This window comes from Amphiura filiformis, chromosome 15, assembly GCF_039555335.1.
Source record: "Amphiura filiformis chromosome 15, Afil_fr2py, whole genome shotgun sequence".
NCBI lineage: Eukaryota > Metazoa > Echinodermata > Ophiuroidea > Amphilepidida > Amphiuridae > Amphiura > Amphiura filiformis.
Window position 1 is genome coordinate 21,388,929 of NC_092642.1, and position 140,325 is coordinate 21,529,253.

The following is a 140,325-nucleotide window of genomic DNA, read 5'->3' on the forward strand; positions in this document are numbered from 1 at the left end:
TTTCATACAGCGTTTTACACACTAAAATATGTGAGGCCTTAATAATGCGCTGTGCTAATCACTGAGTCTATGTGAGATTGTGTGATACTTTCTGTCCACGTTGAATTTATATTTAGGCCCCTTATCACTGTGTGAAAACGGAAATTGCATATTAAAAGCTGATAAACTTCACACTTTTTTAAACAAGGTGTAAATAAAATAAAACTGCATTAAAATCACCACCACAAATTTGGTTAAATCGCCCCAACCATTAAAAACCCTTGGCTAATGTTTCAAACTTTTTAATGTCAACCTTATGTCAATTTCAATAGACAGCACATATCAGTAGACAGCACACTGTACAGTATTTCATTCAACAATGCTATCTTCAGTAGACAGCACACTGTGCAGTATTTCATTCAACAATGTTATCTTCAGTAGACAGCACACTGTGCAGTATTTCATTCAACAATGTTATCTTCAGTAGACAGCACACTGTCCAGTATTTCATTCAACAATGTTATCTTCAGTAGACAGCACACTGTACAGTATTTCATTCAACAATGTTATCTTCAGTAGACAGCACACTGTACAGTATTTCATTCAACAATGTTATCTTCAGTAGACAGCACACTGTACAGTATTTCATTCAACAATGTTATCTTCAGTAGACAGCACACTGTGCAGTATTTCATTCAACAATGTTATCTTCAGTAGACAGCACACTGTGCAGTATTTCATTCAACAATGTTATCTTCAGTAGACAGCACACTGTACAGTATTTCATTCAACAATGTTATCTTCAGTAGACAGCACACTGTACAGTATTTCATTCAACAATGTTATCTTCAGTAGACAGCACACTGTACAGTATTTCATTCAACAATGTTATCTTCAGTAGACAGCACAATATCTATAAATTGAAACAATTGAAAATAAATTGAAACATTTGGTACGAAAATTGAAACATCGTGTTCCAAATTGTTCCAAATGTTTCAATTTTGTCAGAAATGATTCAAAAAAATATGGAACGCTTCACGATTTTGCGTGTCATCCTTGCGCAGGGGCCATGCTAATCTTCTCTGTATCGTTCCAATTTTAGTATATGTGCTGCCGAAGCAAGCACGATAAAAGATAGCACGGACTTGATATTTATATCATCAAAAAGTATCGAACATATATTCCTTGGTGTCAAAACGTTGTTACAACGTGCTATTTTACCAATAATAACCAACAGAGGGCGCCCGACACTGACTAACAGCCATTGCAGGTCACGATCCATTATATTACGTTTAAATTACCCGCCGCGGATTATGCGTGCCGAATCGGTAACTAGCGAAAGTCGTTTGCTCAAACGAGATCTGCATGCACATCGACCAACTAACCTAGAGCTTTTGTGATTCATGAAGCACGAAATCAGTCGGTGACTATAATGCTAGGACACGGTAACCTTTTCGTTTGTCGTTTATGAACACTATATAAGCCAAGTTTTAGGCCATTGGATACAGTTAAGTAGTTATGTTAACCAAGTTTGGTGACAACGCACGTTAATTGAAGTAGGCCCTATCAGCATATCATTTAAAGGATGTTCGCCAAATTATCACCGATAGCCCCTACATGAACGAATACATGAACTAATAGTTTCATTCCAGTGAACATAATGAACAAGTCAAAATTACACTTTTTAATTTTGTTTAATGTTTATAATTATGTCAAACTGATTAAAGTGCGGTGTCACGTTTTTCGCCAGTGAAGTAGCAGTTGTGAATGTTGACTTATTAGTTCATGAGTTTCATTCTAGTAAACCTTGTGTTTTTTGAGTACCATACCTATAATTATATAAATCTGCAGTTAATTCGACACACATATCAGAAACATGACTTGCTATCATCCATCTCTCAAAATATAGTGGAAGACAATGACTTTCAGGATTTAGATTTCATACAGCGTTTTACACACTAAAATATGTAGGCCTTAATCATGCGCTGTGCTAATCACTGAGTCACTGTGAGATTGTGTGATACTTTCTGTCCACGTTGTCGTTGAATTTATATTTAGGCCCCATATCACTGTGTGAAAACGGGAAATTGCATATTAAAAGCTGACAAACTGTACACTTTTTTTAAACAAGGTGTAAATAAAATAACACTGCAGTAAAATTACCACCACAAATTTTGGTTAAATCGGCCCATGACTTTCAGGATTTAGATTTCATACAGCGTTTTACACACTAAAATATGTAGGCCTTAATAATGCGCTGTGCTAATCACTGAGTCTATGTGAGATTGTGTGATACTTTCTGTCCACGTTGAATTTATATTTAGGCCCTTATCACTGTGTGAAAAGCGGAAATTGCATATTAAAAGCTGATAAACTTCACACTTTTTTAAACAAGGTGTAAATAAAATAAAACTGCATTAAAATCACCACCACAAATTTGGTTAAATCAAACCATTAAAAACCCTTGTAATGTTTCAAACTTTTTAATGCCAACCTTATGTCAATTTCAATAGTCAGCACATATCAGTAGACAGCACAGACAGCACACTGTAGACAGTATTTCATTCAACAATGTTATCTTCAGTAGACAGCACACTGTACAGTATTTCATTCAACAATGTTATCTTCAGTAGACAGCACACTGTACAGTATTTCATTCAACAATGTTATCTTCAGTAGACAGCACATTCACAATGTTATCTTCAGTAGACAGCACACTGTACAGTATTTCATTCAACAATGTTATCTTCAGTAGACAGCACAATTTCCCGTATTTCATTCAACAATGTTATCTTCATGACTTTCAGGTTTCATTTAGTATTTCATTCAAAAATGTTATCTTCAGTAGACAGCACACTGTACAGTATTTCATTCAACAATGTTATCTTCAGTAGACAGCACAATATCTATAAATTGAAACTGAGATTGTGAGATTGTGTGATAACAATTTTCTGTCCACGTTGAATTTATATTTAGGCCCCTTTCACTGTGTGAAAATGTTAAATTGCATATTAAAAGCTAGATAAACTTCACACTTTAATTTCATTCAACAATGCTTTAAATTACCCGTGTAAATAACAGCACATCTGTAAACGAGCATTTCATTCAACAATATTATGATGTTCAGTGAAGCACAAATACAGTATTATAATGCTGGGACATTTAATTTAACACTATTAAAAACCCTTGGCAGTTAATGTTTCACAACTTTTTAAATGCCCTATCAGTATCAACCTTATGTCAATGAACTAATCAATAGACAGCACAATATCAGTAGAATAGCCACTGTACAGTATTTCATTCAACAATGCCATATCAGACAGCACATCTGTGCAGTTAGGATTTAGATTTGACAAACGTTTTGGTACACTAAAAATTGTTTAAACATCACTGGTGTTACTCTTCATGTCCACACGTTAAGTCGCTGAATTTATATTTAAATATCAATGCAGTATTAAAAGCTGACAACAATGTTAAATCTTTTCAGTAGACAGCACACTGTGGCCTTAGTATTTCAATCAACAATTGTTATACTTTCTGTCCATTGAAGCCCTTATCACTGTGTGAAAACAGTATTTAAAAGCTGATAAACTTCAACAAACAAGGTGTTAAATAAAACTGCATTAAAATCACCACCACAAATTTGGTTAAATCGTTCTAACCATTAAAAAACCCTTGGCTAATGTTTCAAACTTTTTAATGTCAACCTTATGTCAATTTCAATAGACAGCACATATCAGTAGACAGCACACTGTACAGTATTTCATTCAACAATGCTATCTTCAGTAGACAGCACACTGTGCAGTATTTCATTCAACAATGTTATCTTCAGTAGACAGCACACTGTGCAGTATTTCAACAATATTATCATTCAGTACAATGTTATCTTCATCTTCAGTAGACAGCACACTGTACAGTATTTCATTCAACAATGTTATCTTCAGTAGACAGCACACTGTGCAGTATTTCATTCAACAATGTTATCTTCAGTAGACAGCACACTGTACAGTATTTCATTCAACAATGTTATCTTCAGTAGACAGCACACTGTGCAGTATTTCATTCAACAATGTTATCTTCAGTAGACAGCACACTGTGCAGTATTTCATTCAACAATGTTATCTTCAGTAGACAGCACACTGTACAGTATTTCATTCAACAATGTTATCTTCAGTATACAGCACACTGTACAGTATGTCAGTTCAACAATGCTATCTTCAGTAGACAGCACACTGTGCAGTATTTCATTCAACAATGTTATCTTCACAACAATATCTATAAATTGAAACAATTGAAAATAAATTGAAACATTTGGTACGAAAATTGAAACATCGTGTTCCAAATTGTTCCAAATGTTTCAATTTTGTCAGAAATGATTCAAAAAAAATATGGAACGCTTCACGATTTTGCGTGTCATCCTTGCGCAGGGCCATGCTAATCTTCTCTGTATCGTTCCAATTTTAGTATATGTGCTGCCGAAGCAAGCACGATAAAAGATAGCACGGACTTGATATTTATATCATCAAAAAGTATCGAACATATATTCCTTGGTGTCAAAACGTTGTTACAACGTGCTATTTTACCAATAATAACCAACAGAGGGCGCCCGACACTGACTAACAGCCATTGCAGGTCACGATCCATTATATTACGTTTAAATTACCCGCCGCGGATTATGCGTGCCGAATCGGTAACTAGCGAAAGTCGTTTGCTCAAACGAGATCTGCATGCACATCGACCAACTAACCTAGAGCTTTTGTGATTCATGAAGCACGAAATCAGTCGGCGACTATAATGCGAGGACACGGTAACCTTTTCGTTTGTCGTTTATGAACACTATATAAGCCAAGTTTTAGGCCATTGGATACAGTTAAGTAGTTATGTTAACCAAGTTTGGTGACAACGCACGTTAATTGAAGTAGGCCCTATCAGCATATCATTTAAAGGATGTTCGCCAAATTATCACCGATAGCCCCTACATGAACGAATACATGAACTAATAGTTTCATTCCAGTGAACATAATGAACAAGTCAAAATTACACTTTTTAATTTTGTTTAATGTTTATAATTATGTCAAACTGATTAAAGTGCGGTGTCACGTTTTTCGCCAGTGAAGTAGCAGTTGTGAATGTTGACTTATTAGTTCATGAGTTTCATTCTAGTAAACCTTGTGTTTTTGAGTACCATACCTATAATTATATAAATCTGCAGTTAATTCGACACACATATCAGAAACATGACTTGCTATCATCCATCTCTCAAAATATAGTGGAAGACAATGACTTTCAGGATTTAGATTTCATACAGCGTTTTACACACTAAAATATGTAGGCCTTAATCATGCGCTGTGCTAATCACTGAGTCACTGTGAGATTGTGTGATACTTTCTGTCCACGTTGTCGTTGAATTTATATTTAGGCCCCATATCACTGTGTGAAAACGGGAAATTGCATATTAAAAGCTGACAAACTGTACACTTTTTTAAACAAGGTGTAAATAAAATAAAACTGCAGTAAAATTACCACCACAAATTTTGGTTAAATCGCCCCATGACTTTCAGGATTTAGATTTCATACAGCGTTTTACACACTAAAATATGTAGGCCTTAATAATGCGCTGTGCTAATCACTGAGTCTATGTGAGATTGTGTGATACTTTCTGTCCACGTTGAATTTATATTTAGGCCCTTATCACTGTGTGAAAACGGAAATTGCATATTAAAAGCTGATAAACTTCACACTTTTTTAAACAAGGTGTAAATAAAATAAAACTGCATTAAAATCACCACCTCAAATTTGGTTAAATCGCCCCAACCATTAAAAACCCTTGGCTAATGTTTCAAACTTTTTAATGTCAACCTTATGTCAATTTCAATAGACAGCACATATCAGTAGACAGCACACTGTACAGTATTTCATTCAACAATGCTATCTTCAGTAGACAGCACACTGTGCAGTATTTCATTCAACAATGTTATCTTCAGTAGACAGCACACTGTGCAGTATTTCATTCAACAATGTTATCTTCAGTAGACAGCACACTGTCCAGTATTTCATTCAACAATGTTATCTTCAGTAGACAGCACACTGTACAGTATTTCATTCAACAATGTTATCTTCAGTAGACAGCACACTGTACAGTATTTCATTCAACAATGTTATCTTCAGTAGACAGCACACTGTACAGTATTTCATTCAACAATGTTATCTTCAGTAGACAGCACACTGTGCAGTATTTCATTCAACAATGTTATCTTCAGTAGACAGCACACTGTGCAGTATTTCATTCAACAATGTTATCTTCAGTAGACAGCACACTGTACAGTATTTCATTCAACAATGTTATCTTCAGTAGACAGCACACTGTACAGTATTTCATTCAACAATGTTATCTTCAGTAGACAGCACACTGTACAGTATTTCATTCAACAATGTTATCTTCAGTAGACAGCACAATATCTATAAATTGAAACAATTGAAAATAAATTGAAACATTTGGTACGAAAATTGAAACATCGTGTTCCAAATTGTTCCAAATGTTTCAATTTTGTCAGAAATGATTCAAAAAATATGGAACGCTTCACGATTTTGCGTGTCATCCTTGCGCAGGGCCATGCTAATCTTCTCTGTATCGTTCCAATTTTAGTATATGTGCTGCCGAAGCAAGCACGATAAAAGATAGCACGGACTTGATATTTATATCATCAAAAGTATCGAACATATATTCCTTGGTGTCAAAACGTTGTTACAACGTGCTATTTTACCAATAATAACCAACAGAGGGCGCCCGACACTGACTAACAGCCATTGCAGGTCACGATCCATTATATTACGTTTAAATTACCCGCCGCGGATTATGCGTGCCGAATCGGTAACTAGCGAAAGTCGTTTGCTCAAACGAGATCTGCATGCACATCGACCAACTAACCTAGAGCTTTTGTGATTCATGAAGCACGAAATCAGTCGGTGACTATAATGCTAGGACACGGTAACCTTTTCGTTTGTCGTTTATGAACACTATATAAGCCAAGTTTTAGGCCATTGGATACAGTTAAGTAGTTATGTTAACCAAGTTTGGTGACAACGCACGTTAATTGAAGTAGGCCCTATCAGCATATCATTTAAAGGATGTTCGCCAAATTATCACCGATAGCCCCTACATGAACGAATACATGAACTAATAGTTTCATTCCAGTGAACATAATGAACAAGTCAAAATTACACTTTTTAATTTTGTTTAATGTTTATAATTATGTCAAACTGATTAAAGTGCGGTGTCACGTTTTCGCCAGTGAAGTAGCAGTTGTGAATGTTGACTTATTAGTTCATGAGTTTCATTCTAGTAAACCTTGTGTTTTTGAGTACCATACCTATAATTATATAAATCTGCAGTTAATTCGACACACATATCAGAAACATGACTTGCTATCATCCATCTCTCAAAATATAGTGGAAGACAATGACTTTCAGGATTTAGATTTCATACAGCGTTTTACACACTAAAATATGTAGGCCTTAATCATGCGCTGTGCTAATCACTGAGTCACTGTGAGATTGTGTGATACTTTCTGTCCACGTTGTCGTTGAATTTATATTTAGGCCCCATATCACTGTGTGAAAACGGGAAATTGCATATTAAAAGCTGACAAACTGTACACTTTTTTTAAACAAGGTGTAAATAAAATAAAACTGCAGTAAAATTACCACCACAAATTTTGGTTAAATCGCCCCATGACTTTCAGGATTTAGATTTCATACAGCGTTTTACACACTAAAATATGTAGGCCTTAATAATGCGCTGTGCTAATCACTGAGTCTATGTGAGATTGTGTGATACTTTCTGTCCACGTTGAATTTATATTTAGGCCCTTATCACTGTGTGAAAACGGGAAATTGCATATTAAAAGCTGATAAACTTCACACTTTTTTTTAAACAAGGTGTAAATAAAATAAAACTGCATTAAAATCACCACCACAAATTTGGTTAAATCGCCCCAACCATTAAAAACCCTTGGCTAATGTTTCAAACTTTTAATGTCAACCTTATGTCAATTTCAATAGACAGCACATATCAGTAGACAGCACACTGTACAGTATTTCATTCAACAATGCTATCTTCAGTAGACAGCACACTGTGCAGTATTTCATTCAACAATGTTATCTTCAGTAGACAGCACACTGTGCAGTATTTCATTCAACAATGTTATCTTCAGTAGACAGCACACTGTCCAGTATTTCATTCAACAATGTTATCTTCAGTAGACAGCACACTGTACAGTATTTCATTCAACAATGTTATCTTCAGTAGACAGCACACTGTACAGTATTTCATTCAACAATGTTATCTTCAGTAGACAGCACACTGTACAGTATTTCATTCAACAATGTTATCTTCAGTAGACAGCACACTGTGCAGTATTTCATTCAACAATGTTATCTTCAGTAGACAGCACACTGTGCAGTATTTCATTCAACAATGTTATCTTCAGTAGACAGCACACTGTACAGTATTTCATTCAACAATGTTATCTTCAGTAGACAGCACACTGTACAGTATTTCATTCAACAATGTTATCTTCAGTAGACAGCACACTGTACAGTATTTCATTCAACAATGTTATCTTCAGTAGACAGCACAATATCTATAAATTGAAACAATTGAAAATAAATTGAAACATTTGGTACGAAAATTGAAACATCGTGTTCCAAATTGTTCCAAATGTTTCAATTTTGTCAGAAATGATTCAAAAAAAATATGGAACGCTTCACGATTTTGCGTGTCATCCTTGCGCAGGGGCCATGCTAATCTTCTCTGTATCGTTCCAATTTTAGTATATGTGCTGCCGAAGCAAGCACGATAAAAGATAGCACGGACTTGATATTTATATCATCAAAAAGTATCGAACATATATTCCTTGGTGTCAAAACGTTGTTACAACGTGCTATTTTACCAATAATAACCAACAGAGGGCGCCCGACACTGACTAACAGCCATTGCAGGTCACGATCCATTATATTACGTTTAAATTACCCGCCGCGGATTATGCGTGCCGAATCGGTAACTAGCGAAAGTCGTTTGCTCAAACGAGATCTGCATGCACATCGACCAACTAACCTAGAGCTTTTGTGATTCATGAAGCACGAAATCAGTCGGTGACTATAATGCTAGGACACGGTAACCTTTTCGTTTGTCGTTTATGAACACTATATAAGCCAAGTTTTAGGCCATTGGATACAGTTAAGTAGTTATGTTAACCAAGTTTGGTGACAACGCACGTTAATTGAAGTAGGCCCTATCAGCATATCATTTAAAGGATGTTCGCCAAATTATCACCGATAGCCCCTACATGAACGAATACATGAACTAATAGTTTCATTCCAGTGAACATAATGAACAAGTCAAAATTACACTTTTTAATTTTGTTTAATGTTTATAATTATGTCAAACTGATTAAAGTGCGGTGTCACGTTTTTCGCAAGTGAAGTAGCAGTTGTGAATGTTGACTTATTAGTTCATGAGTTTCATTCTAGTAAACCTTGTGTTTTTGAGTACCATACCTATAATTATATAAATCTGCAGTTAATTCGACACACATATCAGAAACATGACTTGCTATCATCCATCTCTCAAAATATAGTGGAAGACAATGACTTTCAGGATTTAGATTTCATACAGCGTTTTACACACTAAAATATGTAGGCCTTAATCATGCGCTGTGCTAATCACTGAGTCACTGTGAGATTGTGTGATACTTTCTGTCCACGTTGTCGTTGAATTTATATTTAGGCCCCATATCACTGTGTGAAAACGGGAAATTGCATATTAAAAGCTGACAAACTGTACACTTTTTTTTAAACAAGGTGTAAATAAAATAAAACTGCAGTAAAATTACCACCACAAATTTTGGTTAAATCGCCCCATGACTTTCAGGATTTAGATTTCATACAGCGTTTTACACACTAAAATATGTAGGCCTTAATAATGCGCTGTGCTAATCACTGAGTCTATGTGAGATTGTGTGATACTTTCTGTCCACGTTGAATTTATATTTAGGCCCCTTATCACTGTGTGAAAACGGGAAATTGCATATTAAAGCTGATAAACTTCACACTTTTTTAAACAAGGTGTAAATAAAATAAAACTGCATTAAAATCACCACCACAAATTTGGTTAAATCGCCCCAACCATAAAAAAACCCTTGGCTAATGTTTCAAACTTTTTAATGTCAACCTTATGTCAATTTCAATAGACAGCACATATCAGTAGACAGCACACTGTACAGTATTTCATTCAACAATGCTATCTTCAGTAGACAGCACACTGTGCAGTATTTCATTCAACAATGTTATCTTCAGTAGACAGCACACTGTGCAGTATTTCATTCAACAATGTTATCTTCAGTAGACAGCACACTGTCCAGTATTTCATTCAACAATGTTATCTTCAGTAGACAGCACACTGTACAGTATTTCATTCAACAATGTTATCTTCAGTAGACAGCACACTGTACAGTATTTCATTCAACAATGTTATCTTCAGTAGACAGCACACTGTACAGTATTTCATTCAACAATGTTATCTTCAGTAGACAGCACACTGTGCAGTATTTCATTCAACAATGTTATCTTCAGTAGACAGCACACTGTGCAGTATTTCATTCAACAATGTTATCTTCAGTAGACAGCACACTGTACAGTATTTCATTCAACAATGTTATCTTCAGTAGACAGCACACTGTACAGTATTTCATTCAACAATGTTATCTTCAGTAGACAGCACACTGTACAGTATTTCATTCAACAATGTTATCTTCAGTAGACAGCACAATATCTATAAATTGAAACAATTGAAAATAAATTGAAACATTTGGTACGAAAATTGAAACATCGTGTTCCAAATTGTTCCAAATGTTTCAATTTTGTCAGAAATGATTCAAAAAAATATGGAACGCTTCACGATTTTGCGTGTCATCCTTGCGCAGGGGCCATGCTAATCTTCTCTGTATCGTTCCAATTTTAGTATATGTGCTGCCGAAGCAAGCACGATAAAAGATAGCACGGACTTGATATTTATATCATCAAAAAGTATCGAACATATATTCCTTGGTGTCAAAACGTTGTTACAACGTGCTATTTTACCAATAATAACCAACAGAGGGCGCCCGACACTGACTAACAGCCATTGCAGGTCACGATCCATTATATTACGTTTAAATTACCCGCCGCGGATTATGCGTGCCGAATCGGTAACTAGCGAAAGTCGTTTGCTCAAACGAGATCTGCATGCACATCGACCAACTAACCTAGAGCTTTTGTGATTCATGAAGCACGAAATCAGTCGGTGACTATAATGCTAGGACACGGTAACCTTTTCGTTTGTCGTTTATGAACACTATATAAGCCAAGTTTTAGGCCATTGGATACAGTTAAGTAGTTATGTTAACCAAGTTTGGTGACAACGCACGTTAATTGAAGTAGGCCCTATCAGCATATCATTTAAAGGATGTTCGCCAAATTATCACCGATAGCCCCTACATGAACGAATACATGAACTAATAGTTTCATTCCAGTGAACATAATGAACAAGTCAAAATTACACTTTTTAATTTTGTTTAATGTTTATAATTATGTCAAACTGATTAAAGTGCGGTGTCACGTTTTCGCCAGTGAAGTAGCAGTTGTGAATGTTGACTTATTAGTTCATGAGTTTCATTCTAGTAAACCTTGTGTTTTTTGAGTACCATACCTATAATTATATAAATCTGCAGTTAATTCGACACACATATCAGAAACATGACTTGCTATCATCCATCTCTCAAAATATAGTGGAAGACAATGACTTTCAGGATTTAGATTTCATACAGCGTTTTACACACTAAAATATGTAGGCCTTAATCATGCGCTGTGCTAATCACTGAGTCACTGTGAGATTGTGTGATACTTTCTGTCCACGTTGTCGTTGAATTTATATTTAGGCCCCATATCACTGTGTGAAAACGGGAAATTGCATATTAAAAGCTGACAAACTGTACACTTTTTTAAACAAGGTGTAAATAAAATAAAACTGCAGTAAAATTACCACCACAAATTTTGGTTAAATCGCCCCATGACTTTCAGGATTTAGATTTCATACAGCGTTTTACACACTAAAATATGTAGGCCTTAATAATGCGCTGTGCTAATCACTGAGTCTATGTGAGATTGTGTGATACTTTCTGTCCACGTTGAATTTATATTTAGGCCCCTTATCACTGTGTGAAAACGGGAAATTGCATATTAAAAGCTGATAAACTTCACACTTTTTTAAACAAGGTGTAAATAAAATAAAACTGCATTAAAATCACCACCACAAATTTGGTTAAATCGCCCCAACCATTAAAAACCCTTGGCTAATGTTTCAAACTTTTTAATGTCAACCTTATGTCAATTTCAATAGACAGCACATATCAGTAGACAGCACACTGTACAGTATTTCATTCAACAATGCTATCTTCAGTAGACAGCACACTGTGCAGTATTTCATTCAACAATGTTATCTTCAGTAGACAGCACACTGTGCAGTATTTCATTCAACAATGTTATCTTCAGTAGACAGCACACTGTCCAGTATTTCATTCAACAATGTTATCTTCAGTAGACAGCACACTGTACAGTATTTCATTCAACAATGTTATCTTCAGTAGACAGCACACTGTACAGTATTTCATTCAACAATGTTATCTTCAGTAGACAGCACACTGTACAGTATTTCATTCAACAATGTTATCTTCAGTAGACAGCACACTGTGCAGTATTTCATTCAACAATGTTATCTTCAGTAGACAGCACACTGTGCAGTATTTCATTCAACAATGTTATCTTCAGTAGACAGCACACTGTACAGTATTTCATTCAACAATGTTATCTTCAGTAGACAGCACACTGTACAGTATTTCATTCAACAATGTTATCTTCAGTAGACAGCACACTGTACAGTATTTCATTCAACAATGTTATCTTCAGTAGACAGCACAATATCTATAAATTGAAACAATTGAAAATAAATTGAAACATTTGGTACGAAAATTGAAACATCGTGTTCCAAATTGTTCCAAATGTTTCAATTTTGTCAGAAATGATTCAAAAAAATATGGAACGCTTCACGATTTTGCGTGTCATCCTTGCGTAGGGGCCATGCTAATCTTCTCTGTATCGTTCCAATTTTAGTATATGTGCTGCCGAAGCAAGCACGATAAAAGATAGCACGGACTTGATATTTATATCATCAAAAGTATCGAACATATATTCCTTGGTGTCAAAACGTTGTTACAACGTGCTATTTTACCAATAATAACCAACAGAGGGCGCCCGACACTGACTAACAGCCATTGCAGGTCACGATCCATTATATTACGTTTAAATTACCCGCCGCGGATTATGCGTGCCGAATCGGTAACTAGCGAAAGTCGTTTGCTCAAACGAGATCTGCATGCACATCGACCAACTAACCTAGAGCTTTTGTGATTCATGAAGCACGAAATCAGTCGGTGACTATAATGCTAGGACACGGTAACCTTTTCGTTTGTCGTTTATGAACACTATATAAGCCAAGTTTTAGGCCATTGGATACAGTTAAGTAGTTATGTTAACCAAGTTTGGTGACAACGCACGTTAATTGAAGTAGGCCCTATCAGCATATCATTTAAAGGATGTTCGCCAAATTATCACCGATAGCCCCTACATGAACGAATACATGAACTAATAGTTTCATTCCAGTGAACATAATGAACAAGTCAAAATTACACTTTTAATTTTGTTTAATGTTTATAATTATGTCAAACTGATTAAAGTGCGGTGTCACGTTTTTCGCCAGTGAAGTAGCAGTTGTGAATGTTGACTTATTAGTTCATGAGTTTCATTCTAGTAAACCTTGTGTTTTTTGAGTACCATACCTATAATTATATAAATCTGCAGTTAATTCGACACACATATCAGAAACATGACTTGCTATCATCCATCTCTCAAAATATAGTGGAAGACAATGACTTTCAGGATTTAGATTTCATACAGCGTTTTACACACTAAAATATGTAGGCCTTAATCATGCGCTGTGCTAATCACTGAGTCACTGTGAGATTGTGTGATACTTTCTGTCCACGTTGTCGTTGAATTTATATTTAGGCCCCATATCACTGTGTGAAAACGGAAATTGCATATTAAAAGCTGACAAACTGTACACTTTTTTAAACAAGGTGTAAATAAAATAAAACTGCAGTAAAATTACCACCACAAATTTTGGTTAAATCGCCCCATGACTTTCAGGATTTAGATTTCATACAGCGTTTTACACACTAAAATATGTAGGCCTTAATAATGCGCTGTGCTAATCACTGAGTCTATGTGAGATTGTGTGATACTTTCTGTCCACGTTGAATTTATATTTAGGCCCCTTATCACTGTGTGAAAACGGGAAATTGCATATTAAAAGCTGATAAACTTCACACTTTTTTAAACAAGGTGTAAATAAAATAAAACTGCATTAAAATCACCACCACAAATTTGGTTAAATCGCCCCAACCATTAAAAAACCCTTGGCTAATGTTTCAAACTTTTTAATGTCAACCTTATGTCAATTTCAATAGACAGCACATATCAGTAGACAGCACACTGTACAGTATTTCATTCAACAATGCTATCTTCAGTAGACAGCACACTGTGCAGTATTTCATTCAACAATGTTATCTTCAGTAGACAGCACACTGTGCAGTATTTCATTCAACAATGTTATCTTCAGTAGACAGCACACTGTCCAGTATTTCATTCAACAATGTTATCTTCAGTAGACAGCACACTGTACAGTATTTCATTCAACAATGTTATCTTCAGTAGACAGCACACTGTACAGTATTTCATTCAACAATGTTATCTTCAGTAGACAGCACACTGTACAGTATTTCATTCAACAATGTTATCTTCAGTAGACAGCACACTGTGCAGTATTTCATTCAACAATGTTATCTTCAGTAGACAGCACACTGTGCAGTATTTCATTCAACAATGTTATCTTCAGTAGACAGCACACTGTACAGTATTTCATTCAACAATGTTATCTTCAGTAGACAGCACACTGTACAGTATTTCATTCAACAATGTTATCTTCAGTAGACAGCACACTGTACAGTATTTCATTCAACAATGTTATCTTCAGTAGACAGCACAATATCTATAAATTGAAACAATTGAAAATAAATTGAAACATTTGGTACGAAAATTGAAACATCGTGTTCCAAATTGTTCCAAATGTTTCAATTTTGTCAGAAATGATTCAAAAAAATATGGAACGCTTCACGATTTTGCGTGTCATCCTTGCGCAGGGGCCATGCTAATCTTCTCTGTATCGTTCCAATTTTAGTATATGTGCTGCCGAAGCAAGCACGATAAAAGATAGCACGGACTTGATATTTATATCATCAAAAGTATCGAACATATATTCCTTGGTGTCAAAACGTTGTTACAACGTGCTATTTTACCAATAATAACCAACAGAGGGCGCCCGACACTGACTAACAGCCATTGCAGGTCACGATCCATTATATTACGTTTAAATTACCCGCCGCGGATTATGCGTGCCGAATCGGTAACTAGCGAAAGTCGTTTGCTCAAACGAGATCTGCATGCACATCGACCAACTAACCTAGAGCTTTTGTGATTCATGAAGCACGAAATCAGTCGGTGACTATAATGCTAGGACACGGTAACCTTTTCGTTTGTCGTTTATGAACACTATATAAGCCAAGTTTTAGGCCATTGGATACAGTTAAGTAGTTATGTTAACCAAGTTTGGTGACAACGCACGTTAATTGAAGTAGGCCCTATCAGCATATCATTTAAAGGATGTTCGCCAAATTATCACCGATAGCCCCTACATGAACGAATACATGAACTAATAGTTTCATTCCAGTGAACATAATGAACAAGTCAAAATTACACTTTTTAATTTTGTTTAATGTTTATAATTATGTCAAACTGATTAAAGTGCGGTGTCACGTTTTTCGCCAGTGAAGTAGCAGTTGTGAATGTTGACTTATTAGTTCATGAGTTTCATTCTAGTAAACCTTGTGTTTTTTGAGTACCATACCTATAATTATATAAATCTGCAGTTAATTCGACACACATATCAGAAACATGACTTGCTATCATCCATCTCTCAAAATATAGTGGAAGACAATGACTTTCAGGATTTAGATTTCATACAGCGTTTTACACACTAAAATATGTAGGCCTTAATCATGCGCTGTGCTAATCACTGAGTCACTGTGAGATTGTGTGATACTTTCTGTCCACGTTGTCGTTGAATTTATATTTAGGCCCCATATCACTGTGTGAAAACGGGAAATTGCATATTAAAAGCTGACAAACTGTACACTTTTTTAAACAAGGTGTAAATAAAATAAAACTGCAGTAAAATTACCACCACAAATTTTGGTTAAATCGCCCCATGACTTTCAGGATTTAGATTTCATACAGCGTTTTACACACTAAAATATGTAGGCCTTAATAATGCGCTGTGCTAATCACTGAGTCTATGTGAGATTGTGTGATACTTTCTGTCCACGTTGAATTTATATTTAGGCCCCTTATCACTGTGTGAACACGGGAAATTGCATATTAAAAGCTGATAAACTTCACACTTTTTTAAACAAGGTGTAAATAAAATAAAACTGCATTAAAATCACCACCACAAATTTGGTTAAATCGCCCCAACCATTAAAAAACCCTTGGCTAATGTTTCAAACTTTTTAATGTCAACCTTATGTCAATTTCAATAGACAGCACATATCAGTAGACAGCACACTGTACAGTATTTCATTCAACAATGCTATCTTCAGTAGACAGCACACTGTGCAGTATTTCATTCAACAATGTTATCTTCAGTAGACAGCACACTGTGCAGTATTTCATTCAACAATGTTATCTTCAGTAGACAGCACACTGTCCAGTATTTCATTCAACAATGTTATCTTCAGTAGACAGCACACTGTACAGTATTTCATTCAACAATGTTATCTTCAGTAGACAGCACACTGTACAGTATTTCATTCAACAATGTTATCTTCAGTAGACAGCACACTGTACAGTATTTCATTCAACAATGTTATCTTCAGTAGACAGCACACTGTGCAGTATTTCATTCAACAATGTTATCTTCAGTAGACAGCACACTGTGCAGTATTTCATTCAACAATGTTATCTTCAGTAGACAGCACACTGTACAGTATTTCATTCAACAATGTTATCTTCAGTAGACAGCACACTGTACAGTATTTCATTCAACAATGTTATCTTCAGTAGACAGCACACTGTACAGTATTTCATTCAACAATGTTATCTTCAGTAGACAGCACAATATCTATAAATTGAAACAATTGAAAATAAATTGAAACATTTGGTACGAAAATTGAAACATCGTGTTCCAAATTGTTCCAAATGTTTCAATTTTGTCAGAAATGATTCAAAAAAATATGGAACGCTTCACGATTTTGCGTGTCATCCTTGCGCAGGGGCCATGCTAATCTTCTCTGTATCGTTCCAATTTTAGTATATGTGCTGCCGAAGCAAGCACGATAAAAGATAGCACGGACTTGATATTTATATCATCAAAAGTATCGAACATATATTCCTTGGTGTCAAAACGTTGTTACAACGTGCTATTTTACCAATAATAACCAACAGAGGGCGCCCGACACTGACTAACAGCCATTGCAGGTCACGATCCATTATATTACGTTTAAATTACCCGCCGCGGATTATGCGTGCCGAATCGGTAACTAGCGAAAGTCGTTTGCTCAAACGAGATCTGCATGCACATCGACCAACTAACCTAGAGCTTTTGTGATTCATGAAGCACGAAATCAGTCGGTGACTATAATGCTAGGACACGGTAACCTTTTCGTTTGTCGTTTATGAACACTATATAAGCCAAGTTTTAGGCCATTGGATACAGTTAAGTAGTTATGTTAACCAAGTTTGGTGACAACGCACGTTAATTGAAGTAGGCCCTATCAGCATATCATTTAAAGGATGTTCGCCAAATTATCACCGATAGCCCCTACATGAACGAATACATGAACTAATAGTTTCATTCCAGTGAACATAATGAACAAGTCAAAATTACACTTTTTAATTTTGTTTAATGTTTATAATTATGTCAAACTGATTAAAGTGCGGTGTCACGTTTTTCGCCAGTGAAGTAGCAGTTGTGAATGTTGACTTATTAGTTCATGAGTTTCATTCTAGTAAACCTTGTGTTTTTGAGTACCATACCTATAATTATATAAATCTGCAGTTAATTCGACACACATATCAGAAACATGACTTGCTATCATCCATCTCTCAAAATATAGTGGAAGACAATGACTTTCAGGATTTAGATTTCATACAGCGTTTTACACACTAAAATATGTAGGCCTTAATCATGCGCTGTGCTAATCACTGAGTCACTGTGAGATTGTGTGATACTTTCTGTCCACGTTGTCGTTGAATTTATATTTAGGCCCCATATCACTGTGTGAAAACGGGAAATTGCATATTAAAAGCTGACAAACTGTACACTTTTTTTTTAAACAAGGTGTAAATAAAATAAAACTGCAGTAAAATTACCACCACAAATTTTGGTTAAATCGCCCCATGACTTTCAGGATTTAGATTTCATACAGCGTTTTACACACTAAAATATGTAGGCCTTAATAATGCGCTGTGCTAATCACTGAGTCTATGTGAGATTGTGTGATACTTTCTGTCCACGTTGAATTTATATTTAGGCCCCTTATCACTGTGTGAAAACGGGAAATTGCATATTAAAAGCTGATAAACTTCACACTTTTTTAAACAAGGTGTAAATAAAATAAAACTGCATTAAAATCACCACCACAAATTTGGTTAAATCGCCCCAACCATTAAAAACCCTTGGCTAATGTTTCAAACTTTTTAATGTCAACCTTATGTCAATTTCAATAGACAGCACATATCAGTAGACAGCACACTGTACAGTATTTCATTCAACAATGCTATCTTCAGTAGACAGCACACTGTGCAGTATTTCATTCAACAATGTTATCTTCAGTAGACAGCACACTGTGCAGTATTTCATTCAACAATGTTATCTTCAGTAGACAGCACACTGTCCAGTATTTCATTCAACAATGTTATCTTCAGTAGACAGCACACTGTACAGTATTTCATTCAACAATGTTATCTTCAGTAGACAGCACACTGTACAGTATTTCATTCAACAATGTTATCTTCAGTAGACAGCACACTGTACAGTATTTCATTCAACAATGTTATCTTCAGTAGACAGCACACTGTGCAGTATTTCATTCAACAATGTTATCTTCAGTAGACAGCACACTGTGCAGTATTTCATTCAACAATGTTATCTTCAGTAGACAGCACACTGTACAGTATTTCATTCAACAATGTTATCTTCAGTAGACAGCACACTGTACAGTATTTCATTCAACAATGTTATCTTCAGTAGACAGCACACTGTACAGTATTTCATTCAACAATGTTATCTTCAGTAGACAGCACAATATCTATAAATTGAAACAATTGAAAATAAATTGAAACATTTGGTACGAAAATTGAAACATCGTGTTCCAAATTGTTCCAAATGTTTCAATTTTGTCAGAAATGATTCAAAAAAATATGGAACGCTTCACGATTTTGCGTGTCATCCTTGCGCAGGGGCCATGCTAATCTTCTCTGTATCGTTCCAATTTTAGTATATGTGCTGCCGAAGCAAGCACGATAAAAGATAGCACGGACTTGATATTTATATCATCAAGAGGTATCGAACATATATTCCTTGGTGTCAAAACGTTGTTACAACGTGCTATTTTACCAATAATAACCAACAGAGGGCGCCCGACACTGACTAACAGCCATTGCAGGTCACGATCCATTATATTACGTTTAAATTACCCGCCGCGGATTATGCGTGCCGAATCGGTAACTAGCGAAAGTCGTTTGCTCAAACGAGATCTGCATGCACATCGACCAACTAACCTAGAGCTTTTGTGATTCATGAAGCACGAAATCAGTCGGTGACTATAATGCTAGGACACGGTAACCTTTTCGTTTGTCGTTTATGAACACTATATAAGCCAAGTTTTAGGCCATTGGATACAGTTAAGTAGTTATGTTAACCAAGTTTGGTGACAACGCACGTTAATTGAAGTAGGCCCTATCAGCATATCATTTAAAGGATGTTCGCCAAATTATCACCGATAGCCCCTACATGAACGAATACATGAACTAATAGTTTCATTCCAGTGAACATAATGAACAAGTCAAAATTACACTTTTTAATTTTGTTTAATGTTTATAATTATGTCAAACTGATTAAAGTGCGGTGTCACGTTTTTCGCCAGTGAAGTAGCAGTTGTGAATGTTGACTTATTAGTTCATGAGTTTCATTCTAGTAAACCTTGTGTTTTTTGAGTACCATACCTATAATTATATAAATCTGCAGTTAATTCGACACACATATCAGAAACATGACTTGCTATCATCCATCTCTCAAAATATAGTGGAAGACAATGACTTTCAGGATTTAGATTTCATACAGCGTTTTACACACTAAAATATGTAGGCCTTAATCATGCGCTGTGCTAATCACTGAGTCACTGTGAGATTGTGTGATACTTTCTGTCCACGTTGTCGTTGAATTTATATTTAGGCCCCATATCACTGTGTGAAAACGGGAAATTGCATATTAAAAGCTGACAAACTGTACACTTTTTTAAACAAGGTGTAAATAAAATAAAACTGCAGTAAAATTACCACCACAAATTTTGGTTAAATCGCCCCATGACTTTCAGGATTTAGATTTCATACAGCGTTTTACACACTAAAATATGTAGGCCTTAATAATGCGCTGTGCTAATCACTGAGTCTATGTGAGATTGTGTGATACTTTCTGTCCACGTTGAATTTATATTTAGGCCCCTTATCACTGTGTGAAAACGGGAAATTGCATATTAAAAGCTGATAAACTTCACACTTTTTTAAACAAGGTGTAAATAAAATAAAACTGCATTAAAATCACCACCACAAATTTGGTTAAATCGCCCCAACCATTAAAAACCCTTGGCTAATGTTTCAAACTTTTTAATGTCAACCTTATGTCAATTTCAATAGACAGCACATATCAGTAGACAGCACACTGTACAGTATTTCATTCAACAATGCTATCTTCAGTAGACAGCACACTGTGCAGTATTTCATTCAACAATGTTATCTTCAGTAGACAGCACACTGTGCAGTATTTCATTCAACAATGTTATCTTCAGTAGACAGCACACTGTCCAGTATTTCATTCAACAATGTTATCTTCAGTAGACAGCACACTGTACAGTATTTCATTCAACAATGTTATCTTCAGTAGACAGCACACTGTACAGTATTTCATTCAACAATGTTATCTTCAGTAGACAGCACACTGTACAGTATTTCATTCAACAATGTTATCTTCAGTAGACAGCACACTGTGCAGTATTTCATTCAACAATGTTATCTTCAGTAGACAGCACACTGTGCAGTATTTCATTCAACAATGTTATCTTCAGTAGACAGCACACTGTACAGTATTTCATTCAACAATGTTATCTTCAGTAGACAGCACACTGTACAGTATTTCATTCAACAATGTTATCTTCAGTAGACAGCACACTGTACAGTATTTCATTCAACAATGTTATCTTCAGTAGACAGCACAATATCTATAAATTGAAACAATTGAAAATAAATTGAAACATTTGGTACGAAAATTGAAACATCGTGTTCCAAATTGTTCCAAATGTTTCAATTTTGTCAGAAATGATTCAAAAAAAATATGGAACGCTTCACGATTTTGCGTGTCATCCTTGCGCAGGGGCCATGCTAATCTTCTCTGTATCGTTCCAATTTTAGTATATGTGCTGCCGAAGCAAACACGATAAAAGATAGCACGGACTTGATATTTATATCATCAAAAGTATCGAACATATATTCCTTGGTGTCAAAACGTTGTTACAACGTGCTATTTTACCAATAATAACCAACAGAGGGCGCCCGACACTGACTAACAGCCATTGCAGGTCACGATCCATTATATTACGTTTAAATTACCCGCCGCGGATTATGCGTGCCGAATCGGTAACTAGCGAAAGTCGTTTGCTCAAACGAGATCTGCATGCACATCGACCAACTAACCTAGAGCTTTTGTGATTCATGAAGCACGAAATCAGTCGGTGACTATAATGCTAGGACACGGTAACCTTTTCGTTTGTCGTTTATGAACACTATATAAGCCAAGTTTTAGGCCATTGGATACAGTTAAGTAGTTATGTTAACCAAGTTTGGTGACAACGCACGTTAATTGAAGTAGGCCCTATCAGCATATCATTTAAAGGATGTTCGCCAAATTATCACCGATAGCCCCTACATGAACGAATACATGAACTAATAGTTTCATTCCAGTGAACATAATGAACAAGTCAAAATTACACTTTTTAATTTTGTTTAATGTTTATAATTATGTCAAACTGATTAAAGTGCGGTGTCACGTTTTCGCCAGTGAAGTAGCAGTTGTGAATGTTGACTTATTAGTTCATGAGATTCATTCTAGTAAACCTTGTGTTTTTGAGTACCATACCTATAATTATATAAATCTGCAGTTAATTCGACACACATATCAGAAACATGACTTGCTATCATCCATCTCTCAAAATATAGTGGAAGACAATGACTTTCAGGATTTAGATTTCATACAGCGTTTTACACACTAAAATATGTAGGCCTTAATCATGCGCTGTGCTAATCACTGAGTCACTGTGAGATTGTGTGATACTTTCTGTCCACGTTGTCGTTGAATTTATATTTAGGCCCCATATCACTGTGTGAAAACGGGAAATTGCATATTAAAAGCTGACAAACTGTACACTTTTTTAAACAAGGTGTAAATAAAATAAAACTGCAGTAAAATTACCACCACAAATTTTGGTTAAATCGCCCCATGACTTTCAGGATTTAGATTTCATACAGCGTTTTACACTAAAATATGTAGGCCTTAATAATGCGCTGTGCTAATCACTGAGTCTATGTGAGATTGTGTGATACTTTCTGTCCACGTTGAATTTATATTTAGGCCCTTATCACTGTGTGAAAACGGAAATTGCATATTAAAAGCTGATAAACTTCACACTTTTTTTTTAAACAAGGTGTAAATAAAATAAAACTGCATTAAAATCACCACCACAAATTTGGTTAAATCGCCCCAACCATTAAAAAACCCTTGGCTAATGTTTCAAACTTTTTAATGTCAACCTTATGTCAATTTCAATAGACAGCACATATCAGTAGACAGCACACTGTACAGTATTTCATTCAACAATGCTATCTTCAGTAGACAGCACACTGTGCAGTATTTCATTCAACAATGTTATCTTCAGTAGACAGCACACTGTGCAGTATTTCATTCAACAATGTTATCTTCAGTAGACAGCACACTGTCCAGTATTTCATTCAACAATGTTATCTTCAGTAGACAGCACACTGTACAGTATTTCATTCAACAATGTTATCTTCAGTAGACAGCACACTGTACAGTATTTCATTCAACAATGTTATCTTCAGTAGACAGCACACTGTACAGTATTTCATTCAACAATGTTATCTTCAGTAGACAGCACACTGTGCAGTATTTCATTCAACAATGTTATCTTCAGTAGACAGCACACTGTGCAGTATTTCATTCAACAATGTTATCTTCAGTAGACAGCACACTGTACAGTATTTCATTCAACAATGTTATCTTCAGTAGACAGCACACTGTACAGTATTTCATTCAACAATGTTATCTTCAGTAGACAGCACACTGTACAGTATTTCATTCAACAATGTTATCTTCAGTAGACAGCACAATATCTATAAATTGAAACAATTGAAAATAAATTGAAACATTTGGTACGAAAATTGAAACATCGTGTTCCAAATTGTTCCAAATGTTTCAATTTTGTCAGAAATGATTCAAAAAAATATGGAACGCTTCACGATTTTGCGTGTCATCCTTGCGCAGGGGCCATGCTAATCTTCTCTGTATCGTTCCAATTTTAGTATATGTGCTGCCGAAGCAAGCACGATAAAAGATAGCACGGACTTGATATTTATATCATCAAAAGTATCGAACATATATTCCTTGGTGTCAAAACGTTGTTACAACGTGCTATTTTACCAATAATAACCAACAGAGGGCGCCCGACACTGACTAACAGCCATTGCAGGTCACGATCCATTATATTACGTTTAAATTACCCGCCGCGGATTATGCGTGCCGAATCGGTAACTAGCGAAAGTCGTTTGCTCAAACGAGATCTGCATGCACATCGACCAACTAACCTAGAGCTTTTGTGATTCATGAAGCACGAAATCAGTCGGTGACTATAATGCTAGGACACGGTAACCTTTTCGTTTGTCGTTTATGAACACTATATAAGCCAAGTTTTAGGCCATTGGATACAGTTAAGTAGTTATGTTAACCAAGTTTGGTGACAACGCACGTTAATTGAAGTAGGCCCTATCAGCATATCATTTAAAGGATGTTCGCCAAATTATCACCGATAGCCCCTACATGAACGAATACATGAACTAATAGTTTCATTCCAGTGAACATAATGAACAAGTCAAAATTACACTTTTAATTTTGTTTAATGTTTATAATTATGTCAAACTGATTAAAGTGCGGTGTCACGTTTTTCGCCAGTGAAGTAGCAGTTGTGAATGTTGACTTATTAGTTCATGAGTTTCATTCTAGTAAACCTTGTGTTTTTTGAGTACCATACCTATAATTATATAAATCTGCAGTTAATTCGACACACATATCAGAAACATGACTTGCTATCATCCATCTCTCAAAATATAGTGGAAGACAATGACTTTCAGGATTTAGATTTCATACAGCGTTTTACACACTAAAATATGTAGGCCTTAATCATGCGCTGTGCTAATCACTGAGTCACTGTGAGATTGTGTGATACTTTCTGTCCACGTTGTCGTTGAATTTATATTTAGGCCCCATATCACTGTGTGAAAACGGGAAATTGCATATTAAAAGCTGACAAACTGTACACTTTTTTAAACAAGGTGTAAATAAAATAAAACTGCAGTAAAATTACCACCACAAATTTTGGTTAAATCGCCCCATGACTTTCAGGATTTAGATTTCATACAGCGTTTTACACACTAAAATATGTAGGCCTTAATAATGCGCTGTGCTAATCACTGAGTCTATGTGAGATTGTGTGATACTTTCTGTCCACGTTGAATTTATATTTAGGCCCTTATCACTGTGTGAAAACGGGAAATTGCATATTAAAAGCTGATAAACTTCACACTTTTTTAAACAAGGTGTAAATAAAATAAAACTGCATTAAAATCACCACCACAAATTTGGTTAAATCGCCCCAACCATTAAAAAACCCTTGGCTAATGTTTCAAACTTTTTAATGTCAACCTTATGTCAATTTCAATAGACAGCACATATCAGTAGACAGCACACTGTACAGTATTTCATTCAACAATGCTATCTTCAGTAGACAGCACACTGTGCAGTATTTCATTCAACAATGTTATCTTCAGTAGACAGCACACTGTGCAGTATTTCATTCAACAATGTTATCTTCAGTAGACAGCACACTGTCCAGTATTTCATTCAACAATGTTATCTTCAGTAGACAGCACACTGTACAGTATTTCATTCAACAATGTTATCTTCAGTAGACAGCACACTGTACAGTATTTCATTCAACAATGTTATCTTCAGTAGACAGCACACTGTACAGTATTTCATTCAACAATGTTATCTTCAGTAGACAGCACACTGTGCAGTATTTCATTCAACAATGTTATCTTCAGTAGACAGCACACTGTGCAGTATTTCATTCAACAATGTTATCTTCAGTAGACAGCACACTGTACAGTATTTCATTCAACAATGTTATCTTCAGTAGACAGCACACTGTACAGTATTTCATTCAACAATGTTATCTTCAGTAGACAGCACACTGTACAGTATTTCATTCAACAATGTTATCTTCAGTAGACAGCACAATATCTATAAATTGAAACAATTGAAAATAAATTGAAACATTTGGTACGAAAATTGAAACATCGTGTTCCAAATTGTTCCAAATGTTTCAATTTTGTCAGAAATGATTCAAAAAAATATGGAACGCTTCACGATTTTGCGTGTCATCCTTGCGCAGGGGCCATGCTAATCTTCTCTGTATCGTTCCAATTTTAGTATATGTGCTGCCGAAGCAAGCACGATAAAAGATAGCACGGACTTGATATTTATATCATCAAAAGTATCGAACATATATTCCTTGGTGTCAAAACGTTGTTACAACGTGCTATTTTACCAATAATAACCAACAGAGGGCGCCCGACACTGACTAACAGCCATTGCAGGTCACGATCCATTATATTACGTTTAAATTACCCGCCGCGGATTATGCGTGCCGAATCGGTAACTAGCGAAAGTCGTTTGCTCAAACGAGATCTGCATGCACATCGACCAACTAACCTAGAGCTTTTGTGATTCATGAAGCACGAAATCAGTCGGTGACTATAATGCTAGGACACGGTAACCTTTTCGTTTGTCGTTTATGAACACTATATAAGCCAAGTTTTAGGCCATTGGATACAGTTAAGTAGTTATGTTAACCAAGTTTGGTGACAACGCACGTTAATTGAAGTAGGCCCTATCAGCATATCATTTAAAGGATGTTCGCCAAATTATCACCGATAGCCCCTACATGAACGAATACATGAACTAATAGTTTCATTCCAGTGAACATAATGAACAAGTCAAAATTACACTTTTTAATTTTGTTTAATGTTTATAATTATGTCAAACTGATTAAAGTGCGGTGTCACGTTTTTCGCCAGTGAAGTAGCAGTTGTGAATGTTGACTTATTAGTTCATGAGTTTCATTCTAGTAAACCTTGTGTTTTTTGAGTACCATACCTATAATTATATAAATCTGCAGTTAATTCGACACACATATCAGAAACATGACTTGCTATCATCCATCTCTCAAAATATAGTGGAAGACAATGACTTTCAGGATTTAGATTTCATACAGCGTTTTACACACTAAAATATGTAGGCCTTAATCATGCGCTGTGCTAATCACTGAGTCACTGTGAGATTGTGTGATACTTTCTGTCCACGTTGTCGTTGAATTTATATTTAGGCCCCATATCACTGTGTGAAAACGGGAAATTGCATATTAAAAGCTGACAAACTGTACACTTTTTTAAACAAGGTGTAAATAAAATAAAACTGCAGTAAAATTACCACCACAAATTTTGGTTAAATCGCCCCATGACTTTCAGGATTTAGATTTCATACAGCGTTTTACACACTAAAATATGTAGGCCTTAATAATGCGCTGTGCTAATCACTGAGTCTATGTGAGATTGTGTGATACTTTCTGTCCACGTTGAATTTATATTTAGGCCCCTTATCACTGTGTGAAAACGGGAAATTGCATATTAAAAGCTGATAAACTTCACACTTTTTTAAACAAGGTGTAAATAAAATAAAACTGCATTAAAATCACCACCACAAATTTGGTTAAATCGCCCCAACCATTAAAAACCCTTGGCTAATGTTTCAAACTTTTTAATGTCAACCTTATGTCAATTTCAATAGACAGCACATATCAGTAGACAGCACACTGTACAGTATTTCATTCAACAATGCTATCTTCAGTAGACAGCACACTGTGCAGTATTTCATTCAACAATGTTATCTTCAGTAGACAGCACACTGTGCAGTATTTCATTCAACAATGTTATCTTCAGTAGACAGCACACTGTCCAGTATTTCATTCAACAATGTTATCTTCAGTAGACAGCACACTGTACAGTATTTCATTCAACAATGTTATCTTCAGTAGACAGCACACTGTACAGTATTTCATTCAACAATGTTATCTTCAGTAGACAGCACACTGTACAGTATTTCATTCAACAATGTTATCTTCAGTAGACAGCACACTGTGCAGTATTTCATTCAACAATGTTATCTTCAGTAGACAGCACACTGTGCAGTATTTCATTCAACAATGTTATCTTCAGTAGACAGCACACTGTACAGTATTTCATTCAACAATGTTATCTTCAGTAGACAGCACACTGTACAGTATTTCATTCAACAATGTTATCTTCAGTAGACAGCACACTGTACAGTATTTCATTCAACAATGTTATCTTCAGTAGACAGCACAATATCTATAAATTGAAACAATTGAAAATAAATTGAAACATTTGGTACGAAAATTGAAACATCGTGTTCCAAATTGTTCCAAATGTTTCAATTTTGTCAGAAATGATTCAAAAAAATATGGAACGCTTCACGATTTTGCGTGTCATCCTTGCGCAGGGGCCATGCTAATCTTCTCTGTATCGTTCCAATTTTAGTATATGTGCTGCCGAAGCAAGCACGATAAAAGATAGCACGGACTTGATATTTATATCATCAAAAAGTATCGAACATATATTCCTTGGTGTCAAAACGTTGTTACAACGTGCTATTTTACCAATAATAACCAACAGAGGGCGCCCGACACTGACTAACAGCCATTGCAGGTCACGATCCATTATATTACGTTTAAATTACCCGCCGCGGATTATGCGTGCCGAATCGGTAACTAGCGAAAGTCGTTTGCTCAAACGAGATCTGCATGCACATCGACCAACTAACCTAGAGCTTTTGTGATTCATGAAGCACGAAATCAGTCGGTGACTATAATGCTAGGACACGGTAACCTTTTCGTTTGTCGTTTATGAACACTATATAAGCCAAGTTTTAGGCCATTGGATACAGTTAAGTAGTTATGTTAACCAAGTTTGGTGACAACGCACGTTAATTGAAGTAGGCCCTATCAGCATATCATTTAAAGGATGTTCGCCAAATTATCACCGATAGCCCCTACATGAACGAATACATGAACTAATAGTTTCATTCCAGTGAACATAATGAACAAGTCAAAATTACACTTTTTAATTTTGTTTAATGTTTATAATTATGTCAAACTGATTAAAGTGCGGTGTCACGTTTTTCGCCAGTGAAGTAGCAGTTGTGAATGTTGACTTATTAGTTCATGAGTTTCATTCTAGTAAACCTTGTGTTTTTTGAGTACCATACCTATAATTATATAAATCTGCAGTTAATTCGACACACATATCAGAAACATGACTTGCTATCATCCATCTCTCAAAATATAGTGGAAGACAATGACTTTCAGGATTTAGATTTCATACAGCGTTTTACACACTAAAATATGTAGGCCTTAATCATGCGCTGTGCTAATCACTGAGTCACTGTGAGATTGTGTGATACTTTCTGTCCACGTTGTCGTTGAATTTATATTTAGGCCCCATATCACTGTGTGAAAACGGGAAATTGCATATTAAAAGCTGACAAACTGTACACTTTTTTTAAACAAGGTGTAAATAAAATAAAACTGCAGTAAAATTACCACCACAAATTTTGGTTAAATCGCCCCATGACTTTCAGGATTTAGATTTCATACAGCGTTTTACACACTAAAATATGTAGGCCTTAATAATGCGCTGTGCTAATCACTGAGTCTATGTGAGATTGTGTGATACTTTCTGTCCACGTTGAATTTATATTTAGGCCCCTTATCACTGTGTGAAAACGGGAAATTGCATATTAAAAGCTGATAAACTTCACACTTTTTTAAACAAGGTGTAAATAAAATAAAACTGCATTAAAATCACCACCACAAATTTGGTTAAATCGCCCCAACCATTAAAAAAACCCTTGGCTAATGTTTCAAACTTTTTAATGTCAACCTTATGTCAATTTCAATAGACAGCACATATCAGTAGACAGCACACTGTACAGTATTTCATTCAACAATGCTATCTTCAGTAGACAGCACACTGTGCAGTATTTCATTCAACAATGTTATCTTCAGTAGACAGCACACTGTGCAGTATTTCATTCAACAATGTTATCTTCAGTAGACAGCACACTGTCCAGTATTTCATTCAACAATGTTATCTTCAGTAGACAGCACACTGTACAGTATTTCATTCAACAATGTTATCTTCAGTAGACAGCACACTGTACAGTATTTCATTCAACAATGTTATCTTCAGTAGACAGCACACTGTACAGTATTTCATTCAACAATGTTATCTTCAGTAGACAGCACACTGTGCAGTATTTCATTCAACAATGTTATCTTCAGTAGACAGCACACTGTGCAGTATTTCATTCAACAATGTTATCTTCAGTAGACAGCACACTGTACAGTATTTCATTCAACAATGTTATCTTCAGTAGACAGCACACTGTACAGTATTTCATTCAACAATGTTATCTTCAGTAGACAGCACACTGTACAGTATTTCATTCAACAATGTTATCTTCAGTAGACAGCACAATATCTATAAATTGAAACAATTGAAAATAAATTGAAACATTTGGTACGAAAATTGAAACATCGTGTTCCAAATTGTTCCAAATGTTTCAATTTTGTCAGAAATGATTCAAAAAAAATATGGAACGCTTCACGATTTTGCGTGTCATCCTTGCGCAGGGGCCATGCTAATCTTCTCTGTATCGTTCCAATTTTAGTATATGTGCTGCCGAAGCAAGCACGATAAAAGATAGCACGGACTTGATATTTATATCATCAAAAAGTATCGAACATATATTCCTTGGTGTCAAAACGTTGTTACAACGTGCTATTTTACCAATAATAACCAACAGAGGGCGCCCGACACTGACTAACAGCCATTGCAGGTCACGATCCATTATATTACGTTTAAATTACCCGCCGCGGATTATGCGTGCCGAATCGGTAACTAGCGAAAGTCGTTTGCTCAAACGAGATCTGCATGCACATCGACCAACTAACCTAGAGCTTTTGTGATTCATGAAGCACGAAATCAGTCGGTGACTATAATGCTAGGACACGGTAACCTTTTCGTTTGTCGTTTATGAACACTATATAAGCCAAGTTTTAGGCCATTGGATACAGTTAAGTAGTTATGTTAACCAAGTTTGGTGACAACGCACGTTAATTGAAGTAGGCCCTATCAGCATATCATTTAAAGGATGTTCGCCAAATTATCACCGATAGCCCCTACATGAACGAATACATGAACTAATAGTTTCATTCCAGTGAACATAATGAACAAGTCAAAATTACACTTTTTAATTTTGTTTAATGTTTATAATTATGTCAAACTGATTAAAGTGCGGTGTCACGTTTTTCGCCAGTGAAGTAGCAGTTGTGAATGTTGACTTATTAGTTCATGAGTTTCATTCTAGTAAACCTTGTGTTTTTTGAGTACCATACCTATAATTATATAAATCTGCAGTTAATTCGACACACATATCAGAAACATGACTTGCTATCATCCATCTCTCAAAATATAGTGGAAGACAATGACTTTCAGGATTTAGATTTCATACAGCGTTTTACACACTAAAATATGTAGGCCTTAATCATGCGCTGTGCTAATCACTGAGTCACTGTGAGATTGTGTGATACTTTCTGTCCACGTTGTCGTTGAATTTATATTTAGGCCCCATATCACAGTGTGAAAACGGGAAAGGGCATATTAAAAGCTGACAAACTGTACACTTTTTTAAACAAGGTGTAAATAAAATAAAACTGCAGTAAAATTACCACCACAAATTTTGGTTAAATCGCCCCATGACTTTCAGGATTTAGATTTCATACAGCGTTTTACACACTAAAATATGTAGGCCTTAATAATGCGCTGTGCTAATCACTGAGTCTATGTGAGATTGTGTGATACTTTCTGTCCACGTTGAATTTATATTTAGGCCCCTTATCACTGTGTGAAAACGGAAATTGCATATTAAAAGCTGATAAACTTCACACTTTTTTAAACAAGGTGTAAATAAAATAAAACTGCATTAAAATCACCACCACAAATTTGGTTAAATCGCCCCAACCATTAAAAAACCCTTGGCTAATGTTTCAAACTTTTTAATGTCAACCTTATGTCAATTTCAATAGACAGCACATATCAGTAGACAGCACACTGTACAGTATTTCATTCAACAATGCTATCTTCAGTAGACAGCACACTGTGCAGTATTTCATTCAACAATGTTATCTTCAGTAGACAGCACACTGTGCAGTATTTCATTCAACAATGTTATCTTCAGTAGACAGCACACTGTCCAGTATTTCATTCAACAATGTTATCTTCAGTAGACAGCACACTGTACAGTATTTCATTCAACAATGTTATCTTCAGTAGACAGCACACTGTACAGTATTTCATTCAACAATGTTATCTTCAGTAGACAGCACACTGTACAGTATTTCATTCAACAATGTTATCTTCAGTAGACAGCACACTGTGCAGTATTTCATTCAACAATGTTATCTTCAGTAGACAGCACACTGTGCAGTATTTCATTCAACAATGTTATCTTCAGTAGACAGCACACTGTACAGTATTTCATTCAACAATGTTATCTTCAGTAGACAGCACACTGTACAGTATTTCATTCAACAATGTTATCTTCAGTAGACAGCACACTGTACAGTATTTCATTCAACAATGTTATCTTCAGTAGACAGCACAATATCTATAAATTGAAACAATTGAAAATAAATTGAAACATTTGGTACGAAAATTGAAACATCGTGTTCCAAATTGTTCCAAATGTTTCAATTTTGTCAGAAATGATTCAAAAAAAATATGGAACGCTTCACGATTTTGCGTGTCATCCTTGCGCTATTATTGCCCCATGGTTCTCTATAAATTGGAACAATTGAAACATTTGAAACAATTGGAACATTTGGAACGTAAATTGAAACATCGTGTTCCAATTTGTTCCAAATGTTTCAATTTTGTTTCAATTTTTGTTCCAATTTTCGTTCCAATTTATTTTTCAATAATGCGTTTGTGACTGGTTCAGAAATTGTGTGTGTAAATTGATAGCGAATACGTTATAGCGTACACTAGCTAGTAATGAGATTAATTTTGATGCATGTTTGTGACGTCATCGTCAGTGAGTCTGAAAAGTTTACATCGATCGGCCATTTTCTAGCGACAGATTTTGCCAGGATGATTTCGTCAATTCTGGGCTGAAAATGCAGTTTAATGCAGTTTTTAAACTGATTTATGTATGATTTCAACTAAGAGGTGATGTAGGAATACGACAATCTCGGAGTTTTGTGAAATTCGGCCGTTTAAGTTGTTTTTCGTGCGTCCGATTGTTGCGGTAATCGAGACCACCTGCACACGGGGGAACTTCGGCGACGGCTAGTACGGACTGCCTGCATTATACCCTGTTCACTCGGCGTGTCTATCTTTCTCTCTTGATGTAAATCGGAGAAGTTTGAGTGCGCAGGAGTTATCTGTTTTAAAAGCACGGATTTTGAAAGGTAAGGCTTTCTAAATATTTTGGATTTCGTTTTATAAATAAGGCAATTCTTTGTTAAATGCATACCATGATACGTAACTGAAGCAAATTTGTTTTAATTTCAATAAAAAAGTAACGCCGATGTGCGGTTGTCCTGCATGTTGCCCTACTGTGCTGCTAAGAAGATGTAACAAGCTGTAAAAAACGTGCTTTTTACTGCTGAAAATACCATTTCTGAAAAAACAAAATCGTGAAGAAATCGTGTAAACATCTATAATTCATGATTTAAAAAAAAATTCTCTGAGAAGTACCGGTATACCATTGAACTGAAAACTCATGAACTGAGCGATCCCATTTTTATTGCTGAATAGTTTCGTTTCGACTTTCATCCATAATGAACTCTCATAATTTATTCAAACATGCTCTTTTATCTTTTTTTATATTTTGTTAGTAATTTAACATGTTGTCATGCTCCTCCTATACCGTCTATTCCAAGAAACTACACGAACAGTGAACCGTCCCAAGAGTCATGTAGGCGGGTCAGCATGTAGGTTACTATATCACTGGCATTGAACTTGAGTTGAGTGCATCTCATGATGAATGACCCCATTAAATTTTATTGCTGAACAATGCTGAATGCCGATGCTCTTTCATCATGATAAATCTTATTTCAGCTTTTTGTTAAATTCACCTTTTGCTTTATCCCATTTTGTAACCTCTTAAAATTTACATTACTTCTGCTTTTTATCTTTTCATCCTTTTTTATTCATCTTCTTCTTTAGTTAATCCCTATTTATATGGCATCTCATTTCCTGCCTCCATACCCGGCCTCCATAGTCCATTGTTTTCTCCTGGAACAGATACACTTCAAATAAGACCACTTGAAAGAAAAGTTTCTCCTCACCCTCACTTTCTGGGATCAGTTCATTTTTTTATTTTAGTTTTTCAATAAAAATTTTTAAAGATTTTTCTAATTTTTAATTACTACATCATTGAAATTTTTAATCTGATAGATAAATTAAGTTTTTGTAATCAACATGAAAGAAACTTAAACACGTAAGTGGATAAGGCCAAATAAAAAAATAACATGTTTAGCCCCCCCTTTATCCACTCTCCCTGAGCTTTGGTCTTGCGTTAAAATATAGCGTATCATAGGCCTACTATCAATTTCCTTGCAACTTAACATGAATGTAACCACCACCACCCCTAGTTTATAAACATTAATTATTTTGTCTGTGAAATATTGAACATGCATTTAACTGCTCAAGGTAGTAATATTAGGAGTACATCTATTATGGTGACGTTATTGTGTGATTGTAGCAGATATTGACTTTGATCTGAAACTTGGTGGTTTAGTATTATCAAGTATTTCCAATTAGAGTTGACTTACTAAGTGCACTTGAATCTATTGAGCTTGCATGCATGTCCAATTTAAGGAATTAAGTTTCAAAGTAGGCTTATGTCATGAATACTGAAGATAATTTAAGTTTTATTGTTAGGTCTTCAACAACGGTAATTTCCTTTATATTAATGATAAGGCCTGAAAAAAAATGTTTGATTGGTGTACATAAAAAAACTAGGGAAGGTCAGTCTGCAATTTTATAATTATTATTAATTTTTTTTTTTTTTGCAAGAGAAAAAGTCCGGGCCTATTTTTAGGGTCGGTCAGGTTACGCCAATCAAACAATTTTTTTTAGGCCTAAATATATGGTTTCAGGATTTTTTAAACCATCTGTGAAGTAGCAAAGTTTGGGCTATGATACCTTTCAGGTTTTACTTCCTTTCCATCCGAGCCTCCCGCCGAGCCTCCCAACTGCTCAACAACAAGTCAATCTGAGGTTTTCATTATTATATCACACTAGATTTCGCGGTTCTCGGGTTGGGTGGTTCTCATAATAGGCCTATCTCTAATTACCAAACACCCGTTACCCGTATACCTGCCCTGGCCTTTTAAACTACTATGATATTATGCCTGCGTCTCTCAGTGATCAATATAACTGTAATGCTTTCCGATACCCGCATTACGCCCGTCGGTACTCCGCGCACCCGCCCGTTGATACTCACAGCGTGCGCGCTCTGCGAGCACGCCGATAGCTCAGCAGCGCCGATAGCTGCCCATGCGGACAGACGGACAAACTCTCTATAATTAGTATTAAGATATCTTCATTGAGAGTCATTGTTATTCATATCTTCAATCTTTACAGTTGTCAGTGTCCCCATGCCAAAGACAGGCAGGAGCGATAAGGAATGGCGAGAAAGATTGACAGGCTATGCACATGGCACCTTTAAATTTGGGAAGGGTCAGAAGCCACCAAAAAGTTCAAAATGGAGTAAGGAGCTGGACAAGATTGACAAATGCCCAAGGCATCGAAGTCCTTCATCAAGGGATCCTTTTGGCAGAATCCTTACCTGCAATTGTCGGTACCATGATGTACAGGTGAGTTAATGGTTTAATTGGTTTTAAGAGAATATAATTCCAAGGTCTTTGCAGTTGCATTTATTTCATTAAATTTTTGACATTTTGTGGCATATGTTAACGTGACATTTTATGATTTGCAATGAACCAGGAAATGTCTTTAAATTTGAATTTAAAAAATAATCAAATCATAATAATAACATAATTTTGTTTGTTTCCTATTATAGCAGTCCCCAAAAACAAATTTTTGTGCATTTTACTATACTATAATAATATTATAAATTGGCAAAATACTACTTTCAGACCCAAAGAGCTATACCAGCTGCATCATCACTGCAGGGAGCCTCTCCATCATCTCTTCACATGCCTGCAGAATCTCTGCACAGACCATCGGTTGCCTCATCTTCGCAGGGAGCCCCTCCATCATCTCTTCACAGACCATCGGTTGCCTCATCATCGCAGGGAGCCTCTCCGTCATCTCTTCACATGCCAGCAGAATCTCTGCACAGACCATCAGTTGCCTCATCTTCGCAGGGAGCCCCTCCATCATCTCTTCACAGACCATCGGTTGCCTCATCATCGCAGGGAGCCTCAGCAGCATCTGGGCCAGCATCTACCATGTCCCAGGTAAGAACATGTTCTGAGATATTAGCTACTTGTACATACATGTACAAGCTTGAGTTTGATTACACTGGTCTGATAACAACTAATTTTGAAATATAGTTGATGATAGTTAGCATTTGTTGTGTAAGAGTGTTTTGATTGTGTACACCCTTGTGATCCAAGAATGGCTGTGCAACTTAATAAAAAGAGGCCTATGCAATGACGTCATTTCTAAAAATCAAGACGAGAAGAAGTTAGGGGAAACACATTAAAGTGTTGACTAAATTCCATGCTCAATTTAGCATTACTATCATGTCTAATTTCTTATACATGTAAGCAAATGTTTGTGTTATTGTAATTTTCAGGTACCTCTGCAAGGTATGAAACAATATGTTGCTACTGGCTCCAGAGGTGTTTTTCGGGCAGAAGCAGAATTGTGCAGGGGGGCCAGCAAACGGTTTGTGCCTTACATACCGGGTACAGCTGCTTCACCGGTAAGCAGGGTTACATGTTTATGTCCCTTTTGTTTATGTCCCTTTTTAGGCTCACTCAACACATCAAACTTGAGATATGAGCTTGTATGATAAGTAACCATTTTACTGAAACAGATTTCTTAACAATGTACTAGTTTAATTATTGTATTTTAAAATAAAGTGGTGTTACTCACAGTTAAATTGTTTCAGTCAGGTGAGTACAAATGGAAATTAATATAAAGTAAACTTTATTGAAAGAACAGGGGCGTAGCGACTCATAATGGTACAAAAATATGATAAATGGGGACCAAATTAACTTTGGTTTGCCTCCTCACACTATATCCGGGCTATGATACTGTGCAAGAACTTACAGACAAATTTTTTTTTATACAATTTAGTCACTTGCAAATCTTGGATGCAGTGAGGAAGCCCCATGCGGAATAAAGTTTGCGGTTAAATATAGGTGCAGATTTTGCTTTTATGATGTCATGAAATTTGTTTTCTAATCTAGTCACAAAGGCAAAGCCCTGCTGCCTCACCAGGGCCACCAATCCTGTCACCAAGACCATCACCAAGACCATCAATCCTATCACCCGGGCCACCAAGACCATCACCAAGACCTTCACCAAGACCAATCCTATCACCAGGGCCACCAATCCTGTCGCCAGCAGGAGATCCTTCAAGATCAGAGAGAACAGCCTCATCCCCTGAGACTATTACCCTGACCTACCAGGTAAGGCATTCAGTTATGCTTTTGATTATTTATTTGTTAATTGTTTGTTATTTATTTGTTAACAGAAAAATCTTTTCTAGAAATCCAAGAGCTTAGGTATTTTACTGTTGGTAGTGTTGGAGAGAGCTGTCCACCAGCTACCAGGTGACTCAGGATTTGCTGAGCATTCATTACACAGTTACACTGGCTTAAACAGGAATATTTTAAGATGTTGAGAAAACTGTGTTGCAACTTTTTATTATGTTTTGTGTTCATAAACATAAAGAATGTAATATGGTTATGGTTTAGCCTTCAAAATATGGATTACAATGATATTATGTATGTGAACAATGTTAACTCGCTTTGTCAATGTTTGTATTTTTAAACAGACACCACAGTCCATATTACAGCCATCATCACCTACATTACATCCGTCATCACCAGCAGCAGAACCTCAAACCCCATATAGTACAGCTCCTACCCGTCAGACCAGTTCTTCCAGCTACCAGGTGAGGTTTTAATGTTTTAACAATAATTTTTTTTCTAGTTCAGTCAAATATAAGATGCACACACCAAAAGCTACAGTGCCTTGGTCACACTTGCTGTTTGGGATTGGGTTGAGCAATGTTTACAACCTTCCTTAAAAGGTGCTATAAATGTTTTGCTTGAAGCCCGGCTTGAAGTAGCATTGACGTTACTACCAAACTTGGAAATGAACCAAATTATATGCACATGCTTGAGGTCTCGTGCATATACGCTAGGGGTAATGCTTAAAAAGGACCTTCCAGAAGATAATATGAAACAGAGGTCAACTGAGATATTCAATTATTGCAAATTCACTCTGCTGTGACTATTTTTAATTGATTTACCTCTTACATGTGTAGAATTAAAAGCATTAAGAAATTGCAGCTTCTCAAATAAGAGCAAGTTTCATGCCTTGGATTAAACTTAGAATCACAGGGAATCTTTTTTTAATTTCATTTTCAGACCTCATTATTACAGCCATCAGTATCATCTGCAGCAGCATCAATAGCACCATCAAAAGTATCTGCAGCAGCATCAAAAGCACCGTCAAAGGTATCGTCATCAACAGTACCATCAAAGGTATCATCAGCAACATCAAAAGCACCGTCAAAGGTATCTGCAGCAGCATCAACAGCACCGTCAGAGGTGTCTTCAGCAGCATCAACAGTACTGTCAGTGATATCTACATCATCATTGCCAGCAGACACTGAACCCCCACAAAAAACAGACCCTTCAGCTGAGAGCAGTGTTCCTAACCAGAAGGTATGGGTTTTCAATGCATAAAAATCTTATGTTTATTATTACTCTAGATTCAGCAAAGTGTTTAATTGTTAAACTTTTAATTTCTAGAATGTAGCTTCCATTCCATTAGGTGGGTATATTTTTGTTTTAAAAAAGCATTTAACATAATAACCATGCAATGCATTTAGAATGATATTTTCTGGAACCAAAAAAGTCTCACCTGAGGTACTTATCATCAACCTAAAATAAGCAGCATGATTTTATATTTTAATACCTCATATTTAATCACTTTTTGTCAGCAAGATTGTAATTATAAGTTTTAATATTCCTATGTCGAGCAGCTGACAGTATTTATAGAGCCAAGTTATCATAAGACTGAGTGAACTGCCTTGCACCACTTACATTATTCATATAACTGTATTACAATGATCACATATAATCAAGTGAAAGGATCATTGTCTGCTTCTCTGGATGCGTTGAAGTACAAGCCCTTATGAAATTACTGGCTTTTTGTTATAACAGCGCTAGCTACCGTAAAATGTGTATACATATGATGCATACTTCAGCCAGATTGGCACTTTTGACAATTTTAACCAAAATGATGTTGTCCATACGGTGCCACAGAATTAAGAAGGAGAACCGGGACTTGACAGCAATTTTGATACAGGCATTAAGCGGTTTCCCTTGCAATGCTCTCAAGACATTCGTTGTCATGCAAGCACAACATTGCATACTAAGTTTAATTTGACATGCTTCATTGTGAAACGCGTCAATATTGCAAGACGCATAAGATTAGATGCAGAATTGTTTTCGTTCATCTCCGCATACCCTCGGCAAAGACCTGAATACCCCTCATTTTCCCATAGCTGACGGTGTGATTGTACATGGCGGTATGGGAAAGTCCTTCTCTAATTCTGTGGTCCATGCTCAAGTATGATAACAAAACTATAACAATTATGTTTGTTCTTGCCTTATTATATTACAGAGTAAAAGCTTGTTTCCCAGACAGAAGATCGACTATGGTCAACGGCTTGCAGTTGGATGGGAAGGAAATATGGAGCCTGGGGACCGTGCTTGGGTTGGACAGAGTTTATATGCGGCGAAGGGGAAGCTGGTGAGCACTCTGAAGAACTGGTGGTACCCGCCGAGTGTGAAGCCCCATACGTCTCAGCCAAGCCCTCAGCAGTATTTCTTGAGGCGCTTATTTCTGTGGATGCCGAGGAAAATGAATCTGTTTGATTTTAGATGCCCTAAATGTCCAGCAGCATCACTACGGTCAAAGGGTGTCTACAACAGGGTGCGGCTGGTGCTTGACCTCCGTGATTTCTATTATTTGGCTGGGGAGTATATGGACTGTAAGTCTTGTGGTGGCACGTACATCAGCTGGGATAAGCGGATTCTGGATCAACTTCCAGAGGGGATTCGTGCCAGGTTCCCTGTCATTCTGACCCACAAGTATGCCTGCGACGAATCACTTGTGGCGCTTCTTCGGGCACGCACCCTGGGAAACAGTCCCACTGCATTACAACATAATCTACAAGAGGTGCACAGTGACACGTGGCTGAAGAAGTTGGCCGTCTACCTCAGCGACTGCCAACAGCATCAGAAAGGTTTGCAGGCACTGAAGTTGGCCCCAGCAATATACGAGGAGGCAGCTCCAATGCGAGACCTACCACGGGCTAGATGGTTCCTTGCTGCATATGTGAGAGATGTATGGACACGTCTCCCGCAGCTTCAAGCATCAATCACTTCTGTTTATGGTTCGGTCATCAAAATTGATTCAACCAAGAAGGTGACCAAGAAGTTGACTGACACTGCCGCTGCTTGGGCCACAACCGTTGGCAATGAGAAGGGTGAAGTTCTTCAGGTAATTCTCACCACATCTGAGGGAACAACATCACTTCAGAAGATGGCTGATGGCCTCATGAATAGGTTTGATGGCGCTGGGGTAGAACCACCACATCTCCTGTACACAGACCGAGACTGCTGCAGTGAATCTGGGATGTCAAGGTTCCAGGTTCTCTTCAGCAGATGGCCAGAGCTGCAAGTGCGCCTCGACATATGGCACTACATGAGACGAATGGCACTGAGCTGCTCATCAGAGTCCCATCCACTCTATGGAATCTTCATGAAGCGTCTTTCAGGATGTATTTTCGAGTGGGATCGTGGTGATTTCCAGGAGCTGATGGCAGCTAAGAGGGGTGAGATGCTGAAGGCTGGCATTCCTGCGCCATTAAATAAGGCAGTTCAGAAGGCCATCACAAAAGATGAGCTGGCCCGCCATTGTCGCCGCAGGACAAGAGGTGCTGACAAGACAACAGAGTTGATAGAGTCATTGCTCTTGTCCTTGTCAGGAGCAACAGATGTCTTGGGCGTGCCACTCTTCAGGAAGGAAATGAAAAGCATATGGGAAGAACAGAAGCAACATATCTCTTGTATACAGGATCCACCGAATGTGCCGCTCTACACCATCACTGGTCAGATCATCAAAGGTGGCATCAGCCTGCCGGTGTTTAGATGTGCCCGTGGTACAACCTCCTTGGAGTGCTTCCATCTTCATCTGGCAAGATTTATACCGGGAACATCGGCAAACTCTGTTCATTTCCAGGCATACTTACTGGATGGTATCAGCAGATGGAATGCTATGAGGGCTGTCAGCTCACTTTCTGCTGGTCCTGAAGAAATCCGGTCATTTGATATGCGGCTCAAGGAAAAGGTTAACAAGTTGTCGATGGCAGTTCACAATAAGAAGATACTTCCTCGTAGCCATGCTCCCGCTAAATACACAGGAGAGGACATCGGTGTCCAGTACCTTTGGCAGCAGTCCGAGTTTGTTGTGGCCTCAGATTCAGAGCAACTGGAACAGAAGATTGATGAAGGATTTGAGGATTATGATGAATCCGGGGAGACCTCGGAGATGGAAGGAGGTGATGATGAGCTGGAGCATATTCCCACTCCTGGTACACCCAGTGGCAGTGATGACAGTGCAAGTGATGATAACAATGATGAGGAGGAGGAGGTAAATAATATGTATATTTCTTATGTGACCAGATCTAATCCAATCAGTTATATATATATATATATTACATGTCAAAACAAAACCCAGAAATTGATTAGTCAAAATCTGTCGATATATTCTTGATGATTTACTTGCAGGACGTGATTTGTCTGAGTGGATTAGAGTGGGTCACACTAATGCGAATGCTATTCAATTTGCTTTAATTTCCTTTTCATTTCACTTCTCTTGAAAAGAAACCCCAACTTGTAACTTGAACCCAGATCATTGAAATATTTATGCTTATAATTAATTGGAAAGGAAAATAAATGATGCCTTTACCATGTTTAAATTTATGCTTATCTGGCAATCTAATGACAGACTGAGATACTTTAATATAAGTGTGTGTCCTCTTATCTTATAGAGTTATGCTCTCTGCTTACTAACAGTTAAAAACTGGGTTATTCCTGAACTGTTAAATTGCTTATCCAAGACATCATTTTGATAACTAAGTTGTCAATAATATAATGTTGTTTTGTTTTGTTCTGTTCTTATTTTATTAGATCGACAGTAGCACAGATGGGGCACGTGATGCACGCGGCATCCCTGGTTGGGACAAAGTGGATGCCCTGGCCCAGGCTCTGGTCTCGCTGCGAGGTTTGTGTGTGACCAACAAACAGGCCCAGAAAATCAAGACCCTTTGGAAGGATCTCCTCGACTTTGACAAGAAGCCTATCACTTTCAAGCCGGTTGTCAAGAAGCCTCCTCAAGGCCGCTTCAAACAAACAAAGAAATATCAATCTGGTTATCATGGAGTGGAAGCTATGAGGAGGTATGTTACAGCAGATATTCAGTACATAATGAAACAATAGGAGAACATGCCAATTTAAAGTTTTGTTTTCTAAATTGTTGAAATGAAATATAAAAAAAATCCCTGTCAAAGAATCATTTTGACATTTCCTTACTTCACATTGAAGTGTGTTGGTATCTGGTCTTTTCACCCCGCTTTTCACTTTCAAGTATGAATTAATATTAATGTGTGAAGACTCAGATGCAGTACTCGCTGCAAAATAAGGGGTTCATGTTTGTTAAATCTGTGATTTCAATGCTTACTTTAGGCAAAAATAACTTGATCCTAAATTTCTTTTTGCCTTATATTTTCCTATAGATGCTTTCTCTCTGGTGGTTCCCCTGCCTTGAGCCCTGCCCGTAGTCGTCTCGTAGAAGCCATTTGTGTGCACTTGTGTGCCAAGATCACGCAACCTAGGACTGAGAAATCTGACACTGGCCGGCAAACCTACACCTCAAGATGGAAGCTAATACTGGCAGCATATAATGAGGTATGTGGAATTAGTCATGTTTATGGTATTCAATATTGATATTTAGAAAAACGGTGTGGATGTGTGTGGTTACAGATGATGACACAATCTCCAGTTTCTTCAGTCTTCTGTAAACTTGACGCATTGTGAAAATTTAGTCAGGAAAGTTAGGATCCGGTTAGTTGGTCCTGGAAATTAATGCAGCCACACCTTTTTCCAAACATCAATAATTATACACATCCCCCAGAATTATTTTTCCTTGCTATTCGCTTCCTGAAATTTTCTAGGGACTTGGAAATAATACAATTCATGTAAGACAAATGGAATAACAAAAAATAAAATAATTAAATCACTTTTGCATGTGTAAGAATGATTTGTAGTATGCATGCAATATCTGTGCCTGAAGGCGCTTTTTTCCGCTTCATACCCTTGTGAAAACCGTCAACATATTTTTTACCACACAATCAACTGAAAATGTTGCAGTGCTCCTTGGGTGCAATTATTGTGACACACTTTGAGAGTTTTATTACATTATGATACTAAACTGATATTAATCACAATGTTATTGTCTCTCTTAATTCCAAAGATTGAATATTCAATTTTTACTAGTATGCACTCACCACAGACATTGAACGGTTGAAAAGTTTAATCATTTAGATTGAATTGTAGGTATTTTTTAAGATTGATTTTTAGACGGTAAATTCAATGGAAAAGATTAACTTTAACCATTCAACATCCTTGGTGAGTGCACACTCTTCAAAATTGAATATTGGAATTAAGAGAGATATACCTCATAATCATATATTTCAGGTTCGTCTAAGACTGCTCAACAGTGAAGCTCTTTTGGAAGGCACCAACATCATGTTATACCACATCAATGAAACCACACTAGTAAAATGGTTTAAGAATGAGCAAAGGCGCCAAGAGGTTACCACTTTGTTGCAGGGACGAGATCCACCTGGACAGTTGGCCGTAGCTGCAGAGTCGCTACCTCCTGCACAAATCCAGCCACAGACTCCTCAGGAGCCAATGCATCAACATGAATTTGATGAGCCTGAAGACAGGACCGGACTGGTTGTCACCCGACATAAGGCAGCAGAAACACCACAAGACTTACCGTCTGATATAGCTGATGTTATTACAGACAGTGACACCCAGCCTATTACTCCAACTGATGGCACATCTGTATCTTCTTCACACTCCAGAACAACTGAGTGGCGTCATCGCAAGAAGACAGCAATTCAGAAACAACAACAAGGTAAAGTCCCTGCCGGTAAAGTAGAGAGGAAGCAGTACACCTGCCGGGCTTGTGATAACCCAATGACATCAGGGGACCACACCCAATTTCGTGGAAAACGTTATTGCCCTAATGTATTTGGGGCTCCTTCCAAGCAAGAGTGGCTAGCTGAACGTAGAGAGGAAGCAAGGCAGAAGAAAGCAAAGGCAGCTGCCGAAAAGAGTGCCCAGTCAGCCCCTGAAAAGAGTACCCAGTCAGCTGCTGCACAGAGTGCCCAGTCAGCTGCCGAGAAGAGTGCCCAGTCAGCCGCTGAAAAGAGTACCCAGTCAGCTGCTGCACAGAGTGCCCAGTCAGCTGCTGAAAAGAGTGCCCAGTCAACTACTGAAGGAAGTACCCAGAGACCTGATGGAGGAGGTCCCAGCTTGCAATAAACAAGTCTCATCTATTTTCTTCCCTGTATCAATTCATGTTAAATGGTAACTCTCTTTTTGAAATATTTAAGAATGTGAACATTCACCCAGTTGTAAATTTAAAAGCAGCTTCTTATTGGTGGTGTAAGAATTTAATTATTGCACACTCACTTCATTATGTTGCATTTATTTGAGGCAGTGTCTTTTGTAAAGCTGGAATAAAGTGTCCTTAGATGTTTCAAAAAGTGAGTTGCCACACAGCATAACCATCAGTCTTGAGGCTAATTTGTAACATGTTTAACAGGGCTTATATTGCCATGAAAAGGCTGGGCATATACTGATTTTTGTGATCCTGTGTTGCATATGGTGGGCATTATAGGGTTAACCAATGTTAAAGAATATTCAACCTATCGTTGCATGTTTAAAACAAATCCAGGCTAACAGGTGATAATGCATATCACACTATGCATGACTGGTAGATGCTTGACCAGCAGCCTGGATTTGTCGGAAAAACGTCCAATGTTGGGTTGAACGTTGGACATTTTTGATTTAAGTGCTCAAAATTAAAGTTACTCTGTGATAGTTAATGTGTTCCTGAAACACTTCATGTACCGTTAAAAGTAACACTCAGGAATCTTGTAGATATTTGAAGAAAACATGAAAAGCATGACCTTAAATGCTCTTAAGATATGTGTCTATAAAGTAAGTCATTGTGTGCTCATATTATTGTGCAATTTATCTCATATTGACAGTGTGCGCCTAACCAAAGAAAAAGTATTTTGACAAAGTGTGCTCATATTGTGGACCAAATTGTCCAATTTTATCTTTTAATGGGTCATAATGTGAAAAACATTTGTATATTCCTCAGGTAATGAATGAGTTAGTCAAGTTCAACAGGATTAGTTAATGAAGACACAGAAAATGACAAGCCAAACAACCAAAACATGCAATTCTTGCAAAACATTTAATTATACATCTGTGTGCTATAGTATGCAATTGTTCAAGAATCACATTCTGTAACTATTTCAGTGACCCTTATTTGAAAGAAAACAAAATTTATAATCATACAAGGATTTGAAAGCATTTAAAGTAATAATTTTGGCAATTCCAGGCAGATTTTACAGCACTTTGGCATTTATTAAATTATATAAAATAGCTTTTTTGAAATAGTATCTTCACTTTCCTTGTTATTATAAAACAAGAATATAGAGTGATAAGAGTGGTAGTGAAACATCCCAAACACACATATTGTACCTTGTTTTACAGGACCTATCATGGATTTTCCTGTGCAAGATGCTACACCAATAGTCAATAATCATAAATAGGCCAATTTGATCATAATATCTCATGCAGTTCTTTGCAGTGTTTTGTAAAATCCAAAGCTTTTGTGATCAAATTTACTTATTAAATGCTTGTTGGTACAGCATTTTTGCAAAATATTGTGTATAAACTTGGTCTTGTTACCTTACATCAAGAAGAATTGTAATTTTATATTTTTCAGACACGATCAAGCGTAAAAGATTGATTTTGGACTTATAACAATAATTATATTAAGGGGAGCGTGGGTAGGTTTAGCCCTTGAGTTAATTTTCTATACATTGTATGTGCCTGATACTGTTTTTATACCTCATTTTTAAAAAGAATTTTATACTTAGAATTAGGAATAGAATTGTAGATTCATGCATATTGGTAACAAAATGAGAACAATTTAAAATTCTACACTATTTGTTTATTTCGCTTACCGGGAGCGCTTTCAAGGAACTCCCTCCCGTCATCAGATGTTGTTAACATCAGCTGATGACGAGGAAGTTCATCGAAAGCGCTCCTGGAAAGCAAAATAAACAAGTAGTGTAGAAGTTTAATTTTAAATTATTCTCAATTTTTTACTTCACACTGCTTTTATACCTCATTTTTAAAAGAATTTTGTACTTAAAATTAGAAATAGACTTGTAGATTTTGGTATCTCTGTATACTCTGTTTTGATACCTCATTTTTAAAAGAATTTTATACTTAGAGTTAGAAATAGAATAGTAAATTTATACATATTGGTAACAAAATGAGAATAATTTAAGACTCTACACTATTTGTTTATTTCGCTTACCAGGAGCGCTTTCGAGGAAATCCCTCCCCATCTGATGTTGTTAACAACATCAGTTGATGATGAGGAAGTTCCTCGAAAGTGCTCTTGTAAGCAAAATAAACAATCAGTGTAGAAGTTTAATTCTAAACTATTCTCAATTTTGTACTTCACACTGCTTTTATACCTCATTTTTAAAAGAATTTTGTACTTAAAATTAGAAATAGACTTGTAGATTTTGGTAACAAAATGAGAATGGCTTAACATTCTGCACTATTTGTTTATTTCACTACCAGGAGCACTTTCGAGCAACTTTCTCGCCATCAGCAGATATTGTTAACAACATCGGCTGATGACGAGGAAGTTCCTCGAAAGCGCTTCTGGTAAACGAAATAAACAAGTCGAGGGTTGACAAACAGAAGGCCTTAACTCAAAAAGTGCCTTTTTGAGAAAAATGAGTAAAAATAATATTTTGCATTGAGATGTGACCAAGTATTATTGTGCTATAGATGCAACAGGAAGTTGAATTGAGTTAAGGCTTTATGATTTTAAGAATCTGTGGATATTACAGATTATTTTGGCACCAAAATTTCAAAATGGACAAAAGTGAGTTAAGGCCTTCTGTTTGTCAACCCTCGAAGTAGTATATGTGTAGAAGTTTAATTTTAAATTATTATATATTTTAATTTGTTCACATTTTGATGTATATTATTATGTTGATGATAACAAGTTTTCCTCTTTTTTCTTTCGTTTTTTCTTTTTTTTTTCTTTTTTTTGAATAAAAACATATATTTGTAGTACTTCAATACATGTGTCATTTGTAGCTTTCTTATTGTTGTGATATTCTGATCTGTGAGTGGTATGCTAATGCAATTAAACAAAATAAAAATGTTTTGTCCTCCAAAATAGTCATCGATGGATTCAGTGGGAAATGGGAATAACAGGATCGTTTGCAAACATGTCAACAATGAAGCGTTACAACATACTTGTTAAAGGGATATTCATAACTCTATTAGATTGAAATAAGTTTGAATTATTCATCCAAATAGATTGGATTTCAATCTAATTTGATTAAATTTTCATAGGATTTTCCCCTGATCAGCATCTTATAGATTAATTTTCTATCTATTTTTTAAAGTGTTTTGAAGAAATTTTAGGGTCTTTTGGTGATAGTGAAGAAATTAGGGTAAATAAAGGGGGGAAAGGCATGTTATGATTACAAATATTAAACACTGCATTTATAGCACCTTACATAACCACTTCAAGGTGCTTTATAGAATAAAACTTAAAATACTAAACAAAGTCAGTTTAAATTGTAAAAATTTCAAGTAATGCCCATATAATCATGCTATTTTTCCATGTTTAAAAAAAATGGATTTAAGCCAAAAGAAACAGATTAAATTTACAAATAACTAGGCATAGGAAATTGCAGCAGTAAAAGTTCAACAATTTCAGTGAAAAATAATGTAAAAATGGGATATTTTCAATGCTGAAAGATTTAGAAATGTGATAAAGAATATAGTTTTATCTGATTATTTGTTCAAAGTATTAAAAATAACGTTTTTGTGAAAATTATGTCAAAAATGGGCTATTTTCAATTTGATAAAAATATAGTTCTATTTGATTTATTGAAAATAACAGGTTTTTTTACAAAATTCTAACAAAAAAACAACAAAAACAGCTAATTATTAATAAAGGGGAAAAGAAATCATGCAATTGGTTGAAAATTATGATGTCATATGGTCACATGTGCAGCTTCTTCTCTCCCCTTCTCTTTCCCCTCTTCCCCCTTTCTCTTCCCCTCTTGCCCCCTCGTAGAGAACTTTATGCCCCTTTTTTTGCGCAGGGGCCATGCTAATCTTCTCTGTATCGTTCCAATTTTAGTATATGTGCTGCCGAAGCAAGCACGATAAAAGATAGCACGGACTTGATATTTATATCATCAAAAGTATCGAACATATATTCCTTGGTGTCAAAACGTTGTTACAACGTGCTATTTTACCAATAATAACCAACAGAGGGCGCCCGACACTGACTAACAGCCATTGCAGGTCACGATCCATTATATTACGTTTAAATTACCCGCCGCGGATTATGCGTGCCGAATCGGTAACTAGCGAAAGTCGTTTGCTCAAACGAGATCTGCATGCACATCGACCAACTAACCTAGAGCTTTTGTGATTCATGAAGCACGAAATCAGTCGGTGACTATAATGCTAGGACACGGTAACCTTTTCGTTTGTCGTTTATGAACACTATATAAGCCAAGTTTTAGGCCATTGGATACAGTTAAGTAGTTATGTTAACCAAGTTTGGTGACAACGCACGTTAATTGAAGTAGGCCCTATCAGCATATCATTTAAAGGATGTTCGCCAAATTATCACCGATAGCCCCTACATGAACGAATACATGAACTAATAGTTTCATTCCAGTGAACATAATGAACAAGTCAAAATTACACTTTTTAATTTTGTTTAATGTTTATAATTATGTCAAACTGATTAAAGTGCGGTGTCACGTTTTTCGCCAGTGAAGTAGCAGTTGTGAATGTTGACTTATTAGTTCATGAGTTTCATTCTAGTAAACCTTGTGTTTTTGAGTACCATACCTATAATTATATAAATCTGCAGTTAATTCGACACACATATCAGAAACATGACTTGCTATCATCCATCTCTCAAAATATAGTGGAAGACAATGACTTTCAGGATTTAGATTTCATACAGCGTTTTACACACTAAAATATGTAGGCCTTAATCATGCGCTGTGCTAATCACTGAGTCACTGTGAGATTGTGTGATACTTTCTGTCCACGTTGTCGTTGAATTTATATTTAGGCCCCATATCACTGTGTGAAAACGGGAAATTGCATATTAAAAGCTGACAAACTGTACACTTTTTTAAACAAGGTGTAAATAAAATAAAACTGCAGTAAAATTACCACCACAAATTTTGGTTAAATCGCCCCATGACTTTCAGGATTTAGATTTCATACAGCGTTTTACACACTAAAATATGTAGGCCTTAATAATGCGCTGTGCTAATCACTGAGTCTATGTGAGATTGTGTGATACTTTCTGTCCAAGTTGAATTTATATTTAGGCCCTATATCACTGTGTGAAAACGGGAAATTGCATATTAAAAGCTGATAAACTTCACACTTTTTTAAACAAGGTGTAAATAAAATAAAACTGCATTAAAATCACCACCACAAATTTGGTTAAATCGCCCCAACCATTAAACACCCTTGGCTAATGTTTCAAACTTTTTAATGTCAACCTTATGTCAATTTCAATAGACAGCACATATCAGTAGACAGCACACTGTACAGTATTTCATTCAACAATGCTATCTTCAGTAGACAGCACACTGTGCAGTATTTCATTCAACAATGTTATCTTCAGTAGACAGCACACTGTGCAGTATTTCATTCAACAATGTTATCTTCAGTAGACAGCACACTGTCCAGTATTTCATTCAACAATGTTATCTTCAGTAGACAGCACACTGTACAGTATTTCATTCAACAATGTTATCTTCAGTAGACAGCACACTGTACAGTATTTCATTCAACAATGTTATCTTCAGTAGACAGCACACTGTACAGTATTTCATTCAACAATGTTATCTTCAGTAGACAGCACACTGTGCAGTATTTCATTCAACAATGTTATCTTCAGTAGACAGCACACTGTGCAGTATTTCATTCAACAATGTTATCTTCAGTAGACAGCACACTGTACAGTATTTCATTCAACAATGTTATCTTCAGTAGACAGCACACTGTACAGTATTTCATTCAACAATGTTATCTTCAGTAGACAGCACACTGTACAGTATTTCATTCAACAATGTTATCTTCAGTAGACAGCACAATATCTATAAATTGAAACAATTGAAAATAAATTGAAACATTTGGTACGAAAATTGAAACATCGTGTTCCAAATTGTTCCAAATGTTTCAATTTTGTCAGAAATGATTCAAAAAAATATGGAACGCTTCACGATTTTGCGTGTCATCCTTGCGCAGGGGCCATGCTAATCTTCTCTGTATCGTTCCAATTTTAGTATATGTGCTGCCGAAGCAAGCACGATAAAAGATAGCACGGACTTGATATTTATATCATCAAAAGTATCGAACATATATTCCTTGGTGTCAAAACGTTGTTACAACGTGCTATTTTACCAATAATAACCAACAGAGGGCGCCCGACACTGACTAACAGCCATTGCAGGTCACGATCCATTATATTACGTTTAAATTACCCGCCGCGGATTATGCGTGCCGAATCGGTAACTAGCGAAAGTCGTTTGCTCAAACGAGATCTGCATGCACATCGACCAACTAACCTAGAGCTTTTGTGATTCATGAAGCACGAAATCAGTCGGTGACTATAATGCTAGGACACGGTAACCTTTTCGTTTGTCGTTTATGAACACTATATAAGCCAAGTTTTAGGCCATTGGATACAGTTAAGTAGTTATGTTAACCAAGTTTGGTGACAACGCACGTTAATTGAAGTAGGCCCTATCAGCATATCATTTAAAGGATGTTCGCCAAATTATCACCGATAGCCCCTACATGAACGAATACATGAACTAATAGTTTCATTCCAGTGAACATAATGAACAAGTCAAAATTACACTTTTTAATTTTGTTTAATGTTTATAATTATGTCAAACTGATTAAAGTGCGGTGTCACGTTTTTCGCCAGTGAAGTAGCAGTTGTGAATGTTGACTTATTAGTTCATGAGTTTCATTCTAGTAAACCTTGTGTTTTTTGAGTACCATACCTATAATTATATAAATCTGCAGTTAATTCGACACACATATCAGAAACATGACTTGCTATCATCCATCTCTCAAAATATAGTGGAAGACAATGACTTTCAGGATTTAGATTTCATACAGCGTTTTACACACTAAAATATGTAGGCCTTAATCATGCGCTGTGCTAATCACTGAGTCACTGTGAGATTGTGTGATACTTTCTGTCCACGTTGTCGTTGAATTTATATTTAGGCCCCATATCACTGTGTGAAAACGGGAAATTGCATATTAAAAGCTGACAAACTGTACACTTTTTTAAACAAGGTGTAAATAAAATAAAACTGCAGTAAAATTACCACCACAAATTTTGGTTAAATCGCCCCATGACTTTCAGGATTTAGATTTCATACAGCGTTTTACACACTAAAATATGTAGGCCTTAATAATGCGCTGTGCTAATCACTGAGTCTATGTGAGATTGTGTGATACTTTCTGTCCACGTTGAATTTATATTTAGGCCCCTTATCACTGTGTGAAAACGGAAATTGCATATTAAAAGCTGATAAACTTCACCCTTTTTTAAACACGGTGTCGCTAAACCAAAACTGCATTAAAATCACCACCACAAATTTGGTTAAATCGCCCCAACCATTAAAAACCCTTGGCTAATGTTTCAAACTTTTTAATGTCAACCTTATGTCAATTTCAATAGACAGCACATATCAGTAGACAGCACACTGTACAGTATTTCATTCAACAATGCTATCTTCAGTAGACAGCACACTGTGCAGTATTTCATTCAACAATGTTATCTTCAGTAGACAGCACACTGTGCAGTATTTCATTCAACAATGTTATCTTCAGTAGACAGCACACTGTCCAGTATTTCATTCAACAATGTTATCTTCAGTAGACAGCACACTGTACAGTATTTCATTCAACAATGTTATCTTCAGTAGACAGCACACTGTACAGTATTTCATTCAACAATGTTATCTTCAGTAGACAGCACACTGTACAGTATTTCATTCAACAATGTTATCTTCAGTAGACAGCACACTGTGCAGTATTTCATTCAACAATGTTATCTTCAGTAGACAGCACACTGTGCAGTATTTCATTCAACAATGTTATCTTCAGTAGACAGCACACTGTACAGTATTTCATTCAACAATGTTATCTTCAGTAGACAGCACACTGTACAGTATTTCATTCAACAATGTTATCTTCAGTAGACAGCACACTGTACAGTATTTCATTCAACAATGTTATCTTCAGTAGACAGCACAATATCTATAAATTGAAACAATTGAAAATAAATTGAAACATTTGGTACGAAAATTGAAACATCGTGTTCCAAATTGTTCCAAATGTTTCAATTTTGTCAGAAATGATTCAAAAAAATATGGAACGCTTCACGATTTTGCGTGTCATCCTTGCGCAGGGGCCATGCTAATCTTCTCTGTATCGTTCCAATTTTAGTATATGTGCTGCCGAAGCAAGCACGATAAAAGATAGCACGGACTTGATATTTATATCATCACAAAGCATCGAACATATATTCCTTGGTGTCAAAACGTTGTTACAACGTGCTATTTTACCAATAATAACCAACAGAGGGCGCCCGACACTGACTAACAGCCATTGCAGGTCACGATCCATTATATTACGTTTAAATTACCCGCCGCGGATTATGCGTGCCGAATCGGTAACTAGCGAAAGTCGTTTGCTCAAACGAGATCTGCATGCACATCGACCAACTAACCTAGAGCTTTTGTGATTCATGAAGCACGAAATCAGTCGGTGACTATAATGCTAGGACACGGTAACCTTTTCGTTTGTCGTTTATGAACACTATATAAGCCAAGTTTTAGGCCATTGGATACAGTTAAGTAGTTATGTTAACCAAGTTTGGTGACAACGCACGTTAATTGAAGTAGGCCCTATCAGCATATCATTTAAAGGATGTTCGCCAAATTATCACCGATAGCCCCTACATGAACGAATACATGAACTAATAGTTTCATTCCAGTGAACATAATGAACAAGTCAAAATTACACTTTTTAATTTTGTTTAATGTTTATAATTATGTCAAACTGATTAAAGTGCGGTGTCACGTTTTTCGCCAGTGAAGTAGCAGTTGTGAATGTTGACTTATTAGTTCATGAGTTTCATTCTAGTAAACCTTGTGTTTTTGAGTACCATACCTATAATTATATAAATCTGCAGTTAATTCGACACACATATCAGAAACATGACTTGCTATCATCCATCTCTCAAAATATAGTGGAAGACAATGACTTTCAGGATTTAGATTTCATACAGCGTTTTACACACTAAAATATGTAGGCCTTAATCATGCGCTGTGCTAATCACTGAGTCACTGTGAGATTGTGTGATACTTTCTGTCCACGTTGTCGTTGAATTTATATTTAGGCCCCATATCACTGTGTGAAAACGGGAAATTGCATATTAAAAGCTGACAAACTGTACACTTTTTTAAACAAGGTGTAAATAAAATAAAACTGCAGTAAAATTACCACCACAAATTTTGGTTAAATCGCCCCATGACTTTCAGGATTTAGATTTCATACAGCGTTTTACACACTAAAATATGTAGGCCTTAATAATGCGCTGTGCTAATCACTGAGTCTATGTGAGATTGTGTGATACTTTCTGTCCACGTTGAATTTATATTTAGGCCCCTTATCACTGTGTGAAAACGGGAAATTGCATATTAAAAGCTGATAAACTTCACACTTTTTTAAACAAGGTGTAAATAAAATAAAACTGCATTAAAATCACCACCACAAATTTGGTTAAATCGCCCCAACCATTAAAAACCCTTGGCTAATGTTTCAAACTTTTAATGTCAACCTTATGTCAATTTCAATAGACAGCACATATCAGTAGACAGCACACTGTACAGTATTTCATTCAACAATGCTATCTTCAGTAGACAGCACACTGTGCAGTATTTCATTCAACAATGTTATCTTCAGTAGACAGCACACTGTGCAGTATTTCATTCAACAATGTTATCTTCAGTAGACAGCACACTGTCCAGTATTTCATTCAACAATGTTATCTTCAGTAGACAGCACACTGTACAGTATTTCATTCAACAATGTTATCTTCAGTAGACAGCACACTGTACAGTATTTCATTCAACAATGTTATCTTCAGTAGACAGCACACTGTACAGTATTTCATTCAACAATGTTATCTTCAGTAGACAGCACACTGTGCAGTATTTCATTCAACAATGTTATCTTCAGTAGACAGCACACTGTGCAGTATTTCATTCAACAATGTTATCTTCAGTAGACAGCACACTGTACAGTATTTCATTCAACAATGTTATCTTCAGTAGACAGCACACTGTACAGTATTTCATTCAACAATGTTATCTTCAGTAGACAGCACACTGTACAGTATTTCATTCAACAATGTTATCTTCAGTAGACAGCACAATATCTATAAATTGAAACAATTGAAAATAAATTGAAACATTTGGTACGAAAATTGAAACATCGTGTTCCAAATTGTTCCAAATGTTTCAATTTTGTCAGAAATGATTCAAAAAAAATATGGAACGCTTCACGATTTTGCGTGTCATCCTTGCGCTATTTTTTACCAAATCTTCTCTATTATGAAACAATTGAAACATTTGAAACAATTGGAACGTAAATTGAAACAATTGGAACGTAAATTGGAACATTTGGAACGAAAATTGAAACATCGTGTTCCAAATTATATTACAATCCTTTTGTTGCGTGACATTATCCCGTCTCTTTGTTGTTCACATTATGCTGCGTGGCTTTAGCTTAGCATCGGTTGGGAATTTCAGTCCAATCCTGACAAGGGTGCTTTTCAAAAGTTGATTATCGCGGATGGTGTACAGGCCACAATGGGAGTGACCCCCCCCGGGTCTAAACCACAGGGAGATTTTCGAGCTTCAAACAAAGGCCTTATTGGGACAATGTGCGCGTGTAGCGTATACAAATTTGGTATTTTACACTATTTTTGCCCATTATCAGGATGAAAAGGGGCTGTCATTACTATGTGCATGGGTAGCATGCAAAATGTTTGTATTTTGCACTCTTTTGGCCCATGATTAGGCTTAATTTTGGTAGAAAAGGGGCTTAGTCCTTGCCCCTTTTCTTTTCCTTTGCCCTCCTGATTTTCTGTTTCATTTTTTGTCAGGGGGGGTACTCGACTACGTCTCGTCCAATATTTAAAAACTCATAGCTCGACAAATAAATATGGGCTCAATCTATCCAATTTTATATCAGAATTGAAAATATGGAAATATCTGTTCACATGGTGTTCCACAATGTTGGATCAACATTGCTGTAAAAGATGATGAAATATGAAAATTTTCAAATAAACCATTTACCAATTATCTTTTTATTATGGGGTATCGTGAAAAAGTGTTAAAAAACCAAACAAATGATAAAAAAAACACCGAAACATGTATAAGTTATTACTGCTCAATTCAGATACAAATACACATAAAATAGAACACAAGAATACAATAAGGAACAAAATGATATTATTTTATTTATTTGAGCATTTATTGTTGTATCATAGACTATAGAATACATAATAGAATCATGATATAAAATATATAAATGATGGTCATACAACAGAAAATAAACAACTTAAAGGAGCACTGTAACCCTGTTTAGCACACTCATTTCAATACTTATCTTTACAATATCAATATTGCAAGTGCCAAGTAAACTTAAAGGAACACTATAACCCTGTTTTATACCCTCATTTCAATACTTTCAATATCAATATAGGATGTGCCAAGTAGACTTAAAGTAACATAACCATGTTTTGTACCCTCATTTCAATACTTTCAATATATCAATATTGCATGGGCCAAGTAGAATTAAAGGAGCACTGTAACCCTGTTTTGTACACTCATTTCAATACATTAAACAGATTTGTTATTATAAATTTATCATGTGTGCTCAATCCTGGTGCTTGTGTGGTCAACTGTATCAAATATATTGACAGAATATATAAAACAAGACCATGCTTCGCATCTGTTACACAAACTTCATTACCTGTACCAGAATTTTCTTAATTTCTGCTATATGTCTACAAGTTTCTTGCCAGGATTGGTCCAATATATATTTAACATCTTGCCTGGAGTTGTACAGTCTTGCTTGTGACGGATTAAGATCTGCCTCAGACACTACACGCTTCATTGTGCCTAGAATTCATAGCCAGACACTTAAAGCCATATTGTAACATTTGCTGAGGATGCCCTCAATGTTTCTTTAAATTCTTTTATGACGTACTTTACTTTAATTTTAATTTAAAACTTCTGCACACTAAGTTTTGATAAAAGCAACGGCAGAACACATTCCTTCAAAAATCATGATACACTTATGATAGCATTCATAAAGTACATCGTTTCTTTGGTATAAAATATCTGTGCATAGTTTTTAACTCAGCTGTCAAGTAGAAAAAAAATCATTTCTTAACTTTCATAACTACATATACACTGTATATTGATTGATTTGTTTTGTTTTTAAAATGGAAAACAGGCTATAAAATGAATTAATCTAATGATTTGACAGAATTTATACATATTCAGAATTATGTACATGAACTTGTTAACATTTCAATAGATTGATTATATACATTTATACACTAATGTATGAACATCAATTTGGGGGGGGGGGGACTTCTAAATACTGGGTACACCCTAACCCAGAGTGGGAGCAAGGCACTGATTGACATGAGGTGTCTCACAAATGTTCTGAAAATTCACCCCTAAACAAGTATGACAGGTGCACTCTCCTACCCTAAACAGGTATTAGTATTATTTTACCCCCTGAGCAAGTAAATAATTCATATTCCCCACCCTATATCCCTTCAATTACAACTGGGAACACTTTATTACACTTTCACATATTTCATGTACCATTTTTCTCAAAGGACCTTAAACACCAAGTCTTTTAATAGGGTATCTAAATCAAGGAAAGAGTTAAAACTTTCCTTGTTTTAGATACCCTATTCACAAATTGTATGTTAAGTGCCTGATCATGAAAAAAAGAATCTTTGGACAGTATGATATCTACTGAAATTAATCCAGAGGTGGATCCAGGATTAGAAAGTGTCAAATTACCCAGGGGACTGGTTCCTCTTCTTTTCCCCCTGGATCCATCATGGTAACCCTACCCCTAACCTTAACAGTAACATAGGGTGCCCTAAGAATTCTGCCAGTACTATAAATTGCACTTTTAAGATTAAAACAAATTATAGTGTGAAATAAAAAAACTAGTTAACACAGCAATGAGCTGGGATCACACCACCTGTGTGGATTTCCCAAAATATTTTACAAAAATAGTGCAATGCGTGGATTGGGCTATTCCATTTAAAATCCATACTCCTCCTGTGGAAGATTTTGGAAATATCTTCCACAGGGGGAGTATGAATTTCAAATGGAATGAACACATTTGAATTTCATACACCCTCTAAGAAAGATTCAACCTGAATCTTCAACAGAGGGTGGATGAGTTTCAAATGGAGTTGCCTGAAGTGTTCATTTCATGTAAAATTCAAACTCCCCCATTGGAAGATATTTCCAAAATCTTCCACAGGAGGAGAATGGATTTTAAATAGAATAGCCCATATTTGCATAGTTTCAATGTTGATTGACAGAGGATCCATTCTCACAGAACATTCATGTACATCTGAGATAAACCATCATGAGTTACTTGAGCTTACATGGATTGTATACCAACTTATTTATGAAACTACCCTGTGCTTCTCTGAAATTATTGCAAAGGACACTCACTACATATACATTTCTTAGCAGAGGCGCAGACTAGTTCTTGTAAAATCTCTTTCCGAACCGTTTTGATAACATTTTTTCCTTAGAAAACCACTGAGCACCATTTTGATGTAATATCATATGTTATACACAACGAGTTCAAAGTTCCCCCCTAAGACTTTTTTAAATTGTTGAAAAGTTGTTGACGAAATAAAAATTTGAACAAATTTCAATCAAGGTGACTAAAATGACAACAAGGATGTAACATTGTCTTTAATTTGAGATATCAGTGATGGCAAAGGGTGCAGAAGTGACCAAGTAATGAAAATGTAACTGATAGAAGGTACAAATCAAAAGCAACACTATTGGTTTAATGTATGAGTTCATGAGTTTTCACTTTAAAATGTCACACACTGTTGCATACTGTAACAATGGCTCATTATGATAAGAAAAGATACCGTTTGGAAGTTGCACTTGGGTCCATGGTACTCTCACAAAGTATGCAGAATGTAATCTAAAGTTTGGAATATGCACTCTTTGTGAGAGTTGAATGGACAAAAATGGATCTTTCCTTGCATAATGAGCTATTATGAACAAACGCAACAATATGAGACATTGTAAATGGCACCAGGTTAGTAAAACCTATAGGCTACCAATAACTTTTATTGTAAATTTTCACTTTCATCAACAACTTTTCGATTTATATCAAAAGTCTTAGGTGGAACTTAGAACTTGTGAACACTGTGTGACATTGTAAATTGGAGGTGTGTAAAAGAAAAGAGGCTACCAATAACTTTTGAATGTTCACTTTCGTCAACAACTTTTTGATTTATATCAAAAAGTCTTAGGTGGAATCTTGAACTTGTGAACAATGTGTGACATTGTAAATTGGAGGTGTTTTATCGATTTTTACTTTCGTCAACAACTTTCTGATTGATACCAAAAATTCTTAGGTGGAACTTGTGAACCCTTTCTATCTTCATATAATGTCTTTCCATACACCTACAGGGGAATAAATAATAACAGTAAAGGTACTTAATATGTGACATGATCTGCTCCATGGGGGCCAAAGGCAGCAAATTTGAAACTTGAGATAAAGGTAGATATATGGAGTAAAAAACAATAAAATACATAAGAAAATAGGCATCAAAAAACTTCATAACTTTAGATCCAAGTATGCTAGACCTTTGGTGTCTTCAGTAAATGATAGCCTATTGTATGCATAATGTAATAATTACAGTAAGTCAATTTTCAAAACTGCCTCCTTTGGCCCCCATGGACCAGATCGTGTCACATCACTTCCGTGGTCCAGGTACGTTCTGGTGATCAGCGATCACATAGAAGCGGAGAGGTATCATCCCCTTCTACATGCTGATGACCAATGGGTGAACTAACTGTCTTGTTGTCAAGACCATTGATCAGCCAATAGGTGTGATTGTTTTTCACTTGTGTGTTTATGCTTGTGTATGCTCGGTGCACAGCACAGACCACGGAAGTAATAAAAATTTAGTTGCTGAAATACATTTAAATTAAATAAAATGCATGTTATGAATCAACACTGCTGACTATGCTCTGTTGACTAGGAACCTCATCAATACTATTTACATTCACTGCTGCCTGATCACCAGCAAAATTCTCATCGGATGAGAAACGTACAACTGTTACATCCTTTTGTTCATTCTCCATCTTTCCTTTCTCCTTTTCTCCTTCCTTCATATCTTTCTCTCCTTTTTCACCTTCCCCATCTACCTCCTCTTCCTTTGTTTCTTCGGTACTCTTCTCCAGTGCTTCCTTCTCTCTTTGAGCAGCCAATTTCTCTTCCAGTAGTTTCTTCTTCTTCTCTGCTTCTTCAAGTATTCTGAGGTAGTCAAAACCAGGACCAAAGTTGAGAGGGATGGGGTCATCACTCCACTTGACGGTTTGGATTCTGTTGGAGAGTTTGACCATTAAGGACCTAATAAAATAACAAATTGATGTAAAAAAACAAATAATTATGACCAAGCAAATTAAGAAAACAATGAGAAATGGTTCAGATAACCAGGTGCTAGATTGTTTTAGGATCATTCAGTTCGAGTACCACATTCAACCAACTTAGCACCCATCCCTTATTAGCACCTGGATATTTCTACCTCAAAGTTAAAGTGCCTTTCAGTACACTGAAGCAAGAACTTGGGTCAAAAATCAAAATGAAAATCCACTTTAAACTGCAATGACTCTGGTTTTTATGCTATGGGTTAATTTTTGTAATTAATGGTAACCTCCCCATGTGACTTTCACATAGCTATAATAAGCACCATCAAATGGCATACCTAGAAGCACTCTAAGTGTTATGTAACTAGAAAAAAGTTAATGATGAGACTGGAGAAAAAAAAAGTTTAATTCCGTATGTGGCCTGAAAACCTAAATGTGAGATTTTATTCTTTTACTTTTAGAGTCAGAATGTATGGTAAACATGCTGTAAGTTACTTATTATTTATTGTCAAATCAGTGCAGAGTATGTTACATGCTAAAATTGATAGTATACGAAAATTATAGATTAAAGTAATTTCATATTGCTTGTAAACAAAATGTATGAGAAAAAATATTTAAAATAATGTGTCATAATTTGTTTGCTTCAAAAATAGGAACAGTTCCTATTAAATAGGAGTAGTTGGCAGGTATGCATGATGATATCACCTTGGTTGAATAAACTTAGTCCCCATTCCCCATTTTATACCCATTATTTTAATCACTTTTGATAATCAACCCAAAAATGACCATGAATTGAAGATTCCATATATTTATAATACTGTGTGAATAATAAGTGGATTAACCCACTGCAGATACAGTTTGGCTTATAACATCCAAACAAAGCATCTTTTAGCCCAAATATTGCACAGGATCAATAAAGAAAATATGGTCTTTTCATTTCCAATTTGATGGGGAAAAAGTCCTCCTTTCAGTTTTTTTATGATTTTCTACCGTTCTGAACAGGTTTGCTATATTGTCACATGACCAAGGGGAATGAGTCGGATTTAATATCATTTTTGAGATATTGGCATAAACAGTGTTCAAATTCTTTAGTTTCACATTGTTTTCAGCCATTGATACATTGCTCATAACTCGGTAACCAGATGTCCGATTTTGAATGGGTTGCATCAAAATGTAGCATTTTGTAAACTGCCAAGAAATTATGTAAAAAAACTTCTAATTGAAAATTGCTGACATGCGACTCATTCCCCTTGATCATGTCACATTATATGTATCATTATGGTCTCAAACAGCTGTACATTAAACCTTTGGGTCAAAATATCTTTGCAGTCTTTTAAATTGGTGATTTTGAAGGCAACTGCAAGAGCGCAAAAGTAAAGACCAGAAAATAACTGAAAAACTAACCAAATGTTATCTCACTTACTTGGAAACATTTCTGCAGTACAGCATGATGAGAGTTCTTAGTCGCTTACATCCTTTGCGTACAAACTTCATGGATTTATCTGTGACTTTGAGTAATCCTGAGATGTCGAGACTCAACAAGTAGTGACAAACCCCACACAGGTACTGTACACTCAGATCTGTCAACTGAAAGGGTCAATATAATATACAGAAAGTGATATTATAGAGGTTGTGCATATGACGTATCATATCGTAAATGTGGCGGACTACTAAAATGCATTCAACAAAAGCATGATTGCAATCTAGCGTGACAGTTTGTCTCACACACATAACAAATGTACTATGATCAAATAGGCTCCTGACAACATTTGATTGAATGGACTGCACTGCGCCATGATTACGGTGGAGGACACCAGTTCAAATCCTTTGTTTGGAGCCAATCAATAATTTCATGCATAACCTCTATAAGCAATTGTGCTATTCAGTTGACATCCATACACCCCTATGGAAGACATTACCTTATTGGGTGACTCCCATTTCAAATCTACACCCCCTGTCTAGGAGGACTGGATCATGTCTTCCATATGGAGTGTATGGATTTCAACTGGAATAGACTGAGCTTACATGAATACTTGGCCTATTTTAACACATTAAAGTACCAGATACATACATATATTATCAAGGCATTTGCATTTTCCTTAATAATTGCAACCCATGTGTATTAAGAAAATCTGCTCAAAAGAATAAAAAAATAAGAATGTAAATAGACCAAATGTGAACCATACAGGCTGTATCAAAATGATTGGTGCCAATCAGTTTTTTTGGTTTATTAGTTTGATAAGACCCAACTTTGAAATCTGGAGGTATCAGGTGTGATTCCTCTACGGTTAGTGACTTTCATTAACTGGTATCATTACTGTATGTTAACTAGGAATCGGGTTCCGTTTAAACCCGATACGCACTTACCACTATCATTTGTGAAATGGGAAGAGTTCAATACTGTTGCCCAGTATTGGCAGATCGTATGAGCAGCCAAATAGAATAGCGTAAATATGCGTTGGACACTTACAGTATGAACATTTTGTAAAAGGTATCATGCCTTGTTTCTAGTTTAGTGAATGTACTTATAATTTCTTGATGCAAGTGCTGAATGTAGCAAACAGTGTTCAAGGAGCATTCAGTGATCCATAATCTCATCCACCACTTTTCTCAAAAGAAGTTGAGATTTTTATACCACCAGAAACTTCTGGCTGCATAATGTTTGTGTGCAAAATATTTCTTGCAGATTCATTCACTTGGTAAAAATTGCCAAATTTGTATTTACGTTCTGTTAAGGGGTACTACACCCCTGGCCAATTTTGTGCCTATTTTTGCATTTTTCTCACAAATTATAGCGCATTGATGACAAGTAAGATATGTATATAGAGGGGCAAAGACTACAACTACTGCACTGGAAATTCAGCAACTCAAGGCAAGTAGTTATTGATTTATTGTTCAAATATTGGTTTTCCCTCATTTTTGACTGTAATTCCACAACTGTTGTCTGTGCTGAAATAAAATTTCCAGTGCAGTAGTTGTAGTCCTTGCCCCTATAATATACATATCTTACTTGTCATCAATGCTCTATAATTTTTGAGAAAAATGCAAAAATAAACACAAAATGAAGGGTGTAGTACCCTTAACAGAACAAAATTACACACAGTGGCATATGGAACAGTGACATAATCATGCATAACTAGGGAATTTTGCGGATATCAACTCAAACATACCGTAAAAACAGGATGTTGGAATCACAAAATACTCCTTTAATCTACACACCTGCATTTGAAATAGCGTTAGGATTAGATTCCATTATAAGTCCATCAACTGTTTCCTTAATTCAGAAGCTGCTTATTATTTGGCTTTTCCAGATGAAATCCATCCACCCCCTGTAGATTTCAAATGGAGTCACCCATTCAGGTAACCCCATTTGAAATTCACACTCCCTGTATGAAAGATTAGGGTCATGTCTTCTACAGGGGGTGTATGAATTTCAATTAGAATAGTCCATTCTATCAAGTGATCTTACCAGTTTACATCCAGCTAAGTTGACAATAGTAAGTCTCCTACAACAGAATGCCAGACTCTTGATGGCCCCATCTGTCAGGTTGGTACAATGAGAGATATCCAATCTCTCTAAATCCTTACACTGTGATACAAACTTCTGTACTCCTAAGTCTGTGATTTGGAAACACTCCGAGATGGTCACATCACGTGGGAACTGTTTCCTAATGCACCAAGGCCCTATGGATTGTAATATTTCATTATATTCAATCAAGATGGTGTACATATACTTTTTTACATAATTTGAACATTTTTGAACCTTAAAGTTTTTACTATGCAAGTGCTAACTGATTCTACACCTCCAACTGCTGGTCATTATTTATAACGCATTTTTATGCTGTTTATATTCTAGTAGCACTATGTGTCCACAGTAACACAGATTTTCTCATGTGTGTATCATTTGCTATTGTTTACAAACACACCCACACAAATGATTTTATACACAACTTTATACTTTGGACCTCTTTGTGTGGTATCTCTCATTGCAAATGGATTTCCCCTATTTTATTTGTTTCCCTGTGCTATTCCAGTTGCAATCCTTACACCCCCTATATGGATAAATGACTTAAATCTCCACACAGGGAGTGTGAATTTCAAATGAGGCTACCTGAATGGGTAACTCTATTTGAAATCTACAGCCCTTGTGTGAAAGATTAGGTTCATGGCTTCCATATGGAGTGTATGGATTACAAATGTAATAGCCCGATAGCAATTCTTATCATATTATCAGAATTCATTCCGCCATTACTAAGGGCTATCCGCACCATACTGGTGTTGTAACTGCCCCATTGGGTGGAAAAATGCTGCTTCAAGATCAATCTTATATTGTATTGCTTTGTAAACTTTCAGCATCCTTTTGTCACATGGGTGATGGAACACAGTTTAAAATTCCCGCAAAGCCTGCATCATTTCACATTTCAGGTGGGATGGCCCACTTCAATGGCTGTCATTGAGTAGTAGGAATGTGTGGAATCGGATTGTCTGTGCATATAATACTTACTGTATCTGTGATACTACATCCAGATATATCGAGGCATGTGAGAACATTCATGTTGCCTAACATCTCTGCTCCACCATCAGTAATATGCTCCAAGAAACAAAAACTGCCATATACCAAACTATAGCACCTGTAAACAATACAATCAATATGGTAAACATCATTAATAATAGTTAATAATAGTCTCTACCACCTGATATGACACAGGAGATTGTATTATTTTAAGTTGAAGAACAAGGCAGCACCAACAGATCACCCATAAAATCATGTTTGCATGTAATTCATGTCCACTATCCTTTACGGCTATTTTTATGAAGTTCAACCACCTAATTCTGTGCATGAAATGGAAGAATCCATTGAGACCTTCACACACGGATGCAAAATATTGCACCATGCCAACAGGCGAGATCACTTCCTGCATACCATGTTAAGCACAATGCAAATGACACACACATTTCAATACACACCCACAATCAAAGAAATATATAGTCGGCACACTTTGACAATATGTTGGAACTCTTCACTGCTGCTCTGAGAGTTCAGTGAAATTAGTAAACTATGTTTGATGAGTAGTACAAACCTTCCCCTTTCCCCATCCATCTCCCATTCCCCCTCAACTAATGTTGGGGGGACTGGAGAGTCCAATGTCAAAATTGCTTTCATCAACATTGAATTGGGGGAGAGGGGCAGCGATTTACAGTTATTATGCCAGAGTGTGCCAACATTAATTTCTTTGATTGCAGATATGTTACATTATCTAATAATACAGGAAAGAACAAATGAAATTAAAGCAAAAACAACAACTGTTCAATAATTCTACACAATAGAGTTCATTATATCGAACACCATGGTCGCACATTTTTAACCTATTGTAATTGAGGGGCTCCAGAAAGTTAACTTATAGTTTGCATCTTGAACTTGTCATCTGCGTTAAACAATTAATGTTAAATACCCACATATAGAGTTGGTTTAGCTTGAAGGCAAAGCCAATGACGTCATCCCATGGGGATGTTGGCTACTGCATGGTGTCACCATTGAGTCAATCAACTTACTTCTGTACTATCTTGATGATGGAGACATCTGTGACACGGACACAGTTGGTGAGATTCATCTCCCGTATCTTGGGTCCTGAAGGGCCTTCTACGAGTTGTCGCACACCAGTATCACTGATTCTAAAGAGGGAAAAAAAGCACAAAAAGGTCACATTCTATTGTTTTGATTATTTGTATCAATAGATGGGTAGCTATGAGATAAATATAGGACTTTTGATGACATTTTTTGTTACAAGTAATCAACCATGTGGAATCACACTAGCCCTACGTCATCATGAGGTACGCATTAGTGTGTAGTTTCTGTATATCCATGGCATCCTGTCTACATATTTTATGTCAACAACTCCTCAGTAATGTTCAGTTAAGAGTGCACCCCTTAAAGCCATAATGTATGATTTCCATCAAATTTTAATTTTGCTATTCTTTACTCAAAATGCTGGAATAATATTAGTAATAGCTGTCATGAAAAGTTTCTGATTCCATTTAGGTGTTAAATTGGGACATGTGTAAACATTTCAAAAATGCCAAAAATTCAGATTTGAAAAAAGTAACGAATTTCATATTATAAGATTGTACATTATGACTTTAAAACATAACTGAAAACATAACTGAAACTCAACAACTGATCTACAGCTACTTATAAGTAGCACACTAATCATAATGATTTCATTCATCATTTATCACATATCATATCATACTAATACTTGGATAATTGAATAAGGCCAAACCCAAACAGATTTTTTCTTAAATATATTTAATATTAACATTTTTATTTATTTATTTAATGACATCTTTAACGAGGGTAAACCCTGATCAGTGCAAGCACTGCTTTCCACAGGGGCCCTCGATACAATAAAACATAAACAAATGATTTACAAGGAAATAAATGTAAATTACACTTAGAAAGTCATTGCACCAATAATACAAGATATAAAACAAAATAAATATTATAAAATTACAAACTACATAATATATACAGAGTAATACCATAAAAGATTAAAACACATGAGACTATAAACAGGATAGACTAGTAAGGTTTGTAAAATGTGCTCCTTGAGCGACTTTTTAAAAGTTAATAATATTGCTTATTTGTTTTAAATTGTCAGGGAGGTTATTCCATGCTGTTGTTCCAGAGTACCTGAAGGAACGTGTACCAGTTTCAGTATGAACAGAAGAATGAAAAACATTTTTATTTGCAACAAATCTAGTGTTGTATGAGTGAATGTTTATTTGTGAGTGAATGTTGTCCCTCAGGTACTCAGGAGCCACATTATTAATACATTTATACATAAGAATAATTCTAAAATAATCAGCCCGCTGATTTACCTTCATCCAATTTAGTTGTTTGTACAAATCCTTCACATGTAAATCCCTAACTTTACACCCAAGAGTCAGTCTGGCTGCTCTGTTCTGTAAGACTTGAATCTGATTAATATATTTACTTGCGGCAGTTGACCAAATTGTACAACAGTAGTCGATGTGAGGCAAGATGATAGCATTACATAAAATATTACGAGTGTATTGATCAATATACCAACTTAACCTTTTTAAAACACCAAGTTTTTGTGATATTTTGCCAGCCATTTTTTCAATATGCTTATTCCATTTAAGTTGCGGGTCAAACCACATACCAAGATATTTAAACTCATTCACATTCTCAAGAGTTTCATTATTGATTTTTATTTCTAAGTCACCCATTTTTCTAGTTCTTTGGTGTGTTCCAAAAGTCATAACCTTTGTTTTAGAGGCATTAAGTGTTAATTTGTTGGTGTTCATCCATTTAGAAATATGGTCTAGATCTTGGTTTAAACCATGCTCAATTTCAGACTTATTGTTTGAACTAAACAAAACTGCAGTGTCGTCAGCATATAAGACAACCTTACTTTTATTGATTGCGTTGGGAAGATGGTTTATGAATAAAATAAAAAGAAGGGCCCCAATATTGAGCCTTGAGGCACACCGACTGTTACTGGTTGCGGATCAGATTGCACACCATCAATTAGAGTTGTTTGCTCACGACCTTTCAAATAATTTGAAAACCATCCCAACTCAGTGTCTTTGATTCCATACCAGGACAGTTTGCGAAGGAGAACAGTATGAGACACCGTATCGAATGCTTTTTTAAATCTAAAAATACAGCCCCAGTAATTTCACCTTTATCCATGTTGTTAAAAATATAGTCAGTAACATCAGTTATTGCAGTAAGTGTAGAATGTTTGGGTCTGAAGCCAGATTGCGCAGTTGTTAAGAGCCCATTATGTTGAAGATAATTGTACACTTGGGTGTGGACAGCACGCTCAAGAATCTTAGAGATGACAGGAAGGACCGAAATAGGTCTGTAATTGCTGCAATCTGACTTCTTCCCTGCTTTAAATATGGGTGAAACAATGAAAGTTCACCTGTATTGGTAATCCATCTATGTAAAATTAAACTCATGATCTTAAAAAAAGTGATCATTTATTAACATCCAAATTGCAGTTGTTTCTCCTATATGTACATCATATCACATTGAATTGTACAAACTACTAATCTTGGGATCAAGATGACCATTTACAACAGAGCCAAGTAGCCATCTTTTAGCTAGGACAGTGGACGCTACAAGTTACTCAAAGGTTTATGACCCAATCAATGCATCACAAATCAAGGTCAGGTCAAGTCATTTGCTATTGAAGGCTGTGTAACTTTTTAGAGGTTACTGTACAGTGTACATGTATTTACAAATGCATGTCAATTGTGAACAAAAGTTTGATTGACATAATCTTGTGCAACATGTACTTACCTGATACAATCAGCTATATTGAGTATATTGATGTTTTTGCATGGAGCCAATGATTTGAGACTAGCATCAGTGATACGAGGGCAATTGGCCAGATACACATGCCTAAGGTCAGGGCAGCACCGACCTATGGTTTTGAAGGATGCATCTGTGATTTTGTTGTTGGCTGTAAAAGAAAGAAAGCAAATGTATATTTTTGAGAAGCTGGTTGCAATGATCATTTCCAGATGTAGTCTAATTAGAGTTCTGCACCTAGATAGCGATATGCCACAGATTTATATTCTTCTTCTTCCTATATACGTGCATACCTCAAATTGAGTATTGTCGCACGCGCATAATTTTTTACCTATGCACGATCCTGGTACCTAGGATTGATTGCAGATATCAGAACCGGGGATGGTCCCCCTTCTCTTTTCGAATAGCTCTGACACTTAACGTGCACAGGGTTTGACTCTTCCTGTACACGGGACCAACGGCTTTACGTGACTTCCGAATCGCGGACGAAGCACATACACTACCTATATCTGCACGTGATAAGCAGTGTATGGGGGCGAGAAGAAATTCTTCAATTAAATTCTGAAATTAATAACTGAACTGAATTGAAAGATTTCTGACCATACAGGAACTTTTTGGGAGGGAAGAGAATTTTCACCTAAGGCAAGCCCAAGGCTCGAACCCTCGTCGATCGTATCTCCCGGCCGGCAGCGCAACGCCTTAACCACTCGACCATCTCGCCCTCTTATTAATGGGCTATATAAATGTTATGTCTTGGGCTATAGTGATCAGCCTTTTTCTGCAAAGTGTGGTGAGACCTGTAGGCTAGGTTAGGTAGAATCATAAAATTTTGAAGTTTAAAATATCTCCATTCAATGCAATAAAATGAAAGATGACAATTTTCCATAAAAAGATGGTTCAACCATATCTGCAGGTTAAATAATTACAAAGTTATGACTAAAAGTATGTTGCCTTAAAATTGCCCAAATTTGAAAAAAATTTTAATCTCAAAATGTTTGTTCATCCCCAAATCATGGCTTGCCATTTAGCATGACTTGGCATTCTCCCATTGAAACCTGTGCTTAATGACATGATATTTAAAACCATTTTAGCTAAAATGAACTTTACTTTCATGATATCCGGTTGCTTGTGTGTGGTTATTTAGGCCTACATAAAGAGACTTATATGGGATTTATAGAGGATAAAAATGAATTTTGAATTTTCCCCCATATGCTTACACAGTAAAGTACACTGCCAAATTCTACTCAAATGGCATGCCATGATAATACATTTTATGCTCATAAAGGACACCCTCTATATTCAATGATGTGAACCTACCTAGCTTGGTGTGTTTCATGTAAACCACCTCTGTTGTAGTTTTAACTTGTTTAAATCTCTATAGCTTAGACATAGCAGCCACATGACGGCATGAAAAAACTGAATCTATGTTACTTTTTACCCAATTTGCATCCCATTACTTACAATCAATACGTATCCTCTGTAGTTTCTTATGTGCTCCAATAGCTTTGAGAGCGGCATCTGTGATGTTGGGAGTACACAAGAATGAGATGGATTTTATCTGATTACACTTGGCAGCAAGAGCTATGATGCTTTCATCTCGTAGTGACGTGCAGTCATTAACGCACAAGGTTTGGATGTTGGAACAGCCATTGGCGATATTCTTGTATCCTATTGGAGTGACCTAACAAAAACAAATCATATTGTAATTATTATTATTAATACATAAAAATAATAAATATGACAGTCATTAGGCTAGTCACTACCAATCTTCGGGTGAATAAGTACCGGTTTCATTTGATGTCTATGGTATGAATATAGAAACTTTCAATAATAACACAAATGCATCAGATTTAAATTTGATCACAGCAACCTATTTAGGCACAAAGTTCAATTTGGTCCTAAAGCCATATTGGTGCCCCCATAAGTACCAATACCTCTTTCTATCGAACCCTGAACATTTGCATAGTGCATTCATTTTTGATTTAAATCAAAAATAATAATGCTATGCAAATGTTAATTATTATGCTTGATATAATTTATTACATCACCAGAGTATGGTAAAAAGAGTTATCGGTACCTAAACCGGACACCGATAGTGCTATAAGATCAAATTAGACATGGCGTTTTACCTGTACACATCCAGATAGATCCAAATAGACCAGCTTCCTGCACCCTCTGCCAGTGCCAAGATATTGGAGTCCTTTATCTGTAAATCGCCTGCAGTAAGCCAAGCTCAAATACTGCAAGTTTCTACAACACCTGTGCACAGAAAAAATATATTTCTTTATTATTTGGTCTTGCAGAGATTGGAACCCAGGACCTCTGATAACAAAGGCAAAGACCTTAACTAGTGTGCCATGCTGCTACCTGTGGATAAGGAACTTACTGCCAAATGTCCCAGTCTACCAGTATCAAAGTTGTGGTGCTGATCTTGGCTGCGATGGGCATTTATTATTTAGGCTGATTCAAGTACTGCACCTATACCAAGCTGCATCTCTGAATATTGTAAAATGATTTGTAAGGTGTCTTGGGCCAAATGATTAGTTGCATTTTGTTAATTGCACTGATCTATAATTGTGCTACATAAATTCATCATTTCTATATGGAAGAAGGAAGAGCGGTCAATCTAGCTCAATTGATAAGGGATTTGACTATGATGCGAGAGGTTGCAGGTTCGAAACCTGGCAGTGGTAAAGTACGATCTCATGGAAAATTGAGTTAACTTTAAATTCCCCTGGACAAGGAACTTATTGCTAATTGTCTCGCTGTAACCTGTACGAAACATGGGGAGCTGATCCTGGTTGCGACGGTTAATTGTGAAATGTCTAGGGTGTGCGTTCTTGAAGCAGCAAAGTCCATACTTGTTGTTGTCAAATGGTTTTTGAATGATGTGGGGCCGTAGTGATCAGCGACAACCTGTAAAGTGTGCCTAGGCTTGTGAATCAAAGTCTAGGTGTTGTGCCTGTGCGTAGCACACTATAAATCACTACGCTTATTTATTTATTTTCTAAGAATCATTTACATGTACTTGTGTTAAAAAACTTTTCTCACATTGTATTATTGATCATTTCATCTAACCATATGTCCTTGCATCATGACTTACTTTGATAAGAACCTGAGTGTAGCATCAGTTATTGTGGTGAGTGATACATTGAGATAGAGCAGCATTTTGCAGCCAACAACTATATCTTTCATAATGGCATCATTCACACCTGCACATTCAGATACATTCAAATCTTGAAGATTACGACATTGTCCTGAAAATGAAAAAAGAAAGTGATGTGATCTATTACAATCAAGGACAATTTTTTTTGGGAGAGTGTGGCCTAATGGTTAGGGTACTTGTCTTTAGTGCATGAGATCTGGGTTCAATTCCTGGTGATGGAGATTTGCTGGGATAATAACTTGGGGAAAAATGTCTGATATTAATTGGCAACCTCTGTACATTAACTTCAGACTTCTGCTCTCCCCATGATTCATTTAGAATTGGGTAAATGAATCATGAAAGTACTGCATCCTTCAACAGGGATGTTAAGCCACTGATCTTGTGTACAGAGAGCTATACCTGTACATGTATCTTGCAGCCAGTTTCAAAAAGAGTAGGGTGTTAACCACTGACTGTTCCCAACCCGTCTCGGAGTTCAAATGGACCACAGTGGAAATAAGCTTCAATAGAGGCTTTCTTGGGTTATCAAAACCAGAACAGATCTTATCAAACAATCTTGGACAACCAAGGTGTTTTTGAAGCTTTGAATAGCTTCACAGTCACTATGTCATTCACTTATGATAATGCTAGGATCACAAAATACTACCTTAAAAGGGACAATGACAAACTGCAGGTTAAAATTAATCCAACAATTTTGCTTCATAACTTTTGGAATGTTGGATTATTTCCTGTAATTAATATCATTTCAATGATGTTTATGATCGCCTACAGGATACACATTTCAAGTTTGGAAAGATAGCGATACCAGGGCATGTTTGTATGTGTTCAATAGGTTCTTAATCTTTATAACAATTAAGGCAATGGCAATATCATTTAAAGTAATGCAGTTTCTGACTTGTTCAATGATGTATTTGAAGGCTGCAGCCAGAGTGGGCCAATTGGTGTTAGGTCACATGATGATTACATCTGCTTGGATAAATAATGTGGTTTGAACATTTGCTGTACAATTCCAAGCATTATTCATATTGATCCTAGGATTTGTGGTTTCTATGCTACTTACTATTTGTAAAATAAACCTTTTATGCCTTAGATTCAGTTCACTGGGTTTTGGATATGGGTCGCAAGGTAGGTGGTAACAAAACACTATTAGTTAACACAGCCAAACGCAGATATATAGTAGGACCAACAAGGACTGTCTTTTGGAATTTGCAGGAGAGTATTAAATAGCTCTTCTGGAGCCTTCAGGGAGAGCTATTTAGAGCATTTACAATAGAATGTAAAGAGTGAATGGTCACCTAAGGAGAGCTAAAAATCATTATCTTGTATCAGATTTAAGGAGAGCAGTAGAGAGTGATTGCTCTCACTCTCCTCAAAAGGCAGTCCCTGGACCAACCTTGAGTTGGCTTCACCTGACTCCACTCAAATTAGAGCGCAGTCAGAGCAGGGCTTCTCTGATGGAGTGCAGCCAATATGTCCTCTTGAGCCTTTTATGAATCATTATGGATTACAAGAACTTACCTATAGCTTGATAACTGGGTTGGGTCAAGGCGCTACAACCTCTCAGGTTTAGATGCATTAGGTAGGTTCGACATTTCTGCAACAAGTTACATACATACTTGTCTTTCACTCTGAAATCAAATAAAAATGTATATGAAGAGCTTATTTCCAAACCATGTTAAGTCCACAACCCCAACCCATGTGTCTCATTTACTTGTGTGATACAATCACAATTACTTTGACAAGTTTGACATTAGCAACAATGAGTTGTACCATCAGCAAGCTATAATTTACCATAACAATGCTGCATAACAATATTCAGACTATTGTTCTCATTTGGGAAACAAAAGCCTCACACAGTATTGTTACTGTGCGTTTGCTTTGTAATGGTGCATCCAACCACAAACCCTAGGTCTGTGATCACAAGCCATTGCAATATCGCACAGGGAAATCAGAAACATGGGTTTGTGGACTTAACACGGTTTGGAAATAAGCTCTTCATATGCTACAAAAATTCAAAATACATGTACACTACTGTGCAAGATTTGTCTATTTTTCAAATGCATTTTCTCAGTATTCAAGCATTCAGTATTGAACTTTAATTTATAGAAGTAACAAAAAGTACATTTTGAATGTTTTTTTGTTTGTACTGTTTGCCGGCAACCCGCACCCCACAAGCTTACTCCGCGCGTGTTGCCCCACAACTCCTTTTCAGGTTGATGCCACTTGTTATATCTTATCTCAGGCTCACTTTTGTCCTGTCTTTTGCCCAATCACATGTCTGTTCTACAGTGATCGCATTTGACTGTCAGCAGTGGGCTTGTGATCGGTAAGACTACTTGCCTAAATAATTTTGTTTGCTATTGTTTCCCTAATTCTGGCATTTGTCATTATATCATGTATTATTGAAGTTGTGAAATAAATGTTTCTTGAATTGAATTGAAATTGAATTGAATTTCAAGCTTGCATTTGATGATAATTCAAACCAGCCAGGTGGAATCATATCAATTTTCCTATGACATCAAGATGTCAGCTCCCTGTAGTGGCATAAATGGGGGGTAATAGGGTAAAGTGCCCCCTCTCAGCACTTTTTGTATGCTCTTCCCTCTGTAATTCTCAGTGACCAGACTTTTGTCTTCTCAAAACACAGAGGCTGGTTACACACTTGACCTACACGTTGTCCACTCTGAAGTACAAAGTGACAACAAGCGCGCATACAGTTTGTTAACAGTGCGTAGTGCTGCATCTCTGCTGCAGGTCTGCGTGCCTTCAAAGCCGGCACAATGTGTGCGTCCGGGTAGGTACTTTGTACTTCAGAGACTGGCTATCTAGAGTTATGCATTAGAAATCATATGTTCAAATTAGGGAAAAACATAGACCTGTATCTTTCATTGGGCCATTCCAGTTGAAATACCCCTATGGAAGACATAACCTTAATCTCCTACACAGGAGGTTTTAAATGGAGTCACCCATTCAGGTAACCCCATTTGAAATTCACACTCCCTGTGTGAAAGATTAAGGGTATGTCTTCCATAGAGGGTGTATGGATTTCAACTGGAATAGCACATTTTAGTTTAGGGACAAAATCAAAACTCGACCAGCGGTCAACTGCCGGTTCTGGGCGGTTCCGTCCGGTTGCTATTGTTCTAAACAATGGAAACGGACGGAACTACCCGAACCGCAGTTGACCGCCAATCGAACTTTGATTTCATCCTCATGGAACTCTTCATCACAACCATATAAAACAAGAAAATTCTTTAAATTCTATATCAATTTTCACATCTGATAAAAATATCAATAACAATCTCTAACATCTATGAAACAGTGCGAACAAAATCAGACCATCCAATTGCAAAATCACAGTGTTTACTTACCTTGTTTTAATCCATGATAGATTGACTCTACTCCACAGTGAGCTATAGCCTGTAATCATCTTCCATGATCTGCAAACTTGAGCACAGTGACTGAGGTCTGCCAAGTCTAAGTAACTGAAAATCTAATCATACAAGAGAACAAACTTGAGCACAGTGACTGAGGTCTGCCAAGTCTAAGTAACTGAAAATCTAATCATACAAGAGAACAAACGTGAGCACAGTGACTGAGGTCTGCCAAGTCTAAGTAACTGAAAATCTAATCATACAAGAGAACAAACTTGAGCACAGTGACTGAGGTCTGCCAAGTCTAAGTAACTGAAAATCTAATCATACAAGAGAACAAACTTGAGCACAGTGACTGAGGTCTGCCAAGTCTAAGTAACTGAAAATCTAATCATACAAGAGAACAAACTTGAGCACAGTGACTGAGGTCTGCCAAGTCTAAGTAACTGAAAATCTAATCATACAAGAGAACAAACGTGAGCACAGTGACTGAGGTCTGCCAAGTCTAAGTAACTGAAAATCTAATCATACAAGAGAACAAACTTGAGCACAGTGACTGAGGTCTGCCAAGTCTAAGTAACTGAAAATCTAATCATACAAGAGAACAAACTTGAGCACAGTGACTGAGGTCTGCCAAGTCTAAGTAACTGAAAATCTAATCATACAAGAGAACAAACGTGAGCACAGTGACTGAGGTCTGCCAAGTCTAAGTAACTGAAAATCTAATCATACAAGAGAACAAACTTGAGCACAGTGACTGAGGTCTGCCAAGTCTAAGTAACTGAAAATCTAATCATACAAGAGAACAAACGTGAGCACAGTGACTGAGGTCTGCCAAGTCTAAGTAATTGAAAATCTAATCATACAAGAGAACAAACTTGAGCACAGTGACTGAGGTCTGCCAAGTCTAAGTAACTGAAAATCTAATCATACAAGAGAACAAACTTGAGCACAGTGACTGAGGTCTGCCAAGTCTAAGTAACTGAAAATCTAATCATACAAGAGAACAAACGTGAGCACAGTGACTGAGGTCTGCCAAGTCTAAGTAACTGAAAATCTAATCATACAAGAGAACAAACTTGAGCACAGTGACTGAGGTCTGCCAAGTCTAAGTAACTGAAAATCTAATCATACAAGAGAACAAACGTGAGCACAGTGACTGAGGTCTGCCAAGTCTAAGTAACTGAAAATCTAATCATACAAGAGAACAAACTTGAGCACAGTGACTGAGGTCTGCCAAGTCTAAGTAACTGAAAATCTAATCATACAAGAGAACAAACTTGAGCACAGTGACTGAGGTCTGCCAAGTCTAAGTAACTGAAAATCTAATCATACAATTAGAGAACAAACTTGAGCACAGTGACTGAGGTCTGCCAAGTCTAAGTAACTGAAAATCTAATCATACAAGAGAACAAACGTGAGCACAGTGACTGAGGTCTGCCAAGTCTAAGTAACTGAAAATCTAATCATACAAGAGAACAAACTTGAGCACAGTGACTGAGGTCTGCCAAGTCTAAGTAACTGAAAATCTAATCATACAAGAGAACAAACTTGAGCACAGTGACTGAGGTCTGCCAAGTCTAAGTAACTGAAAATCTAATCATACAAGAGAACAAACTTGAGCACAGTGACTGAGGTCTGCCAAGTCTAAGTAACTGAAAATCTAATCATACAAGAGAACAAACTTGAGCACAGTGACTGAGGTCTGCCAAGTCTAAGTAACTGAAAATCTAATCATACAAGAGAACAAACGTGAGCACAGTGACTGAGGTCTGCCAAGTCTAAGTAACTGAAAATCTAATCATACAAGAGAACAAACTTGAGCACAGTGACTGAGGTCTGCCAAGTCTAAGTAACTGAAAATCTAATCATACAAGAGAACAAACTTGAGCACAGTGACTGAGGTCTGCCAAGTCTAAGTAACTGAAAATCTAATCATACAAGAGAACAAACGTGAGCACAGTGACTGAGGTCTGCCAAGTCTAAGTAACTGAAAATCTAATCATACAAGAGAACAAACTTGAGCACAGTGACTGAGGTCTGCCAAGTCTAAGTAACTGAAAATCTAATCATACAAGAGAACAAACTTGAGCACAGTGACTGAGGTCTGCCAAGTCTAAGTAACTGAAAATCTAATCATACAAGAGAACAAACGTGAGCACAGTGACTGAGGTCTGCCAAGTCTAAGTAACTGAAAATCTAATCATACAAGAGAACAAACTTGAGCACAGTGACTGAGGTCTGCCAAGTCTAAGTAATTGAAAATCTAATCATACAAGAGAACACACTTGAGCACTTCAGCAAACTTAATGACTTCATCAAGTCACATGACTCCGAATTTCACTGTGTGTCACATGATTAGCTTTACCGCTTTACCGTCACAATTCTGATGAAGTCCCACGGATGTGGTGATGAAATATAAATGTCACTATTTTGTTGAGAACTGTTTTAAACATGCATTTTACCATTGAGCACAGTGACGACTATGGTCTGCTAAATTTTAAGTAACTGAAAATCTAATCATAAAAGGGATCAAACTTGAGCACAGTGAAGTCTGCCAAGTGTAAAGTTGTGTCCAGACGGAGGTAGAAAATTTAAGATGTCAGAAAATTTGAGGGATAATTCAGGGTTTTGGACAGATTCTGACCATGTGGTCACATTCTATACAAGGATGGTGTATCAACATCCACTCTGAAGGATGGGGCATGGTTCATTTGGTCAATGGGCTACTAAACCTACCTGAACTGCTACTTTTCTTGGCAGTAGTGAAATATCATCTCTGGCTTCACCATACCGTGGAATGTACTCATCATCCTCATCTAATTCACCTCGCTCTAAACGCTGAAACCAAACACAACAGATTCATCATCAAACATAGGGATAGCAAAGCTAATCTCTTTTTTGAATTGGCTCAACAATTTTTCGTTTGGCAAGTACTATCTGTAAAATGACTCTTTTGTGTGTGCAGACATTATACACCATTGCCACTCAACATTATACACCACTGAATGGGCTATTGCAGTTGAAATCTAATACCCCTATTGAAGACATGTCCTTAATCTTCCAGATAGAGAGTGAGAATTTCAAATGGGTTACCTGAATGAATGATTCCATTTGAAATCTACACTCCCTGTGAGGTAGATTAAGATCATGTCTTCCATACAGGTGTATAGATTTCAACTTAAATAGCCCAATAACAATATTTCAAAGCACATAACAATTTACAATAACCTACCTGGTTTACTATGACCACAATCAATGCAACATTATGCAACATTATATTTCATTATGAAAATTATTAAACTTGCATGTAACGAAGTTTGCATACAAAAATAAAGCCTGTTCAATAGCTTATGCACTATGCAGCAATGACTGACAATGATGCATAACATATGACAAGCATACATTATATGCTCAGCAACATTATAGTTGACGATATCTACAAAAGATCGTAGTAAGACCCCATTGCATCAACACAGATGCTACCCTGTGTGCCGTTCATGCTATCTCCCTTACTCTCTTTGGCACCCCCTTCTTATGCACACATACATATAAGCTGCTGCTGAGACAATAAGATAACAATACACCAGTCAACAATTTTAAGAGAAATCTACAAAAAATATGAGAATGGACAAAAGCATGAGAACTAATTTTCTAATCAAATTTTCATCTTTTGATGAATTGTGATTTGACATTATTTGACATGCGTACAAAGAAAAAATATTACAAATACAGTAAATTTAAAAAAATCCAATTTAAAGTTTTAAAAAGCTGATTTTTTTTGTAATAAATATCAACTTCTTTGAACAAGTGCATTTGGATTGTTAGATTCAACTGTTAGCATGATCTTTTTTATGTGAATCCAATAGAAAAGAAGGTGATTTTTTTTGTAATATTAAATAATCACAATATAAATGATATCCTTTTCTCAACATAAATATATGAGAACACCCTTTTCGTCTGGTCCCACCTGGGATGTTGAAAAGTATATCAAAGAAAAAGAACATTAATCAAGTAGTTAAATTCATAAAAAACAAGTGGTAAACTGTAGGTAGTATACATACTTATGGCTAGCTTACCAATTGCTCATACTTATTGTGAACATACGTCCACCAATTTCTAATCAAATATCATTAGAACTTGAAATGGAAAAAAAACAATTTTTATACCTTTATCGGTTTCCAATAATATTCTGATTTCTCAAAATAAACTTGCCTACTCCTGATTCCAGAAAAATACAGAACTAAATTTTTGGATTCAAAAATATTATCCGGTTTTGCCACATGAAACATTGCTATATATATCCTAATCCTCTAATTAGTTCTAACTACCGTATTTGTTCCAATAAGCGCCCATGCCCCAATAAGCGCCTACCCAGGGTATTTTCAATTTGCTCAAGGGTACCATTAATGTTGAAGTGGCAGATAGATGTCGATACAGTGAAATAACTGCAGGACTACAAGTCCTGCGTAAACTTGCATACATTTACTGCATCAGAAAAGCTATTAGAACGTCTCAGGACCCTTTTATAACATACGTAAATATTAGGTAAATGAGGTAAAAAATAAGCGCCCACCCAAAATGACTTGTTAAGTGCCCTGGGCGCTTATTGCAATGAATACGTTACCTATTTTAATTCATAATCATTTTTGGAAATATGAGTCAAAAACTGTCAAAGACATGGATTTTATTGTGTGTTTTTGTATGCTGTGACAATCAAGCCAAAAAGACTAATTTCAGATTATACATTCTAATTTTTGGAAAACAAATTTTCTAATCTCTTTTTATAATAATCAATTATCAAAATTAATGTTCTTGAGTTTTGTAACTGCCATTGCAAGTAAACAAATTCTCTCGAATTGAAAAATAATATTTGACTTTTATTGTCAGTTAGCACTAACTAAAAGATTATGATTTAGCTGGTTCATTTGGCAAAACAGAATAATTCGTTAATCCTAAAAAAATAGTGCTGTATTTTTCTGGAATTGGAAGCAGTGACATGTACAAAATCAATATCAGCTTCCTTGTTTACACTGTGTGCAAGAAACATCATGTGCAAGAAATAGCCATTTGTAAATTTTGTAAAAAAGCCCTCACAAAATGTTACTCAGCTGTTATAAATGTCCATTAGGTGACAAAAAAAACCGGCAAGACCGACCCAGAATTTGCATTTTGGAGAATTTATTGTTACATGTACCTTCAAACTTAATGCAGACCATAATTAAATTCGGTTAACTTCTAAAGGATGGTGTCCAAATTGCAGTAATTAAATTTCATCTCTTTCTTCTGGGGTTTGCAAGTATCAAATACGATTAATAGTTTTAGTTATGCATATTTATAACAGATAAGTTACTTTTTTGAGTTCTTTATATAAAGTATTCGCCCTTTGCACGGATCCGCCATCTTGCTACCAAAACAAGGTTATCCCTGCAAACGCATACGCAAAATGTGCATTTTTGTTTCTCGTGCTTTCCTAGCCACGTGCCAGAAGGCTTTTGCAAAGTGTACGCATTAATTAAAGCATGCATTTGACAGGTGTATGCACACACAGCATGCACTTTGCAAGTAGAACCTTGTTTTGAGATGACCATGCGATTGGCATATACTCTTAACATCTGTGCAAAAATGCGATGAAAAAAACAGCCGTAACACAGATGAATATTGTTGCTTGGTATTTTCACATATTATCTACAATATGCAACTATGCAAAACAAACCCTGCCAAGTTCCTCAACAAGTTCCTAGCATGAAAATGATCAGAAATATGCAGAATTAATGAAATTGTTAATGAAAAAATTTTAATCTTTACCCAGAGCAGGAAACACACATACATGTTTTTTTTAAAACAGCGTGTCTGGCCGGATTTATACCGACAACCTTTGTAATACTAGAACAATGCTCTAATCAATTGAGCCACAAAGGCACATTGGAGAAGAGCAGAAGATTTAAATCTATATGTATCAGGTTCGAAATTGTTTAAGTTGGTATAAACATGACTAAGCATACCGATTATGGTTTACAGCCAATCTCATGTCAGAGTCAGATCCAAATAAACTTACTTAGATATATTTTCACCTGTTTCCACAATTTAATATTGCAATTAGTATTGCATTATTGGAGTTCACCTTATACAAACTTACTTCAAAATATTCTCTAGTCCTCCTGGTTTCCAGCATATCATTATGCCAAGCTTGGAACACTTGTCGATTCAAAGCTACACTGTAAACTCTCTGGATCACATTGTAGAATACTGCAGAAAAAATACACAAATAAATTTTGAAATCTAATTAGGGGAATAAACATAAAGTTTGATGATGTCTTATAAATGAAAGTCAGGAAGCTGACCCTTGAAATGTTGGAAATTCTAAGCCACCATGTTATTAGACTTTTTGATGCCCAAAGGGCTTTCACTTATAGGATGTCATCCACCTTTTGGTTTGTTCTCTAATATAACATTAAAAAAATCTTTGCTTGATGGTAAATTGTAAATGCTACACACAGAGTAAGAATTTTACCACTTAGTATGTTATTAATGAAAGACCCTGTCCCTCTCATGGGCCCATCAACTTGAATTTCTTGGTTATGTATTTCACCTGTCAGTGCATGAGCCAGTGAAAGAATATGTTGTGGGATAGGCTTTTACGGCAGGAATTCATAACAATTAGTGGGTTTTTAGCGGGTTCGCCGTCGGACAAGTTTAGAACTGTCAAGCTTTCGTCAGGAGTAGCTCTGACTTCTTCAGGACAAAGTACCTAAGAATGAGACATGTAGACCGCCCCTTGCCTACTGATGGCTCTGAAAAGAGCCGTTCACTGAAGACTGCCCCTTGTCAACAGAGAACAAGCAGATCTCGCCTATCTGCTAATACAAAAGGTTTTGGTGGCTCTGAAAAAGAGCCGTTCACTGAAGACTGCCCCTTGTCTACAGAAACAAGCAGACCTCGCCTATCTGCTGATTTTTAAAAATATGTCCAGTACACCCAAACAAGAACACACTGATGGCAATTGCTGCAGGCAGCCACAACAAATTACATTAATGGTCCAAGATGGCAGTAGTTAGAGGATGCTTGCAGCTCTGCAGTTGATTGATAATGATGATGACTATTGTTTTAAAAAGAGTCTTCTTAAGGAATTTGTCACATTCATGCAACTCTTACAAAACTCTGATCATACTAAATATCTCATATCTCGATATCGTCTTAATTTGCTTAGGAATTCCACCAATCAGAGAGTCTATACTTGTGCATTTAAAAAATGATATTGCTCATGAGAAATAGGGTTCACAATCACCTTTTTTTATCAATTTGCTGTTGAGTAAGTTTGAGCTCCGATATGCATATCTACAGCATCTTTTAAAGATCAAACACGATCAAAATATGATATCTTGTATCTTACTTGTTTTATATTTCTTGACAGAACAGATCTAGGTGATCTAGGTGATATATCTGTCTCCCCCAATATTTTTCTTGCCCCCCCCTACTTTTGAGGCAAAACCCCCCAAATTATGTAAATTTCCACTTTTGCGGCAATTTTGCACAAAGTTTGTCGATTTTGCCCTCCCCCCGAAATTCACCTTTCCCCCAATGTCCTCCGAAAAAATTCCTGGTCACTGGTCTCCCATGTATACTTACTTTCTTGTCTATCCCTACGCTTACAGAACCAATCATGCCATGATATGAAATGCACTCTTTGCTTCCTCATATAATAATGAGTGGCTGCTAACTCCATCTTCCGAGCCATTTCTGCTCTACGTCGTTTCTTCCTTTCATGGTATAGAAGCCATGCCCTGTGTTGGATTAAAACATGAAAATTATCATCAGTTGTGTAATGGCATTTCCTTTAAAATGTTGCTTATGTTGATATGATTTAATACATCAGTGACCTATAATACCATAAAGATGTGCCTAATGGAGCACATGAGCTTCTTTGCCTTAGGGTGAATTTCACATACAAATAGAAAGCTCCCTCCTCTGAAAATCCCAACAAGAATAAAGGGTCCGTGCCTTTATTTGCTGCCTTGATATTTATGGGAAGCACTTTTAGTTTGTACCAAAAATTCCAGTTATGTCAAGGGAGCCCATATGCCTCATTAGGCAATTCTTTATGGGGTGTCTTAGGTTGATGAGGAAAAAGAAAACCTTCAGACCACACTGGAAAATATGTACTTTCAATGTTCAATTAAATGTGTTCAATTTTCAATGCAACTGATAGCTAGGGGGCAAACAGTAGTGTCCCTGAAAGTTTTACTTACACTGTTATCTTAGTAATATAATTGTTATGCCTAAATACTACTGATTCAAGTGAGCACCAATATAAATTCCTTCTTTTGGCATAAATTTAAACACTTTTTGACCGTTTTCTTCTCTGTCATACCTTCCCTTTTTAGGTTACTATCATTCTTGTGATAATAAATCTTATTTATACAGTTTTCGACCACTGGGATTAGAATCCAGGTTAGAATACAGACTCCACCATTCGTGCATGTCCCTCATGTAGTGCAAACTTTGATTTAAAAATGTGCACTGCACTGTGTGTGTACCCACATTAAGCACTAACATGTGCAAATCTTTGTAGTGTTCAAGATTAAAGATGCCATTTATCACTTATTTTGAGCCCTATCAAGAAATGCTGGAACACACTAATCTGGTCCCTATACATGACAATGGGTTATTCCAGTTAAAATCCATACACCCACTATATATGCAAGACATGACATTAATCTTCCACATGGGGGGTAGAATTCTATTGGAATCACACATTCAGGTAACCCCATTCACACTCCCTGTATGGGAGATTAAGGTCAACTATTCCATAGGGGGTGTATGGATTTTAACTGGAATAGCACATTTTCCCACACAGCATTATGCACTGTTGAGTCTGTACTCTCAGTTTAACCCGGTTCCACTTACCTGAATGTCATATCTATTAGCTTATGGTTGTATGCATGGTATGCCCTCTGATACATCTCTGGTGATGGCTAAAACAATTCAAACAATTCCATACATACATTAGTAATTAATTATATTTGTAATTGCTGGGGGTATGTTGCATTGTGCTTTCTGACAATATTCCACTTCCTTTACTATTATACCGTAAAAACTTGATAGTTAGCATATGTGCTTACTATCAAGCGCTTTTAAAACATGCAAACATGAAGAGTCCCATCCACAAAAGTGTAAATGGTTTTTGAACAAATCATCGATACACATAGTTATCTCAACCCCATATAGCTCAGTTGGTAAAGCGCCTGACTTTGGTACAATTTCATGTTTTCAAAAGCGCGATCGATAGTAAGCACATATTTTAACTATGGAGTTTTTATGGTATAATACTGTAATCTTTGCAGCTACTTTTGTTTACACTTACTCTAATACATATTTAAAAGTGTGTGCAATAAATCTTGTGCATAAGACATTTTGTGAATTTTCAGCATTTAGGATCTGACAATCATTCCTAACAGTTTATGACAGAGTGCATACAAAGTTCACAATACAAAATGAGAATTTAATGAATGACATCATGCACATTTTGTACCTGTGCATGAGGTGCGCACAAAAAGACGACAGATGCATATTTTGAACATGCTTATTTTAAACAACAATCGACATTCTACATGGCTGAATCTTTATTAATTTATGTGCAAGCTTGCATACAGCCATAAAGCAACATTTGCAACCATGAATCTGCAAATTTTTGTCAAAGAGAAATTGCTACCCTTGAAAAAATATCCCTCAGTGCAGTAAAACATTTTTAACACCAAACAATTTTAAATCACAAAAAATTGAAGATCGACATCAAACTTGTGCTAATTAAAGAAATGCATTAACCTTTTAGTATCCGAGTATACATGTACACTACTAACATTATTTAAGCCTTCTTTTAACATAATAATTGTATATTAAAAAAGCTTCCATCTTTAAGCCACTTTAAAAGGGGAAAAAACAATTTTTATTAAATTGTGTACTGCCACAATGCAAGTGAATGCAAAACTACAATGCAAGGAAAGGTTTTTAAAAATGTATAATAAACCCAGTTTCACAATAATGTTTATTCCTTTATCATTGGTGAAGTAAACAACACACGTTACCAATATGTGCCTGCATTCTGTGTGAGAATGCGTTGGGGTGTGTCAACATGCACATGCATATATAAGGTATATTTGTATGTATTATGCACTATAAAATTAGTAAAGGGATGATTCTGTTGATTAAATAAACTAGGAATGTAAGCGTGTGGAAATTTGTATTAAAGGATTAAATCATCAATCGCAAAACACATACATTGTAGTGGCATACGCGAAGGACAAAATATGTTCCGAGCAAAACGTTTTTGAAGGATATGCTATTAGTAACGGAGTCGATACTCCTCCACTGTTATCTCTCAATGACCCGGTTCCATTTGAAATTGAAATTTAAGGTTCAAAATATTAAATTGTATCTTTAATAGTATGTGTTGTGACCGACGAAATTTTGCTTTAACTTTCTTTCATTTCATGGAAGAGCCGATGCTTGATTAAGCTAAGTACACACTTTTATCTAAATTTTATGATTACTATGTGACAAATAAAAATGAGGATATATTTTTTAAAATGTCTGGGTGAGATTTAATTTTTTCCAAAAGTTAATACTATGCTCAATATGTGCACATAAAGTGCACATAAGTCCAACCTTAGTGCAATTACGGTATTAATACTTGTTAGTTAATAATGTGACACATTCATTTGTACTCATGAGGTTTTCCACAATTGTCAGCAAAATCCCTTCAAAACATATAATGGGTAAATATAACCAGCATCTGGTATAAAAACAGCTAAAACTAATCAATAGAGGGCACTATCATTTCAACTGTGACAGAGACTTTAAAAAGTACAGTGCACACTTTGTATAGGAAAATGCATGGTGACAATTATTGTGAATGACCTCATTTGTTAGTTTTACTTTGCAGTTATTTGCAGCCAACAGTCCATATATGCATGTAACAGTGATCACATGAATACTAGCTAATAGTGTATCGTGCATGAAGAACCATCAAAACTGATATTTATCATGACTTTTTGATAAACCCCCTGGGGATTAACCATAGTAATTTGAAGGCAACCCTTCTCAGAAATACATGTATATAGTATTCAAACATGCTACATACAGGACTAACATCAACATTTCCCCACATCTAGCTGCTCCTATTATGGAAGAGTTCATATGCAGGTTTGTAGCTACAGAGGGCAGCAGAGCCCGCCACTAACTTCTGGAACCCACCACTGAAGGTTCATTTTGATGCTAGATCCCACCACTCAAACTAAAAAACATGTGTATTTTATCAAATTTATCCTTAAAAGTGTCCACTTTGATAGTGTTGAAATCTTGCTAAATCAAGTAAATTCTATAAATTGCTGCCCAGCACTCAATTTTGGCTAGATACAACCCTGTTCATGTGATATCTAATATGACTAAAAGACCAAAAGTATCTAGCACCTTTGCTGTATTTATGAAGCAGTTTAGTTTCATATATCTTTTAATATATACCAGGTCTATATACTCTGTCCATGCAATGAATTAATGTACTTGCTACTTCAGGGTGGATGAACTACACATTCATATCTATAGTTGATGACCTATAAATCAGTATCTAACAATGTATACTCTGTCCATGCAATGAAAATACTTGCTACTTCAGACAGGATAAACTATATGGAGCCATTGATCACTGTTCCTACATATATAAGGTGCACACACATACTACACATCAACACTGTATATTACCCGTATCTCCCACGGCTAGAGTAAGCATTGACAACAACAACAAAATTAAAGAAATAAAAGAGGAAAGAAAATTATCTGGTTAGAATTTGTTACTTAGAAAACTTCAAACAAGTTGTTCAATTATTGTCCATTTTGGGTTTATCCCTTGTGTAAGAGTCACAAAAGTTGGTACAGATTGCAATGACAGATTTATGAGCTAATCATCTTACACAAGGGATACTCCAGTTTTGACAGTAAGAAATATGTTACATCTACAGAGATCAAGATTTGTAGTTAAACAATCAAAACTGATTTATAATCAAGACATATAACTTTGTATCATATCATTTTGATCTGAATGGCACATGGAGCAAAAATTGAAGGTGTTCAGTTTCGCTCAGAATGCACTTGTTGTACAATTGTGGTCATGTGAGTGCAATATCGAATACTAGACATATTTGAGATGCGACCTGCACACAATACCTAAATGCTTCATGGTGCTATGTTGATGAAAAAATGTATTTCCTACCTTAAATAGTATTTTAGATATATAATTTATGTATACGAGTGATATAAAACAAATATTAACTGTCTTAAATTCATGCAATGGTCGAAATATAATTACGAGGTGAAAGATGGATTGTTCCATTCCACTCGCCGTTCCGGCTCGTGGAATGGAACAATCCATCTGTCACCTCATGATTATATTTCGACCATCACACTCATAGACAGTTAATATTTGTATACCATATACTTGGCATACAACATACACTTAAGGGTACACTTGTTGCTTTCAAATGTACATATCGTTTCTGAGAATTAAATATTGGAGCAGTGGTCAGACCTCCTCTGTTGAATAATAAAGGAATAGTTTTCCAAAGAAGATTTTGAATACAGTTATCACTCAGTTTCAACTTCAAATTAAGAATTCAAGTATTGCATGTTATATTAGTAATGATAAGTCAAGGTGCATTCAATTTATAATGGTGTCCATATAGCAGGTGTCAGCATATGACAGTATGTGTCAATATTATTGCTTGCCATTAAGCAGATGGCACAGATTTTGTCCTGTTAGGCTATTCCATTTGAAATCCATACACCCTCTATGGAAGACATGACCTTAATATCCCACACAGGGGGTGTAGATTGCAAATGGAGTTACCAAATTAGGTAACCCCACTTGAAATTCACCCTCCCTGTGTGGAATATTAAGGTTGCATCTTCCATAGGGGGTGCTCTCAAATGGAATATATATAGCCCATTATAAGGTTTGAGATTTGCCACCAAAATTCAAATGTAGTAATGAATGAATGCACCTAAATTAATTAAATCAAAATATATGGTATGTATATACATTATATGCAGATAGTTATAGGGTCCTGTTCCAAATACCTCATTCCTTTAACTCAATATTGACATTACTATATGAAACTTTCTATATATTTCTTTTATTTAACATTCAGATTATCACTCAAAATCTTGACTTTTGATATGATATTTGCTGGAATTCTTTCAACAGAAGTATGTCCCTATATAAATCACAAAACTTTTTGTTATCACATTTAAGATCAGTATAGAGAATCTTGCGTACAATTTGCAGTTGTGACAATTACATTGGGCAGCGGCATATTTTTGTCAGAGTGGAAAATGATTTGCTCATGCCTTTTTCAATGGAGCAAACAGATGAAGAAAGATCTGACAAAACCTAATAATTTGAGCAGAAATTGAAGCAGAGAACCAAACACTGGGCTATTCCAAATGAATTCCATACACCCTAGAAGGCATGTGCTTATAGCCTCCCACACAGGGAGTGTGAATTTCAAATGGGGTTACCTTAATGGGCGACTCCATTTAAAATCTACATCCCCTGTGTGAGAGATTAAGGTCATGTCTTCTCTACGAGGGAGTATATGAATTTCAACTGGAATAACCCAATACAGCAAAAAGAAAATGTGGCATTTGTCACAATAGATATGCATGCACGCATATGTAAGACTACTGGGTCTAAGTGATTGACAAACTGAGAGCAGGTATGATATTGGAATAGGTCCCTGTACACAACAACAGCAATTTGAATAATTTTACCATCAACTTTCCCATTTTATCTTTTCTAGTAATACTGTCTTCCGATTTTATTGATGCCGTCTCACAATATGATTCTGTTTCACTTGTCTGGAATACATGATTTTAATAGGGTCATATAAAATATCAGAATGAAGTCACCCAGGTACCTGTTTTCCAATAAAGGCACTTCTGTTTTATCCATACAGGGACAGAATTTCGGCGAGAATCCAAGAATTGATTCTCGTAAAGATTCTCGTAAATAGAGTGGTGTGAATCAATGATGATTCTTGCAAACTTTTGTAATGTACAAAGAAGTTGATTGGCAAGAATCAAATGGTTCACACAAATTGGGTCTGCAAGATTGATTTCCGCAGAGTGGGACGAAATTCTGACTCTGCCACATACAGCATGAAATTCCTTTTGAAATTATCAGAGTAATTTTCATAGACCAAATCAGCACAAGCCATTTTGATGGATAGATGGCAATTGATTTTGATATGCATCATAATTCAAACAACAAATTGAACTAGAAAACTAGTATCATTAACAACTATACATGCTTCAAAATAACCAGGCACCCAGGAGCCATTTACCCAATGGTCATAACATTTTGTCTCCTGGTCCACACCAAAATCATATGAACCAGGCTCTACATTTTTTTTAAATAGAGCCTGGTAGTTAAAGCAGGTTTTGTATTTAATTTGTACAATTAAAATTTTAAATGACTCTTAGCTCTTTAAAAATGGATCCTGGTTCACTAGATAATCACATGACCAGGAGCTGCTTTTTCCAAATGTGTGGCTCCTGGTCCAGGTCTGTTTATTTTGAGGCTTGCAACTATACAGTGTCTATCACAAAGTTCAGCACTTGTCAATGCATGCACTTTGTTGATATTGTAAAAGAACCAAGTCACATTAGGGAAACACATTTTTCTATATCGCTTGTTCACCGAATAAGGCCAAATATTGGTATTCCAGTTGAAATCCATACACACCTATGGAAGACTTGACCTTAATCTTTCAAACAGAAATGTATTTCAAATTGAGTTACCTGAATGGGTGACTTTGTTTGAAGTCTACACTTCATGTGTGAAAGACTAAGGTCATGTCTTCCATATGGGGTGTATGGATTTCAAATGTAAAAAGCCCATTTCATGATGTGGATGCCAGTTCTGTTTTTATATTCCAATACAACACAGGCAAAAATGTGCCAAACTTTGCTGATAAAAACAGTGCAGGGCTATGTATCAACTACCCCTACTTGTAATCTATTTTCCCCTCCTTTAAACACCTACCTGCATAAATTCTTCATCATATACAAACATTGAGTCCAGATAGGCTGTAGGTATAAGCCTCTTTGGAGGTTTGTATTCCTCTGGTATTAAAGTATCCCTGAAATAATGATAGATAAAACAAAGTTGCATTGATAGTAATTTAATACTACATGGTTGAAAAGTTGTCAGGGTGATCTCTGAATTTGCTCTGCATGGATGGATGAGTCCACCCAACAATAGCTATGGGAAAAAAAGAAAAGAAAAGCAACCGCCTGGTAGAGTGTCATGTCCTGATAAGACTACCAGGTGGCTGAAAGAAGCCATTTGGATCGACAGAAAAGGACATGACACTCTAAACAAGGGGGCCTATGCACTCAACAACATCTTTGACCAACTCATCACACGTTCTACATACAGTGCTTCCTGTTGTCCATAAATGGAACAATTAGATGTGATGAGTTGCCAGTCTGATGAAACCACTAGTTTGGTGGTGAAACATCACTAAAATGTGAGTAAACCACTTTCATTTTTAGTTGGAATTGTTCACAATGAACAAAATTCACAATTCCTGCCATGATTTATTTGAAAAGAAAAAGTTATATATATCTTGTACATACCATTTGACTACTTCAAGTCCATGTACTGTCTCCACTTTCATCTTGATGAATTTCTCAATGTTTTCTTGTATGTAATCTATGGGATCGGCAGGACATGTTACTGCTAATCCGGTCAAAATGGCCTGAAAATAAAAAAAATAATTTTATAGTCATTGACTAAAGCTTTGTTACATCCATATCCTGAAGTTAGGGTCCAATGCTGTTTTGTAATAAAAAATGATTAAATATGCAGTGCAAAGAACAGGGTGACATACATACTGTAACTTTTGAAACTATTGCCAGTGAGGCAGAAGTGGCCAAGTGCAATAGCTGCCATGTGTAGCTGCCATGTGTAGATGAGTACAACATACTGTGTGTAAACTGCCAAATGTTCACAGTATTGTATTGAACAAGCTAAGTATCTACCTGCCAACAAATTTTGAAGTGAAAATGTTTAATGCAATATGGATCATTTGATAATTAGTCTTGAGGCTGGGGGCAACATGTGGCTTTCATGCTCATTCAAAGATTTTCAAAATTGACCCCAAAACAAACTTCTATTCCTTTGGCGTCCATAATATCCTAAACACATTCATGTAATGATGACATTGTGTACTATAACCTAAACAGTGGGGGAAACAATGATTATTTGCCATTTTTTGATGTTTCATGTTCAAGATCCTGTCAAATCAAACATACCCTTTTACATATTTTGCTGTTTTTGACACTTCAAACGATGTAGGCCCAAGTGTATAACAGTATAATACAACGTTACGCTTGACCATGAAAAAGTACCCTTTATAAATATTTTTTGTGCACAAACATGGTATCCATGTAGTAATTCCTCAAATTGACTAATAGTAATACAAAATTGCAAATTTATGTGTGCCAAATATTATTGTCAGTGTGCCAAAGGCCCAAAATTGCGACATACAACCTCTGAGTAAACAGTGACCCCAGTCTTAGTTTAATTTGCGTAATTGTGGATTTCTGCTAACCATATTTGAAGAGCTTTGTTGCAAAACCCCTTACATCCACTTGCCCAATTTTGAGAACACATCAGAAAAATCACTGATATGAGGGGGTTTTCAACAAAATGTGTTCTCAAAATTGGGCAAGTGGATGTAAGAGATTTTACATCAAAGCTCTTCATTTGATGAAAGCTTCATTTTGTACACTGCAAATCTACTTACCTCATATACATCAGGTACTTTATTCTTGCGTAAATACTTCCTAATCTCAGGATCTATCCCTTTAAGCGATGCCATGGTTTAATAGATAGCTGCCTTGAGATTTAATAGATGGCTGCCTTGAGTTTCAATTTCCTTGGTTCTTGCTAGCTATCTTCTGAAAGTAGAAAAATAAAAGCTTGCAATTAAGAGATGGAAAAAAAATTACCTTGAAAAATCACTTCTTTCATGTGACTTTTAAGATATTGTTATTTGAATTCCCATAGAAAAATAATAATGGTGTTTTTTCCTCGACTTTTTTTTTCATTCAAATAATCTGTGATCAACTTCATTTTTTTGCAATATGGTTTGGCATGATAATTGGAAAGTGTCACTTATGAGCGTCAATTAAGTCGGAAGTTGGTAGTTTCGAGATGTCCAGATTGCTGTTCTTCGTTTGTTTCATACACACCTATTCACACCATGGCAATAGTAGGTCTGTATTTCCATTGTGAATGGGGGCACAATGTGCCATTCAAGGACATACTACTGGCTTGTACAGGTGCGCAGCAAACAAAGAACATCAACTTAAGCAGCGGTCAGGATGTCATGAAACTAACAACTTTACGCTCATATCTTGGTAGCTCTAGCAGGTCATACATATATTTTGTGTATTTTCACAGTGTTAAAATCAAGAAATTACAGCTCTACAAACTGGGGAGTGTCGTAATATGTAATTGGTACGGTATATGCATTACATGCACTGGTTGTCATGCATATTATTTCACCTTATTATACAGGGGTAGCGCTAGGTTGCTTTTTGGGGTTCCGGACCCACCAAAATAGAGTTCGGACCCCCTGTTTTTAAATTTTCTGCAAGTTCAGGGGTCCCTGAAGACCCCCAGTTTTTCAATCTAGCGCTATTGCAGACATACTATTTATGCTGCATTTGTGCAACTTGGACTCACCAAACTCTACTCCGGATCCCCTACATTTTCATTTTCTGCAAGTCCGGGGGTATGTTTGAACATGCTCATGCATGACTGACTGAATGACGTTATGGACTATGGCGGGTAAATTCAGTTCCAATAATTGAAACTATCGGGCAGCATCAGTTGAGTTTCAATACTGTAAATAGTGCACATGACTCTATCTGCACTCACATAGCTACATACTTACATATTTGTAAGTGTCAACACCTGGGGAGATGGGCAACTCTGTATTGACAAGGGCAAAGGGTTATCATCTGTGAACAAAAAAGCACATTCTTAGGGTCTTTTTCACGATCGGGCATGTTACGCGTGTAACATGAATAGGGTATTAAAAACCATGAAAGTCAGGAAAAATGGTGTATTTTCTACACAAGATCTTATATTAATTGTCAGCATCTCCGAAATACTTGTTCTCATCTGTTCAGTCTTCAATTTTGTCTTTGAAAATGCCTGTGAAAATGTCCCAAAAAAGTATGAGGAATGTAAACAAACTGAGTCAATCGCAAAATGGAAATGCAAAATAGTTGCTAATCAATTATTTTCGTGAGTCCATCGCACAAAAAATGTGATGCAAAAAAAGCATTCTCGAGCACCGTGGCTCAAATAATGGTGGGCCAAAATGAACAGTACAGTTGGCAAAAATTAATTCCATCCCGGTACACCTATGACTACGTTCGACAGCTGTGTCTCGATAAAAGGCAAACCTATAGTTAACACATTTGCTAGTCAGCCAAATTGGCTCAAATCGGGGCCCAAACACAATACATATTTTACATAGAAAATGAAAAGAAAAGATAGGTCAAGGAAACCTACATTAAATACGTTGCCTATAGATGAGGTGACATGTGTTTACATTTGATACGCCCTCTGTTGGTCTGTGATCAAAACTGTCAGGCAAAAAACACTATAGTTTACATGGAAGAAGTTGATTTGTATTCATTAACTTTGGTTTCAAAGCAAATAATACAAAAAATGTTATCAATCTTGTTTATAAATGCATCAAGCTATATACCCGGTACATAATATCACACAAAACTTCAAAGGTTTTTAAAAGTTGAGTTTTAAAGAGATTTGTGGTCTGTCATAGACACTTCTGTGTTATTTTGCCTGACTTGAAACAACAGAGGGCGGTCTGAATGTAAACATGTGACATCATAGGTCACCTCATCTATACTTCACTTTACCCAAATATATAATTTATTTTTGTGATGAGAGAATCACACATGGAATTTTAAAGGGATTTTGATAGCAGTTCCACATAGAAAAGATGCTAATCATGAAACTATGCCATTTTGTTTTTTAATTGTTGGCTGAAGTTTTGATGAAAATCAATCTTAATTATCTTTGACAAGATGTAACTTTGCTACGGAAAGCGCCATGACAATTTAACGGTTTTCAGTTTTGGCTTTCTTTACTCATGGGCTTTAATTTGATATAAAATGATGCGGTTTGATGGCTAATTTGAATTCACCTTTTTACTAGTTCGCAAGGTAAACTTAAAAAAACGGGCAAAACAGATGTGTCATTTACCGGTATGACATTTTTGTTATTGATGCTGCCAAATTCGCAAGGCAAACTTTAAAAAACCGGGAAAAACAGACGTGTCATTTATCAGTATGACATTTTCGTTATTGATGCTGCCCTATTTGCGGTATGGTCACATACTACCCACATATAGCTACATATCCAGGGCGGCAGCTGGAAGGAGTACCCATCATGCATTGCAGTATATCTGCTTGCTCCATAGCAAATGTATACAAAATAAACAAGCCGCTTAGATATTGAGAGTTTAATATTGAAAGATTCACATTCACAATACTCTATCATGGGTAGTCGGTGTTATATGCACTTTCAGTTTCCCATGCGTTTGAATGGGAATTATTTTGCCTACTCGCCACATGTTTAGGGAGCACATTTCTTCAATATTTTGACAAGTTGACATCAAATGTTCTATTCTATATTGTTTGGCAATATTAGTCTTTTGCCAATAGTACATCCAAAGTTGTAATTTTGTGTTTTTGATCACAAAGATCGGATATTTTCATTCCCGATTCCAATTCTGCACTCTTCGCAAGGGTGGAGAATTCGGCAGAACTTTGACAATAATTTGCCTTTTTGGAAACTAAAATGCATTCGATCCTTAATTGTGTTTCAACCGAGTCTTGATTTAGCAAGCACAATAAGGTGGGTACCAATTTTATATGATGAATTTTTAAGAAATTTTTCGAATATCTGACCTGCGCAAACCGTTATCATGATGACGGTTAAGTGTGTATTTTCCATAGACAGACAAAATGGTGTGAGCCAGTCCTTAGCTTAGCTAGGTACGGTATGTATCGTAGTTGATGTAGGACTGGCGAGCGAGTCTAATCATGGGTGATATTTTTTCAAACAAAAGTCTATCTTCTAAGTAATTGCAAGTTGAAGCATGGTAGGTATTATAGAAGGAGGTTCCACAGAAAAATCCTAATCCACTCAATAGGGTTAAGCCGATTACGCTATTCAACGCTAGTCATCACTTGAATGGATTTAATCAGTGCAGTCCCTCAAACACGGCCTTTGATGTTTATGATCGTTATGCGACAATATCGATCATCTATCTTAAAATTCAATTTAAACAGACCCCCAGGTGACCCCTACCGGAAATGGATGGTATTAGTGCCCTTTTGCATCGGTCACATGATCTTCGATTGCGTCATTGTGTTTCCGAGTTCAAGTTGATTTACTAGCGAAAACCTGATCGAATTCCCTCATTTCCTTCCAAAGTTACGGTGAATTTATGTATTTTTTCTGATCATGATTAGTAATACTGGCGGGTGTCTGCGGGACTTTTAAACCAGTGGAAATGATTTGGAAACGTTTTCCAAGACTGGCAATGATGTTTCTATGATCCGCCAAGCTTGGCCATAAGAAATATTGGCGTTATAAAATTACCGGAAGTAAATCGTTTTCCTTTGTTTATGGTCACGGCCACAATGCTTTGTGGGTAAAATGACGTCATTCTGCTTAGAAGTCACGATAACGGTGGTTCATAACCGGCCAAGCTCAATAGATAAGAAGCTTAGCAAATCGATAGTGCACCATTCATACCTGATTGCTCAGTATCGACTCATAACGATCATAGTACAAAGGGAACTGGGTTCGTGAATTCTCCTTCTATAATACCTACCATGGTTGAAGTGTGGGATTTTGTGTATATTTTCTATCGCACAATAAGTTCTATATAAATGGTACCGCATTGACATAGGACAAACGCACGGCGCATGCGCGGACCGGGAACTTTGAACAAATCGGAAATGTCACTTTTTGATGTAAACAATGAGTTCGTACATGGAAACTATACTGAAATTTCAGCTTTTTACTGTCTATAAATAACGCGATCGGATGAAACTAACTTGACGAATATAATCACTACAGTCATGACTTTTATCAGCATTAATGGTTTGGCTTGGTTTGAAAAAATAATATCGAAAAACATCGTTTTTCATTCCGCCTTCATGTCAAAAAAATGGACGTAAATTTCCTCATAATTTTAGTGTAAAAATGTTGCCAAAACCATGCCAGTGGCAAGCTGAGTTTTTCATTTTAGGACCTGAAACTCAGAAATAATGTTTGGAGTGGTGTTTTCTTATTAAAAAATTCTGAGACGGAGGATTGGTTCACTGAAAGTGAAGTTACAAAGCAAAATACGGGCCGGGCATGATTTTCCCAAAATGACCCGTATTTGCTCAGTGCACAGTAGGTAAGCTTAAAACGTCTCGCAAATTCAAAATGTATCTAAATGTAGTAGCTTGTAGTGAAGCTTCAAATATTATAAGGACCCTGTTTAATCATAGATTTTTTTTATTTACATGACTTTGCATCTTGCAAAATGTGAATAAATTCAGTGCATTTTACATTTTTCTCCATTTTCAATAGGTTTGAAGTCAAAAGTTTGCCTTCCTTCCTTCCTTCCGTTAAAGTGCAGACCACATATAGGCCTAGATATGGATAATCACACTATTTGAGTCTGGGCAGTCGGTCATTGGAGATATGGCCCTTTACAATTAATTCTTAGTTTCCTGTTTCCCGCCCGTGTCCAAAACAAAAAAAAAATTGCAAAATATTTAATTATTTTATTTTTATTTTGGATTTTCTCTTTTAAAATAACTTTTAATAACTTTCATTTGCTACTTTCTGACTTAGATCATATCAACTATAATGATGAATAAACAAAGAACATAACTGTACCATTACTTATGTATAAAATCAAACATAGTTGTGAAATAATTAAATGTATGTTCCTAATCAAAACGGGTTGATGTAGGTTGCGACCACTTGTTTTAATATAAAGAAAATAATAGATAATTAATAATTAATAATTAAAAGTCGCCTCATCCTTTGTTTTCAACCATGAAACAGGAAACTAAGAATCAGTTGTAAAGGGCCTGTAGGCCTATTTTATATATGCGGGTCTGTATAATAATTAATATGAGCCCTTGGATTGGGAGGGTAAAATTAGGGGAAAAGATTTTTGGCAAGCCTCCATTTCAATAAGTTTGAATGCCAAGTCTGCATCTTTGAGCCTGCGGGTCTGTACAATATAAATTATGAGCCCTCAGGAGGGTAAAATTGGAGGGTGGGGAGATTTTTGGCAAGCCGAGAAGGGGCATAAGCAATTTTTTCTCCATTTTCAATTAAGTTTGAATGGCATGTTTGCATCTTTGAGTCCTCGGAGATATTGTAGGCCTATGGTGTATTATATGAGCTATGTACAATAATTATGAGCCCTCGGGAGGGTAAAATTGGGGGGGGGGGGTTAAGCGTTTAGCAAGCTGAGAAGGGGCACAAGCAATTTTTGGCAGGGGGTTGGGGGAGGGAAGCAATTTTTGGCACATATTTACTGGCACCTTTTGGAAAACACTTGCAGAAATATTAAATATGCAAATTTCCTGCTCGCTACACTCCCATCATATTCTAGCACATTTAGGGGGCTATCATTTTCTTCGGAAGGGGGTCCCACATTTTTTTAAAAAAGGTCGGCGTTAATAAAATTACAACGGATACAACCACCTGTATTTCGGGAACAAAAATGAGCCCCCACAGCACACCACCATACACCTATCCCCTAAACAGGCTAAAATTGTATTGAAATCAGTCTTTTTGAATAAAATAAACACACTATTTGTGGTCATCTTGTGACTCCCTACATTGTGGTCATCAAAAATTTTATGACCCCCCTATATTTGGGACCCCCTTCGAGGAATATGATAGCCTGTTTAAGTTTGCAAATTGGGCAGTGCAAATTGAGGGGGGGGGCTGCAAAGATTTTATTTTGGCAGGCTAAGATTGGGGGAAAGCAATGTTTGTTGGCATTCCAAAAGGGGGGAAGCAATTAAAAAAATTACCCCATACTTTATTGCACAGCCCCTTACACACAATTTTACAATTCCACTGATTCAATAAGGTGGACATGATTCAAGAAGCTTCAAGACAACAAGAGAAGGACAAAGTTAAAGTCACATGCATTGCCATATGACCACATTTAAACAAAGTGGCAGGATGATCCTCCATGCACTGCTTGGGAGACAAAACCCATGGATGCACCACAGCAATTTATAGGCCTAATGCTGGTTTTGTACCATGCTGCCGAGCGGTGTGGTCAGTGTTCGAAATAAGCACTTATCCTCTTGTCCTCTTGTCCAAAAATCATGGGGACAACCATATCGAGCTATGTACTTATCCCCTGGACAACCACTATTTGGATTCTTTGCACTCAAAAACATGACATATATTTTGTGGACAACCAAAATGTTTTGAGGACAAGCAGAATTCATGCTTTAGTTGTCCTCGGGACAACCTCCATATTTTCCTTATTTCGGACATTGGGTGTGGTGCACACATAATGTAAGACAAATGGACACAATCAAGGCTCGTCATTGTTTGATATGTCTTGCCTCTGCGGCAAGCGGCATGACGTATGAACCATTGACAAGCCTTGATTGAAAGTCTGACAGTGGCATTACACTAGCAGTGTTGTAGAGGAGCTTGAGCCATGGACTTGGACTTGAAACTGGACTTAAGTAGTGTTGCCAAAACTTTTCAGCGTTAAGGGGTGGCAGACAGGCAGCGGTAAAGGAGTCTCAAGTAGCCTTTTTTTTAAGCTTCCAAAAAAACCATCCAAGTGCTGTCGTAGACTATACAGTTCTCTAGCTTTCTGCTCAAAATTTACTCCGCAATATAACAGGCACTACATATTATTGTTATCCTGCACTACAATTGGTTTGATAGCTTATTAATATGACATGATGAACTGAACAAGGGTCATGTGCTATTCACAGGGTCACAAGTCACACAATGAAACAAAGTTGCATTCAACATGGTACCTGAGGGTTAAAACCAAGTAATAGCTAGTAATCATATGGGCTATTCCAGTTAAATTTCATACACCAGTACCCCCTATGGAAGACATGACCTTAATCTTCCACACAGGGAGTGTGAATTTCAAAAGGGGAACCCTAAATGGGTGACTACATTTGAAATCTACAATCCCTTTGTGGGAGCTTAAGGTCATATGTCCTCCATGTGTACCGTATAGATTTGGTAATCCCAATGCAGTTTTGTTTGTCAGTTTTGAACACTAACTTTGTCCCACCCCTCAACATGGACTTGCCCCCCCCCAAAAAAACAACCAACCTCATCACCTGTAGGTTGGTGTATATTGGCCTGTAATAATTTTCACTACACTTGCCCAAGGTCCTGCCATGTTTCCAACACTCTTCAATATACCCCTGTCAGCAGTAAAGATACAGTGGCAACTCGTTTCACATGTTATTAGAACTGGATAACACAAACTCCTGATAACAAGAAGTAAAATTTGAATTCCGCACAACTTTGTGTTAATGAGTTTCCACTGTAGCATTAATTGGTAGTCCTCAATATGCCCCCCTCCCATCAGCAGCCAATCACAGGCGTGCACGGCTGCGATATTGCAGCGCGATGCTATAAAGTTGAACAAAATTCAACTCCATCGCGGACCAAAATTTCCACAGCGCGATGAGAATTTTTACCGCCAAGCTTGTAAAACCCTGGCTCAGATTTCAGTGTTTATAGCATCGCATCGCGCTGTGATGTGGAGTAAGAACCAGACTTTAATATGCACATGTAGGCAGTGAAAGGAAAATACATTTTCAAAATTTCCCCCTGTCCCATCAATACATTAAAAAAAAAAAACTTAATTTTATTTTTTGTACTTCACTTGCACCACAAATATTTTGCGCAAAAGCTATGTGCTATGCTCTTTTTCCCCCATTGTTTTCTAGCAAAACAAGCTAAGCTAAGTACTACTGGGTGTGTTTTATGGGTGGGTGTATGTATGTATAACTTTTTTTTTTAAAGGGCCTGTACAAAAGGCACAGCATATAGTGCTACAGGTAAGTAAAAATAGTGTGGGCTACAACAAGAATTTCAATTCTTATTTACCTCACTGTAGGGCTATGTGCTAAAATGGCTTTCACATACTTGTGTGTGTGAGTTTGAGATACAAATGTTGGGGGAGCTAGGGACATGTATATAGATAAACATATTATGTTACACACACAAATACAAGAGTGCCTGGGACACAGACCACACCCAATTAAATTGAGGGGCAAAGTGTCTGCAAGCCAATCTGCTAATTCCAAGTTGGATCAGTGAAGGTTGGAGTACTACTGAGTTGGTGTAAAATTTTACATTGTATCCCTACAGGGTTAGCTTGATTCAATTGATTTAAATCATGATTTAAATCATTTTCATGATTTAAAATCAAATGATTTTTTTAAGTCACTGATTTAATCAATTTCAGTTCATTTTTACCATTTTTGATCAATTTAAGTTAATTTCTTCCTTAAATTGACTGTTTTGCTATATAATCTTCTCACTTTTTGAGTACAATTAAATTACCAGTGCCTCTATCATGTCATTTTATCTATTGCTAAAAATTCATCTTCAAGGTGCAGAATTCAACAGGGGTTTTTTTCTGGAAATTTTTCCATGATTTGAAATTTTTTTTGAAATTTTCACATGTAAAAACATATTTACACCTGTAAAACAAACTACTGCAAAAAGTGAATATTTTGGGTTTTTACTGGGGGAAAGAGTGCTGACTGAGTGATTTTGCCTAAATGCCAAGTTGCTGTTCAAATTGAAAAATTTAAGGGTCTTTGGGTGACAGATCAAATGGAAAAATAGGGGGTCTTTGGGTGACAGGGCATGTGTTCGAAAACAAATACCGGTATGGGGTCTTTGGGTGACAGCGACGCTGAAAAAGGGGGTCTTAATAGCCCTACATACACATCACCTCCAAAGTTGGTGTGCCTCCCCTTCCCCGGGGCTCAGGGCCGGAGTTACCTTTTTTGGGCCCCTCACCGTAAGTTTTAAGGCACGCCAGTGTGATATCACACATCTTAATTCACCTGCCCGAGTGTGATTTATAGCACAGCTCAAATTTTTTTAATTTCTTACAGACTACAGAGAGCAATTGAACAGCACACCCAATAGCCAAGCTGACAAGCCCACCTTAACATTTCTAGTAGAAGTGTGATTTGTAGCACGCCAAGCCTGTATAAATTTTCAAAACTCATTGCAACCCCTGATGATGTGCACTCAAGTGGTCAAGTTTTGGTTTCCATATAAGATTGAATGGCGTCGGAAAGATTTTCAGGAGGATGGGCATATATTTTGTTTCGATAGGACTACGCTATTTGAAGGGCCAGTGACAGTGTGCAAGAAACCGTCAACACAAGCAGAATCTGTGGCTGCTTGCCCCCCCCCCTCGGCCATGCCAAATATCTTTGCCCCCTTTTGACATGCCAAAACCTTCCCCCTTTTGTCGTGCAAAAAATCTTTGCCCCCCCTTACACATGCAAGATTTTGGGAACCTTAAATTGTCTTATCATAGTACGAGCGCAGTGAGCTGGAAATTTTGCATTTGAATGTGTTCCTAATCCTAACCTTTTCCTACACTTTTTAGGGTGTAAGCCAAAATCGCTTGAACCCCCCCCATTTCGACCTGCCAAAAATGCTTGCCCACCTATTGGCCTGCCAAAAAATCTTCCCTATAATTCACCACCCCAGGCTAGGGGTGCAGTGCAATTTGGGGGACCTGGGCCTGGGCCCATCTGGCCCAATATTAACTGAATCCTGAGCTGCTGTACCAAAATACTGAACAGGTTTCAAATACTTCATAGCATCATTATAAGGACCGTTCACAAACACTTGTTATGGGGGACCTGATGCAAAATGGGGGCCCTTAAAACTTTTGACCCTCCTAAGGGGGGCCCTGAAAAACTTGACCACAAATGTTCCTGAGAAAATTGTGTTTTTCAAAATTTTTAAATGCCTTTCTATGGGGTTGACCCATAATTTTCATATCAAAAAAAAAAAAGGGGGGGCTGACATTTTTGAGATCCGAAAGGGGGGGCAAAAATATTGTGATGAAATTTTTTTTGCACCAGGCCCCCTTGAACAAGTGTTGTGAACGGTCCCATACAGTTTTAAGCTTACCTGTACAATTGAAGGCAAATCATTGCCTGCCATATTTTGCTTTGTAACTTCACTTTCAGTGAACCAATCCTCCGTCTCAAAAGTTTTTAATAAGAAAACATCCCTCCAAACATTATTTCTAAGTTTCAGGTCTTAAAATGAAAAACTCAGCTTGCCATTGGCATGGATTTGGTAACATTTTTATACTAAAATTACGAGAAAATTTACGTTCATTTTTTTGACATGAAAGCGGCATGTAAAACGATGTTTTTCGATATTATTTTGTCAAACCAAGCCAAACCATTAATGCTGATAAAAGTCATGACTGTAATGATTATATTCGTCAAGTTAGTTTCATCCGATCGCGTTATTTATAGACAGTAAAAAGGTGAAATTTTCAGCATATAGTTTCCATGTACGAACTCTGTTTACATCAAATGTGACATTTCGGTTTGTTTAAAGATCCCGGGCGCGCGCATGCTGTCGTACGTTTGTCCTATGTCTAGGTACCGCAAAGCATAATGGGATACTCCCTTCAGCTGCTTTATGCTGGTTTCATACTACCCTGCCGCTTGCCGCTGAGCGGCGTGGCGCATGCGTATTGCAGACAAACGGACACAATCAAGGCTTGTCATTGGTTGAAACGCCCTGCCGCTTGCCGCAGCGGCAAGCGGCAGGAAAGTATGCTGAAGGCTTCACCAGTTTACCTACAAAAACATGACCTACTGACTGTCTCACAGACACAGTCACGCTCTTGACGCTAGCAATTCCAGGCAAAAGTTGTCAATTATTTTTAATATATTAACATTTTACCAGATACAAATGTAAACTTAAACCCTGGAATCAGTGCACCGAACGTTCTGCAACTTGTGAACAAGTCTTCAAAGTAACATTCGGAATTTGTAGTATATGTAAACTTGTATATATTATAAGTAGGTAAGCTTATAATTTTAGAAATTACGGTACTTTTTGCGTGACAACCAGTACACGATCATGTCAGAAATTAATATTTTGTTCTGGGTCTGATTATTCGGACTACGTGACAACCACGAAAGCGTCTTTGACAACGAGAAACTTGCACGGAGATTATGGGAAACTTAGCTGCTTTGTTGATTCAGTACAAAGGTTAACATGATCTGCAACAATATTTCTGAATAAAAAGTTACTTTACTTTGTTTATCAATACCACAAAACTTGCATTTCCAACAAATTCCGTGCTAATTCGCTCACTTCCACGGCTTCGCAGGCCCTCGCAGGTCTCCATTAATCTCCATATATTAGTCAACACAAGAGGGCGCCAAACCAATCAATTAACGGACAGGTGGCATGAGACGCGTACATGTATGATTTCATTTCACTTTATTCAGGATTTAATGCCGGGCCCAGCTATTAACAATGATTAAAAAGGTAAAAAACAGAGAAACAGAAACGTGTAGGTGCGGAACGTGATTAGTCTGTAATATCCTTCTGAACCTTCTGAAGTTGTAGTCAGCAGGGCGAAAACCGCAAATCGCTAACTATTTGGTGACCTGCAAGCTAGAAAGCCTTAATATACGATTTCCATCAAATTTTAATTTTGTTATTCTTTATTCAAAATGTTGAAATAATAATAAAGTAAATAAAAATAAATCTTAAAGCCTTAATATACGATTTCCATCAAATTTTAATTTTGTTATTCTTTATTCAAAATGTTGAAATAATATTAGTAATAACTGCCGGAAAGGGTTGCTGTCCATTTTAAGCTGAAACAACCAGGTAGGCCTACGGTAAAGTGAAAGAAATCCCACTGGTTATTTTGGCCATTTAACATGCAGTTCTATGGGAGGACATAAAGTCATAATAAAAAAAATTATGACTTTATGTCGAACGTTGCTCTGTTGACCTACAAAGACAAAAAATTTGGCCGATTCCATTTAGGTGCAAGTTGGGACATGTGTAAACATTAGGCAAAAAAAAAGGTGTTTGTTTACGTTTGCCCAGACACGACCGACCCAAAAAATTTAAAAAACAGCATACACTTTTTTTTTTTTTTTTTTTTTTTACAATGATATAAAAATAATGAAAACGCCAAATGACACTTGAAAGTTAATATTCCTGGCAATCACAGCTTTCATTTTTCCCATTTAGCCCTCCCCAACCATGCCAACAATATTTTGCCATCAATCAACATCAATATAGAGAACCAAGCATGACAAGTAATATGGTCTGGGATTTTGTACTCCAGCCCGATTTTGTTATCCAAGTTAAACTTTATATGGTAAGGTTGAAATACATTCATACACTCCTATATATATCAAAGCAGCCAATCAGAAAAGTGGTAGAAGTATGCGGAGTACATTGATTGTGTATAGGCCTAATGTGCAATCCGCTTACTATGCGCAGTGCTTTCGTACGCTATCGCATAGATTTTCCGGGCGGGTTGATGCTTTTATATTTGGTCCTATTTGCCAACATTTTTAGTGATAGTTTTGTTATAAAAACAGCAAAAATCACATGTTTTTTTTTCTTCTCGGGTATGAAATACTACTCAAATATTGAACGCGTATTATTTGTTGCTTGAGAAAATTATACTAAATAATGCACTTGCGCTATACGCATCAACATCAGCGCGCATGTGCAATATTTTTGTCTAATTTCTCCCCCAATAAGTTATACACGATCATTAACCTTTAATTAAAGTTGACACAAGTACAAAATGTAAGGCTGAATGTCGTATTCTCTTACCCCACTTGCTGCAACACATGTACAGATCTAAAAAAAAAAAAAAAAAAGGAAATCGACCTACCGACCCACTCCTTTCTACCCCATGTCTGGGCAAACAAATACTTTTTTTTTTTTTACAAATGAGCAAAAAAATCAGGTTTGAAAAAAATTAACCAATTTCATATTATAAGATCGTACATTGTGGCTTTAAAATGTCTGATCTGGACCACAAAATTACTGTGAGTTAGGCCTATATTCAATAGATAGCAAAAACGCATGGATGTAACAAAATTATAGGCCTCAAAGAGAATATCGCAACACTTCAGAAATTTTAATTTGATGAGCACCACTATCATCTTACTATAAATAAGCTAATGTTGTATGTGGGTGTGTGAACGGAAAAGCTCCGTCAGTTTCGATCCAAATGTCGCCAAATTCATACGGGAGATCGATGAATATACGGGAACGTGTTTAAACTTTATTTGGTTGAAAATGGTCAAGAAATGGTTGCAAAAACAGTGAAAATATGGGTAAAAACGGGGTTTTTGTTATGAAAATCGGTTGTCAGCCTACGCGGCACTGCAGCTGGCCGGCAGCGCGTCGGCGCCGCGTGCGTAATGCGCACTACACCAATGCGCGCGTAACGGCGCAGAGCCACGCAACTTGCGAAAAACGGAAAATCACAAGCTAAGCAGAAGAAACTAAAAAAGAAAATGTAAGAAGAGACAGATTTAGATAAATAAACTGTACCTTTTCAATGATTCTACCTGTTCAGTAATTATTCCTGTTAGTGAACGCTCCCATTTACTCATCTAGCGGGGACCCGCGCGAAGCGCGGGTGTCCCGCTAGTAATAGTAAAAACATCAATTTTTTTTGTTATAGTGATAAAAATAACAAAATGCGTTAAATTTGAGCGGTCTTCACTATATCTTCAGTAGCTAGCAAAAGCGCATGAATTCAAAATATGTTAGGAAAAGGCTCGCTGTAAACACGTTTTATGAGCAGAAATATAGTGATTGAAATTAACAAAATGTCACTTGTCTTACACATAATTTTTGATCAATGATATTCTGACTTAGGATTGTGAACAAAAGTTTTCAATTATTGTCATTAGTCAATGTCAATGATATTGTTTTTCATGCTGGTTTTGCTATTTACTGCAGATTGATCGAATGGCGAGAACGATTGCGTATTGGTGCTACGCGATTTGCGCGCATCCGTTTTACGCTTCATATGACGTACTACGGACTAGGCCTGCATCTTTTTCAAAATAATGTCGCAACACTCTGCAGGCCTTACTGCTTGAATGTTTTTACTTGATTTGATCTCTAGAAGATAGCACATGGAGCCCAAAATATCACCATCAATTTAATTTAATTTAAGCTATCTTCAGAAGATAGCAAAAACACGAATTTACCATGATTTTTTAACAAAAGAAAATGTCGCAAGACATGCCGTAATTTGCTCGATTTTGGTACCCGGTATCTATTGAGCTCATGCATTGGCTTACACGGTGAAGGTTAAAATTGAAATAGGCCTATCTCGAGAATTGAATACCGTATGACGCTGAAACAAACTTTGAAAAAAAAGCCATTAGATTTCTCTATCTGTTGTTTTTAATTTTATGTATCTGAATTCGTGTGTTTTTGCTATCAACTGCCGATAGCTCAAATTTAAATGCGTAGTTGGTTGTCGTCTTTGTCTGCTGAACGAGATACATTAGATTTCGCAATCAAAAAGTGCAACCCGTAAAATAGTCCCCATAAAACGTAGAAATGGAGCTAAGTTGTTTCATTTTCTCAGCCAACGTGTGTCTAAGATACGTTTCTTTGATGCTATATTAAACATGGGATGGTTTTTATAAAATTATGTGGAGAAATAGGCCTAATTGATTTCCAATCTGTTCTGGCCCACTAATCTCGCAAATCGTGTATCGATGTAAAATCTCAAATTGAGTTTTGACTACATGATGAAATAAAAATATAGAAAAGATAATGTAAAACATGGCTTCTAGATTAGAAAGAGATGATGAATCGGGATGATATGTAAAATGCTATCTTCAGTAGATAGCGACAAAGACTTTCCCAGCACTAGCTCGCTATGCGGGCATTAATAATTCGGCCTAATGCCGAGCTATTAAAAAAGGTAAAACACAGAGAAACATGTAGGTGCGGAACGTGATGAAATATCGCATTAAAATGTCTGATCGGGACTGATGTACTAGAAAGAAAAAAATCGCCACTACATGATGAAATAAAAATATAGAAAAGATGATGTAAAACATGGCTTCTAGATTAGAAAGAGATGATGAATCGGGATGATATGTAAAATGCTATCTTCAGTAGATAGCGACAAAAACAACAAAAATCAAAATTATACACTAAGACTTTCCCAGCACGAGCTCGCTATGCGGGCATTAAAAAAAATCGTAATTTGGCCTAATACCGAGCTATTAAAAAAAGGTAAAAAAGAAACCAGAGAAACATGTAGGTTCGGAACGTGATGAGTCTGTAATATCGCTTCTAATCGGGATTGATGTACTAGAAAGAAAAAATTCGCCGCTACATGATGAAATAAAAATATAGAAAGATAATGTAAAACATGGCTTCTAGAGATGATGAATCAGGATGAGATGTGAAATGCTATCTTCAGTAGATAGCGACAAAAACAACAAAAATCAAAATATACCCTAAGACATTTCCAGCACAAGCTCGCTATGCGGGCATTAAAAAATCGTAATTCGGCCTAATGCCGAGCTCTTAAAAAAGATTTAAAAAATAGAGAAACATGTAGGTGCGGAACATGATGAGTCAGTAATATTGCTTTAAAATGTCTGATCGGGACCACAGAATTACTGTGAATTAGGCCTATCTTCAATAGATAGCAAAAACACATGGATGTAACAAAATTACTTAAGAAATTTTAATTTGATCTTTACTAGATAGCACCACTATTTCATCAGTAAAAACATCGATTTATTTCGTTATAGTGATAAAAAATAACAAAATGCATTAAATTTTAGCTATTTTCAGTAGATAGCAAACGCGCATGAATTCAAAATATGTTAGGAAAAGACTCGCTGTAACGTTTTATGAGCAGAAATATTTTGATTGATTTGCTATTTACTGCCGATTTATCGAATGTCGCCAGCGATTGCGTATAAAAAACAACGCGCGACGTTGGTGCCACGCGTTATGCGCGCATCCGTTTTACACTTCATATGACGTACGGACTAGGCCTACATCTTTTCAAAATAATGTCGCAACACTATGCAGGCCTAACTGCTTGAATGTTTTTACTTGACTTGATCTCCAGAAGATAGCACAATAAATGGAGACCAAAATTCCAACATCAATTTAATTTAAGCTATCTTCAGAAGATAGTAAAAACACGAATTTACCATGTTTTTTTAACAAAAGAAAATATCGCAAGACATGCCGTAATTTGCTCGATTTTGGTACCCGTTGTCTATTAAGCTCATGTATTCATTTACGCAGTAAATGTTAAAATTCAAATAGGGTAGGTGCAGGTAATATGGGACAGCAGGTAATATGGGACACCTGTTTTCATTTTAACAAAAAGTAGCTTAGAGAAGGTAAACACTTTAAGTTGATTTGTTAAGTGTTTAGAGACATCAATTGTGCTTCTAGAAATGCAGTTTTGGAGTCTGTGTATCAAACTCTTGGAAATTAATGCCAAAAAGAGTGAAATTGCCCAAAAAATTATGTCGTTTTTTGGCCTGATATAAAATCAATGACGTCACATTTTATGATTGTGTATCCAAAACTCTGGTACTGAGGGGCATTTGTCATTTTTATGATCTTTAGGTGATGGGTTAAGCTTATCAGCAGGTAAAATTCCACTGACAAGTGGCACTTTCCTTTATAAATGATTATTTTCTCTGATTTTCAACTGAATGGGTGCAGGTAATATGGGACACATAGGAAATTGTGCATTGTCAATGCGAAAAGCAAAACTATTTAGAAAATTGAATTTTCTTGTAGAAATTTGCATTTAAAATTCAAAATCATGTAACAAAAATGTTTTTAGAACAAAAGAGTGATTTTCTGAACTTTTTGATTTTCACAATAGAGATAACACAGTGTCCCATATTACCTGCACATGCAGGTAATATGGGACACTTGACGATGACGTCATTTTGACGTCATAGCGTCCAAACAAACATAAAAACAAGGTAACATTGCCTGTTTTATTAATCTTAAAGGACAGGTTGTTCATCATAACAATCTCTTGTGGGCATATCTTCTTTAGTTTTTATGCAAATAAGCTAAACGTCCTTAATGGTCCCATATTACCTGCAGGTACCCTATCTCAAGAACGGAATACCGTATGACGCTGAAACCAACTTTGAAACAAAACCATTAGATATCACTATCTGTTATTTTTAATTTGGTACATGTTGAATTCGTGTGTTTTTGCTATCAACTGGCGATAGCTCAAATTTAAATGCGTAGTTGGTTGTCGTCTTTATCTGCTGAACGAGATACATAAGTTTTCGCAATCAAAAGTGCAACCCGTAAAATAGTCCCCATAAAACGTAGAAATTGAGCTAAGTTGTTTCATTTTCTCAGCCAACGTGTGTCTAAGATACGTTTCTTTGATGCTATATTAAACATGGGATGGTTTTTATGAAATTATGTGCAGAAATAAATGATTTCCAATCTGTTATGGCCCACTAATCGCGCAAATCATGTATCGATGTAAAATCTCAAATTGAGTTTTGACTACATGATGAAATATATAAATATATAGAGAAAATAATGTAAAACATAGCTTCTAGAGTAGAAAGAGGTGATGAATCGGGATGAGATGTGAAATAATATCTTCAGTAGATAGCGATAAAAACATAACAAAAATCAAAATATACCCTAAGACTTTCCCAGCACGAGCTCAGTTTTGCGGGCATTTGAAAAAAATCGTAATTCGGCCTAATGCCGAGCTATTAAAAAAGGTAGAAAACAGAGAAACATGCAGGTGCGGAACATGATGAGTCTGTAATATCGCTTTAAAATGTCTGATCGGGACTAATGTACGGTACTAGAAAGAAAAAATTCGCCGCTACATGATGAAATAAAAATATAGAAAAGATACTGTAAAACATGGCTTCTAGAGTAGAAAGAGATGATGAATCGGGATGAGATGTGAAATGCTATCTGCAGTATAGATAGCGACAAAAACATAACAAAATCAAAATATACCCTAAGACTTTCCCAGCACGAGCTCGCTATGCGGGCATTAAAAAAAAATCGTAATTTGGCCTAATACCGAGCTATTAAAAAAGGTAAAAAAGAAACCAGAGAAACATGTATAGGTTCGGAACGTGATGAGTCTGTAATATCGCTTCTAATCGGGATTGATGTACTAGAAAGAAAAAATTCGCCGCTACATGATGAAATAAAAATATAGAAAGATAATGTAAAACATGGCTTCTAGAGATGATGAATCGGGATGAGATGTGAAATGCTATCTTCAGTAGATAGCGACAAAACATAACACAAATCAACATAATATCCTAAGACATTTCCAGCACAAGCTCGCTATGCGGGCATTAAAAAAATCGTAATTCGGCCTAATGCCGAGCTCTTAAAAAAGATTAAAAAAATAGAGAAACATGTAGGTGCGGAACATGATGAGTCTGTAATATTGCTTTAAAATATCTGATCGGGACCACAGAATTACTGTGAATTAGGCCTATCTTCAATAGATAGCAAAAACACATGGATGTAACAAAATTGTAGGCCTACCGAAATACACTTAAGAAATTTTAATTTGATCTTTACTAGATAGCACCACTATTTCATCAGTAAAAACATCGATTTATTTCGTTATAGTGATAAAAAATAACAAAATGCATTAAATTTTAGCTATTTTCAGTAGATAGCAAACGCGCATGAATTCAAAATATGTTAGGAAAAGACTCGCTGTAACGTTTTATGAGCAGAAATATTTTGATTGATTTGCTATTTAGGCCTACTGCCGATTTATCGAATGTCGCCAGCGATTGCGTATAAAAAACAACGCGCGACGTTGGTGCCACGCGTTATGCGCGCATCCGTTTTACACTTCATATGACGTACGGACTAGGCCTACATCTTTTCAAAATAATGTCGCAACACTATGCAGGCCTAACTGCTTGAATGTTTTTACTTGACTTGATCTCCAGAAGATAGCACAATAAATGGAGACCAAAATTCCAACATCAATTTAATTTAAGCTATCTTCAGAAGATAGTAAAAACACGAATTTGCCATGTTTTTTTAACAAAAGAAAATATCGCAAGACATGCCGTAATTTGCTCGATTTTGGTACCCGTTGTCTATTAAGCTCATGTATTCATTTACGCAGTAAATGTTAAAATTCAAATATCTCAAGAACGGAATACCGTATGACGCTGAAACCAACTTTGAAACAAAACCATTAGATATCACTATCTGTTATTTTTTAATTTGGTACATGTTGAATTCGTGTGTTTTTGCTACCAACTGGCGATAGCTCAAATTTAAATGCGTAGTTGGTTGTCGTCTTTATCTGCTGAACGAGATACATAAGTTTTCGCAATCAAAAAGTGCAACCCGTAAAATAGTCCCCATAAAACGTAGAAATTGAGCTAAGTTGTTTCATTTTCTCAGCCAACGTGTGTCTAAGATACGTTTCTTTGATGCTATATTAAACATGGGATGGTTTTTATGAAATTATGTGCAGAAATAAATGATTTCCAATCTGTTATGGCCCACTAATCGCGCAAATCATGTATCGATGTAAAATCTCAAATTGAGTTTTGACTACACGATGAAATATATAAATATATAGAGAAAATAATGTAAAACATAGCTTCTAGAGTAGAAAGAGGTGATGAATCGGGATGAGATGTGAAATAATATCTTCAGTAGATAGCGATAAAAACATAACAAAAATCAAAATATACCCTAAGACTTTCCCAGCACGAGCTCAGTTTTGCGGGCATTTGAAAAAAATCGTAATTCGGCCTAATGCCGAGCTATTAAAAAAGGTAGAAAACAGAGAAACATGCAGGTGCGGAACATGATGAGTCTGTAATATCGCTTTAAAATGTCTGATCGGGACTAATGTACGGTACTAGAAAGAAAAAATTCGCCGCTACATGATGAAATAAAAATATAGAAAAGATACTGTAAAACATGGCTTCTAGAGTAGAAAGAGATGATGAATCGGGATGAGATGTGAAATGCTATCTGCAGTATAGATAGCGACAAAAACATAACAAAAATCAAAATATACCCTAAGACTTTCCCAGCACGAGCTCGCTATGCGGGCATTAAAAAAAATCGTAATTTGGCCTAATACCGAGCTATTAAAAAAGGTAAAAAAGAAACCAGAGAAACATGTATAGGTTCGGAACGTGATGAGTCTGTAATATCGCTTCTAATCGGGATTGATGTACTAGAAAGAAAAAATTCGCCGCTACATGATGAAATAAAAATATAGAAAGATAATGTAAAACATGGCTTCTAGAGATGATGAATCGGGATGAGATGTGAAATGCTATCTTCAGTAGATAGCGACAAAACATAACACAAATCAACATAATATCCTAAGACATTTCCAGCACAAGCTCGCTATGCGGGCATTAAAAAAATCGTAATTCGGCCTAATGCCGAGCTCTTAAAAAAGATAAAAAAATAGAGAAACATGTAGGTGCGGAACATGATGAGTCTGTAATATTGCTTTAAAATGTCTGATCGGGACCACAGAATTACTGTGAATTAGGCCTATCTTCAATAGATAGCAAAAACACATGGATGTAACAAAATTGTAGGCCTACCGAAATACACTTAAGAAATTTTAATTTGATCTTTACTAGATAGCACCACTATTTCATCAGTAAAAACATCGATTTATTTCGTTATAGTGATAAAAAATAACAAAATGCATTAAATTTTAGCTATTTTCAGTAGATAGCAAACGCGCATGAATTCAAAATATGTTAGGAAAAGACTCGCTGTAACGTTTTATGAGCAGAAATATTTTGATTGATTTGCTATTTAGGCCTACTGCCGATTTATCGAATGTCGCCAGCGATTGCGTATAAAAAACAACGCGCGACGTTGGTGCCACGCGTTATGCGCGCATCCGTTTTACACTTCATATGACGTACGGACTAGGCCTACATCTTTTCAAAATAATGTCGCAACACTATGCAGGCCTAACTGCTTGAATGTTTTACTTGACTTGATCTCCAGAAGATAGCACAATAAATGGAGACCAAAATTCCAACATCAATTTAATTTAAGCTATCTTCAGAAGATAGTAAAAACACGAATTTGCCATGTTTTTTTAACAAAAGAAAATATCGCAAGACATGCCGTAATTTGCTCGATTTTGGTACCCGTTGTCTATTAAGCTCATGTATTCATTTACGCAGTAAATGTTAAAATTCAAATATCTCAAGAACGGAATACCGTATGACGCTGAAACCAACTTTGAAACAAAACCATTAGATATCACTATCTGTTATTTTTAATTTGGTACATGTTGAATTCGTGTGTTTTTGCTACCAACTGGCGATAGCTCAAATTTAAATGCGTAGTTGGTTGTCGTCTTTATCTGCTGAACGAGATACATAAGTTTTCGCAATCAAAAGTGCAACCCGTAAAATAGTCCCCATAAAACGTAGAAATTGAGCTAAGTTGTTTCATTTTCTCAGCCAACGTGTGTCTAAGATACGTTTCTTTGATGCTATATTAAACATGGGATGGTTTTTATGAAATTATGTGCAGAAATAAATGATTTCCAATCTGTTATGGCCCACTAATCGCGCAAATCATGTATCGATGTAAAATCTCAAATTGAGTTTTGACTACATGATGAAATATATAAATATATAGAGAAAATAATGTAAAACATAGCTTCTAGAGTAGAAAGAGGTGATGAATCGGGATGAGATGTGAAATAATATCTTCAGTAGATAGCGATAAAAACATAACAAAAATCAAAATATACCCTAAGACTTTCCCAGCACGAGCTCAGTTTTGCGGGCATTTGAAAAAAATCGTAATTCGGCCTAATGCCGAGCTATTAAAAAAGGTAGAAAACAGAGAAACATGCAGGTGCGGAACATGATGAGTCTGTAATATCGCTTTAAAATGTCTGATCGGGACTAATGTACGGTACTAGAAAGAAAAAATTCGCCGCTACATGATGAAATAAAAATATAGAAAAGATACTGTAAAACATGGCTTCTAGAGTAGAAAGAGATGATGAATCGGGATGAGATGTGAAATGCTATCTGCAGTATAGATAGCGACAAAAACATAACAAAAATCAAAATATACCCTAAGACTTTCCCAGCACGAGCTCGCTATGCCGACATTAAAAAAAATCGTAATTTGGCCTAATACCGAGCTATTAAAAAAGGTAAAAAAGAAACCAGAGAAACATGTAGGTTCGGAACGTGATGAGTCTGTAATATCGCTTCTAATCGGGATTGATGTACTAGAAAGAAAAAATTCGCCGCTACATGATGAAATAAAAATATAGAAAGATAATGTAAAACATGGCTTCTAGAGATGATGAATCGGGATGAGATGTGAAATGCTATCTTCAGTAGATAGCGACAAAACATAACACAAATCAACATAATATCCTAAGACATTTCCAGCACAAGCTCGCTATGCGGGCATTAAAAAAATCGTAATTCGGCCTAATGCCGAGCTCTTAAAAAAGATAAAAAAAATAGAGAAACATGTAGGTGCGGAACATGATGAGTCTGTAATATTGCTTTAAAATGTCTGATCAGGACCACAGAATTACTGTGAATTAGGCCTATCTTCAATAGATAGCAAAAACACATGGATGTAACAAAATTGTAGGCCTACCGAAATACACTTAAGAAATTTTAATTTGATCTTTACTAGATAGCACCACTATTTCATCAGTAAAAACATCGATTTATTTCGTTATAGTGATAAAAATAACAAAATGCATTAAATTTTAGCTATTTTCAGTAGATAGCAAACGCGCATGAATTCAAAATATGTTAGGAAAAGACTCGCTGTAACGTTTTATGAGCAGAAATATTTTGATTGATTTGCTATTTACTGCCGATTTATCGAATGTCGCCAGCGATTGCGTATAAAAAACAACGCGCGACTTTGGTGCCACGCGTTATGCGCGCATCCGTTTTACACTTCATATGACGTACGGACTAGGCTTACATCTTTTCAAAATAATGTCACAACACTATGCAGGCCTAACTGCTTGAATGTTTTTACTTGACTTGATCTCCAGAAGATAGCACAATAAATGGAGACCAAAATTCCAACATCAATTTAATTTAAGCTATCTTCAGAAGATAGTAAAAACACGAATTTACCATGTTTTTTTAACAAAAGAAAATATCGCAAGACATGCCGTAATTTGCTCGATTTTTGTACCCGTTGTCTATTAAGCTCATGTATTCATTTACACAGTAAATGTTAAAATTCAAATATCTCAAGAACGGAATACCGTATGGCGCTGAAACCAACTTTAAAACAAAGCCATAAGATTTCCCTATCTGTTGTTTTTAATTTGGTGTATCTGAATTCGTGTGTTTTTGCTATCAACTGCCGATAGCTCAAATTTAAATGCGTAGTTGGTTGTCGTCTTTGTCTGCTGAACGAGATACATTAGATTTCGCAATCAAAAAGTGCAACCCGTAAAATAGTCCCTATAAAACGTAGAAATTGAGCTAAGTTGTTTCATTTTCTCAGCCAACGTGTGTCTAAGATACGTTTCTTTGATGCTATATTAAACATGGGATGGTTTTTATAAAATTATGTGGAGAAATAAATGATTTCCAATCTGTTCTGGCCCACTAATCGCGCAAATCATGTATCGATGTAAAATCTCAAATTGAGTTTAGACTACATGATGAAATAAAAGTATAGAAAAGATAATGTAAAACATGGCTTCTAGATTAGAAAGAGATGATGAATCGGGATGATATGTAAAATGCTATCTTCAGTAGATAGCGACAAAAACAACAAAAATCAAAATATACCCTAAGACTTTCCCAGCACTAGCTCGCTATGCGAGCATTAATAATTCGGCCTAATGCCGAGCTATTAAAAAAGGTAAAAACAGAGAAACATGTAGGTGCGGAACATGACGAGTCTGTAATATCGCATTAAAATGTCTGATCGGGACTGATGTACTAGAAAGAAAAAATTCGCCGCTACATGATGAAATAAAAATATAGAAAAGATGATGTAAAACAGCTTCTAGAGTAGAAAGAGATGATGAATCGGGATGAGATGTGAAATGCTATCTTCAGTAGATAGCGACAAAAACATAACAGAAATCAAAATATACCCTAAGACTTTCCCAGTACGAGCTCACTGTGCGGGCATTTAAAAAATCGTAAGTCGGCCTAATGCCGAGCTATTAAAAAAGGTAAAAAAACAGAGAAACACGTAGGTGCGGAACGTGATGAGTCTGTAATATCGCATTAAAATGTCTGATCTGGACCACAAAATTACTGTGAATTAGGCCTATAGGCCTAGGCCCTATTCAATAGATAGAAAAAACGCATGGATGTAACAACATTATAGGCCTACCGAAAGAGAATATCGCAACACTTCAGAAATTTTAATTTGATCTTTAGCTATCATAATAGTAAAAACATCAATTTTTTTGTTATAGTGATAAAAATAACAAAATGCGTTAAATTTGAGCGGTCTTCACTATATCTTCAGTAGCTAGCAAAAGCGCATGAATTCAAAATATGTTAGGAAAAGGCTCGCTGTAAACACGTTTTATGAGCAGAAATATAGTGATTGAAATTAACAAAATGTTGTCTTACACAATTTTTGATCAATGATATTCTGACTTAGGATTGTGAACAAAAGTTTTCAATTATTGTCATTAGTCAATGGTATTGTTTTGTTTCTCATGCTGGTTTTGCTATTTACTGCAGATTGATCGAATGGCGCGAGCGATTGCGTATTGGTGCTACGCGATATGCGCGCATCCGTTTTACGCTTCATATGACGTACTACGGACTAGGCCTGCATCTTTTTCAAAATAATGTCGCAACCCCAGACAAACAAGAACCTAGACCTATAACTTTGGTTAGCGTAGTGAAGTCAACACTGCTTAGCAACGATTTTGATAAGGACGCAACCCGGACGCAAACAAGCAGACATGTTCGCGTCTACAGAACACGTTGCATTTGACGCGGGCGATAACGGCGCAGCAATCACGCAAACGATCGCGTTTTTCGTTCCAGACATGAACGCTTATTTCTCCGCGTCCGACCACCCGACCAAAATCACCTTGGATACGTGGCTTCACCTACTGCCACGGTTAGGGATGGGCAGTTACAGGTCTAGGTGGTATGTCTATGGTCGCAACACTCTGCAGGCCTTACTGCTTGAATGTTTTTACTTGATTTGATCTCTAGAAGATAGCACATGGAGACCAAAATATCACCATCAATTTAATTTAATTTAAGCTATCTTCAGAAGATAGCAAAAACACGAATTTACCATGATTTTTTAACAAAAGAAAATATCGCAAGACATGCCGTAATTTGATCGATTTTGGTACCCGGTATCTATTGAGCTCATGCATTGACTTACACGGTGAAGGTTAAAATTGAAATATCTCGAGAATTGAATACCGTATGACGCTGAAACAAACTTTGAAAAAAAAACCATTAGATTTCTCTATCTGTTGTTTTTATTTTGGTGTATCTGAATTCGTGTGTTTTTGCTATCAACTGCCGATAGCTCAAATTTAAATGCGTAGTTGGTTGTCGTCTTTGTCTGCTGAACGAGATACATTAGATTTCGCAATCAAAAAGTGCAACCCGTAAAATAGTCCCCATAAAACATAGAAATTGAGCTAAGTTGTTTCATTTTCTCAGCCAACGTGTGTCTAAGATACGTTTCTTTGATGCTATATTAAACATGGGATGGTTTTTATGAAATTATGTGCAGAAATAAATGATTTCCAATTGTTCTGGCGGACTAATCGAGCAAATCATGTATCGATGTAAAATCTCAAATTGAGTTTTGACTACATGATGAAATATATAAAATATATAGAGAAAATAATGTAAAACATGGCTTCTAGAGTAGAAAGAGGTGATGAATCGGGATGAGATGTGAAATAATATCTTCAGTAGATAGCGATAAAAACATAACAAAAATCAAAATATACCCTAAGACTTTCCCAGCACGAGCTCGGTTTTGCGGGCATTTGAAAAAAAATCGTAATTCGGCCTAATGCCGAGCTATTAAAAAAGGTAGAAAACAGAGAAACATGTAGGTGCGGAACATGATGAGTCTGTAATATCGCTTTAAAATGTCTGATCGGGACTAATGTACTAGAAAGAAAAAAATCGCCGCTACATGATGAAATAAAAATATAGAAAAGATACTGTAAAACATGGCTTCTAGAGTAGAAAGAGATGATGAATCGGGATGAGATGTGAAATGCTATCTTCAGTAGATAGCGACAAAAACATAACAAAAATCAAAATATACCCTAAGACTTTCCCAGCACGAGCTCGCTATGCGGGCATTAAAAAAAATTGGCCCAATACCGAGCTATTGAAAAAGGTAAAAAACAGAGAAACATGTAGGTTCGGAACGTGATGAGTCTGTAATATCGCTGCACTAGAAAGAAAAAATTCGCCGCTACATGATGAAATAAAAATATAGAAAAGATACTGTAAAACATGGCTTCTAGAGTAGAAAGAGATGATGAATCGGGATGAGATGTGAAATGCTATCTTCAGTAGATAGCGACAAAAACATAACACAAATCAACATATATCCTAAGACTTTTCCAGCACAAGCTCGCTATGCGGACATTAAAAAAAAATCGTCATTCGGCCTAATGCCGAGCTCTTAAAAAAGATTTTAAAAAATAGAGAAACATGTAGGTGCGGAACATGATGAGTCTGTAATATTGCTTTAAAATGTCTGATCGGGACCACAGAATTACTGTGAATTAGGCCTATCTTCAATAGATAGCAAAAACACATGGATGTAAGAAAATTGTAGGCCTACCGAAATACACTTAAGAAATTTTAATTTGATCTTTAGTAGATAGCACCACTATCTCAACAGTAAAAACATCGATTTATTTCGTTATAGTGATAAAAATAACAAAATGCATTAAATTTTAGCTATTTTCAGTAGATAGCAAACGCGCATGAATTCAAAATATGTTAGGAAAAGACTCGCTGTAAACACATTTTATGAGCAGAAATATTTTGATTGATTTGCTATTTACTGCAGATTTATCGAATGTCGCAAGCGATTGCGTATAAAAAACAACGTGCTATATTAAACATGGGGGATGGTTTTTATAAAATTATGTGGAGAAATAAATGATTTCCAATCTGTTATGGGCCACTAATCGCGCAAATCATGTATCGATGTAAAATCTCAAATTGAGTTTTGACTACATGATGAAATAAAAATATAGAAAAGATAATGTAAAACATGGCTTCTCGATTAGAAAGAGATGATGAATCGGGATGATATGTAAAATGCTATCTTCAGTACATAGCGACAAAAACATAACAAAAATCAAAATATACCCTAAGACTTTCCCAGCACTAGCTCGCTATGCGGGCATTAATAATTCGGCCTAATGCCGAGCTATTAAAAAAGGTAAAAAACAGAGAAACATGTAGGTGCGGAACGTGATGAGTCTGTAATATCGCATTAAAATGTCTGATCGGGACTGATGTACTAGAAAGAAAAAATTCGCTGCTACATGATGAAATAAAAATATAGAAAAGATAATGTAAAACATAGCTTCTAGAGTAGAAAGAGATGATGAATCGGGATGAGATGTGAAATGCTATCTTCAGTAGATAGCGACAAAAACATAACAGAAATCAAAATATACCCTAAGACCTTCCCAGTACGAGCTCATTCTGCGGGCATTTAAAAAATCGTAAGTCGGCCTAATGCCGAGCTATTAAAAAAGGTAAAAAAACAGAGAAACACGTAGGTGGGGAACGTGATGAGTCTGTAAATCGCATTAAAATGTCTGATCTGGACCACAAACTTACTGTGAGTTAGGCCTATATTCAATAGACTTTCCCAGCACTAGCTCGCTATGCGGGCATTAATAATTCGGCCTAATGCCGAGCTATTAAAAAAGGTAACAAACAGAGAAACATGTAGGTGCGGAACGTGATGAGTCTGTAATATCGCATTAAAATGTCTGATCGGGACTGATGTACTAGAAAGAAAAAATTCGCCGCTACATGATGAAATAAAAATATAGAAAAGATGATGTAAAACATAGCTTCTAGATTAGAAAGAGATGATGAATCGGGATGAGATGTGAAATGCTATCTTCAGTAGATAGCGACAAAAACATAACAGAAATCAAAATATACCTTAAGACTTTCCCAGTACGAGCTCACTGTGCGGGCATTAAAAAAAATCGTAAGTCGGCCTAATGCCGAGCTATTATTAAAAAGGTAAAAAACAGAGAAGCACGTAGGTGCGGAGCGTGATGAGTCTGTAATATCGCATTAAAATGTCTGATCTGGACCACAAAATTACTGTGAGTTAGGCCTATATTCAATAGATAGCAAAAACGCATGGATGTAACAAAATTATAGGCCTACCGAAAGAGAATATCGCAACACTTTAGAAATTTTAATTTGATCTTTAGTAGATAGCACCACTATCATAACAGTAAAAACATCAATTTTTCTGTTATTGTGATAAAAATAACAAAATGCGTTAAATTTGAGCGATCTTCACTATCTTCAGTAGCTAGCAAAAGCGCATGAATTCAAAATATGTTAGGAAAAGGCTCGCTGTAAACACGTTTTATGAGCAGAAATATAGTGATTGAAATTAACAAAATGTTGTCTTACACAATTTTTGATCAATAATATTCTGACTTAGGATTGTGAACAAAAGTTTTCAATTATTGTCATTAGTCAATGGTATTGTTTTGTTTCTCATGCTGGTTTTGCTATTTACTGCAGATTGATCGAATGGCGCGAGCGATTGCGTATTGGTGCTACGCGATATGCGCGCATCCGTTTTACGCTTCATATGACGTACGGACTAGGCCTGCATCTTTTTCAAAATAATGTCGCAACACTCTGCAGGCCTTACTGCTTGAATGTTTTTACTTGATTTGATCTCTAGAAGATAGCACATGGAGACCAAAATATCACAATCAATTTAATTTAATTCAAGCTATCTTCAGAAGATAGCAAAAACACGAATTTACCATGATTTTTTAACAAAAGAAAATGTCGCAAGACATGCCGTAATTTGCTCGATTTTGGTACCCGGTATCTATTGAGCTCATGCATTGACTTACACGGTGAAGGTTAAAATTGAAATATCTCAAGAATTGAATACCGTATGACGCTGAAACAAAATTTGAAAAAAAAACGCCATTAGATTTCTCTATCTGTTGTTTTAAATTTGGTGTATCTGTATTCGAGTGTTTTTGCTATCAACTGCCGATAGCTCAAATTTAAATGCGTAGTTGGTTGTCGTCTTTGTCTGCTGAACGAGATACATTAGATTTCGCAATCAAAAAGTGCAACCCGTAAAATAGTCCCCATAAAACGTAGAAATTGAGCTAAGTTGTTTCATTTTCTCAGCCAACGTGTGTCTGAGACACGTTTCTTTGATGCTATATTAAACATGGGATGCTTTTTATGAAATTATATGGAGAAATAAATGATTTCCAATCTGTTCTGGCCCACTAATCGCGCAAATCATGTATCGATGTAAAATCTCAAATTGAGTTTTGACTACATGAAGAAATAAAAATATAGAAAAGATAATGTAAAACATGGCTTCTAGATTAGAAAGAGATGATGAATCGGGATGATATGTAAAATGCTATCTTCAGTAGATAGCGACAAAAACATAACAAAAATCAAAATATACCCTAAGACTTTCCCAGCACTAGCTCGCTATGCGGGCATTAATAATTCGGCCTAATGCCGAGCTATTAAAATAGGTAAAAAACAGAGAAACATGTAGGTGCGGAACGTGATGAGTCTGTAATATCGCATTAAAATGTCTGATCGGGACTGATGTACTAGAAAGAAAAAATTCACCGCTACATGATGAAATAAAAATATAGAAAAGATGATGTAAAACATAGCTTCTAGAGTAGAAAGAGATGATGAATCGGATGAGATGTGAAATGCTATCTTCAGTAGATAGCGACAAAAACATAACAGAAATCAAAATATACCCTAAGACTTTCCCAGTACGAGCTCACTGTGCGGGCATTAAAAAAAATCGTAAGTCGGCCTAATGCCGAGCTATTAAATAAGGTAAAAAAACAGAGAAGCACGTAGGTGCGGAGCGTGATGAGTCTGTAATATCGCATTAAAATGTCTGATCTGGACCACAAAATTACTGTGAGTTAGGCCTATATTCAATAGATAGCAAAAACGCATGGATGTAACAAAATTATAGGCCTACCGAAAGAGAATATCGCAACACTTTAGAAATTTTAATTTGATCTTTAGTAGATAGCACCACTATCATAACAGTAAAAACATCAATTTTTCTGTTATTGTGATAAAAATAACAAAATGCGTTAAATTTGAGCGATCTTCACTATCTTCAGTAGCTAGCAAAAGCGCATGAATTCAAAATATGTTAGGAAAAGGCTCGCTGTAAACACGTTTTATGAGCAGAAATATAGTGATTGAAATTAACAAAATGTTGTCTTACACAATTTTTGATCAATAATATTCTGACTTAGGATTGTGAACAAAAGTTTTCAATTATTGTCATTAGTCAATGGTATTGTTTTGTTTCTCATGCTGGTTTTGCTATTTACTGCAGATTGATCGAATGGCGCGAGCGATTGCGTATTGGTGCTACGCGATATGCGCGCATCCGTTTTACGCTTCATATGACGTACGGACTAGGCCTGCATCTTTTTCAAAATAATGTCGCAACACTCTGCAGGCCTTACTGCTTGAATGTTTTTACTTGATTTGATCTCTAGAAGATAGCACATGGAGACCAAAATATCACAATCAATTTAATTTAATTTAAGCTATCTTCAGAAGATAGCAAAAACACGAATTTACCATGATTTTTTAACAAAAGAAAATGTCGCAAGACATGCCGTAATTTGCTCGATTTTGGTACCCGGTATCTATTGAGCTCATGCATTGACTTACACGGTGAAGGTTAAAATTGAAATATCTCAAGAATTGAATACCGTATGACGCTGAAACAAACTTTGAAAAAAAAACGCCATTAGATTTCTCTATCTGTTGTTTTAAATTTGGTGTATCTGTATTCGAGTGTTTTTGCTATCAACTGCCGATAGCTCAAATTTAAATGCGTAGTTGGTTGTCGTCTTTGTCTGCTGAACGAGATACATTAGATTTCGCAATCGAAAAGTGCAACCCGTAAAATAGTCCCCATAAAACGTAGAAATTGAGCTAAGTTGTTTCATTTTCTCAGCCAACGTGTGTCTGAGACACGTTTCTTTGATGTTATATTAAACATGGGATGCTTTTTATGAAATTATATGGAGAAATAAATGATTTCCAATCTGTTCTGGCCCACTAATCGCGCAAATCATGTATCGATGTAAAATCTCAAATTGAGTTTTGACTACATGAAGAAATAAAAATATAGAAAAGATGATGTAAAACATAGCTTCTAGAGTAGAAAGAGATGATGAATCGGGATGAGATGTGAAATGCTATCTTCAGTAGATAGCGACAAAAACATAACAGAAATGAAAATATACCCTAAGACTTTCCCAGTACGAGCTCACTGTGCGGGCATTAAAAAAAATCGTAAGTCGGCCTAATGCCGAGCTATTAAAAAAGGTAAAAAAACAGAGAAGCACGTAGGTGCGGAGCGTGATGAGTCTGTAATATCGCATTAAAATGTCTGATCTGGACCACAAAATTACTGTGAGTTAGGCCTATATTCAATAGATAGCAAAAACGCATGGATGTAACAAAATTATAGGCCTACCGAAAGAGAATATCGTAACACTTTAGAAATTTTAAATGATTTCCAATCTGTTCTGGCCCACTAATCGCGCAAATCATGTATCGATGTAAAATCTCAAATTGAGTTTTGACTACATGATGAAATAAAAATATAGAAAAGATAATGTAAAACATGGCTTCTAGATTAGAAAGAGATGATGAATCGGGATGATATTAGTGCTGTAATCGATAAGCTTTCTGGGTATCGATATGTCGGGAGGCAAACATCCGACATGTCGATACTATTATCGATACTCACGCAGTTTGAAACACGGATTTGAGTTTACCAATTTTATTATCAGTAAGTTCCAGAAACAAGTTAACAACAAGTGTATTGAAGCCTAACAGCTAAAACTACATGGATCATGCATCAAACAAACGAAAGCGGTATTGCAAATCCGCAATTTTACATGACTTTGGCAATGTGTGCCATGTCGTTTGTGTATCGATACTGACATTGAGTGTTTCGACATGTCGGAAGTCTATGTATTTTCCGACTATCGATACTTACGACAATCGATTACAGCACTAATGATATGTAAAATGCTATCTTCAGTAGATAGCGACAAAAACATAACAAAAATCAAAATATACCCTTAGACTTTCCCAGCACTAGCTCGCTATGCGGGCATTAATAATTCGGCCTAATGCCGAGCTATTAAAAAAGGTAAAAAACAGAGAAACATGTAGGTGGTCGAATCCAACGAAAAGTGTACACGGCATGTTCAGGGCCATAACTTAAAAGTATTAATCAATTGGCATTCGTTTTTGTATTGTGTTTATTCGCCTTGATCATACGCTTCGCGCCATATATAATAAGACCCCTTCTGTGAAAAACTTAGACACAGAGACCCAAAACATGCTATTTTTACCCATTTTTTCAAAATATTTCTTAAAGTATTTTTAAAAACATCTAAATCAGTTATGAAAAGAAGTCGTTGGATTGAATCTAAATTGATTTCCTGAAAGGTGAGTATTCAAAGATTGCCTGTTCAATTTTTCACATATTTGTACATAATTATGAATTTTTTGTGATAATTTTTTGAGTGGTATATTTTTTACATTACCTACGAATACAATTTTTCATAGCACTAGATATATCTTTAAAAAATGGAAATCACTAATAAATGCACAATTGATACAAGCTTTGATATGTCCAATGCTGAAATGCATTGCATTCGGACATCTTTATTATTGTGTTTAGCTGCCAGAAATTCTAAATGGCACAAAGGTAGGTTTGGTAAAAAATATGCATTACCTCCGAATATATGTTAAAAGCTGTGTCATTTCCACACAGTGAGAGAATAGTAAACAATAGTTAAGCAATAGGTGCAGGGTAATACACTCTTTATTTCTACCAAGTTTCAATAGCCTGCGTTTAAATATTTCTGAGATGTCAACAATAAAAGCAAGTATTCGTAGGTAAATTTCGGTAACCGAATGTTACCTACGAATACAATTTGACATCATGACAGTATTGTGAAACACCGCCATTCATGCCAATGCCCATATTGGTACATAACGAAGGCCTTTATGTTTGCTATCAAATCATATGTCAATGAAAGTTGCGAATTCACATACATGCCCACCATGCAAAAGTGAATACGGCTTAATTGTTGAAAAATATGTACTGAAATAGGCGACGGTCTGCTCATTTGAAAGAAAAATCAGATTCAAAGAAGATTAGAAGGGATAAATACTTGAATTTGTCAACTGTCATGTGTGCTTCATTTTAAATGTTTACCGACCTTCTGGTTTCTGAGTAATTTGTGTCCAAATTGATTTATTCGAAGGTAACTTTTGACGTTTTCGCTAAGGTTACCTACGAATACCATGGAAAAAAACGACTGTTCTCATTGTCTCATGATCTAGACAACACAGTGATGGACCCTGGTATAAAGCTAATTGTAGTTGCCCTCAAACGAAAGGCCACAAGACGTAACTGACTCCAAGGTGGACTTCACAAGTCTGCAATAACGGTTTTAAGCGATTTGTGTGCAATTAAGCAAATTAAAGTCATTTTAGTGCCTTTGTTTCTTACTTCAATCCTCTTTCAACCGCTGTGAACCGACATTATTAATACATGATAGGGTCTAAAGTATCAATAAACGTACATAAAGAAACTAATACATTCAAAGTGCTTTATAAAATGAAGTTTTGATTGCGATATCCACCAAAAGTCGAATTCTTACCTACAAATACTGAAATGTTACTTACGAATACAGCATAATAAATGACATGTGTAATGAAGTGCCCCAACCAATGGAAATTAATTGTCAAAACTTTAAGCGGTACCCCAGGACACTATTATTACCCATATACGGATTCATTCAACAATTATTTATTATGTAAAATTGCTGATTAACTACTTGTATATCAAAATAAAGTGGTCAAAATCTTGCTAAAAGCATCAAAAAAATTTTGAACTAAGGTAATAGCATTTATTCATTTGGACGTACCATCTGAAAGAGATCTAAAAACTACCATTTTATTAATTCATTACTATAATAGCAAAATTTAAACCTCTAAACTCAATATAGATGTTGTTAAATCGCTCATGTTACCTACGAATACCCGGGTTTCTTCACCTTTTCATTGTATAAAGCGTTAGGTGTATGCGTATAATTCCTAATATTCTTGAAAACATATATCCTACTCGTTCTTATACAATGTGTAAATTGATTCATACTCATTTGATAAATAAAATACAGAAACTGACCTAAACTTCATTTTCAAAAATAAACTAGCATAAATTGACTAAGATCATATTGATCGCTTTATAAAAATAAAAACAAATATTTTCTGGTTGAGCTAGCATTTTCCTGACACCCTGCGGTCTACATTACACGAAAAAAGGCGTTAATGGGAATATTCCATTTGTTTTAGGTTGATTAGTATTGCGATAGTGAAAGCATCCTAGTGGTATTCGTAGGTAACATTGGGTTTTGATATCACATTTACTATCACACGTCCTGGATTTATTTTTCAAGATTAGTAATGGCACTTTTGGTTCCTATAAGGCCAATATGTCATCAATCAATGGGCAAAAGGAAAAAATTGTGGAGACATTTTTATTTCGGACTTTTATTTTTGGCCCGTGGACACTTTTAGTTGGATTCGACCAGGTGCGGAACGTGATGAGTCTGTAATATCGCATTAAAATGTCTGATCGGGACTGATGTACTAGAAAGAAAAAATTCGCCGCTACATGATGAAATAAAAATATAGAAAAGATGATGTAAAACATAGCTTCTAGAGTAGAAAGAGATGATGAATCGGGATGAGATGTGAAATGCTATCTTCAGTAGATAGCGACAAAAACATAACAGAAATCAAAATATACCCTAAGACTTTCCCAGTACGAGCTCACTGTGCGGGCATTAAAAAAAATCGTAAGTCGGCCTAATGCCGAGCTGTTAAAAAAGGTAAAAAAACAGAGAAGCACGTAGGTGCGGAGCGTGATGAGTCTGTAATATCGCATTAAAATGTCTGATCTGGACCACAAAATTACTGTGAGTTAGGCCTATATTCAATAGATAGCAAAAACGCATGGATGTAACAAAATTATAGGCCTACCGAAAGAGAATATCGCAACACTTTAGAAATTTTAATTTGATCTTTAGTAGATAGCACCACTATCATAACAGTAAAAACATCAATTTTTCTGTTATTGTGATAAAAATAACAAAATGCGTTAAATTTGAGCGATCTTCACTATCTTCAGTAGCTAGCAAAAGCGCTTGAATTCAAAATATGTTAGGAAAAGGCTCGCTGTAAACACGTTTTATGAGCAGAAATATAGTGATTGAAATTAACAAAATGTTGTCTTACACAATTTTTGATCAATAATATTCTGACTTAGGATTGTGAACAAAAGTTTTCAATTATTGTCATTAGTCAATGGTATTGTTTTGTTTCTCATGCTGGTTTTGCTATTTAGATCGATTGATTGATCGAATGGCGCGAGCGATTGCGTATTGGTGCTACGCGATATGCGCGCATCCGTTTTACGCTTCATATGACGTACGGACTAGGCCTGCATCTTTTTCAAAATAATGTCGCAACACTCTGCAGGCCCTACTGCTTGATTGTTTTTACTTGATTTGATCTCTAGAAGATAGCACATGGAGACCAAAATATCACCATGAATTTAATTTAATTTAAGCTATCTTCAGAAGATAGCAAAAACACGAATTTACCATGATTTTTTAACAAAAGAAAATGTCGCAAGACATGCCGTAATTTGCTCGATTTTGGTACCCGGTATCTATTGAGCTCATGCATTGACTTACACGGTGAAGGTTAAAATTGAAATATCTCGAGAATTGAATGCCGTATGACGCTGAAACAAACTTTGAAAAAAAGCCATTAGATTTCTACATCTGTTGTTTTTAATTTGGTGTATCTGAATTCGTGTGTTCTTGCTATCAACTACCGAAAGAGAATATCGCAACACTTCAGAAATTTTAATTTGATCTTTAGTAGATAGCACCACTATCATAATAGTAAAAACATCAATGTTTTTGTTATAGTGATAAAAATAACAAAATGCGTTAAATTTGAGCGATCTTCACTATATCTTCAGTAGCTAGCAAAAGCGCATGAATTCAAAATATGTTAGGAAAAGGCTCGCTGTAAACACGTTTTATGAGCAGAAATATAGTGATTGAAATTAACAAAATGTTATCTTACACAATTTTTGATCAATAATAATCTGACTTAGGATTGTGAACAAAAGTTTTCAATTATTGTCATTAGTCAATGGTAGGCCTATTGTTTTGTTTCTTATGCTGGTTTTGCAATTTACTACAGATTGATCGAATGGCGCGAGCGATTGCGTATTGGTGCTACGCGATATGCGCGCATCCGTTTTACGCTCATATGACGTACGGACTAGGCCTGCATCTTTTTCAAAATAATGTCGCAACACTCTGCAGGCCTTACTGATTGAATGTTTTTACTTGATTTGATCTCTAGAAGATAGCACATGGAGACCAAAATATCACCATCAATTTAATTTAATTTAAGCTATCTTCAGAAGATAGCAAAAACACGAATTTACCATGATTTTTAACAAAAGAAAATGTCGCAAGACATGCCGTAATTTGCTCGATTTTGGTACCCGGTATCTATTGAGCTCATGCATTGACTTACACGGTGAAGGTTAAAATTGAAATATCTCGAGAATTGAATACCGTATGACGCTGAAACAATTTTGAAAAAAAGCCATTAGATTTCTCCATCTGTTGTTTTTAATTTGGTGTATCTGAATTCGTGTGCTTTTGCTATCAACTGCCGATAGCTCAAATTTAAATGCGTAGTTGGTTGTCGTCTTTGTCTGCTGAACGAGATACATTAGATTTCGCAATCAAAAAGTGCAACCCTTAAAATAGTCCCCATAAAACGTAGAAATTGAGCTAAGGTGTTTCATTTTCTCAGCCAACGTGTGTCTAAGATACGTTTCTTTGATGCTATATTAAACATGGGATGGTTTTTATAAAATTATGTGGAGAAATAAATGATTTCCAATCTGTTCTGGCCCACTAATCGCGCAAATCATGTATCGATGTAAAATCTCAAATTGAGTTTTGACTACATGATGAAATAAAAATATAGAAAAGATAATGTAAAACATGGCTTCTAGATTAGAAAGAGATGATGAATCGGGATGATATGTAAAATGCTATCTTCAGTAGATAGCGACAAAGACTTTCCCAGCACTAGCTCGCTATGCGGGCATTAATAATTCGGCCTAATGCCGAGCTATTAAAAAGGTGAAAAACAGAGAAACATGTAGGTGCGGAACGTGATGAGTCTGTAATATCGCATTAAAATGTCTGATCGGGACTGATGTACTAGAAGGAAAAAATTCGCCGCTACATGATGAAATAAAAATATAGAAAAGATGATGTAAAACATAGCTTCTAGAGTAGAAAGAGATGATGAATCGGGATGAGATGTGAAATGCTATCTTCAGTAGATAGCGACAAAAACATAACAGAAATCAAAATATATACCCTAAGACGTTCCCAGTACGAGCTCACTGTGCGGGCATTTAAAAATCGTAAGTCGGCCTAATGCCGAGCTATTAAAAAAGGTAAAAAAACAGAGAAACACGTAGGTGCGGAACGTGATGAGTCTGTAATATCGCATTAAAATGTCTGATCTGGACCACAAAATTACTGTGAGTTAGGCCTATAGGCCCTATTCAATAGATAGCAAAAACGCATGGATGTAACAAAATTATAGGCCTACCGAAAGAGAATATCGCAACACTTCAGAAATTTTAATTTGATCTTTAGTAGATAGCACCACTATCATAATAGTAAAAACATCAATTTTTTTGTTATAGTGATAAAAATAACAAAATGCGTTAAATTTGAGCGGTCTTCACTATATCTTCAGTAGCTAGCAAAAGCGCATGAATTCAAAATATGTTAGTAAAAGGCTCGCTGTAAACACGTTTTATGAGCAGAAATATAGTGGTTGAAATTAACAAAATGTTGTCTTACACAATTAGAGAATAAATGGTAGGATTTTGTCTTTTGCCTATACAATATCGTGTCATAATGGATGGGCTGGCCAATATTTTGAGTAGTGGATGCCGGCGCAGCCGGTATCCACTACGATAAAAATATTGGCCAGCCCATCCATTATGACACGATATTGATAGGCAAAAGACAAAATCTATCATTTATTCTCATTCTTATTCAGTTTTTATGTAATTTTTGCGAGAAAAACTGCCTTGTTTCAGAAAAAAATAAAGTTACTTTTGTGAGGACATCCCCGTTGTTTTAAATGAACGAAACCATCACGAACATCTAAGCCGCCGAATCGCGTTCTTAGTTCTCGCACGTGTATTACGCGAACGCATTATCGCGCGATCATTGAGGAGCAACAAGCGTGCCGCCGTTGCGTGGAGGCGCGCGCCCTGACTAATATCACTATCAACTATTGTGAGATATTATACACCAAAAAACCAATCAAATTACGTGAATTCTTTACAAGACGCACTCATTGAATAAGAATTTTTGATCAATGATATTCTGACTTAGGATTGTGAACAAAAGTTTTCAATTATTGTCATTAGTCAATGGTATTGTTTTGTTTCTCATGCTGGTTTTGCTATTTACTGCAGATTGATCGAATGGCGCGAGCGATTGCGTATTGGTGCTACGCGATATGCGCGCATCCGTTTTACGCTTCATATGACGTACTACGGACTAGGCCTGCATCTTTTTCAAAATAATGTCGCAACACTCTGCAGGCCTTACTGCTTGATTGTTTTTACTTGATTTGATCTCTAGAAGATGGAGACCAAAATATCACCATCCATTTAATTTAATTTAAGCTATCTTCAGAAGATAGCAAAAACACGAATTTACCATGATTTTTTAACAAAAGAAAATGTCGCAAGACATGCCGTAATTTGCTCGATTTTGGTACCCGGTATCTATTGAGCTCATGCATTGACTTACACGGTGAAGGTTAAAATTGAAATATCTCGAGAATTGAATACCGTATGACGCTGAAACAAACTTTGAAAAAAAGCCATTAGATTTCTCTATCTGTTGTTTTTAATTTGGTGTATCTGAATTCGTGTGTATTTGCTATCAACTGCCGATAGCTCAAATTTAAATGCGTAGTTGGTTGTCGTCTTTGTCTGCTGAACGAGATACATTAGATTTCGCAATCAAAAAGTGCAACCCGTAAAATAGTCCCCATAAAACGTAGAAATTGAGCTAAGGTGTTTCATTTTCTCAGCCAACGTGTGTCTAAGATACGTTTCTTTGATGCTATATATATTAAACATGGGGGATGGTTTTTATAAAAATTATGTGGAGAAATAAATGATTTCCAATCTGTTCTGGCCCACTAATCGCGCAAATCATGTATCGATGTAAAATCTCAAATTGAGTTTTGACTACATGATGAAATAAAAATATAGAAAAGATAATGTAAAACATGGCTTCTAGATTAGAAAGAGATGATGAATCGGGATGATATGTAAAATGCTATCTTCAGTAGATAGCGACAAAGACTTTCCCAGCACTAGCTCGCTATGCGGGCATTAATAATTCGGCCTAATGCCGAGCTATTAAAAAGGTGAAAAACAGAGAAACATGTAGGTGCGGAACGTGATGAGTCTGTAATATCGCATTAAAATGTCTGAATGGGACTGATGTACTAGAAAGAAAAAATTCGCCGCTACATGATGAAATAAAAATATAGAAAAGATGATGTAAAACATAGCTTCTAGAGTAGAAAGAGATGATGAATCGGGATGAGATGTGAAATGCTATCTTCAGTAGATAGCGACAAAAACATAACAGAAATCAAAATATATACCCTAAGACGTTCCCAGTACGAGCTCACTGTGCGGGCATTTAAAAAATCGTAAGTCGGCCTAATGCCGAGCTATTAAAAAAGGTAAAAAAACAGAGAAACACGTAGGTGCGGAACGTGATGGGTCTGTAATATCGCATTAAAATGTCTGATCTGGACCACAAAATTACTGTGAATTAGGCCTATAGGCCCTATTCAATAGATAGCAAAAACGCATGGATGTAACAAAATTATAGGCCTACCGAAAGAGAATATCGCAACACTTCAGAAATTTTAATTTGATCTTTAGTAGATAGCACCACTATCATAATAGTAAAAACATCAATTTTTTTGTTATAGTGATAAAAATAACAAAATGCGTTAAATTTGAGCGGTCTTCACTATAACTTCAGTAGCTAGCAAAAGCGCATGAATTCAAAATATGTTAGGAAAAGGCTCGCTGTAAACACGTTTTATGAGCAGAAATATAGTGATTGAAATTAACAAAATGTTGTCTTACACACTTTTGATCAATGATATTCTGACTTAGGATTGTGAACAAAAGTTTTCAATTATTGTCATTAGTCAATGGTATTGTTTTGTTTCTCATGCTGGTTTTGCTATTTACTGCAGATTGATCGAATGGCGCGAGCGATTGCGTACTGGTGCTACGCGATATGCGCGCATCCGTTTTACGCTTCATATGACGTACTACGGACTAGGCCTGCATCTTTTTCAAAATAATGTCGCAACACTCTGCAGGCCTTACTGCTTGAATGTTTTTACTTGATTTGATCTCTAGAAGATGGAGACCAAAATATCACCATCAATTTAATTTAATTTAAGCTATCTTCAGAAGATAGAAAAAACACGAATATACCATGATTTTTTAACAAAAGAAAATGTCGCAAGACATGCCGTAATTTGCTCGATTTTGGTACCCGGTATCTATTGAGCTCATGCATTGACTTACACGGTGAAGGTTAAAATTGAAATATCTCGAGAATTGAATACCGTATGACGCTGAAACAAACTTTGAAAAAAAGCCATTAGATTTCTCTATCTGTTGTTTTTATTTTGGTGTATCTGAATTCGTGTGTTTTTGCTATCAACTGCCGATAGCTCAAATTTAAATGCGTAGTTGGTTGTCGTCTTTGTCTGCTGAACGAGACACATTAGATTTCGCAATCAAAAAGTGCAACCCGTAAAATAGTCCCCATAAAACGTAGAAATTGAGCTAAGTTGTTTCATTTTCTCAGCCAACGTGTGTCTAAAATACGTTTCTTTGATGCTATATTAAACATGGGGGATGGTTTTTATAAAATTATGTGGAGAAATAAATGATTTCCAATCTGTTCTGGCCCACTAATCGCGCAAATCATGTATCGATGTAAAATCTCAAATTGAGTTTTGACTACATGATGAAATAAAAATATAGAAAAGATAATGTAAAACATGGCTTCTAGATTAGAAAGAGATGATGAATCGGGATGATATGTAAAATGCTATCTTCAGTAGATAGCGACAAAAACAACAAAAATCAAAATATACCCTAAGACTTTCCCACCACTAGCTCGCTATGCGGGCATTAATAATTCGGCCTAATGCCGAGCTATTAAAAAATGTAAAAAGCAGAGAAACATGTAGGTGCGGAACATGATGAGTCTGTAATATCGCATTAAAATGTCTGATCGGGACTGATGTACTAGAAAGAAAAAATTCGCCGCTACATGATGAAATAAAAATATAGAAAAGATGATGTAAAACATAGCTTCTAGAGTAGAAAGAGATGATGAATCGGGATGAGATGTGAAATGCTATCTTCAGTAGATAGCGACAAAAACATAACAGAAATCAAAATATACCCTAAGACTTTCCCAGTACGAGCTCACTGTGCGGGCATTTAAAAAATCGTAAGTCTGCCTAATGCCGAGCTATTAAAAAAGTTAAAAAACAGAGAAACACGTACCGTAAAATGGGGTAACTTTGGGCACTTTTCAGAGTTTTTAAACCACTGCTTCCAAACAAAACCAATTATATTTCTAATTAACTCTTTTTTTGTGACATTAGGGTTCCCTTCTACACCTTGAAGTTGAAAAAAAAAATTAAATAATTTTGTAACGGTGCCCTAGGGGTTAAAAATTACCTGACCAAAGTTACCCCGCCTTTGGGGCAACTTTGGTCACAGTATTACAATCCATGAAGGAAATTTTTTTTTTAAATTGATCTATGCTGAATATGGGCAAGTTGTTGTTTTTGTGACATTTGACACTTGCAAAATTAATCAAACACACATCCTTGCTCACAAATATCGATTTTTATTTTTACTGAAAAAAAATGTAAAAAAACGATTTTTTTGCGTAAATTTCAAGGAAATTACACATGAGCGACTATTATTTCTTCCAAACATATTTCTTAACAAATTGACACCAAATATGACTAAAAACAATGCTGCTGTACGAAAATATGATCATTTAAAAAAATATATTTGACCGACCAAAGTTACCCCGCTGACTGAAGTTACCCCATTTTACGGTAGGTGCGGAACGTGATGAGTCTGTAATATCGCATTAAAATGTCTGATCTGGACCACAAAATTACTGTGAGTTAGGCCTATAGGCCCTATTTAATAGATAGCAAAAACGCATGGATGTAACAAAATTATAGGCGGCCTACCGAAAGAGAATATCGCAACACTTCAGAAATTTTAATTTGATCTTTAGTAGATAGCACCACTATCATAATAGTAACAACATCACATTTTTTGTTATAGTGATAAAAATAACAAAATGCGTTAAATTTGAGCGGTCTTCACTATATCTTTTTTTGTCATTATGTTTTTTTATTAGAAAGGAAAAAAAAAAAATAAAAAATAATCACAGAGAATTACAACAACAGCTTCATAAGTATTAAAAAATACATATTATAAGATACTGCAGCATGTACATATAATAAATAGATACAGAGTCTATACAAGCAACAATATGGCATAACACTAGATGTACAAAATGTATAACAAAGGACATGTACCGGTACATTAAAATTCAAAGCACCACTTTTTAAAATGGTTACCTAATTTACCCTTTTTATAAGCAATGTCATATTCCACTTTACGTTTCATCAAAATGAAGTTTTTCAAAGCAGTAAAATTTGGGTTCACTTCCTGAAATCTACATCTGTAAATGTAGTATTTACTGCATAATATTAAAAAGGAAAGAAATTTGTCATTGGCAATACCAAACATAAGATCAAAACTATTAAATTGAATATCCAAATGAAGTTTGTCATTTATCAGGTTAAATAAATCATTCCAGATGAATTTAACTTTTTCACATTCACAAAAAACATGAACCACAGTTTCGGGAAATTTGTCACAAAAGAAACAAAGTGGGGAGTCTTTTCTCCCAATCTTGTGGAGAAAGCTGTTGAGAGCAATGGCCTTATGGAATAATTTAAAATAAAAAGATCTTAATTGAGTCTCAATAGTACATTTAAAATTCCGAGTATGAATTTCTTCCCACTCCATATTCCCCTTATTACAAAAGTTTTCAAAGATATCTTCCCAGAAATTTTGAATTCTCTCAGGGGAGACTTATTTTCATAATACTGTAAGTGTAGGAGGGACCCTGAGGGCCAGTATTAAATTATTTGAGAAAATATCAAAGGTGTCAAAATCCTGGTCCTCAAAGTCATCCAGCATCCCACAATAATGAACAATGCTATCCATTAACAGATCATATTTTCTCCTATCTCTGTATGGAATATCAAATTCAATTATTAAGTCGTCAAAAGATTTTAAAACTGGGGTGGGAAGATTATCATAAAGAACATCAGATAAAGTATGAATCCCTTTAGAATACCAAGAGTCATAATAAAAATACTGTTTTGACTTGGATCTAATATTCCTATTGAACCAAATACAAGTGCAATTCTGACTCCTCATTTCTCGGATCTCATAACCAAGGTCTTCAGTGGCTTTATCTCTAAATGCATACCACGATCTGATTGAATCAGCAAGCTGCACATTCTTCAGTCGGGAAAGAATGGTTTCAGGTGCATAATCTTGATCAACCCCTCTCTAAAAATGAGATTTTTCAGACTATTTGTTCCATGAATCACAATAAGTCTCCAGGGTACGATGGTTTACCTGTCGAATTTTATATAATTTTTTGGAATGACATTAGTGATATGCTTCTCAACTCCTTTAATTTTTCTTTTGAAAGTGGCCTCCTTAGTTTGTCTCAAAGAAATGGGGTTATTACTTTATTGCCAAAGAAAGATAAGGATCTGTTGGAAATTCAAAATTATAGGCCAATCTCACTTCTTACTGCTGATTACAAAATTATTGCTAAGACTATGGCTAACCGTTTAAAGAAATGTATTGGTAATTTGATCCATTCAGACCAATCTGGCTTTTTAAAAGGCAGAAGCATTGGTAATAACATTAGGCTACTTTTAGATGTAATTGATTTTACTGAGGCGAATGATATCCCTGCTGCTGTTATTTTATTAGATATCCAAAAAGCATTTGATTCGGTCAGTCATGAGTTTCTCTTTAAAGTGTTGGATCATCTTAATTTTGGTGAAAGTTTTATCAAATGGGTTAAAACTTTTTACTCTGCCAGGAAATCCTATATTATTAACAACGGCTTTCTTACAAAATCAGTTAATATGGAACGGGGCATTTTTTTTTTTTTCCGATTTCCCCATACCTTTTCCTTTGCGTTATGGAGACACTTGGGAGTGCAATTAGGATTAATCCCAATATTAAAGGTATTTTTGTCAACCAGAAAGAATTGAAAGTGTCCATGCTTGCTGATGACACTACTTGTTACATTGATGGTTCAAAGGATTCATTTCAAAATTTATTTGATATTCTCAATATTTTTGGTAAATGTTCGGGTTGTAATGTAAACTTGTCTAAATCCAAATCTATTTGGATAGGTTCCAAAAAAGGTAATCAAGAGTTCCCATTTCAAGATAAGGGGCTTTGCTGGGTTCATGACAAATTCAGTTACCTTGGTATTAATTTTTCCCTCAATTTGAATTCGCTCTTTGAATTAAATTATAAGGTGAAATTAAAACAAATTGAACAAACCTTAAATTGTTGGAAAGCTAGAAGTTTGTCTCTCGTTGGGAAAATTTGTGTCATAAAATCTCTTTTGCTTCCACAGTTGTTGTATCTCTTTTCAGTGCTTTGTATTAAAATTCCAGAAACTTTTTTCAAAAATTTGAATAAATTATTTTTTAATTTCATCTGGAATGGGGGAAAAGACAGAGTAAAGAGAGATGTTTTATGTCTGGATTATGCTTTGGGTGGTTTACGTATGGTTAATGTAAAGTGTTTTGCGGTGGCTCAAAAATTGATTTGGGTAAAATATTTACTTGATGACAACTACGAGTGCATGTGGAAATCTCTTGAGTTATCTTTTCTTCAGAAATTTCATTGCGATGTTAAAATTCTTTGGTCTTCACTATATCTTCAGTAGCTAGCAAAAGCGCATGAATTCAAAATATGTTAGGAAAAGGCTCGCTGTAAACACGTTTTATGAGCAGAAATATAGTGATTGAAATTAACAAAATGTTGTCTTACACAATTTTTGATCAATGATATTCAGACTTAGGATTGTGAACAAAAGTTTTCAATTATTGTCATTAGTCAATGGTATTGTTTTGTTTCTCATGCTGGTTTTGCTATTTACTGCAGATTGATCGAATGGCGCGAGCGATTGCGTATTGGTGCTACGCGATATGCGCGCATCCGTTTTACGCTTCATATGACGTACTACATTCTGTGCGTACTACGGACTAGGCCTGCATCTTTTTCAAAATAATGTCGCAACACTCTGCAGGACTTACTGATAAAAATATAGAAAAGATAATGTAAAACATGGCTTCTAGATTAGAAAGAGATGATGAATCGGGATGATATGTAAAATGCTATCTTCAGTAGATAGCGACAAAAACAACAAAAATCAAAATATACCCTAAGACTTTCCCAGCACTAGCTCGCTATGCGAGCATTAATAATTCGGCCTAATGCCGAGCTATTAAAAAAGGTAAAAACAGAGAAACATGTAGGTGCGGAACGTGATGAGACTGTAATATCGCATTAAAATGTCTGATCGGGACTGATGTACTAGAAAGAATAAATTCGCCGCTACATGATGAAATAAAAATATAGAAAAGATGATGTAAAACATAGCTTCTAGAGTAGAAAGAGATGATGAATCGGGATGAGATGTGAAATGCTATCTTCAGTAGATAGCGACAAAAACAACAAAAATCAAAATATACCCTAAGACTTTCCCAGCACGAGCTCTCGCTATGCGGGCATTAAAACAATCGTAATTCGGCCTAATGCCGAGCTATTAAAAAAGGTTAAAAAACCAGAGAAACATGTAGGTGCGGAACGTGATGAGTCTGTAATATCGCTTTAAAATGTCTGATATAGAAAAGATGATGTAAAACATAGCTTCTAGAGTAGAAAGAGATGATGTGAGGGGCTTTTATCTAACACACGCGTCGCGTCACGTCACGTCACGTCACGTCACGTCGCGTCACGTCACGTCGCGTCACGTTGAAATGTTATCAAAAGTTCATAATAAATTATTAACTCCACAATTACCCTTATCTCCCTACGTGATAAATAGTCCGTGAAATAGTCCATGGAATTCCAGCTTTCATCAATGCCGCAAAGCACAGCAAAGCTTCAATGAATAAAATAATCGGGATTGCTGGAACTACTTTTAAACCACAGCCCGTATCCTAGTTTAGTGTAGCCTCTTTTGCAGGCGGTGCGTTTTCGCTTTTCTCAAACTATGAGTGTGATAAAAACACAAGTAGCCTGCGACGGAGGCTACGTACAGTGCGCACACCACTAAATAATGCTCCCACTGAAACACACGTGAAAATGGCCTATCAAAACAAAATAAGCTACCTCATTCGCGTGTTTCAGACTTATAAAACACGTTAGCCATTTTTGCAGAATCTGTGAGGTATATGATGCGGTATTATTTGGTCTTCTTTGATGGCGGTGTAAATAGCTGGTCTGGTCATATAATTCGCAGTAGGGGATATTTGCTCTCGTCTCGGTTGTCTTTTGCTCCCTTTTTGCATTTGGCAACAAATGTTGCCAAATGCTTTCTTTCACCCGCATTTCTTTCTTCTGGCAACATTTCAAATCGCTATAACATCCACATACTAAGTTGGATTTTAACCAAACTTGTTCAGAATGACCACTGACCACTCCCATTTATGGTTTGTAACCCAATTTGACCTTTGACCTTGATTATATAGTTGAAAATGTGATTTTTTTCACACAAAAATACTAAGGCTTCTAGACGATTAAGCCGATTTCCACCAAAATATTTTAGAAGAATCCCTACCCATGCTTCATATAGGATGTACACAAATAAGGGGTCAAAGGTCATTTTTCTTCTTTCTGGCAACATTTCAAAATGAGTCTAGCGGGTTTTTAAAACAAAAAAGAGGAAGAGTTGCTTTTTATCTCTTATGAATGATCGCAAAATTGGTGCAAATACAAATAAAC

At 36.1% G+C, this 140,325-nt stretch overlaps 2 protein-coding genes, 16 non-coding genes and 1 pseudogene across 18 annotated transcripts; 1 reads left to right on the top strand and 18 right to left on the bottom strand.

Annotated features, from left to right (window-relative positions):
• Positions 1-998: 998 nt before the first annotated feature.
• On the bottom strand, positions 999-1,105 carry LOC140172238 (U6 spliceosomal RNA). Its single transcript, XR_011861715.1, has one exon. It is a non-coding gene; the product is annotated as a U6 spliceosomal RNA (small nuclear RNA).
• Positions 1,106-4,361: 3,256 nt separating this feature from the next.
• LOC140172255 (U6 spliceosomal RNA) lies at positions 4,362-4,467 on the bottom strand. The gene has a single exon (XR_011861730.1). It is a non-coding gene; the product is annotated as a U6 spliceosomal RNA (small nuclear RNA).
• Positions 4,468-6,543: 2,076 nt separating this feature from the next.
• Positions 6,544-6,649, bottom strand: LOC140172256 (U6 spliceosomal RNA). Its single transcript, XR_011861731.1, has one exon. It is a non-coding gene; the product is annotated as a U6 spliceosomal RNA (small nuclear RNA).
• A 2,079-nt stretch (positions 6,650-8,728) lies between these two features.
• Positions 8,729-8,835, bottom strand: LOC140172239 (U6 spliceosomal RNA). The gene has a single exon (XR_011861716.1). It is a non-coding gene; the product is annotated as a U6 spliceosomal RNA (small nuclear RNA).
• A 2,081-nt stretch (positions 8,836-10,916) lies between these two features.
• Positions 10,917-11,023, bottom strand: LOC140172240 (U6 spliceosomal RNA). Its single transcript, XR_011861717.1, has one exon. It is a non-coding gene; the product is annotated as a U6 spliceosomal RNA (small nuclear RNA).
• Positions 11,024-13,102: 2,079 nt separating this feature from the next.
• LOC140172254 (U6 spliceosomal RNA) lies at positions 13,103-13,209 on the bottom strand. Its single transcript, XR_011861729.1, has one exon. It is a non-coding gene; the product is annotated as a U6 spliceosomal RNA (small nuclear RNA).
• A 2,078-nt stretch (positions 13,210-15,287) lies between these two features.
• Positions 15,288-15,394, bottom strand: LOC140172241 (U6 spliceosomal RNA). The gene has a single exon (XR_011861718.1). It is a non-coding gene; the product is annotated as a U6 spliceosomal RNA (small nuclear RNA).
• A 2,080-nt stretch (positions 15,395-17,474) lies between these two features.
• LOC140172242 (U6 spliceosomal RNA) lies at positions 17,475-17,581 on the bottom strand. The gene has a single exon (XR_011861719.1). It is a non-coding gene; the product is annotated as a U6 spliceosomal RNA (small nuclear RNA).
• Positions 17,582-19,662: 2,081 nt separating this feature from the next.
• On the bottom strand, positions 19,663-19,769 carry LOC140172244 (U6 spliceosomal RNA). Its single transcript, XR_011861720.1, has one exon. It is a non-coding gene; the product is annotated as a U6 spliceosomal RNA (small nuclear RNA).
• A 2,081-nt stretch (positions 19,770-21,850) lies between these two features.
• Positions 21,851-21,957, bottom strand: LOC140172252 (U6 spliceosomal RNA). Its single transcript, XR_011861727.1, has one exon. It is a non-coding gene; the product is annotated as a U6 spliceosomal RNA (small nuclear RNA).
• Positions 21,958-24,034: 2,077 nt separating this feature from the next.
• Positions 24,035-24,141, bottom strand: LOC140172245 (U6 spliceosomal RNA). Its single transcript, XR_011861721.1, has one exon. It is a non-coding gene; the product is annotated as a U6 spliceosomal RNA (small nuclear RNA).
• A 2,078-nt stretch (positions 24,142-26,219) lies between these two features.
• LOC140172246 (U6 spliceosomal RNA) lies at positions 26,220-26,326 on the bottom strand. Its single transcript, XR_011861722.1, has one exon. It is a non-coding gene; the product is annotated as a U6 spliceosomal RNA (small nuclear RNA).
• A 2,079-nt stretch (positions 26,327-28,405) lies between these two features.
• LOC140172247 (U6 spliceosomal RNA) lies at positions 28,406-28,512 on the bottom strand. The gene has a single exon (XR_011861723.1). It is a non-coding gene; the product is annotated as a U6 spliceosomal RNA (small nuclear RNA).
• Positions 28,513-30,596: 2,084 nt separating this feature from the next.
• On the bottom strand, positions 30,597-30,703 carry LOC140172248 (U6 spliceosomal RNA). The gene has a single exon (XR_011861724.1). It is a non-coding gene; the product is annotated as a U6 spliceosomal RNA (small nuclear RNA).
• Positions 30,704-33,020: 2,317 nt separating this feature from the next.
• LOC140170795 (uncharacterized) lies at positions 33,021-47,771 on the top strand. The gene is made up of 11 exons (XM_072194016.1): positions 33,021-33,479; positions 35,662-35,894; positions 36,177-36,500; positions 36,842-36,970; positions 37,461-37,682; positions 38,051-38,170; positions 38,649-38,948; positions 39,913-41,946; positions 42,486-42,754; positions 43,091-43,262; positions 44,052-47,771. The coding sequence occupies exons 2-11, from the start codon at positions 35,676-35,678 to the stop codon at positions 44,907-44,909; spliced, it is 4,647 nt and encodes a 1,548-aa protein (XP_072050117.1). The 5' UTR covers positions 33,021-33,479; positions 35,662-35,675; the 3' UTR covers positions 44,910-47,771.
• A 1,032-nt stretch (positions 47,772-48,803) lies between these two features.
• On the bottom strand, positions 48,804-48,873 carry LOC140172258 (U6 spliceosomal RNA; annotated as a pseudogene).
• A 2,078-nt stretch (positions 48,874-50,951) lies between these two features.
• LOC140172250 (U6 spliceosomal RNA) lies at positions 50,952-51,058 on the bottom strand. The gene has a single exon (XR_011861725.1). It is a non-coding gene; the product is annotated as a U6 spliceosomal RNA (small nuclear RNA).
• Positions 51,059-53,136: 2,078 nt separating this feature from the next.
• Positions 53,137-53,243, bottom strand: LOC140172251 (U6 spliceosomal RNA). Its single transcript, XR_011861726.1, has one exon. It is a non-coding gene; the product is annotated as a U6 spliceosomal RNA (small nuclear RNA).
• A 6,194-nt stretch (positions 53,244-59,437) lies between these two features.
• On the bottom strand, positions 59,438-103,967 carry LOC140171382 (F-box and leucine-rich repeat protein 13-like). The gene is given in 21 exon segments (XM_072194627.1): positions 59,438-60,488; positions 61,929-62,092; positions 63,975-64,159; positions 64,162-64,189; positions 65,010-65,136; positions 66,059-66,178; positions 68,838-69,000; positions 70,311-70,530; positions 70,979-71,108; positions 71,953-72,106; positions 73,534-73,643; positions 75,387-75,508; positions 78,129-78,230; positions 81,529-81,638; positions 83,019-83,173; positions 84,297-84,364; positions 87,147-87,161; positions 90,484-90,580; positions 91,080-91,201; positions 92,252-92,405; positions 103,892-103,967. Coding segments are annotated over 20 exon segments (2,676 nt in total). The 5' UTR covers positions 92,327-92,405; positions 103,892-103,967; the 3' UTR covers positions 59,438-60,079.
• Positions 103,968-140,325: the final 36,358 nt, after the last annotated feature.

What these genes read in the sequence shown, in the direction of transcription:
- LOC140170795 (XM_072194016.1), top strand. Translation starts at nt 35,676, where the DNA reads ATGCCAAAGACAGGCAGGAGCGATAAGGAATGGCGAGAAAGATTGACA. An exon ending in ACAATGATGAGGAGGAGGAG is followed by an intron (nt 41,947 to 42,485) that starts GTAAATAATATG and finishes TTATTTTATTAG; the next exon opens with ATCGACAGTAGCACAGATGG. An exon ending in GGAGTGGAAGCTATGAGGAG is followed by an intron (nt 42,755 to 43,090) that starts GTATGTTACAGC and finishes ATTTTCCTATAG; the next exon opens with ATGCTTTCTCTCTGGTGGTT.